This window comes from Telmatherina bonti, assembly GCF_933228915.1.
Source record: "Telmatherina bonti genome assembly, chromosome: 15".
Classification (NCBI taxonomy): domain Eukaryota; kingdom Metazoa; phylum Chordata; class Actinopteri; order Atheriniformes; family Telmatherinidae; genus Telmatherina; species Telmatherina bonti.
Genome location: NC_136613.1, coordinates 27240891 through 27385069, shown reverse-complemented (window position 1 = coordinate 27385069; position 144179 = coordinate 27240891). Strand labels below are relative to the sequence as shown.

Here is a 144179-nt window from a genome sequence, read left to right as displayed (position 1 = left end):
GAATTTATAAGGCTTAATGGTTGAAACAGTGAAGATGAAAGTAATTAAAAGATTGTAAATAAAGGTATAAAATTGAACTTTTGTCTAAATATTTTACAAAAAATGACCAAAAAAAGAACCTTTCAGAACCTTTTTCCTTTTCCTCAAAACCTCCCGTCACATGGAGACACACAGGCAGTGAGTATTCAGTGATTCATCAAAATTACTGGCAGAGCAGTAACTTTATTATAACTGATCTTATCTAGTTTGCCCTGCTTTCCATTTTAAAGCTGTTTGTCCTTTTGCCCTTTTGTCTTGGTCCAACTTATGTCCAGAGGGCTTGTGGTGTTGCTGCTTGTTTGCAGAGATAGAGAAGTCCAGCCAGATGGGTAACAGACACACATACACACACTCATATATACACAGATTGTTTTGGAGATAGTAGGTGCAGATTACTTTTGGATCAGCTTTAAACACTACCAGTAATCCAACATCTCACATGCAAACATTCAACAGACAAGCAGATAAAACAAAAACAAAGAAGAAGAATGTCAGCGATTGTTGATTGTTGAAACAGATTGACATACGTTATACACCAAGTAATTAACACAAGTGGAATCAGTGAAGAAAACATCTGCATGTGTGCAGATAATACACAGTAACAACTAAAAATAAACCTGCTTCCTCTTTAAAAGTATACCAAATAGAAACTTACCTGCATCTTCAGGCAACGTTAACTTTTATGGAGGGCCGTTTTTATGACTATACCACCATCTAGTGGAGATCTGCGCAACTACATCTCCATGTGGGAGAAGGTGAGGTCAAAATGGTTGTTTTATGTTATGAAACTGTTTTCATGAGAAGTTGATTTCATAATAAGGAAGAGCAAAGAACCTCAATAATAGAAAAAAGGGGTAAAAAAAAATCTACTTGAAGATTTCCCAACAGTTTGGGGAATATGCAAACTTCCTTGTAACTATTGCAATCAGACATTTTGCCTATGTGCTGTATTTGGAAAGTTGTAGATGGACTGTGGAAGTGCTTTATTATTTGATGTTGTTCATTCTTTATTAATTTCAACAATGAAACACTGAATGTCTTAGGAACAAATGGTCTTTTAAGATTAATAAAGTGTCTTAATCTGAATCAGAATTTTTGTCAAAAATGCCTTACATATTTATTTATATAAAGGTTTTTTTTTCCCCAGAGTAACACAGTTAAAGATGCAGGTAGGTACAGCATATTCAGAGTACCATAACCACAACCACATTATTATTATTATTATTTTAATCAGTCTGCAGTGGTATGAGTATATACTATAATGTGAATCCAGTGTGTAATACCTAGTTTGGCCACAGAGGGGCAGCACATGTAAACACATGTGATCTTACACAACTTTCTTACAAAACGCTGAAGGCACGGTGTCTGTTGTTTGTATGTAATATGCTTCAGTCTTACATGATCAGAGACTCTCTGTGAAGGTAAGTCGTCCATAGTCTTAATAAAGAACCCCGGTGTATTAGCGCAGAGAATAATAGTTGAGTTTGCATTATCGCCAGTTTAGAAGGTTATAGATTATTTATATTTCTAATCAGCTGACGTTTTGTTTCCTTGTGTGCAACTGTTTTCCTTATATTAGTCCAGCCTTTGTCATGTGTGACAGCTATATTTCTTTACATTTAAAACAAAGTCTTGTGCTGTTTTGATACAGGAAAGGGACATCTTCGGGACAAAACCATGAAATCTATCTTGTGTTTGTCAGCGTCCCTAAGGGCAGCCTGTCAACACGCGTCCGCCTGTTTTCCTCTACACCGTGGCCTTGGTCTGTGCAGTTCAACTGGGAGATGTGCAAACGTAGATTTTGCCAGCAAAACCATGATTGCCCAACAAACATGTGGTACAGATGTGCGTTGTTTCCAAAGCGAAGGAACGCGTATCACAACAGCTGGTGCTGTGTGCGCAGCTCCTCCTCCTTATGAGATACCTGGGAACAGAGGGAATGAACTGACCATATACCGCATGAAGCACAAAGAGGCTGCTAGACCACCACCTCATCTCTCTCCATACACCCCATATGCCAAAGCACCCAAAGCCCTTGTGAATATTCAGTCACTGTTTGAGGAAGATGTCATCGCTGAGTTGTGCTATAAGTTGGCAGACTTTCCCAGCAATGACAGGGCGGAGGGACTGGCCACTTTACTTGGAGCATGTGTTGAGTTTGGCTTGGAAGCCCACAGCCCTCCTGTCCTCATACTGGTGAAAGAGAGTCTGGAGCTACTCTCCAACAGGGACATCGGGGTGGTGCAGCTCTGCCACCTGGGTAAGGTGGCGTGCGCCCTGGAGGGCCCCCAGAGCCGCATGGTGTCAGAGGTCATAAACGCTATCAGTACTGTTTTAGAAGAGGATGTTGTCTCTCCCAGAGAGGCAGCAGAGGTCTACTCCCTGCTGACTGTGTTGCACAACCCAACCAGCCAGCAGCAGACACTGATGCTGTCTGCTTTGCACAGACAAACACTAAGGCTGGTTCACAGGTTGAATTCCAGTCAAGTCAGCAATATTTTGCAGTCCCTGGTCAGGTTACAGCAGAGACAGGTAGGAACAGCCACAACTTTAGGATGAAATTTTACTTCATCTGGCTATTTCAAAGATAATATCTTGGATATATTGCTGTTTCTTTCTGCAGTCAGTTTCCCTGGTGCTGCGGCTCAGCCATCGGGCATCTCGGGTCTTCAAAGCTTTCAGTGATGATGAAATCTCCCAGGTCCTCTCTGCCTTAATGATTCTGGGACAGCATGATGAAGAGCTTCTAGTTGCAATGGAAAAACACCTGCCTGGTATCCACATTTGCTTATTTCTCTTTTAACATGACCTAGTTTTTGTTTTAAGTTGCCTTAGTTACAAATGTATGTAATTAGTCGAATTAAATTCCATTTTTCAAAATTTGTCTAATTTCTTTGTGTTGTGGCTATAAAAAAATGGAAAATCGACTCACTAAATTTGGATTTATGCATCAGGGAGGATGGGAAACTGTGATCCCGAGCTGATCAGTACTGTCATGGAGTACTGTCTGCAAATGAGGTGCCGCTCTGAGCCAATCTTTGAGGCTGTGGCTGAGAACTTTGTGTGCAATGCTGAGAGGCACACCAATCTTCAGATAACCAAACAGGTAGTCACCATGGGAAGACTCAACTACTTGCCTCAGGTGAGAGGGTTAAATATCTCATAATATTGCCATTTAATTTGACTTTACACATTAAATGGAAAACAGCGCGTCATCCTTGCCTGGAAATGGGTATCACAATGTATTTTGAATGGAAGTCCAAACACATTTCTACTTTTTCTGTTCTGACTTGGTGCCACCAACACATTTGCTGGTTGGGACTGGTTCACAATGTGTTTTACCAGTTTAAGCAACAGGCTTTAAGTGGGAATTGAGGAAAACTGTTGCTGTAGTTTAGAAAATAAAACGTGTTTCCATTCAACCTTGATGTGACATTTATCTTCACAATGTCTACAAAAGCTGATGCAGCTGGATTGCAGGGAGGCCAGTTGTAAAAAAAACAAAACAGGAGCTTTCTGTTCAGTTAATATTTACAAGGGTTTCTTGCCATATGTAAAAACATGCAACCATAACATCACCAATACTCGGGTATCTCTGTGATAGAACATGCCACAGTGAACTATGTTTATAGACCGTGGTTTTCAGTGGTAATGACTGTCTCCAGAGAAACATAGATGTTTTAAAATGGCTTTGCCTGGAGATCACAAGCATTAGTCTTGGTTTGTTTTTTATTCCTTGTTTCTTGCATACAGATATATCTCCAGATTCAGTTAATTTATCAATGGTCATGTACAGCAGATGATGAAATCTCTGTTCTTTGCAGTTTTACTAACAGTCCACTAAAAAGTTCTGATGCCCTTGTGAAGGAAGTTCAATCCTTTTATTTTTATTATTTATTGTTTTGTACTTGATCAGTTCACAACTTAGAGTCGATCAGAGACCCAACTGGGAAAACCAAGTTAAACGATTGTTTCTCTTCAGTTTGATTTTTCTCATTAAAACTCATGATTAACTTGTTTTTTTTTTTTCCCACATTTTCATTTATATTTCTGAAAAACTGGAGTTTCTCTGGATTTTGATTTTAATTGCCAATCATCTGACCTGGGTTGTAAAATCAATATGTTATTGTTATTGTTAGTGTTTCTTTTCCTGTAAGCACAATTGTAACAATCTTACCACAGCCATGGGCTAATTTAGCACCGGGGCTAAAATGCTAAAAAGCATCATTTTATGTCATTTTTTTTCTGTTTTAAGAATGGGCACATGCTAATCGGCTTCATTCTCTCCTCTCTGTTGCTCCTTAGTGTTCAAGCCAAATGTTTAAAAAGCTGGAAAGCATACTGTCAGCGAGGTTTTCCCAGTTCCAGCCTCGCTTGCTCATAGATTTGCTGCACGCCTGCATCCACCTGGAACGCTTTCCACTCAACTACCTCAGCAAAGTGTTCTGCCCGTACTTCCTGCAGAAGCTGCGAGGTATGTGCAGTGGTTGGCTTGTTGATGAGACAAGGGGAGAAGTGACACCTTATTTCCTGTATGAGGAAAATTCAGTAACAGTTTGTTTCACGGTGAACGTCTCACTCCAGATGTATGTATGCAGTAATAAGAGCTGCTCATGAATAACTTATTTAATACCACAAAAGGTATATAATCAGTAAATGCAGTTTTTGGTTGTTTTGTTTTGTATCTAAGTACTATGCAAACAAATATATGTATGCAATAGCCGTATGTCTGATATGAGACATCTTTGTCTGTCCTACAGAGCAAGGGGAGCCGCCAGACAAAAACACACTGGGACAGCTGTCACAGCTCCATCTCTCTACCTCACTAGAGTGCACATACTACTGGGTGAGCTTCAGACAAATACAGTTTTTGAAATTCATCGAGACGTCACAGTTGTGTAAATGGTAATATGTTTTGATTCAGGGTCCCAGACTGCCCTTCTTCCTCCATGTGAAGAAGTTTTCCTCTGTGGACCAGGTCTTTGAGACTCCTATGGAGAGTTTGTTGTACAAACAGATCAAAGGTCCACTTCAACAGCTGCTGGGTGGGAAATTTTTCTACACTAGGATCTTTGCTCCCGTTGGATACAGTATCGGTAAGCTCCAGCTTCATGACACATGCATAAATACTACAAAAATATACTTATTAAAGAATTCTGAAACAGAAAATCAGTATGTGCAGTGTGTACAAGTGGAAGTCAGTGCTGTCAAATGGTTGTAAGTCAGTGTCTGAAAACACAAACCAAGCTGCAGGAGAGAGGGAGATGCAGGAAGCCTAAAGCTTTTATGCCGCAGGTGCACTAAAGCCAGGTGTTCTGATGAATAGGAGCCACCCATACCACACGTACCTACTTATAAACATAAATAAAATAGTTATTAAAGCAAGGCTGTCACACTGCAGTAACAATGAATTAAGATACAATACATCACTATCATTGTTTTCTGACTGTGGCAGTGTCAGCTGTGGGCCATACTGTTATGTTTTGGTCTTTTCTCTTCTGTATCTAAAAGTAATCACATGAATGAAAGTTAACAATGACCTCACATTCATACAATTTTGTGATTAAAATATCTCATAAAAACATCACTGCTGCTACAGAATATTTTTGGAACTGTACTTCTTTTAGTGAAAAGTAGGGACAAAAGAATCATTCTTTGTGTGTGAATATTATAATAGTAAGAATTTAAAAAATATTAAATATAGACAGTCTTGTCAGAAAATTTTACATTTTCATTTACCTAAATTGTATTAAAAAATGATCCATCTACACTTTGTCTGTGCATTTAAGCACTAAATTCTATTTTCGGTTGTGATATTAACATAAATAAATATTAAGTCTATAGAAATTTAATAAGACGATAATATTCCATCCTCCCCCCATTGAATTGCATGATGTAAAAAATAGTTAATAAAAATATAAATAAAAAAATATATATAACAAACAGAATTTTGAAATGTTATCATGGCCTTAATACTACTATTGTTCATAGACACAAACTATGATGCTGTCATAAAAATGGACATAATGAGTTTAAGATCTAATGGATTATTAGCATATCAAAACAACGTTGCTCTGCAGCAACCCAGATATCTGCCAAAGGAGACATTTATGTGGTTTTTTTTTTTTATTACAAGCTGACACAATTAACTGAGGAGTTAAATAAAATGTCTGGGGCGTGCTTTGGTCAAAATAATGCAGACTGTATGCTACAGCAGCTCATTTCTTCACTCAAATTTACATTTTGTTCAAACATAACAGTTGTGTGAAAGTATGACTGCTTGAATGTTGAACAAAATTCAATTATTGAAAAACTGTATAAAAGCTTGAAAGGTGAAATTTGAATGATTTGAAAATATCTGAAACTGACTGAATTGTACCTGAATAATCCTGGAAAAGTATTAAAATTAGAAACATTGAGAATCCATTTGAAATATTTGGGGTATAGTTGAATGTTTTGAAAGTTGAATGACATTAAAAAAGTTGAAGTATGATAGAACTGGAATAGCTGACAAAATGACAAATGTTGAAGAATTTCTCATTCATTCTCTCATTTCATTTTCAATCAGGCAGAAATTTCCCAAAAAGTTGACTTATTCTATAATAATATAAACAATAGTAAAATTAAAATCAAAGAGGTGAAACAACATGTGGTCGATTGCATGCATGCAATCATCATCTGGCTACTTCATTGCTCACATCTCAGAAATCAGATCACCCTACAGACTTCCATTCTGCTCCTTTCTTCCTGAGGGTACCTCTTCTTTTAGATCTGTTCTTCTCAATACCCATTAAGTGCACTATTATATTAGAGAGCCCAATACAGACAGCATCACTGGATGAACTGAAAAGAATTAGGTGATATAGATACTGGGGATAGTGATGCAACATGTTTTTTGGATTTATCTTATTATGACAAACTTTCTTGTCACTAATGCACCCGTTTGGATGTCATTTACAACCAAACAGGTAAAAGTTGTGTCTTAAAATATAAACTCCAACTTCAGCCGTTAGTGGAAGCACAAACCTGTGAGGTAGCGATTCTAGTTTAACATTTCGCAGTGAATTTTATTTTCAGACATATATTTTATAGGAACATTTAACATCATTTTACTTCAAAAGCAGCTCATCAAAGCTTTACTGTCCTTGTTACTCCTGCTGTACTAATAGACATTTAATATTTTACCTTCCTGTTTCTATTGCAGATGTGGAAATATGCCTAGATGAGAATGGATTAATCTTGCCTCTGCCTCAGTGGGAACACACTTACAAAAGGTGAGAGCCATTGTGTTGGATGAAGCTGATTCCCTTCGACATGCGGACTATAGTTGTTAGTGTTAAGTATGAGGTTCATACAGTTCCAAAAGGCTGCGCTTAAAAACAGACAACTCGCTTGAAAATGGAGCACATGCATGGTAAACACGCAAGTACATGTTTTAATCGAGTAAACTAGTACCTGCGAGTGAAAACACCCTCATGAGAGCCGATCGGTCCAGTGTGGACACATATGTGGCTAAAATGAATTATCAGACATGCAGAAACAAACTTGGACCAAACAGGATATTTTTACTATATGAAAATGAAAAGGCAACAACTAATAATAAAGATAAAACAAATGCAGAGCATTCAATTTATAGATGCACACATATACACTCATCCATCCATTTTCCTAATGCTTGCCACGATTAAGGGTCACATGGAAGCTGGAGCCTATCCCAGCGATCGTTGGGTGAGAGGCAGGGTACAACCTGGACAGGTCCTCAGTCCATCACAGGACCAAAACAGAGACAAACAACCATTTACACTCACATTCACTGCTAGGGACAATTTAGAGAAACCAATTCTCCAATATGATGCTCTTAACACATCGAGTCCACATCAGCGCCGTTGGTATAAATTAGACGGTCTAGTATCTTAAGCCAGGATTAAAATATTTTGACAAGAGGATGTTACTGAGTTTCTGTGCACAGATTGTTGTGGACCGGTTTAAGTCAAAAGCTGTTGTTTAGTCCCAGTCTGTCCCTGTCTCCATACCGGGCTCTGGAAGAGAAAAAGAGCAAGATGGACAGAGGCTGTGGTGAACTTGGACCAGGAATGGATAGGTTGGAGAAAAAATAGTCACAATTTCTGGAAAGAAGTTACTAAAAACAAGATAGAAAACAGTTGATAATGCTCCCATCTGTGTTCAGACTGGCACACATCAGCCGCAGTCTCTACTTCCGGAGTCTAAAAACCTCAGCAGCTGGGGTGAGCAAGCAGTGACAAAGCTGAGAGTGTGCTGGCCTCTGCCATGAGGACATTAGGTCACATATGTGTCTACGGAGAACTAGTCGGCTCTCAGGAGGGCGATTCTCTTCTTGCAAATGCTGTTATTCCCTCACAGTGCAGAAATGTCTCCTTGCAATATGTGTTTTCACTCCCAGGTACTAGTTTACTCACTCGTAACATGTAGACACGTCCGTTGTCTGTTTTCAAGCACACCTCTTTTGGAACTAAATGAACCCCATAGTTAAGGTTTATGATTTAAGCCATATGGGCAAACATGACAAATACCAGATACTTCACTGTTTAAACAGTAGCAACAGACTGTGAGTAAGTTTTAACAGTTTTTTGGGTTTTTTTTTTTTTGTTTTTTTTTTTTTAATTTGCCATGTCTTCTATAGGATTGCACTATTTTTGGATGGTCAGAACCGTTTCTGCAGCAACACACAGCACCTATTGGGGAAGGAAGTCACAAAGAGGAGACATCTCTGTAGGATGGGATATGAGGTGGTGCAGGTGGGCTTTACTAAATCTGACTGAAGACCTCAGTTCTGTCGTCATATCTTTATCTTAATCTGCTGAGTCATCTAAGTTATTTAAAAATTAGGATGCTGTTACATATTCTTGCCTGTTTGTAGATATGATTTTCCACTGGCATTAAAGCCACAAAGGGCATGTTTTTAACATTCTCATTTTGCACATAAGCCATGTTAGGATTTTTTGTGAACTCAGGATTTTTGTCATTCTCAGATTTTGACATTCATAGGAATAATTTAAAATAAAAGCTGATGAATATCAGAAACTCAAAGATTTTGAAGAAATATTTCTTCTTAGATTAAGTTCATTATATCTACTCCTATTTTCATTAGATTTCTTACTCTAATCAGACAAAGCTTTTTTAGAAAGGAGCTTTACTTTTACCTATCACATGTTTATACTGGGGCTGCACGGTGGCGCAGTGGTTAGCACTGTGGCCTCACAGCAAGAAGGTCGCTGGTTCGATCCTTGGCTGGTTTGGTCAGTGGCCTTTCTGTGTGGAGTTTGCATGTTCTCCCCATGTATGTGTGGGTTCTCTCCAGGTACTCTGGCTTCCTCCCACCATCCAAAGACATGTATGTTAGGTTAATTGGTCACTGAGCATGAGTGAGTGTGAGCATGAGTGTGGTTGTTCGTCTCTCTGTGTGTGGCCCTGCAATGGACTGGCGAGCTGTCCAGGGTGTACCCTGCCTGTCGCCCAAAGCCAGCTGGGATAGGCTCCAGCTTCCCCACGACCCTGAATTGGAATAAGCGGTTCGGAAAATGAATGAATGTTTATACTGTCACTTCGGTCTTCTTCAGGAACGTCAAACATCTCTCCTTTTTCTTTTTCAGATCCCTTACTTTGAATTTGAGACACTGAGAACCCAGGAGGAACAGGTCCAATATCTCCATAACAAGATCTCTCCCATCATCTCCAAGTTCAGATATAACCAGGCTAGATAGGAAAAAGTTCAGCTGGTATTTAGTCTTTCAATATGTGGAATTACCAGAAGAAAATAAAGTAGTATTAGTCTGCCATCTAAGTGTCCAGCAACCAAAGGAGCCTTTCTGCAGTGTTGTGCTTTGTTCTGGCTTTATTGTATGAAACAAATTTGCCTTATGTTCATCAGAAAATGATCTATTATCAACTGTCAGCTTTGTGCGTAAGGGGGGCATCACAGCTAGCTACTTAAGGAAACAGTGATATAAATAGATTTTTTTAATGTTTTTTTTTTTTTAATTGTTTAGATAAATGTCATAATTAATATTAATAATAATTAAAGCCGCAAGCGGCATCCATCGGGTCCTCGCCTCATGCCGAACCCTCCACCCGAACTCGCCACAAAGCTTCCGGGTGGATGTGAAGTAAAAGGCACGAATCCAAAACTAGTTTGTTCAAAAACAATGCACATACAGTGCTAAATGGGCGTAAACGCCAAGATGGTGGACACCCCGTTGCCATGGTAACAGGTGGTCAATGCACTTTTTTACTCGCCTTGGGTTGTTACACATGTGTGCCGAATTTTGTAGCCATAGGTGAAAGTAGACGATCGGGCCCCTAGGGGCTCCCCCCACAATACATTCTATAATGTGTTAAGGACCTACCAAATATTAATATTTACAATTTTGGTGCACATCGCATGAATTTGTGCGAAGATATAAGCAAACCGTGTTTAATGGCGAGAAGGTTTTTTTCCAAGATGGCGGACACTCCGTTGCCATGGTAACAGGTTGTTAATTGAGTTTTTTGCTTGTCTAGGGTTGACACACGTGTGCCGAATTTCGTAGCCCTAGGTCAAAGTAGATGATCGGGCCCCTAGGGGCCCTCTCAAAATGTGCCCCCCCCCCCCACAATACATATTACAATGCGTTAAGGACCTACCAAATATGAATTATTGGAATTTTGGTTCCAATCGGATGTATTTCTGCGAAGATATGAGTGAACCGTGTTTCATGGCGAGAACGCTTTTTTCCATGGGTTGCCACTGTAACACGCTTTCTCCTATCAAAAAGATTTGAATAACTTTTGGTCCCCATCTTGTCACGAAGCTCCAATGGCGAATGTGGAGCCAATAGCATGAATCCCCTCAGACTAGTTCGTTCAAATGCGATGCGCCCAAATTGACAAAAACGGGCAAAAAAATGGCCACAAACGCCAAGATGGCAGACAGCCCGTTGCCATGAGAACAGGCGTTTCAATGACTTTTTTACTTGTCTTGATGTGAGACGTGTACCGAATTTCGTTGTCCTACGTCAAACTAAAAAAATTTTTCACCATTCTAGAGGCCATTTTTGGCGTTTCTAGGGGGCGCCGTCGAGGCATTTTTGCATTGGCGTGCACGCAGACCCCAGAATATTGCTATTTTCACCGGGACTGAGGCGTGTGCCAAGTTTCGCAACTTTTCACGGGGTCTAAGGGGGTCAAAATTGAGTGAGTTGTGCTGAGAAGAATAATAATAAACATAAACATTACAATAACAATAGGGCCTTGCCATACTTCGTATGGCTCGGACCCTAAAAATATACAACTTCAACCATTGCAAGTAATGCAAAACCTTGCTTTAGACACACTGCAGTAACCTGTTATATAATTACAGTACTGCTTTGAAATCTGTCATTCAAAGGAAATATGTTCTCAAATCACACCAACTTGTGTATTTCACTTATATGATCCTTTTTGTTTAGTTATGACACTTTACCATGAGATGACAGATTTGAATTTCCAAACGATGACCTCTAAGGTTTTAGTTCACTAGCTCTGAGTGGCTTTGCCATGTGGTTACACTGTTAAGTTTACAACTTACTCTTATATCGTGCCAGAAATGCTTGGTGTGAAACTTGTGTTTTACTTAGTTCAACGTGAAATGGCCTGGTTGTTGGTGACCTCATGACGTGAAGCAGGGCTTCACTCTGAAGCCTGATGATGCCAGCAGGAGATGAAGCAGGTCTGCGCTCTGAAGCCTGACGATCCCAACAGGAGATGAAGCAGGTCTGCACTCTGAAGCCTGATGATCCCAACAGGAGATGAAGCAGGTCTGCGCTCTGAAGCCTGATGATCCCAACAGGAGATGAAGCAGGTCTGCACTCTGAAGCCTGATGATCCCAACAGGAGATGAAGCAGGTCTGCGCTCTGAAGCCTGATGATCCCAACAAGAGATAAAGCAGGTCTGCGCTCTGAAGCCTGATGATCCCAACAAGAGATGAAGCAGGTCTGCACTCTGAAGCCTGATGATCCCAACAAGAGATGAAGCAGGTCTGCGCTCTGAAGCCTGATGATCCCAACAGGAGATGAAGCAGGTCTGCACTCTGAAGCCTGATGATCCCAACAAGAGATGAAGCAGGTCTGCGCTCTGAAGCCTGATGATCCCAACAGGAGATGAAGCAGGTCTGCGCTCTGAAGCCTGATGATCCCAACAAGAGATAAAGCAGGTCTGCGCTCTGAAGCCTGATGATCCCAACAAGAGATGAAGCAGGTCTGCGCTCTGAAGCCTGATGATCCCAACAAGAGATGAAGCAGGTCTGCACTCTGAAGCCTGATGATCCCAACAAGAGATGAAGCAGGTCTGCACTCTGAAGCCTGATGATCCCAACAGGAGATGAAGCAGGTCTGCACTCTGAAGCCTGATGATCCCAGCAGGAGATGAAGCAGGTCTGCACTCTGAAGCCTGATGATCCCAACAGGATGAAGCAGGTCTGCACTCTGAAGCCTGATGATCCCAACAAGAGATGAAGCAGGTCTGCACTCTGAAGCCTGATGATCCCAACAGGAGATGAAGCAGGTCTGCGCACTGAAGCCTGACGATCCCAACAGGAGATGAAGCAGGTCTGCACTCTGAAGCCTGATGATCCCAACAGGAGATGAAGCAGGTCTGCGCACTGAAGCCTGATGATCCCAACAGGAGATGAAGCAGGTCTGCGCTCTGAAGCCTGATGATCCCAACAGGAGATGAAGCAGGTCTGCACTCTGAAGCCTGATGATCCCAACAGGAGATGAAGCAGGTCTGCGCTCTGAAGCCTGATGATCCCAACAGGAGATGACGTGGTTTGGTGGAATTGGGCCACGTTTTCACTATAACTACTCTGGTCATAAAGAATCCACGCTTCTTACTGATGCATACTTTTCTTTATTCCATAACCACGAAACACCGTGAAAACTGAAAGACAAAATTGTCTTTTCAAAATCAAGGCTCAAATATTCTTTTCCAATCACAAATATTAGAATATATTTACGTTTTAAATATCCAATTTAAACCTAGTTTACAATATATCCATAAACAAAAGAAATACCTCATCAAACATACCGTGTTCGCCTTTCAGACCAGCAGTAGAATTATTAAGCGCATAAAACTCCTCCCGATGTCTCTTTTACTTTACTCTTGTTGGCGCTTAGTGAACAGCTTCCGGGGCGCCGTCACATGACCTGAAAACACAAACCTATTCTCACAGAAACAGCAGCACAGCAATCAAATAATGGCCAAAATCATCAGAGCATTTCCAAAATAATACAATCAGACACTCCGAAACTGTGTTTAAAAAAAGGAATTCAATTTATATAAAAACGCACAAAGAAAAAACAGCGCGAATGCCGGCTTCCGGCGTTACCATGGCAACACATCAACATTGTGCCGAATATGCTGCCAGCTACAGGAAGTACTTTTAATTTATATACAAAAGGTCCTTAAGATCGAAGCAAGAGAATGGAATCTGACGTCATCGTCAGAGATTGGTTTCCCTTTGATTCTTTGATCCTTTAATCCTTTGATGTCAAAGGCAATCGAATATGATGTCAGACCCGCCACTCTTTAATAGCCAGCTACTTGTTCACACACCTTCATTTCTAAAGGATCGCTTCAGAAAAGACAAGTAGTTTTCAGTATCTAGCAAATTTACAGGATTTTTTTTTTTTTTAATCCGTCACAGTTTACAATGGGAATCTGTTCCAGTAGGGATATTCATCCCGCGATACAATTAAATTGTTATGTGCATGATCCGTTGGGAGGATATTGTCTTCGTGAGTTTATTGGAAAAGGGTCTACTGGAGAAGTGGCCGAATGCATCGACGTGTACAACAATTACAGGACAGTGGCAATTAAATTTTTGAAAAGAAAATTTGACGAACTAGGAAGAAGAGAAGCTGGGATCTTGCACCAAATCCAAAAATTAGATCCTGACAAAAACAATTTGATCAAATTCCACAGGTGCTTTCAGTACATGGGCGTAAATTGTCTGGTTTTTGAGAAGCTGGACATTAGCTTATCTGACTTGATACAACGGAAGAGGAAGTCACTGCATGTTTCTGAAATCAGAACAATTGCAAAGCAGCTACTGGAGGCCATCAACGCACTCAATAGTATTGGTTTGTCACACAATGATATTAACCCAGACAATGTAATGTTGGTAAACCGGAAATTGCAGCCTTTCAAAGTGAAGCTAATTGATTTTGGACTAACTGCTAAGTCACGTGATTTGTGTAATCATCCTTCCTTTCAAAAACGTTGTTACAGAGCCCCTGAGAATTTTTTGGGCCTTCCAGTCAATGAAGCAGTTGACATGTGGTCTTTGGGATGCACACTGATGTTCTTGTATCTTGGTGAAAACCTGTTTGCAGGCAAACATAATTATGACATCATGAAAGTCATTTCAAAGATTATAGGTATTCCTAATTACATACTGGATAAAGGACTCAAAACCGAAACCTTTTTTAACTCGGTGGAGACGGATGACGGTTCAGAATGGAAGTGGAATACAATGGATGAATATGAAAGATCTGAAGGAGGTTGTTTTACTTCCGTCAAGTATATTTACGACAACATCTCTTCTCTGGAAGATCTGCCAACACTGCATAAGGTGCCTGACAAGCCCACAGAACCTGAAGACACAGATGGATTCATCAGTCTTCTCAAAAAGATGTTGCAGGTGGATCCAGACAAACGGATCACCCCTGCTGAAGCACTCAATCACCCTTTCATACTTCAAACTCCCTTATCTGAGGAAAATAATCAGCCTTCTGCAGTTCCAACTCGGAGCGTTATGTCAGACGATGGAAGATATCGAATGGAGCTGATGGATGTACAAAATCAAAGACAGGTCGAGTTGATAGAAGCATTTAATAATTGGAAAACTCAGGAACTCTTTTCTGTTACCAGTAATCAGCCTTCTGAGACCTTAAGTCAGATAAATGTGGCAGACATTCAGCCCAGTGAGACAGAAGAAGAGACCATTGTTACATCCTCTACTAAAGAAACAACTAAATCAGTCAATAGTTTAACCAGCTACACAGGCGATGTGACCAATGCTAACAGAGTTACTGCTGTAACTTCTGCAGAAGTCTCTCCCAGCGACAAACAAGTCAAAGGTGAAGATGATAACAACAAAGACTATGAAATATATCTAATGGAACTGATGGATTTACAAAATCAAATGCAGGTCGAGTTGATGGAAGCATTAAATCATTGGAAAAATCAGGAACTCTTTTCTGTTACCAGTAATCAGCCTTCTGAGACCTTAAGTCAGATAAATGTGGCAGACATTCAGCCCAGTGAGACAGAAGAGACCATTGTTACATCCTGTGCTAAAGAAACAACTAAATCAGTCAATAGTTTAACCAGCTTCACAGGCGCTGTGACCAATGCTAACAGAGTTACTGCTGTAACTTCTGCAGAAGTCTCTCCCAGCGACAAACAAGTCAAAGATGAATTTTATAACAAAGGCGATGGAAGATATATAATGGAGCTGATGGATGTACAAAATCAAATACAGGTCGAGTTGATGGAAGGATTTAATTATTGGAAAAATCAGGAACTCTTTTCTGTTACCAGTAATCAGCCTTCTGAGACCTTAAGTCAGATAAATGTGGCAGACATTCAGCCCAGTGAGACAGAAGAGACCATTGTTACATCCTGTACTGAAGAAACAACTAAATCAGTCAACAGTTTAACCAGCTTCACAGGCGATGTGACCAATGCTAACAGAGTTACTGCTGTAACTTCTGCAGAAGTCTCTCCCAGCGACAAACAAGTCAAAGATGAATATTATAGCAAAGGCGATGGAAGATATATAATGGAGCTGATGGATGTACAAAATCAAAGACAGGTCGAGTTGATGGAAGCATTTAATCATTGGAAAAATCAGGAACTCTTTTCTGTTACCAGTAATCAGCCTTCTGAGACCTTAAGTCAGATAAATGTGGCAGACATTCAGCCCAGTGAGACAGAAGAGACCATTGTTACATCCTATGCTGACGAAACTGCTGCTGACAATGCAAACAAACCAGCAGCAACACCCGTCCAAAACATCACAAACATAACATCCTCTGATATGTTTAACAGTAACTGTAAATAAGAGCAATGAAGATCTGCTGAGGTGAACACCTGCAACACGTTTTTACAAAGGATTGGTAAATTCTTCTCCCAGTTATGCATGTTTTGCACAGGAGCAGAATAAATGGATGCATTTCCACCACCTTAATTCGTACACATAAAAAAAAAACAACTACAAGCACAGACCACAACGCCATAGGGTTCCACACCTGAGCAAAACACCAAAAGGCCAAACAAATAAAAGCAAGCAAAACTAACAAAAAACCCCACAAAACACAAAAACAACAAAAACCAACCAACCAACCAAAAACAAAACGAAAAAAAAACCCCAACAATAAACAAACTCTAAACAAAAACCCCAACAAAAAACAACCAAAAACGCAAAACAACCAAAAACACAAAAACAAAATCCAACAAAAAACAATGAACTGAAAAAAAAAAAACCCAACAATAAACAACAAACAAATTAAGTAACAACAAAAAACAACCAAAAACAAAACCCAACAGAAAACAACCAACCGAAAAAAAAACAACAAAAACCAAAAAAAACCAACAATAAAAAACCAAAAACAAAACCCAACAATAAACAAACAAACACAAAACAAAAAACAAACAACAAAAAAACACAACAATAAACAACCAAAAACAAACAACAAAAAAACACCATAAACAACAAAAAACGCAAAAACCCCAACAACGAACAACCAAAAACACGAAACAAAAAACACAATAAACAACAAAAAACAAAAAAAAACATAATAAACAACAAAAAACACGAAACAAAAAACATAATAACCAACAAAAAACACTAAACAAAAAGACCCAACAATAAACAAACACAAAACAAAAAACATCCAACAACGCAAAACAAAGAAAAACCCAACAAACAAACAAAAATCAATCAACAACCGAAAACACAAAACAAAAAAACCCAACAAAAAACAATCAAACACAAATCAAAACAACTAAACAAAAAAAAACAAAAAAAAACAAAAAAACAAGCAACAACATAAAAAACACGAATAAACACAAAAAACGTAACTAAAAAAAACAACAAATAATGCAAAAACAAACCCAACAAAAAAAAAAAAACTGAAAAAAAAAACACAAAAAAACAACCCAAAACACAAAAAACAAAACCTAACAATAAACCAAAAACACACAAAAAAAAAAGCCAAAATAAACAACCAAAAACAAAACAAAATAAAGCCGCAAGCGGCATCCATCGGGTCCTCGCCTCATGCCGAACCCTCCACCCGAACTCGCCACAAAGCTTCCGGGTGGATGTGAAGTAAAAGGCACGAATCCAAAACTAGTTTGTTCAAAAACAATGCGCATACAGTGCTAAATTGGCGTAAACGCCAAGATGGCGGACACCCCGTTGCCATGGTAACAGGTGGTCAATGCACTTTTTTACTCGCCTTGGGTTGTTACACATGTGTACTGAATTTCGTAGCCCTAGGTCTAAGTAGACGATCGGGCCCCTAGGGGCCCCCCTAAAAAAGTGCCCCTCCCAATATACATTCTATTATGTGTTAAGGACCTGCCAAATATGAATATTTACAGTTTTGGTGCACATCGCATGAATTTGTGCGAAGATATAAGCAAACCGTGTATAATGGCGAGAAGGTTTTTTTCCAAGATGGCGGACACCGTGTTGCCATGGTAACGGCTGCACAATGAAGTTTTTTGCTTGTCTTGGGTTGATACACATGTGTGCCGAATTTCGTAGCCCTATCTCAAAGTAGACGATCGGGCCCCTAGGGCCCCCCCCCCCCCAAAATGTGCCCCCCCCCACAATACATATTACAATGCGTTAAGAACCCTCAAAATATGACTTATTTGAATTTTGGTTCCGATCGGATGTATTTCTGCGAAAATATGAGTGAACCGTGTTTCATGGCGAGAACGCTTTTTTCCATGGGTTGCCACGGTAACACGCTTTCTCCTATCAAAAAGATTTGAATAACTTTTGGTCCCCATCTTGTCATGAAGCTCCATGGCGAATGTGGAGCCAATAGCATGAATCCCCTCAGACTAGTTCGTTCAAATGCGGTGCGCCCAAGTTGACAAAAACGGGCAAAAAAATGGCCGCAAACGCCAAGATGGCGGACAACCCGTTGCCATGAGAACAGGCGTTTCAATGACTTTTTTACTTGTCTTGATGTGACAGACATGTGTACCGAATTTCGTCGTCCTACGTCAAACTAAAAATTTTTTTCCCCATTCTAGAGGCCATTTTTGGCGTTTCTAGGGGGCGCTGTCGAGGCATTTTTGCATTGGCGTGCATACAAACGCCAAATTATCGAAATTTTCACCGGACGTGAGGTGTGTGCAAAGTTTCGCAACTTTTCACGGGGTCTAAGGGGGTCAAAATTGAGTGAGTTGTGCTTAAAATAATAATAATAAACATTACAATAACAATAGGGCCTTGCCATACTTCGTATGGCTCGGACCCTAATAAACATTACAATAACAATAGGGCCCTGCCATACTTCGTATGGCTCGGACCCTAATAAACATTACAATAACAATAGGGCCTTGCCATACTTCGTATGGCTCGGACCCTAATAATAGCCTTTTTGTATTCTGCTGTTAGTTCATTATATTTTTATGGCTATGTATGTGATCAATAGGAGTATAAAATTAAACATATTTAAATAAATCTATTTAAATGAGAGGCTGTGAAATGTTTTAATAGATGAATAAATCTGTCATAAATTATCTCAGGTTGGTGGTTGATTCTTCAGAACAAAAATAAAAAAGGAAGATAATGTTTCACAAGGATCCTATGTGAAAATATATATAATTTGTAGTTATCCTCATAACATAGTGGCCTAAATCATATTTTGGCTAAATTGTGACATCTTTGTAACTGCACTCTCCTAATCATGCTGATTGATTGACAACAAAACCCTAAAATATGATTTTAAAACCATATACATGAAGTCTACAGCCACTGAATAAACACTACAATAGCGCCCTCTAGTGTGTAATATTTAAAGATATCTTTTTATCTTTCTATTATCTTTTTCTATACAGATATTTATAGATAGACATTTCTATATAGATAGCTTTCTCCAAAGATGTACAGGTACATCTCAGAAAATTAGAATAATATGAAAAAGTTCAATATTTTTTTGTCAATCCTTTCAGAATGTGAAACCCATATATTGAATAGATTCATTACACATAAAGTGAAACATTTTAACCATTAATTCTGTAAAATTTTGATAATTGTAGCTTATAGATAATGACAACCCAAAATGCAGTGTCTCAGAAAATTAGAATATTGTGAAAAACTTTAATCTTGGAAAGTCATGGTATCACACCCTAATGAACTAATAACTCAAAACACCTGCAAAGGTGTCTGGAGTCTTTAAATGGTCTCTCAGTCTGGGTCAGATGGCTACACTATCATGGGGAAGACTGCTGACTTGACAGATGTCCAGAAGACAATCATTGGCCCGCCACAAGGAGGGAAAGCCATAAAAGGTCATTTCTAAATAAGCTGCTTGTTCACAGATTGTTGTATCCAAGTATATTAATGGAAAGTTGAGTAAAAGGAAAAGATGCACAAGCAAAAGGCAGAACCGCAGCCTTCAGAGGATTGTCAAGCAACATCCATTTAAGAATTTGGGGAGTTTCAGGAGGAGTGGACTGAAACTGGACTCAGCGCATCAAGAGCCACTACACACAGACGGATGCTAGACATGGGCTACAAATGTCACATTCCTCGTGTCAAGCCACTCCTGACCAAGAGACAACAACAGAAGCATCTCACTTGGGCTAAGGACAAAAAGGACTGGACTGTTCCTCAGATGAAGGCAAATTTTGCTTTTCATTTGGAAATCCAGGTCCCAGAGTCTGGAGGAAGAGTAGAGAGGCACAGAATCCATGTTGCTGGAAGTCCAGTGAAGTTTCCACAGTCAGTGATGATTTGAGGAGCCATGCCATCTGCTGGTGTTAGTCCACTGTGTTTTCTGAAGTGCACAGTCAACACAGACATCTACCAGGACATTTTAGAGCACTTCATGCTTCCTTCTGCTGACAAGTTTTATGTAGATGCTGATTTTTTTTTTTCCAGCAGGACTTGGCACCTGCCTACACTGCCAAAGATACCAAAAGCTGGTTCAATGACCATGGTGTTACTGTGATTGGCCAACAAACACATCTGATCTGAACCCCACAGAGAATCTGTGGGGGATTGTCAGGAGGAAGATGAGACACCAGACCCAACAATGTAGATGACCTGAAGGCTGCTATCAAAGCAACCTGGGCTTCCATTACACCTGAGCAGCGCCACACGCTGACCGCTTCCATTGCCACGCCGCATTGATGCAGTAATTGATGCAAAAAGAGGCCCAACCAAGTATTATGTGCATGGAAATTAACATACTTTCCAGAAGCCTGACATTTATGTTTAAAATATTATTTTTTTCATTTATCCTATGTAATATTCTAATTTTCTGAGACACTGCATTTTGGGTTTTTGTTATCTATAAGCCACAATCATCAACATTTCAAGAAATAAATGTTTGAAATGTTTCACTCTTTGTGTAATGAATCTATATAATATCTGGGTTTCACATTCTGAAATGAGAGAAAAAATATTTAACTTTTTCATAATATTCTAATTTTCTGAGACGTACCTGTGAACTATTAATCAAGAAAGTCAAAACCACCGAAAATGGGTTTTTTTTTTCACATTAATACATTAAAAACATTGGCTGAAGAAACAGTTTAATGATTCTCGAAGGACAGTGTCAAACCCCCAATGAAATGTCCTTATTCACAATTTTATAAAGAGCAGAGGAAACCTGGAATATGAGACTTGAATGTCTACTGGTCCTCATCAGTCATGGCCCTGGACATCGTTCTGCTTCTAATGGAGCACAAAACATAATAACCCCTTGTATAACAGACTATGGATGTAACAACTAGTCTCTGTCAGTGTGTGTAAAAAATAGTGCTTGTATTCACCTTACAGAAAATGGGGGCAGGGTAATGGTGTGTGGGTGGGCTGTGAGGACAAGCTCCCCTCTGACAGCTTCCATCATCAGGTTCTGGACAGTGTTCATCAAAATAACCTGACTAACATCAGCAGGCACATGTTTGGACTTTAGTATGGTCTGCATGTGAGGTCTGTTTTCTGAACATCCTGAAACTCCCTTTCTGTCTACTATCTCATGTAACAAAAAGTTAGGCTGAGGTGTAGAAGCAGAACAAGACAAGGAATGTGTGGGGGAACAAGGTGGGGTTGAAACGTAGCGGATGTTGGAGGAAATGTGTGTAGGCTTGTATTTAGCAGGCTGGTAGGATAAAGCCAGAGACTTGATGAAGGCTGAATCATCAAAAATGTCCCTGTGACGCCAGAGAAGAGAAAGATACATGATTATATACACAGATTCATTTTGGAGCTCTTATCTGTAAATCATTGCCTCACTAACCCATAATATCTTAAAACTATGCATATAGGTGCTTCCAGTAGATAACTGCAGATGATACCTCAACAGAAGTGTTATTATCTTCTGGATAATGCCTCTCTCTGGGCTGTGGATTGATATGGATGACCCAGGAGAGAGAGATGTGGTTGTAGAAGTTCCTACAGATTGCTGAGTCCTAGTCAGTGGAAGGTTCCTGGGGGAAAAGGGAAAAGGGAGAGAAAGAGATAAAAAATTTAAGCTGAAATTAGAGATCATACTGTATTGCTAAAATTTTAGTTTCTCTTTATTCCTCCTTGTTAAATCCAGAATAGAATTATTCTACACACATATAAAGACAAAGCTCCATTTAATATTAACACTCTGATGGTTTCATATTTACCAGCAGAGCTCTTCACTCTCAAATTGCAGGTTTAGTTTAAAAGTTGATTGGGAAGCAGCACCTTCAGTTATCTGGCCCCTGTGTGTGAAGCCAGCTCCCAGTCTGGGTTTGGGAAGCAAAGAGCCACTTTCTCTATAAAATTAATCTTAAATCTTTCCTTTGTGGTAAAGCATGTAGTCAGGGCCAACTTGGGATGACTCTTAGTTATCCTTAGTTGTAATGTTATATGCAACTACAGCAGTTTATAGACAAGGGGTGGGGAACTGAAAGTTTTTGATGTCTCCCTGTTCCAACACACCAGATTCAAACGAATGAATCGATGTGCAGATCTTGATAACCAGTTTGATCCATTTGATTTGATTCAGGTGTGCTGGACCAGGGATGCATGGAAAACCTGCAGGATTCTGGCCGTCAGGGTCCAGGGTTTACTACACCTGCTATAAACTAATGCTTGGGGACATTCCATGATGCACTGAGCACTTTCTTCTGTTTCTCTCTTTTTACCCTTTTTCTCTATATCTAAATATGATATTGTTGTTTATATTAGTTTTTCTCTTCTTTCTCAGCAGGTATCCCTGGCACAGAGAGTCATGGTGCTGCTGACCACTACACCTTGTTCTCTCAGCTGGCTGAGACAGACAGTCCCCCTTCCTGAGTTGGGTACTGCTTAAGATTTTTCTATCTTTGTAGTTTCTGTCCGTTGGTTTCTTTACCTTGGCAATTATTTCATGAATTGGCTTGGATTATGGCAGTTGGATAAAAATTAGACTACAATGAATTGTGCTGCTTCTGTAAAATGCCTTGAGGTGATAAGATTGGTGCGACACAAGCCAAGCTGAATGAAATTGAATTAAATGAAAACCAATGTTACGGAATATATGATAGCACACAGAGTCAAATCTTTCTTTCTGAAGCAGGAATGAAAACTTCTTAAACTTCAAATATGAAAAGATTTATTGTAGAAAGAAAGTTTATTTGTAAAGTTGGACATCTGCTTAGGTTATATGAACTATGTGAAAGATGTTACCTCATGAGCTTCTTGTATTGATCTGGACAGTGAGTGAGGTATTCCAGAAGTCCATAGGAGTGTGCTGTAACGCTCAGGTGCAGCAGAGCAGGTTGGGGGGGTTCAGGTCGTCTCCATTCTTTTGCTTTTTCCTGCTGTAGTCGCCGTTCAGCTCTTGTTTGTCTGGTAAATAAACGGCCAACTGTTTCAGAACTTCTGCTGGCACATATAGGAGGAAGAGTCTGGAAGGGAAATGGAAAAGATGCCCACATTGTTGTTGTTGTGCACTTAAAGGCTCATATTTTATCACCACACTTTAAAAAATTTATAGCAATTGAAGAAAACCTTGTATTTTCTGAGTGGTGGCCCTTTCCTTGATGGAGCTGCTACAGGTTGCTGGATCTAGAATTAAATGGGCAGGAAGTGAAAAATAGACTGTTGCACAAACTGATTTTTTTTTAAACAATGTGTCTCAGAGTTAAAACCTTATCAATAAACACTTTTTGTCTCTCCAGAGGTTTTTTGTCTGTGATTGTGAATTCATCTTGCTGTCTTTGTTTTTCTTCTTCCCAGTGATGTAAAGCTTTGTGATACTGATGAAGTGCAGCCTCTGGTGTAACCTGGAGAAGGCAGCAGCAAGACACATTATGCAGTGGAATAGTTGGTAAACCAGTGGTCCTATTTATTAAAATATCAGACCATCTGTTAACTAATGTATCCTAAAATCTACATGGTAGTACCTGGCAGACCAGATCAAGCTGATAAATGGTGGGGTAATCAGAAGGAGTGAAGGTGAGGACACAAAGGTCACATTCCCCAGGACCAAGACGGCCTCGCTCTGGATGAATATGCACCAACTGGGAAGACATGCACACAAACAAGCTGGTTCAAAGGGGATGATTAGGCTTTTAGCTCCATATCTGAACAGATTCATCTAGCAAACCTGACCTGCTGGTAGCCATGCTGCGACAGCTCCCATAGATACTGAACAGTGTCTGTGTGGGATACATTGGTGAGGAAGAGTACTCTTGAAGATTGTAAACAAACAGGGATATTTCCTAGCAAGATGCTGTCCTTAGACAGGAATAACACCTGTAAACACAAACAAAATACAAACTTTCAAAGCTGTTGATATTTTGATTCAAAAAGGCAATACATTTAAAAAAATAATCCAATTATATTTATGTCAAGTTATTATAAGCAACGTATTAATAACTGAACGATATACTAAATGGAAATACACTGCTTTGTTTGATTATTTTCATAGGAACTCTCACCTGTCCTGGAAAAGGCACCCTCTGGACAGAGTGTACAGTAGTCTTACTATCACCTTCAGAGATGTTTGAGTCGAGTGTCGGAGAATCAAGTCCACATCCCTCAAACCTCACCAGTGTTGGTTCATTATCTTGGATGTTAATGGGAACATCCATCTGGTGATACAATCCAAAGGGGAAAAAAAGGCCACAAATATTTGTGGACATTTATGAGGAATTAATCATAATAAAAGAGACAATGAGAGAAGGAAAACCTTTGAAAGAGACATGGTCCCAAAAGCCAATGTTTTGAAAGTAAAATAGGTTCAGTGCATACATGGTACATCTTTGCCTCCAGTGGAGAGAAGATCCATTCCAGCTGAGCAGTCGTCCCAGGAAGGACTTCTCCTTTTGGATTGAGGCACTGCAACACTGGATGGTTAAAGTTATCATCCTGAATCTGTGACAAAGCAGCTGTATCCACCTCGTAATGGACTGGCACTGCCCCACCATTGTGCAATTCATAAATCTGCACAGTTAATAAATATACACAGATCAGAGATTTCCTCTGGAACATCTCAACACATTCACCAACAAAGACAACAGACATATATATATATATATATATATATATATATATATTTATATATATATATATATATATATATATATATATATATATATATATATATATATATATATATATATATATATATATATACACACACTATTCACAAAAAGTTAGGGATATTCAGCTTTTGGGTGAAATTTCACAACAAGCCTAAAATGCATTCAAACCTGTACAGGTGAACTTAATGTGATCTTCTCTAAGTTTTTAAATGCACATGTCAAACTGTTAAATGTTTCAATAAATTTTGCACAAGTTGCTGTTCTCTAACAAGGAGCTTAACGGCAAAAATCACGGCAGGTGTGTGATCCTTGAATTGACCGATAAATGTCCTGGTTCAATTAGAGCTTGTGTTTAAACAGTTGTCCTCATCATGCTGTTCACATTTTGACATCATGAGACCAAGACGACACCTAACAATGGAACAACAGTCCCTTGCCATTGCGATGCTTCAAACAGGACGTTCTCAGACAGAAGTGGCCACTGAGCTTGGAGTGTCACAGAGTGTCATCAGCAGGTTGCAACAGAGATATCGAGAGATTGGAAGAGTCACAGAAAGGCCCTCAAGTGGACGTCCTTTGGCCACATCCCGTGCTGATGACCGCTACATTGTGAACACTGCCCTGAGAAACCGGATGATGAATGCCACTCAACTCCAGGCATGTTTAAGAGAGGTGAGAGGCACCCAAGTGTCACGTCAGACCATTCAAAACCGTTTCCATCAGCGTGGTCTGCGTGCTAGACAACCTGCACGGGTACCTGACCGCACCACCAGGCACAGGCATCATCGTCTTGCATGGGCCAGGGAGCATTTACGCTGGACGAGGAACCAGTGGGCCTCAGTGCTGTTCTCTGATGAAAGTCGATTCACACTGAGCAGAAATGATGGCCGGCAACGATGTTGGAGATGTCAGGGAGAGCGCTATGCATCAGCCACTGTTGTCACCAGGCGAGCTTTTGGTGGTGGCGGTGTTACAGTGTGGGCAGAACTTGGTAGAACTGCCCTACACTTTGTGAATGGTACAGTGACAAGCCCATACTACCTGAATAACATCATTAATCCAGTGATTGTGCCCCTACATGAACAGCACAGGCCTAATTTCATCTTCATGGACGACAATGCTCCTGCTCATCGAGGCCGCATCATCAGGGAACGGCTGTTGGAGACTGGTGTACCTCAAATGGAATGGCCTGCACTCTCTCCAGACCTGAATCCCATTGAAAACCTGTGGGATCAGCTGAGCCGTCGTGTAGAGGCTCGAGACCCTGCACCCCAGAACCTCAATGACCTGAGGGCTGCCCTTCAAGAAGAGTGGGATGCCATGCCTCAGCAGGCAATAAGTTGCCTTGTGAACAGCATGAGACGTCGTTGTCAAGCTGTAATTGATGCTCAAGGGCACATGACCAGATATTGAGACGTTCAAATTTTTTGTTGTGGTGTAACTACCATTGTTGTTACCTTTTGTGTTGAATGAATTTTTTGAGATGAGGAAATCAGTAGTGCATCCTTCTACTTAAATGTCTTACTTTTATGATATTATATCACTGCAGCATGAACATATTGCATTTTCCATAAATTTCACCTGAAAGCCAAATATCCCTAACTTTTTGTGAGTAGTATATATGCAGCCTGGGTCTATTTCACCTCTGGGTGTATTTCATGTCTTGGTAGCTGGAATTGTAGCTCATGGATATGACTTATAGCTAAATGTTAGAAAAATTAAACACAGACCTGTCTCGGGGGACTGCAGTCCCCAATAGCAACAGAGGTGAAGACATGTTGAGTGGAGACAAAGTGAAGATATGCTTTTTCTTTCTCCACTGTCATCCCCTGAAAGTTTAGCTGCACAAAGAAAAAAAAAAAACACAAGTTAATTAAAGCATCATAATATATCAAATAATTAAAGAAATAAAACTGAATGAGATGACAGCAAAAATATTTTTTTCACTTCTAGTAGGATTATCAGACTTATTTGAACTACTGTCGACAGACTTGAATAATTACAAGCACATTATAAAACTCACCAAGATCTCTCTGCCATGAGACAGTTTGAACACAACGGGAAGTCGATCTGTTCCGACAAGGTCATGACTAAGAGGGAAAAGCATTTCAGTGTTTTTGTTTTATATAATCAGTTATTCTGATCCATATAAGAATTTCTTTTTACAAAAGACATGTAACTTGCATTCCAAATATATTAAATGATTTATTATACTAAAAGCTTGTGTGTGTTAAAGTTAAGCCTGAGGCTGTACTGTGTGTAGTGTGAGGATTCCTGACCTGTAGCTGAAAGTTACTGCCCTCTTCTGGCCAGAGAGCAAAGTTCCTGAACGAGGAGACACACTGAATAGTTGATTGTCTTGAACCTGTTAATTAGATGGAAGAAAACTTTAAAAATTTATTTTATGAATGTTTGATCACTGATTTGATAAAAAATGTTTATAAAATTTCCTATGACATGTAAAATGCTTTAATGTTTTTTATTTCTCTTTAATAACAGAATGTGTACCTTCATCTGGTACAATTCAGTGCTGCTGAACTCTCCAGTCACTGACCAGTACTCCAGCTCCATCTGCTGGTCTTCAGGAAATAAGAATGTCCTGATATTGGAGATCAATTGGAGAAGCAGAGCGTTAATTCAGTTTTTAACAATTTTATACAAAAACAGAAGGTTGTGCTCTATCTGATCTCTGTTGCATTGTATAATTTCACTTTGATGTATATCTTGCAATCGGTTGTTTAAATACCAGTCTACAGGGATAGAACCAGGGTTGTGAAGCATCAACAGAAAATGTGTGGGGTCTGAATTCAAAGGAGCTGAACTGAAGTTGAAATCCAACATGACTGTGGTGAAAATGGAAGGACAACTGCGTGAGCTAGAAACAGGAAGAGAAAAAAAATAATGTCATGATGACACTCCCCACTGAAACAGTTCTTAAAAAGAAAATAAACAAGAGCAGTCATTCCATTTTAATTTATAATAAAATTTAAAGAGCTCATTCCGACCCAGATTATGGCCTCAAACTAACCTGTGCTTAGTAGGGGTTCTAAAAGTCAGCTCTGTAGGCAAAGGGCTGCACAGCAAGTGCTTATTGAGGCTGTCCAATGAGAAGAGTTTCCACAAATGTGCCTTGCTAACCCTGCCCACACTCCCACTACTGTATCCATCAATCACCTGTAAAGTGGGAAACACAGCCTTAGCTCGCACTTCACACAGTGCCTGAAGAGGGTGTGACACAAACCCTGCAAGCAGACAGACACAAAGACAAACTTAAATAAGAAAGTATTAATAACTAAAGGTAAGAACAAATCAGGATGTATAGTATGATTGTATATATTCAGCTTACCACTGGTATTTAGAGTCTGGTAGCTGAATGTCCAGACATATTGGCCCTGTCTATGAGGCCTGAAAGTGGATCGGAGCAGCATTGTGGAACGTGAGGCAATGGTTCCCCTTTCAAAGTCCAGCTGCAGGGCTTAAATTGCAACACATGACAATATTAATCTTCCAGTGTATGACATAACTGATTCAACTATCTGATGCACAAGCAAATTTTGAAAACAGATAAACATTATGCATATAAAGTAAAACAATAATAAGGAAACAGAAGCAATTACCACTCTCCTCTGTTTCAGAGTCATAAGAAGAGCAATTATCTGTAAGCATCTGCTGTACAGAGAGATGGAAAGAGACAGGACAGGGGTTGTTGTTCAGAAGAGGAACCTCAATTGAGCGACAGCTTCCTATTAAAATATCCCCAACATCTAAGACTGCTTGCTCTGCCTGAAAAGGAAACAAATGAGCAACGGCTGCTTTATTCAGTTCATTCAAAGTATATTAATGTCTGGAATTGTTGTCTAAACTAACATGTTATAACCAGATATACGTAATTACAGTATAAAAGCTCCCCACAGCCACAATGATTGTCCCACCTCTAAGAAGCCCTTTAAACCCATTCCTGAAACTTCAAGGGTGAGGTGTGACTTGTTAGATTCATCACTCTGGAGTTGCCAGAAGGTGAGTGTAGCTTTGATCATATAGGTTTTCTCTGCCAGAGGACTGAAGGACCATATCTGGACCTATAATAAAAGAAAAATCAACTAATGAGTACATTTTTAATAAGTCATTAATAGCATTAGTTGCCCAGTTGTGGTAATCTCTTAGTGTCTCACTGAGCTGTCATTGGATAGCAGTTCTCCGGCATCTGATTTGACAGAGATAACCTCCTGGTCTGACTCTGGGATGCTCCACTGAAACCTGCCATGGAGAAAGTTAGCTACATATAAGATTTATAATAGTGACATAGACCCAGACCAAAAACAACACACAGAAAAATGTCAAGAAATAACTACTATTCTGGCAACAGGACCAGAATAGTAATTGAAAGATAGCAACTCAGTTTAGCAACCGTAAAGGCAGGCGGCTTAAGTTCCTGATGTGATGGGTACGCTGGGTTTGTGAGCCCACAGTAGTTGGATGAAAATATAGACTGTTGCCACTTTCAAGAGACACATGAGGCTTTTCCAGCACACTGACAACAGTCAGTTCCTTAAGGAAAGAGAGATATTTGCATATTAAAATTATTATTAATAAGAAAAACAACAACAATAATGATAATAATAATAACTGTGTGTCACATGTCCTTATATAAAGTGATACCTTTGTATATTTTGCTGCATTAAGCTGCAGGGAAATGTTGTACCCTTGCTTAGGATTGTCTTCTGTGGGAATTGCTCTGACAGTGAGGACTTGGTGATTTCCTGGCTGAACAATACCACAGCTTGGCAGTATAGGCATGGATTGTGTAGTCTGGAAATTTGAGCCATAGTCGTGGCAGAAAGTGAGGGGAAGGTCTCCGTTATTTTTCAACAGCACAGTCCGATAGAAAGTGCCACCCAGTGCTGGAAACACCTGTCAAAAAAGGATTATGCTCTTAACTAAGAATCTCTTTAAACGTGCAGGACTGTATTGATCGACTTTAACTTTGATCATCTGTAGTTGATTAATATAAATCATGTAATTTATATAATTTAACATGTTTTAGTCAATTAGTCTAAAATGCTTTCATTGTAAATACTAAGATGTGGATCTTAGTAATGATGCAATAACCTTCCTGAAGTTTAAATCTGTTATAACCAAATCATTTGTCTTCTTCTGTTTAGCAGAAAGCACCATGCTGTACATTTGTGGACGAGTTCTATGTGTTTTACTTATAAAATAGTGATTATTTCTACATAACAGTATAATATTTTACAATGTTAAAATGATCCCGTATTCAATCAGATTAACAGAAGAAAGACAAAAGAAAAAGGCTGATAACTGAAAATGCATTTGTTAACAAAAAGTTTAGCTTTTGTCATTTTATCCTTCCCATTATGTCACAAGCCCTCAGATCTATCTACTGTGATTGTAAATAAAAATGTATATAAACATTGGCTGTGGTAGTGTCTCACCACTTGATGGGGCTTCAGGGAGCAGTTTGGGATGAAGTGTTCCTTGCCTAGCTGAAAGGAGTGCCCGATGATTCTAACAGTCACACACCATGGCGGACACAACAATTGCTGTCTTTTATCGGGACTGTCCTGCAGCATTGAGTGCAAAAGTAACATTAAAACAGAACTTCGTAAAACAACTAAGAAAGACGAAGCTCTGTATTTTAAACTCCAAACCACTGACATCACTGATTATCTACTTCAGTGATTCAAACAGCAATACCTTATAGTATGCAAAGCACTCAAGTTGTGCTCCATGCAGGGTGTTGAGCTGCTTGGGAGCATACGTCACTTGGAATGAGGTGGATTTTAGAGGGGCCAAGTCACATGACGAGGGCGAGACGGAGAATGGAGACTCTTGGGTGACAGTCCATATAAGGCTAATACAGAATCAGTGTAATGTGAGTTTATTGGTCAAATTTCATTTAGGAAAAAAAGCAAGAAGACTTACTATCAATGTGAAAAATCAGATCTACCTGAGTTTTCCTCTGGTGTGGTTTGTGATGGAAACAGACTGAGAGGAAGCAGATGAAGCAAATGAAGAAGATGTTGTTTTGTGATTAAACAGCAGCTTGCTGGGCATGATAGATACATGCGGAGATGAAGATGAAGAACAGGGAGGATCCACACATCCTGAGCAGATTTGGTAGAATTCTTCCATGGGTGTTGTTGATATGGCAGCACTAGTGTGTGGTTTTGACAGCTAGAAAAAGATACAAAGAAAGAGACTTTATTTTTTCCATAATTAAAACAAGCAGTTTACACATGCGATTGAGTATTTTCTTAGAAGATATTTAAATGGGAAACATTTTTTTCCCTCAGTACTTCTTCTACAATGAAGTGCTCCCTCTGCTGGTTTACATTTGTATCACGTCCTTGCTGCAAGGCACTAGCGGAATCTGATGAGAGGTGTCTGTGTAACCAGTGAAGCTTATACAGAACCAGGTGCTCAGGTTTCAGAATGGCTGGCTGCTGGAGCTCTGAGTGACAGGTACCAATCAAATCCAGAAATACTGGCTCCTGAAAGGGAGACATGGTAAACTGGCAGGCATTTTTAGTGATATCTGTCTGCCTCTTGTCCATTAATTTGCATTTCTCACCCCGTGCAGTATGAGACATGCGACTCTCCTGTGGTGACCCATAGGGTGAGTGGGTCTGTAAAAAGCCCTTAGTGTGGTGCTACTTTGTGGAGGTAAAGTGCCATTTGGTGGTAGTATACTAAACACACTGTTCACACAGTCAATATCCCATTGGTAAATAGCCTCAACATTGGAAGAATTAATCAGCTCCACTTTCTTTACTGCTGATCTTCTTTCATCAACACATCCAAAGTCCATCACAGAGGAGGACAAAGACACTTCAGAACCTATACGCAAAAAACAAACATACACTTGTAATTTCTTTTCACATAGTTCTTTTTCAAACAATAGAAATTTTAGGTGTGTGCTTACCAGTACATTTTCCAGTTAGTTTGAGCTGAATTTCATTGATTGCCCCTTTATATTTCAGGAGCAAGTATTCAACAGAGATAGCATCCACCACTGCAGGAAAAAATGTGACTGAGACCTGTAGTGATTCACCAGGCATCACCTCACCCCTGGTGACATCGCAGCTGAATTCTGATTCAAACACAGGTGCAGCAGCAGGAAGATGTGACAGAGAAAAAGATGCATTTACCTGAGGGGAAAGAATTGAAAAAAGAGGGGTGATGGAAGCCATCTGAGAGTGTATTTGTAAAAGTGTGTGTACTACTCACTGGAGAAGGGTTGAAGATTTCAAAGTATTTACGTAAACTCTGGCCAACTGCCACAGACCCAAAGTGTAGCACCTCATGGTCTTCATCTTTACTACTGGGATTTCTGAGCTGGAGATATGGATATTTAGCTGAAAAGACATCAAGCAATAAAGATTTATATCCCATTGTCCCTCATATACTTTCATGCTGTTTTTTTTTTTTAAATTAAACATCTATTCCAGTGCAATGTGGATCAATCCATAACAATATATCGCTTATGTTCAGTGTTGCTTTATTTTAAGAATTAATTACTATTAAATGGTGTATTTTGAATTTACGGCAGATTGATAAACCCAACTTAGGTACCGAATGATCTGAACCCCAATTAATTGTTGGGGTACAGATCATACACTTTATAACAGTAAAAAAAAAATGCATGTTTGCCGAAGATGTCGGTATTCTAACAACTGTTAACCAGCTGATTGATGCTTAGTTTCAACTGTACCTAGTCCCTGTAAAAGCACAGCACACAAACTATCAGAGTTGTTGCCTTCTTCTCCAAATCTGCAGTATGCCTGCTGCTGGTATACCAACGCCTCTTGTGGTCGAAAGACAACTGTAATGAGACACTCCTGGCCTGGATTCAACAGGCCTCGCTCTGGACACAGCTGGAACTGTGCAGGACAATCCCATTGAAAGACTGCCTTGAGTTTACTGGAAGATCAGAGGCAAATATAGATAAAATTATTCAATGAAAAATAAATAAAATATTTTAACTTTCTTGTCGTTGAACACAAAAAACATGTACAATGTGCAGACAGATGAGATTTCTGGAGCCACACTCAGAGATACCTGACATTTTTTAGCCGGAAATTAGTTTGTGAGGAATCCTGAACAGCACAAAGAGGGAGCATCACAGATTCAGGCACTTCCAAAGTAGGGCAGGGAATTATGGCACGGAGGTATATTTGAAAGCTGTCTTTTCCAGCTTGAATTTCAATGTTGTCATCATACTCACACTGTGCAATACAGATAGGAAAGGACACAAAGTATTATGCAGGCAGATAACATGAAAGCAGACAAATGGAATACGTTATACCAATGGCCATCTTCCATTTTTTGCATTCCAGAAATGCTATGGGCTTAAAATTTAGGCTATTTTACCCTTCCATAGGGTCTAAAGATGACCGGAATGAAGAGAGACGTCCCTGGGCTGAGATTAACTATCGGAGGAATCGATGCTGAGAAAAACTTAGACACCGGTGGTCTATAAGAGAAAAGGAAAGTCGATGTTATCCTGCAGATCAAATGTGTAGCTTGTGACGTTGAGTATGTCTCTGTGATTTTTTTAGGACCTTATGTGCAGTTTCTGCATCTTGTTATAAACATTCTTTAAAACCAAAGTCTTGGTGAACTCTCTTCCCACGTGCCAGTCCTCCCATACCAGCTCTGGTGTAGTTTCCAGACCCAAGAAGCAGTTTCTTTGGCTAGAAGCTTGTGTTTGGTAGCCCCCACCTCTTTGTCGAGACTGAATGCCTGGATCCTGAACATTAGTTGCAAAACATACTTTCTTGAAGTGACTTTAAAAGAAAAATGAGACTTAAAACAATCATCCCTTGATGACATTATGTGAAAGAGTTTAGAAAAGGCAGTTTGTGTTTATCAGACACCTAAAATCTTAGTATGAGAGACCTGAACAGCTAAGTATTACAGCACATTTTATCTTTTAAAAAATTGCCATTGACAGTAACAACAGTTTCATATTGGACATGACTCCTGTATGTTTTCATCATACATAAGTTAACAGGCTTTACTGCTGAGAGTACCATTTAAAAAGTTTTGGTTATGACACTAAATATCAAATAAAAAAATTATTACAGGGGGAACAATAAGTTGTTATTGGACTTTACTTTTATCCTCTGTCTTGCGGTGGAGCGTTTCCACGGGACGATGGAGACCAAAGGGTCAGGATCCCGGACTTCAGCTATCATGGCTGGGGGAAATGAATGCATGCATTTAAGATATACACAATGTAAAGTATAGGCTATAAAGTTGTTTAAATTTATACACTTGGCCTCTCTTTCGGATGGCTCATAAGTAGTCATTCATAATGATGCCTGATGCTAAACTGAAACTAAGGAGAGCAGAAACAGCGACTAAATATGACGGGATTGTTGTTTTAAAACTAAGTGGTGTAACAGGTAAAAGCAACCTTACCTTTTGTGAAAAACAAACCAACACGGAACACTTCATTTACCGAAATGTATTTAATTAGAGTGATTTTAAAAAAAAGAAAGAAAGAAAGAAACGCCGCAGAAAATAGAAAGTAGTTTGTTATGTACTGCGTCTCTATGACAACACATTGCTTCGTCATAGAAATCCGGCAACCGGTGAGGGACATTTGTGGTTGGTTAAAATTGTATGTATGCGACTTTACTTAATAAATTAAAACCCATTTTAATTATAACTTACACAGTGTCATTCACACTTGGGTCCATGCACAGACATGAATTCAGTTTTATTTTTAAAACTTTTTGTCTACAGAAACTCCTAGTGTCACAATTAAGAGAAATATATTATAATATATTATGTTAAATTACATTGAAAACATTAAAAATTGTTATAAATCAAAACAAAACACAACAAAAATACATTATGAAATAATAAAAAGAAAAAAAAGACCAGAAAAAAGTTTTAATTGTGTTTTTTGTTTTCTTCCACCCTATAACATTAGTGTAAAGTCTTGGAATATGAGCACAAAAAAATCCTCAAGTGTAACAGCCCAGACAGTATAGTTTAAGACTGACTGGCTCATCTTTTAAAGAAAGTGACAATAAATTTATTTAGTTTAAGTGCATTTAAATCCATTTGCTACACCCGTGTCATCCTTCACTGCAGGGATGTTAAACTCTGGTCCTTGAGATTTAGCTGTTTCTCTGCTCCAAAACCAGATCAAAATCAAATAGCTCCAACAGATTGTTTTCAAGTTCTGCACAAAGATTCATAAATTTCAGTCAGTTCTGTTGAAGCAGGAAACATCTCCAACTACCCAGTGGCCCCAGGGACCAGACTTTAGAGAGTATTAGGATATCTATCCAGGCAGTGCTACACCTTACCCGTGTTCATCACCAGTCAGTCACAGGTTAAATACAAAACCATCCCACACACCTACAGCCAACTGAAAATCACAATCAACCTAACACACATTTCTGGACTGTAGAAAAAATAAACAAACATACAAACAGGCATAGGGAGAACATGCAAAATCCACACAGCAAGGGTCGATAGAATCAGAAAGCTTCAATCCAATTCATTCTTGTTGTGAAGAAACAAAACACACCACTGTATAACATTGCTAATTTACAGCAAAAGATATTTGGAATAGGGACATTGACCCCTTTTCACAGTGTTACCACTGTCATAATTATAAATCACACAGAAAAATTATATATAAACCAAGGCTTGATCTGCATGTATTGTTACAACACGAAATGGCCAGAGAGATAAAAATGGAATTATTCTGGTTTTATAGTATACTAATCTTGCAGGGTAGAAGTCAATATCTACTATATTGGGAGGTCCAGATAGAGATATGGTTTCAGAAATTCTATCAGATTTATGCACCATATTACACCGTGAACTGTAATTTTAAATGTAATAAACATAGTCACCACAATACATGTACGCTAAAGTTTACAACTATGGAAAACCCTGTTTATTCTTTTCTAATCTATCTCCTCTTCTGAGTAAGAACTGTAGTTCCCCATTCCTCCACCTGGATGCATTGAGAAGCCAAGTGGACCCAAAGAGCCTTCTGTCAGTGACCCCATCTCCTCCTTTTCATAATCTTCCTCTCCTATCTCTTCTTCATCCTCAGGGCTTGAACTGAGAGAACCACTGTGAGGCTTGATACAGTGTATATCAACCCTGGGTCTTTCTGTGTTAGTCAGGGAGGTTGGGCTTGATTGTTCCTTGGCTTTGCGACTTCTTTTCCACTTCATTCGTCTGTTCTGGAACCAGATCTTGACCTAGAAATTAAAGAAAGTATTGCAGTGTGGTAGATGAGTGAGCAAGCCAAGAGAAATACTGGTAAGCTACTGAAAAAATAAATCAAAGAAAATCTATTTTCTTCATTTGCTTCAATACCCTAACTGCTGCTGTGAGTTGATTTGACTAGTAACCCATTTCTAATTCAAGTTCTGATATGGCAGGTACATAGATAACAAATACACATAAATACACAATACTGTATATTCCCTTAGTTGTCTTAAATTCTAACCTGAGTCTCTGTCAGCATGAGCGAGGTGGCCACCTCAAAGCGTTTAGGTCTGGACAGGTACTTGTTGAGCTTGAATTGGTTTTCCAGTTCCAACAGCTGCTGACTGGTGAAAGCTGTCCTGGGTCTGCGACACTTTCCCAAAAGAGCTGCCTGACCTGATCCTGACAGGGGGCAAAACAGACATAATTGAATTATTTATATGTCTATTAATCTATTTGCACAGTAATAAATATTACCATTGTTGGAGCCTATGTGAGAGAACAAAGGCCTGCACTCACAAATACTGATAGAGAACCAAAATAAAAATCGGAATGATAATGATAATAAAAAGAAATACAGTCTGAGATGATAAAATCCTGAAGTACCCAGATGATTGTACGGATGTGACATGCCTACCAGCCTGTACATCATTTCTCTCTCTCCCTTAACATTTATTGGCATGACAGGATTGCTTTAGAGAAGGGTGATACGCCCTAATAAAAAAAGGTCCATTACCTTGATGAAAAAAACTATAAATATTAACAGTTGATTGAGTGGCAGATTTTTTTTTATATCTTCATTGTAAAAATTGTATCTTATGTGTATGACTTGATATAACTGTCCAAAAGAGCCAGCATATCAAAATTAAGACTAACGGCAACACTGGATGTCTTTAAAATAATAATATAAGACAAAAATTATATTTGATTCTTTAGAAAACAAATAATGATATTATTATTATTATTATTATTATTATTATTATTATTATTATTATCATTATTATTATTATTATTATTATTTGAATTAAAAAAAACTTCTTGGCCAGCTTTTCTACTACATTTGCTTATAAAATCCAAACATTTACGAAACAACAAACAAGCAGGAGCCACTTTCAGTTCATGCAAAGGAAAATATCTCAAATAAAAATCACTCACCACCATATTCATCAAGTCTGGGCATTACCACCCCAGCTCGGATCCATGGCTCCACGGGGAGCGCTGCAGCCATACCGCCTCCTTTCATCTGCTCCGGGTATGGCTGAACCAGCTGCGTGAAGCCGGGATACATAAAGGCGGGATACTGGGCCCCGAGGGCCGCCAGAGGATACATCGATCCTGGATGCATTCCGATAAGACCCACTTGATGTAAAGCACTGAATCCTGACTGAGAAAGGTTGAAGAGATGGGATTTGGACAGGACTCCTGGAGGGACAGGAGAGGAGTTTGGAGGGTTTGGATGAGGGGAGGACGACTCTGACCCGCGATTTGACAGTGGACTCTCATCGGGGCTTGTGCTGTGAAACAATCCCGTGGACGCACCGTCTATGTCCGTCCTCTGCTCCACGTCGTGCGCCAGGAGCGCATCAATGCAAAACTTTTTGGATTTCTCCATCGTGGTAGTCATTCTGATCCCAAAATGTTCCCAGTAAAATCCAGACTTTCACTCAAACTTTAAAAAAAAAAACTTTTCTAAGACTTAAAGTGTAAACTGTACTCTACTATATTACACAAACCCTTTAACTTGATGCAAACTCCTTTTTCATTCCTCCTTGTGAAAGATATACACCTTTCCTGACCCACTACACTTTAACCTTGTGCGTAAAAACCACTTCGGCCACTACGCCACAGTAGCGTGTGTAGAAATTACTTACACCCAACAGTGCCATAAAATCTGCTTTGCTGTGATTGGTCAGATCCCCGCAGCACAGGGAAGAGGACTCACAAACTCTTAAATGGACTCCTCTGAATACAAATTTCATTCCTCATAGCATCAAAAGTCACAGTCTTCATGCATGTCAGAAATGGCTGCTTCTGAAGGACATTCAAGCTGTTCAGCATTAACACAAACATAAGTCCATTTACTTTTATGTCTTTCTGTAACTTTCTTCCATTCCCTGTTGTGTTATCTGTTTGTGTTTGTTATCTACCGCTCCTCGTTTGATCTCTGCCTCAGGTGAAGTTAATGTGTGGTTTTCTCACACTATCTCACATCCACCTATTATATTGCACACAAGCACTCTTGAAAACTATATTGCTGTAATTGCTGCAATCTGTAGGGCAAAATTAATCTTTTTACAGCAAATTCTTCATTAAACTTTATTACCTACTAAGGTTGACATAAACACAGCCGCTCTTATCAGCGCTTGCTGCTATGATTACCAGTCATCACCACACCACAGAGCACATAAATGGGCTGTAAATTCAAGGAAGACAAACTCATTTTCTCTCCTTGCAGACTGCAGTGCAGGTGACAAAACCTTGAAGTGGATACGGTTTTTTTTCTCACTTAAAGACCAGATACATGTAACACTGCAGAAAAGCATGGTCGCATGAATCTACAAACAGCTTTACACACCTGTTCTGGAAAAAAAAAACATACCTTAATCAGAGCTTCAGACATGGGTAATTAAATTTAACTTAAAGGGTCCACATGGTTTGGTCTTCCGTCACTGCCACCATCAGTGATTTCCTGCAGGATTTAACAGGACTGATAAGAAGTGGTCATATACCTGGGAAAATAAACCTCCTTATGTCAAAGACAAATACACCAACACCTGTTGAACTGTCCTATATCACCTTGAAACAAAGCAGCTCATGAGCTTAAAGTTGCATTTTATGTACCGGCATGTAGTTATACTGTGTGGCTCAACATGAATGATATGAAGCTAAGTCTTTATTTGTTTTTATTTTTTACTGTGATGACCAATTAGATTCATCACCACATGTACTAGTAAAGTGTCAGTAGACTTTTGTGGCAGACATCCAGCTTACTGAATACTGAATAATATTAAACTATGTCTTTGATCATTGGTAAATCATTTTTATCCTTATAAAAACTTGCAAGATAGACCCATAGTTACATGAGGAGATATTCATCCACTAAAAAAAAAAAGAAAAACACCCAAAATGAAAAATAATCAAATACCATATATATATAAACACCTATACTTTTAATATGTTGTATGTTTTTGTTTGGTTTGGCCTCTTTATATCAGTTTTAATCAGAGAGAATGTGAAATATGTATTATCCAGTTGCCTACTGACATATTTAAAAGCAAAATGCCGCTATACATGCAGGTAAGTAGTCCTCTTTCAGCAAGAAGAAATGATTTAAATACAAATTCTGATGCATTTATCAAAACCTAAATAGTTCATATGATAGTGATTGTGTAATTCTTTCCCCTCATCTTTGATAGCCAAAGTGATGCATGATACATGGAACACTCTGAGGGTGTAAAATAATGAATACCCTGTAATCTGTTCCAAATTAGATAAGAGGTGCACGATATGTGTTTCAGTTTAATAAGGTTTGCACACTAAATCTTGATATCAACGCACAAATATTACATCCTTTGAGGTTCTGCGGATTTAAAGACCCAGCACCTGAACTTTAACAGCATTGGGAGATATCTGTGGTAATAAAAAGAAATAGTGATTTATGGCAATTAAACTGCAGTGTTAATAACCCTTAACAAAAGCGTCTTTGTGTCCTGATAACCTGTGCACGTAGAGTTTATTTGTTCACCAATAGATACTGTAGCTGTTATAACTTGATACTTTGTACAGTGATATATCATAGCTATGAGAAAGAAAAGTTATCAGTTTCAGATCAGCTTTTTTATATTTATGAAAATGGAAATATTTGTATATTAATGGCATTTTCTCACCCAAAATAAGATCAGGGATGTGGGCTGCAAAATTTGTTTTGAGAACACTCAGTTTTTCCATTTAATCTTTTGATTTTCACTATAAAATACAGAAATGTAACATAAACCTTTTTTTAAATTTTATTTTAACACATTTCAATGCTGAAATTACCTTTGGTTTTATTCTAAACATTTCTTTTATTTATTTGTTCTTGGATTTTTACTAATTCAGGTGCATGCTTGTCTATTTAATCTTAGTGTTAGAAGGAACCAAAATATTTAAATAAAATGCAAATTCAGACTGTGTCTGGAGTTTTAAGTAGTGTTGATTTAACATAATGTCTACATTAAAATTACAATTTCCCCTTGTTATTTAGTTTTGCTTCCAGCACTTGTTTGTTTTGCATTAAGCGTTTGCATTTCACTAATTCAGTTCTGTACATAGTGGCTTGAGACCAACAAATCAGACCAGAGTCAAAAATGGACAAGAGAAGTCGAAGAGCAGAAGAGTCATTTGGCCTTTTGCTCCTCTTTGCCCTCATTTGTAAAGGAGCCATTCATGTTGCTTCTTTTCATACACAAATGGAAGCAGAGTTAACCCGGTGGGCGAGTCTGTCAAAGCTCTGCAGCTAAGATGCAAAACAACCACACCACAGAGGGTCAAACCAGACTGGATATTATTGGCTAAGTAATGTGAAAATGAATTAGATTGCTTGCATTGACAATATATATTAAAGATGAAGAGCTCAACAAGTGGTTCTTTTGTTGTACTTTTATTGAGAAACCATCTCCAGTTTTCCTTAAAAAACAACTGAAAACCATGTCCAGAAACTGTGTTTAGGGTAAAAGAAATACACAGTTTATTTACATTAACCAACTGATATGTAGGATCATGTGAAAGCATCAGCTTAAGTTATGAAACATGCTGCAGATTACAATACGAGTTCAATTACCCTCCCTTGCAGAAACTGGTGTGATTTAGAAGGGTTTGCTAATCAAGTGAAGATGTATCCCAGGAGACATTAGGTCAAGTGGAAAATCTCCTAAAATTTCCAACATATTCTGCATAATAAAGCCTGTTGTTCTCCTGATGTCTGTATCCTATTGTGGTGTCTTGTCTAATATCTGCTTTTCGTTTCCTTTGTATCTATTGTCATACCCCAGTTTTGCTCTGATTGGCCTAATGGACCACAGGGGAATAGAAGACTTCCTGGTTTAAGCAGCGATGGTTGTTCAAGGGTTGCAAGGTTCAGCCATGTTCAAAATGAGTTGATTGATGATACCCATCACAACTGAGACCAGGAGATAATGAGGAGGACAAGAGGGAGGAGAAGAGGTCGGGGGAAGAGAGCTGAGATTGGATGATTATTACTTAGCACAGTAAACGCTGAGATGACAGCACGGTAAGATGAGCCTTCGGGGGCTGGTGTGGCGGGGGAGAGGAGAGAAGGAACACTAATTAGTCCTAAACAGGAGTCTGTGAATGAGAGGAGGAGACAGACACACGTAGGGCTGGTTAACACACAAAGACGTGGGCAGTGACAAGGCAGCAGAGCAGTGGCTGGAGAGGGTAGTTAAACATCTGTTGCTCTGTGGGACTCCCAGACTGCTCCCAAAACACTCTTTAACCAAATATTCTTTGACGTGCTAATCTGAAATGTATGTCCATGACAAAATCAAACTTTCCCATTTACTTAAGCCTGAAAGAATAAGGTCAGTATTTGGTCAAATATTTTTCTTTCCACTTGGTCAGTTCACTGATACACCCTTCCCATCGACAAAATATAAGTTCACAAAACAGACTAAATCAATCGCGTGTGTGTGCAGAGAGAAAACAATGTGTCTTGCAGATTCTTTTTATTTAGTGTTGGATGGGGTGTCACAAAATAGTAATAAACGCATACAAACCTAATGGACAGAGTGCTGCGGCACCAAAATGGTATTACTTCGATGTTAAGAACATATTTTATAAGAGTTCATGTAATTCGTAACTGGTAACTACGATATATAAGCTATTTGTGAGAGTTTGAATTCAGGCAATTTGATGGAAGAATGAATGAACTTTTAAATGCTGTTTCTTGAATCTGTTTAATGTCTTTTCTGAAAACCTTTTTCAGTTCTAGGAAATTGGTGGAGAGTTTATGAGTAACAGTAGACTACCTGGTTCACTGAGAAGCTACACCAATATATAAGCCAAATGCACAACAATAGTGTTAGCATGTTCCTATAAATTCTAAATATTTGAACTACAATATGATCAAATATGTGAACTGCAGGGTTTCGTGGATTTTTCAAGATTTCCTTTTCTTTCTTTCCTTTCTTCTTTTTTTCTTTTGGATTGATTCTGGCAACTGGTTCCATGATGACATAGCCAGTAGACTTTACATGGAAACCTGCCGCTCTTGACGCTCTAAACGCGTTTGGTCTGAACACACCGTAAGAACACTCAGAACTGGTTGTCTGATCTTTAGAAATGTTTGCTCTTTTTGAGGATATCATGGAGTTGAGCAAAGGCCAAACGTATTGGTGTCCTTACAAAAAACAGAATAAAAACAGATTAGATTAATCGAAACTCCAAGTGATAAAAAAAAAAAAAAATCATTCAGAGGACTTCAGAGTAAAATTGAACAATTCCCAACAAGTTACACTGAAGTATTAGTACCTTGCATAACATTTGGGTTGTGACATTTGCAAGATCACAGTTCTGAGAAAACACATCGGCCTCCAAGCTCAGTGCAGTTAAAAACACCATCATGTTCTAACAATGAACAGGTTTTAGTTGTGACTACAATGCTGTCAGTATTCACTTATTAGTTGTACGTGGTTCCACTTGGTTCATCTGATTATTTGAGTTTTAAAAAAATAATGTTTAATATATCCCACTGCTAAGTACTGCCTGAAAGCATTTGTCCTTTACTGTTTCTGCAGAGAACTTCACTAAACAAACCAAGACACAATGGTTCTGCACTGTAAAAAAGAAAAAGTTGGGTGAACTTAAAATTTTTAAGGCAACAAACTTCGATAAAATTTTAAGTTGCACAGCTAAACTAAATCTTTTAAGTTTTGCTTTTGAGTTTGCTCAACTCTAAATTAGAAATTTTTACAAGTCAATTGTAAGTTCCACTAAGTTATAATTTTATATTGTCATAACTTTTCATCTTTACTTCTGGTAACTCTTCCACAAGTTGTACAAATTTAAAAGTCTACATGGTTATAACTCTTAATCCTTACCTGCTCTAACTCTTTCATAAGTTGAAATAATGTATCATTTTACACTGTAATAACTCAAATTCTGTCACAAAATCCACTTGAATTCGATTAAGTTAGTATAGCAGAATAATTTAAGAGTAATTTAAAATTGCAAACTGCTAATGTAACTCAACTTCATCATCTTCATCTTCATCTTCATGCCGTTTATCCAGGGTCGGATCACGGGGGCAGCAGCCTAAGCAGGGAAGCCCAGACTTCCCTCTCCCCAGCCACATTTGCCAATTCCCGTCGGTACCCATCAGCTGCCTCCAGAGTCCCACAGGCCAAGAAGGCCCGATAGGACTCCTTCTTCAGCTTGACGGCATCCCTTACTGTTGGTGTCCACCAACGAGCCCTGGGATTGCCGCCACGACAGGCACCAACGACCTTACAGCCACAGCTCCGGCTGGCCGCCTCAACAATAGAGGCACGGAACACAGCCCATTCGGACTCAATGTCCCCCACCTCACTCGGGACATGTTCGAAGCTCTGCTGAAGGTGGGAATTGAAGCTCGCTCTAACAGGGGACCCAGTCAGACGTTCCCAGCAGACCCTCACAACACGTTTGGGCCTGCCAGATCTGACCGGCTTCCTCCCCCACCATCTGAGCCAACTCACCACCAGGTGGTGATCAGTTGACAGCTCCGCCCCCCTCTTCACCCGAGTGTCCAAGGCATGTGGCCGCAGGTCCGACGATACGACTACAAAATCGATCATCGTACTGCGGCCCAGGGAATCCTGATGCCAGGTGTACATATAGACACTCTTATGTTGGAACATGGTGTTCGTTATAGACACCAACATAAGAGTTCTAACATAAGAGTGTAACTCAACTTCATAATTTAATTTCAATGACTTCTAATCAAATGCATAAATATTTACGGATGCAATATACATCCTCAAAACCTTAGTTTTATTTAAACTAGCAGTCAGTATAAAACAGGGCGGTCAATTAAATGTATTTCAATGTTTTTAAACAGAAGGACAATATATCCAAGCCTGGGAGCCCACAGTGGGTCATAGTACAAATATTTAAACCTTTTTTTAATCAAAAGCAATGTTGTAAATTCAGGGCAGGCCTATATTTTGACCAACACAATATTTTAAATAGGTAGATTGGCCTTTCCTGGTCTGATGTGTTCCAGGTGTGTTGCAGCATAGAAACTCCTAACATTTGCAGGATTGTGACACTCGAGGACCGGAGTTGCCTACCCCTCCATTACACTATCATAATTTGATCAACTCTGGCATGAAGTGTTTTATTGAACAGGGCATGATGTAAATGTTACTACAAAAAAGTGTTACACAAACTACTCCATGTTGTCCTGATACTTAGTACATGAAATATCAGCTAATGTGTTAGCATTAATACCCTAATGGCTACTCCTTTAGCTGCAGCTAGTAGGCGAGCATGAATTAACTGAATACCAACCAGTAGAAGCTAACATGTCTTGTCCTGTTTGAACAGTATCAGCCCAGATAAGCTGCTAACTCATACAGCGGTTCTGCTGAGTGAAAAGCTGTTTGTGTTTAAATGTTGAAAATGTGTAGGTTGCCTCCTCCATAAATCTACAACATACTACACTAGTCAACACTTCCCATACCATTTAAACTTAATTTAAATAAAAACTTACCTGCGTGGAGTCCAGCTCGAGGCAGCACAGCCAAGTGAGACTTCAAGTGAAAATTGCAAACTCAAAAAGTTGGTTTCCCGCATTTTACAACAAAGAAATTAAAGTTAGCAGAACTGTTGTCCCTTGTATTGAACTCCAACTTAAAGTTATCATTTTTGACAACTCGCCTAATTGTTTTGGGGCAAACAACTTGCTTGTTTTGTTGTGATTACTAACCTTATTGCTTTAAATGCCATTAATACATATTTTAAAGTTTTACCTACTTAAATGACTGTTTCGGGCCAACCAATACACTTTGAATTTTTTGCAGTGTGGTGAAACATGAAGATCAAACACCTCATCGAGGCATTTGATATTTATTTTTCCTTTAATTTGTCACCTACAGGCTGTTGCAGAAATATCAGGAATGACAGGAAACCATCGTTCCATTTTTAGAAGATCTTGATCTTTATTCAACTGAGTTTTAGAAAGAGTTAGAAAAAACAGAAGTCTCCTTTAAACCTGAGAGCTTAAGAGTGGTTTTCTCAAGAGAAACGGTGCAAACTGCCTCTTAAAATATACAATCAGGAGCTACAAACAAAACCCTCGGCTTTTAGTGATTGCATCGAAAGGGTGTACAACGAAATCCGGTTAAGGACACCATCATTTTTTTGTTTCTACTGTTACCATTAGTGTCATTATGTGGAATAGTGTGTTACACTGATAAGCAAAGCAGAATATCTGTGGATTCTGATTCTTTTGCGTCCTTGTCAAGTTAGTTCAGAGAAAAATGAAATGTTTCTTGTTTTGTGGGTGGAAAAAGTCCCATCTGTCATGCAATATACATTCATGTCCTTTTAGCAAAGTTTGGAGCAAACGTGATACCTACAGAAAATGAATGAAGTGAAACATGCAATTGTGATAAACCTTGAAGAAATCTCTTTTTTTTACCCCTGCTTTTGTTACACTCTTCTGTTGTTATATGCATGCTTTTCTATGAATAATTCTCCATATTTCCAGCATAGGGGTGAGCTAAATTAGCCTTGTGCTTCACAGACACGCCCACCAATCCATGTTTATGGGATTTAATCAGATCAGTTTTCTGCATGCGTATGTGTGTGTGTGTGTGTGGGGGGGGGGGTTGGGGGGATGGGGGGTAAAATATGGAGAGGTTCAGGGTGGGGTGATGAAGAAAAATACATAATTCTTCATTATCACCTTTCCTGACACCATCACATCAGCTCTTCCTCATGTGTTTTCTTGCTCCTTCTGGTCACTTCTGCGCTCACATCCAACATGCCTTTATTGTTCTGAGGAAGATTAAATAAAAAGGCAGGAGGGAGAGGATTGTAAGTCTGGGAATGAGTTGCATGTTTATAAAATTATTGCATAGCAAGCTGCAGGGGGCGTTACTGCTGTTTGTGTTTATGATTAAAATGATCTACATGGTGATAGATGGTGTTTGAGCAATTTGGTTAAAAGAGGAGAAGGAGAATTCCCAATGTTTCTCTTATGGGAGTCTCAGCCATTGCATTTACTGATATTTTGAATACTTTGCTTGCTTTTTGACAGATGTGGGGGCTTTGTGCTTTTGTACATCACGCAGCAGTAATTATGTGTCTGTCATGCCACTAAGTTCTTGTTTGAAGGAGGAGTGTGTGTTAAAGCAGCTATCCAGAGGTTAACGGGAGAATCAGCATTGCTTTATATTGTCATTTCAACACAGACAGTTGTAGAGGAGGGGCTGTCACTGTTTGATGTATGTTATGCCACACTGAGGATGGAATTTCATTTCCCTAATTCCTCCTTTACCCCATGCACCACTCTCCCTCTTGTTATTGCTTCATCCAGCCTTCTGCTCGACCTTTGTCCTGCTTCTGTCTTTGACCCCACTGCAGATATTGTTCATCCAATGGCACTGAACCAACTGATTAGTTACAATAATTTGCAATAAAATTAGGTGCTGATTTGGCATGATCTGTGGCCATTAGAACTGATAACCCGTATGTCTTACAAAAAAAAAAATACAAAAAAAAAAAACTCTTGGAGCAACCTACGTGCTCTTTTTATGTAATATATTCATGTGAAAAACAATGTGCACATAAACAGCAATGGGATCCTTAAGGTTAAGTAAGGTTTTATCATTAAGTAAATGTAACCTCAGAGGGACAACAGCTCTTGAAGTGTGGCATATTTAACAAAAACAAAAAAGAAATACAAAAGATATATGAATTACACCCAGAAGCCAACAGCTTGTAGAAAAAAAGCTGAAACTTGAAATGATCATTTTTCTGGATGAGGTTGTAATTCTTTCAGAATATTATATGGATGTTTAGACCTTGTTTTCTTTACAATGTTGCTTCAGTTCATAGAGGTTTGTGTCTTTATTAATGAGGGCCCTCTAAAGGTCCTGCAACATTTTCAGTCAGGTTGAAGCCCAATTTTGACTTCATTTTGTCTTCATTGTCAGCCATGTTGTTAAAGGACTGTTGGCTACAAGGTAACGAGATCTCATGGCTACAAAACAACAAACAACAAACAGCGGCAAAACGTCCATGTCATCATCCCTCCACCACTGTACTTGAAGGTTGTTTACCTCTGCCAAGGAGGTTATGTTTTACCCAGCATTTATCTGTTTGTTTGTCTGTTTGTTCAAGATAACTCCAAAAGTTATGGACTGATTTTTGTGAAATTTTCAGGAGTTGTTGGAAATGTGAAAAGGAAGAACTGATTTAGTTTTGATGATCTGGATAACTGTTTGGATCCTGTAACTTTTTAAAGGTCTTGGCGGAGGTTTGCACTCTCCAAGTGCTTTTCCAGTGTGAGATGTTTTACTTTTATACTTGCTTCTGAACAAGCCAATGCTTTCTCATTCTTCCTCTACAGCAGGGATCCTCAATCCTGGTCCCTGAGGGCCGGAGTCCTGCAGACTGTCCAAGTGCTGCAACACATCTGATTCAAATCAGTTAGTTTTTAGCAGACAGAGCTTGTCTAAGTCTGAGTCAGATGTTTCAGCAAGGACACTTGGAAAACCTGCAAGATTTTAGCCCTCGAGGACCAGGATTAAAGATTCGTGCTCCACAGTCAAGCTTTAACATTTACCCTGCTTACTGAAGCCTGTGGGCAAGGCAAGGCAAATTTATTTATATAGCACAATTCAACCACAGGGGGATTCAAAGTGCTTTAGGCCTGTAGGGTCAGATCTTGGGTTTTTTTTTTTGCATTTTTAAGAGGATTGCGTTGTGTGTTCTGGGTGTTAATTTGCTGTGGCATCCACTCCAAAGAATTCCAAATGCCCTGGATGTTTTCCACATGTGGATGAACACTGGACTCCAGTGGTCTTATAACCCTTACCAGGTGGATGGGCAACTGCTTCTCTGACATCAGAGCTGACAATAATATTTCCTTAAAATTCATTCATTCATGGCTGTTTAGAGCTGCTGCTCACTGCCTTCCTTTCTACAGAAACAATTAAAATGTGATGTTTTTTAAACACTAATTCTAAATTTTGGATTTTTTTTTTTTGGAAAAATTAACAACAATAATGTTATATTTCTTATCTTCATGTAAATTTTTACTCAATTCTTAGACCTGGTGCTAAGCTTTTTTATGTCTAAATCCTGATTAAATAATGGTGGAGAGGACTTAACAACAGCAGAAGAAATGACACAGGAAGCTTGTGGTGAAAGGTAAAACCAACAGTTAGAGTTATGACTCCCACAGTTTTACATCACACTTTTAGGAGGTGGCCAAAAAGTTTCATTGCAGGTACATGCCGGTCAGTTCCCATGCATGTCCTCTTGCCTAATGTCTGTAAATGAGCACCTAATGATGTGTGTGCAGCTATTTGCTTATCCACATCTGTTCTACAGCTGTTCCTGTTCACACAATGCCTTCATGCATACGCCTAATAGACACACTCTTGGCTCAGTGAGTCAAGCCGAGATAGTGATGATTTATAACTTTGTTGCTCAAACTTTGCTGTGCCAGTGTCCCTACAGCAGAAAACAAACTTTCTTAGGACGATTGAAATGTTTTGTTAGTACAGGATTCTGTTAAAACATCTAACCGATACTTTCAGTGTATTTGGATCAGTCAGTAAGATTTCTTTTATTACCCTAAATGGGTCAGTATTCATTCCTTCATGTCCCCCCCAAAATGAGCTGTAAAAACTTTGTAATCCCTTTGCTGAGTTCCTCTTAAAGGGCAAAAACTTGTGCAACCTTTTACCTTAAGCGTAAAATGACTGCACATATATAGACATTTCCATCAGTGTGAGCTGCTTAGATTTTAAATCCTGGGCTTATTAGTGTTAGCACTGCAGCATGACAAGAAGACAAAAAAAAAAAAAAAAAAAAGTGAAACATTTATTTATTTTTCATACCTGGAGCTGCACAAAGTGTTTTACTTCTATTAAAAATAACAAAGAATACAAATGGACATATGATCGTTCACACGCACATACAGACACACCCTTAGTCTCATGTTGCATAGCACAACTCTAGATGCATATCTTCTGTCTCTTTAACCAAAAGTAAACAAATAAATCAACATCTGGCTTGGCACACTGCGAGGAAACGATATCCTGGGCAACCTTTCCCACCATGTGCCCGCCACCGATGACCGCAGAGGGCATCACCACTGGAATGGCCATGACTCATGATAGGCCCTGATCCACACCATAGCCAAAAGGCTGCAATGCAAGGGCCACCCAGTCAAAAGCCATCCCAAGCAGCTGGCTGGGTTGAAATACAGTCAGCTGAATTAAAGTATGAAATGTTATCCCAGTTCAACCAAATGAAGAGCAGACAGACACCAAACCAGAAATGCATTAGTGAAACACTGCATGTTAAATTACAAAGTTGGTTGGAAAAAATTTCCCTGGTTTCCCTACAATCCGATGACCGACACTTATCAAGACTTCCAAAACAAACAGAAATGTAAGGTTGAAAAAATTTTAAATATCAGCTTATTTGAGGTCCTCGGAGTCATAAAATAGATGACATTTAGGTGTGTTGTAAGGCAGCTGAGCTGATAGTCAAACAAAACTGGACAAAGTAAACATTATCTTTCATGGCTAATACTGTACTGTTAGCCGCAACAAAAGACAACTCCAGATGTTTTTAATAGTTAACAATTACAATTAAGATTTGAATTTTAATGCTTAAAATACATGATTAGTTGTTTTCAAACAAGTAGAGTTACAAACTAAACTTTTAACCAAGTTCAAATTACAGTCGATGTAAAAAATCAGTTTATGTATCCGACGTGTTTCAGTGCTATTGTTGATAAATAAAACCAAAATAACATGAAGTTTTCACTTTAAAAATGTAAACAGTATATGAAAAAAAAATGAATTTATATAAAAAAAACTTAATTGATCCTAATTTCCACAATGATATATAGAGTAAAGTAATAAACATATTATAACTTGAATATATAGTATAAATATTGCCTATTTAACATTAATTAAAATTTTCATAGTATCATATAAGTGCATCTGATAAATTTGACACCTTGTAAACTTTGTCACTATGCAGCAAATTTACAAATTGTCCTTAACTTTTTGTAATATAAAAATTTCACTTTTAAAGTTCAAATGAAAAAATGATTTCCTCTTTTTTTTTAATGAAAATTGGGGCAGACACTTATTTTAGAAAGAATTACAACCCGATTTGAGAGTCATAAATTGTTTTTTAGTGTTATGATTTCTTATTGTTGGTTAAAAAAAAAACAAAAAAAAAACAAACTGTTTCCTTTTTCATTGAAGTAGAAGATTACTTCTATACTCAGCTGTATTTAACTCTCCAGATGGCACAGCAGAGGCCACGATCCGTAACACCCCACATCCCTCCATTCTTGTCTATTGGTGTGATAATGGCTACAAATTGATGAAGCCATTGAGAGTGCTTGTGACACAAAAGCGAGCGAGGACACAAACGTGCAACCACCCAGTGACACTCATTAATCAGATCTCGTTCAGCCCCTGTCCCTCCCTCCAGACTGCCTGACACACTGCTGGAGGAAGAAATGTTATCTGTTGAGTCTGTTTCAGTCTGAAAGGGTACCTGGTTTTCTGCTTTTTGGTTCTTCTTCACCATGCATCATGTGTCCACTCCTCATGCCAACATCATTACCCATCTTGTATAACGCTGATGGTATAAAAAGCCAGACAAGGAAGCAATTAGATTATCTATACCAAATAGCTATTTTGAAAGACATGGTGTCAGAGTTTTGGTTTTTGCAAATTATGTGGCACAAACAAACAAAATCAGCAATTTGCTTCTCTCTCACTTAAATTATTGCATAGATTGATGCCAAAGTAAATCAGCCAACTAGTGGCTGCTATACATCCTAAACTTCTGCCCTTAGTAATGAAATCAATGATACTGGAACAGGTCAATATAGTTAGAAAGGTTAACTAACTTTGATGACACATGGTTAAAAAAAAATGCAGGTTGTACAAAACCCCCCCTAAATTTTCATTATAGCAAGATGTCTCTTTAATAACATGTTAATTATAATTTTATACTTTATTTTAGAAAATCCTAAACTTGATTTCAGTGCCGTGCTTCTAGTTCCACCTTAGTGCTGCAAATGGCTTGAGAACACTGTTAGGGAAAAACCCAATGTTACATAGCTCTAGACTTGTATGTTAAACAGATAATATGCTAATTAAATTCAAACAGTAAAGGTACGATATGTCAATATTTCATGGTCCAATATCACAGTCAGAGAGTCACTTACACATCTTAAACAATCTGTAACATCACATTAATGGCAGTAAAAAGAAAGGTTGGCAGAAGGAGAAAGAGAGGAGTGGTTCTGCATGTTGAATTTCAAAACTCATTAGTTTATGCTGAACTTTGATCTTATTGACTCTCAGCAGCAGTAAATTAAAAACCTGGAAAACCCATGATAAATGTCCTGTGGTATGAAAATGGAAATTTCTTTTAATTGCTGTAAATATTTGTAGCAATGTGTCATATGGATGAAGGTGACACCGTCGAGCCACTTGTCCAATCAAGTAAACATGTCGACATCAACATCTGTAATAAAAGAGTAAGATCCCGATCTATTGCTAAATTTATCTGTCTGCTATTCACCAATATTTTGAGAAATTTATTTAATCCACCTCACACTTGCTAAGTGGGTTGGTGAAGGTTATGCTGGAGCATAGACTGCTTCTCTAGCAGTATAGGAGGCTAGTTTTGGCTCACCTGTTTCATTTAGGACAGGGATGTCAAACTTCAGTCCTCGAGGGGCAGATTCTGGCGAGTTTTTGTTGTTTTCCTGCACCAGCACACCTGATTCAAATCAAATCGATCCTTGTCAACCTACTCATTCATGTCGGTCAGGTGTGTTGGAGGATTGAACAAAAACCTTCAGGATACTGGTCCTCGAGGACTAGAGTTTGACACGTGATTTAGGACCTTTAGGACCTCAGAGATGTCAGACATGCTTTTTAAAGTCAATATGCTTAGAAGCTGTGCTTCTAGAGATCAACGTCATAATATTTTTCTACAGTAAAGGATTAAATCAAGAAGATCCTGTTTTGTATTAATAACACTGGCTTTTTAACATAACTGCAGACAGTATGGACAGTTGTTGCTTGAGGAAAGGGGCACCTGAAACCAGTGGTGGATTTAGAAAATTTGGGGCAGTAGGCAAAGGCAGGCATGGGGCCTTATGATAAATATTGCACTTTTTACATATTTCAAATGCTTCCTGCTCAGTGGAAACCAAGTGTCCCCAAAATAATGATTTAATGATAATATTTTTGATAGACTGAAAGAGCCTTCCTTTCAGGGGTGACTTTGTAAGCCAAAACTCTCTCATCTTGAAACAGATCGCATGTCACAGGAAAAACTAGTGATGCAAATACATGACAAACGCTTGCCCAACAGGAAATTAATTCATTTTGAATTAACTCAACAATAAATATCTACAGCATTAAATGATAATACCCATTAAAACAATATTAATACAAAGCTATAAGATTAATAGGAAACATTTTATTATAGAATGTAGTCGTGTTATTAATATGGTCCAACTGATATGGATTTTTTGAGGTTGATGCCAATTAGGATATTTGGCAGAAAACTAATTGACCACAAAATCACACAAAAATAATCAATGAAAATCAAATGTATCAATTTGGATTTGGAGTTAAACTCAAAACGAAAGTGGATAAAAAACACTACAGACTGATCCAACTTTCATGTAATGTCCTTTAAACAAGTCAAAATGATACTCAGTAGTGTGTGTGGCCTCCATGTGCCTGTATGACCTCCCTACAACACCTGGACATGCTCCGGATGAGGCGGCAGATGTTCTCCTGAGGGATCTCCTCCCAGACCTGGACTAAAGCATCCGACAACTCCTGGACAGTCTGTGGTGCAACTTGGCGTTGGTGGATGGAGCGAGACATGATGTTCCAGAGGTCTGGGGAACAGGCGGGCCAGTCCATAACATCAATGCCTTCGTGTTGCAGGAACTGCTGACACACTCCAGCCACATGAGGTCTAGCATTGTCTTGCATTAGGAGGAACCCACATAATATAATAAGGGACACATAATATAATAAGCATTCTGCCAGCATTTTAGCAAATGCATTTTAATCAAAAATATAATTTATGCTAGTAATACGTAATAAATATCCATAGGTGTATGACAAGTTTTATTGGGCCCTAAAGAACAGGGGGCCCTTATGCAACCACCTAGTTTTGTCAAATGATAAGTCTGCCCCTTCCTGAAACGTCCCCTTTGTATGAAAAGGATTTCCCCAACTAGCAATGTAACAGTTAGTATGTGCAATCTTGAATACAAAATATACATACACACAACATCAGAACAATTTTCTCTAAATGACTAAATAAATAAAACTTTTAAGCTGCACATCACCTACCTCTGACTTTTTATGCATACATTTAGGTAAAAAGAACAGGTAATAATGATCACTGCAAAAAACCAGAAACAAACAAAAACATGCTACATTACATACCTCAGGTGTACTGTGTATAAGAATTACTGACATCTAGTGCTGAGGATAGGTTTAGAAATGACTTCAAATGGAAAGTAAAGTTATGACAGCCACCATCCAGTTGCATCAGGGGCATCACTGACTGCACTGCTGGTAACTACTTATGCCTTTTTTTCTGTGTGCCTTTTAAGATGTTCCTTGTCCCAAACGGTGCTGTTGCACTCATCAAACAAAGCCATTACTGCTTTTTTCCCCATTTTGTTCTGTTTTTTTGTCCATTTAGACACACAGTAGTAAAAACGGAGGCACAAATATGCCAGCTGCCATGTTGCCATGGCAAATAGATAAAAATGCCTCATTTGATAAACAAATAAAAGTTATTTTAGTAAAACAAACAGATATCAATAGAAACAGAGTGCCCTTGTTTTGTTTAGGTTTTTCCTGTCATATCTATTTTTTAAAAACAAAAAACAAAAAAACAGAGGTCCAGTACAAAACAATGCACAGTTCAAGATAATGTTTACTTTGTCCAGTTTTGTTTGACTATCAGCTCAGCTGCCTTACAACACACCTAAATGTCATCTATTTTATGACTCCGAGGACCTCAAATAAGCTGATATTTAAAATTTAAATATCAAATAAGAACCTTTTGAAAAAAAAAAAAAAAAAAAAAAAAAAAAAAGAATCAATAAAATGAACCAAAATTGAGCCTCTATGCTCGGTTTGCTCCCAGTCTATTCATTTTCTGCTTCCAGCAGCTACTGGCTTCTATTCATCTTCTTCTCCCAACTCCAGAGTAGACTAAACACTACAGGGGTCCCTCTGAAGAAGAAAGAGTCATTACAGTGAACTGCTGTCTGCCCCAGGAGTATCTCAGTTGAATACCTGCAGGAGAATGTCTTTTGTTGTTTATATCTGCAAATATGCATTATTTGAATGAGACTAATGGTTTCCAGCCTTTTAAACCTCTGATTTAAAGTCTAGGAGTGTTTAACAGCTTCATAACAGCTGCATAAAGTCAGATTTTATCAATGTAATCCATGTTTAGTCTTACAATGAATCTTAGAGAGAAAATCAAAATTGAGATATTACGTCTAATATTATCATTGCCTGGTATGCCTGCATATTAAACTCTGGAAACACCATATAGTGTCCAAGCTCCCTGCTCCTCTAGTACCTATAACAATCTACTTATTTCATATTTGTTTTAGGCGTGCTGAAGAGAAAGATGTACAAGGCTGTTTACATAATGCTGAGGTGACAGCAACATTTATTTTAGGTTTATTCATTTTTAAATATTTTTCAAATATATGATTTTGACTACTACTGCAGTATCTTTGCACCATTAGAAACTGTAATAATTGAACCAGAAGAACATTACATTAACCATGATTTATCTGTTTGTCAGCCTTCTGAATGAATCCAACAGCATTTCCCTTTAATATCTAATCTCATATAAAGTAATTACGGTTCAGAACCGGAAAAGTTGGTGATCTGTGGGAATAATTAATCTTCAATTGTTGGGTTGGTCTGACCTCTAGTGTTTGTTCTGTACTGCTGCACAACTAGGTTCATGTGGCCCAAAGTTTTAGCTTTTTTATATCAAACTGATGAAAACTGATAAAGAGTAATTGAGCTGGAAGATCTGTGCAGAGATTTAACAGAGACATAGCTTCATAATTACCAATGATAACTGACATTAGGAGTTATTCAAGCCCCCACCTTGTGGTCCATCAGTCACGCTTTCAGGACATCAACCCTACAACAGTGCAGAAAGGAGTACAAGGCATTATCAGTGGTATCAACAGTCCTCTCCCAGGCCTCTATTTATCTTGACCAGCAGCATCAGGTAAGCTCTATCTTAGCATCAAGGCACAGACCATTTCTCAGGCAGCTTTTATCCCCAGGTTATGAAAGGCAAAGGGTAAGCTGGCAGTTTGAGAAACAGAGAAAAACACAGACAAAAGCACACCTTTGAATCTTGGAAACATGGTTAAAAAAAAAAAAAAAAAAAAAAAAAAAAAATATATATATATATATATATATATATATATATATATATATATATATATATATATATATATATAAATAAAAGAAAAAAATTGCCTTTATCTGTAAAACATTTTAGGGTGCATTTGTTCTTCAAAAGTGATACAGAATGTGTTGCGCAACATTTTCTTAAGACTCATGGAGGATGAGCAGTGGTCTCATTTTCATATTTAGACTGACCAAACTAAAACTCCTCAGCACTGTACTAGTTTGTTCTTTCAGATCATTTTCAGTGTTTTGCTTTGAATGTTTCTCTTTTTTGTAAAAACAATTTTTAACAGAACATAATTTAAACCCTTAAGATAAAATTAAAATGTATATTTAAAGTAAGCATGAGAAAAATCTTTTGTGAAGACGCTGTCCATTATCTTTGAAAGCATTATCAGAGTAAATATGTGTTACTACCCTTATCCAAAGCCATATCATATCCAGTTTCATCCATTATAAACATAAGATTGTAATTACTATCTTCCAATGCATGACAATTTATGGATCAGTGCAACAAGAACATTTTGTCTTTAGGTTAAACTCCATGCAGTGATTCCAGCTGCATTACCACCTACCTTCCATAAGATGTCGCCAGAGACCTCCCAGTGCCTCAAGTGGCACTTACCACTGTACGTGTAATTTTCCCAAATTCTAAGTGATGGTGCACGTTACCTTTCAGCTAGATGTTATTTGATTCTTTCGCATTAGATATTCTAAAAGCTTTGAGAAAGAAAGATTTAATGTTTGGTAAAATATCATACAACATGGTGCAAAGGTCAGATGTCATGCCTTATAGTGAATGTTCCAGAAAAACGTAAAATCTCTTATCAGGCTTTGTTAATGCAGATTATTGCACGGGAACTATAGGCTCTCTACAAGATGGGGGCTGTACATTGTCCAAATCCTTTCAGTCCCACTGAGCGTTGGACAATATCCACAGGGAAGCTGGGACTCCGCCTTTCTTTCCCAGCCTGCAGAGTGGTGGGAACTGGGTACCGGGCAGCCCAAAATGGTATGCTATTTTTTACCACTCTGTGCTCAATCAGAGGGCTGCTCCCCAGAGACCTGTTGCCGGCAGCTCTCCCAAAGCCGCGGAATTTAACCCTAGGACAGCTCTCTCCAGATGTGATGGAAAACATCTGGCCAGCTGCTTGACTACAAGGGTTTGTTGTCCAGCCTCAAAACAATCCCCCCCAAAGACTTCAAACCAAACCCACTGCTAATGCTGATAAACCGCAATCATCAACCATTAAATTATCCTGGGATTTAATAGTGCTGGATACCGATGGCTTTTACTGCAAACTGCACAAAAAGAATCTTCAGTGCAAAATCAGCCAATGAAACAACAACGAGGTGAATTATGTAGGTGCGGATGACAAGACGACAACCAAGTATGCTGTAAATGAAGAGAACATAAAAGAAAATTCACTACATTTTCAGGATAACATTTATTGAGTTTTATTTAATTTAAAAAGAAAAAAAAATACCTGTAAATGTTACATTGAATTTTACTAAAACGTTTCCATGATCCGTCACTTAGCACAGGTTAACATTAGGCACACGAGAATGCACACATCATTTTGCAGCTCTAGTCACTGTTCAAATACACAAGGAAGGAAAAACAGGAGAGGAAGATGTTACCCAAACAAAAGTGCACTGAAACAGAGCAGCTAGAGAAGAAGCGTAACTGCCATTGAGCTTGCTCATTTTCCATGCATGGAACAACCGTTTCCCCATGTTGTGTATTACATTAACAAAAAACAAAAACAAAAAACAACTTACACACCAAGATATCCCAAGATTGAACTGTGACTCGATCATGTTTGGTAGCAATTTTCCTCTCCGTCACCAGAAGTACAAAAACCTCAACTATCATACATATTCTATCAAGCGTGCATGAAAATGTAGGACTTTCACCTCTTTGATTCTCAAATTTGGCTTTTGTGTAAACATAAAATTAGTTCGTTTTTTTTTTTTGTTTTTTTTTTTTACAAGTCAAAGTAGAAAAGCCGAAACTGGTCAATTTCTTCAGATACGTTAGAATCTACAGTCATGTGCGCTTAATATTTGGTCTTTCCCCTTGAAAAAGTACACATTAGAAATGAGTGGATCAAGCAATACAAGATTTTAAGCTGCAGTGGCAAATATATGTATACATGTAAAGCCATTTTCACAAACACAGCTATAGACAAGCCTTTGTCCATGTCACGGCTACAGCTTACAGAGCCTATATACAGCTTATGGCACAAGAGGAGAAACTGCTCTGAGTTCTCACTCCTGAAGTTCTTGCTTTGCTTGAAATTGTAATTGAGACAATATTGCACACAAAATATCACTTTTAAAGGTTTTTGCTTTGCTGCAAAGAGAGCTTTGAATATATGTGGGTTCCCGTGTTTTCTTTGCCTTAATCAGCATCTTCTCTTCAATTCATACGTGACAATCTGTGGTATGATATTAATCTACAATTACTCTGTAGATGGCATCACGAATTATAACAAAGAAATAGGATCAATTACATGTGCAATCAAAAGCAGAAATAATTGTCATTAAGTTGATGCACTCCCTATTCAGAGGACTTATCATTTGGCATAACGTTTTTGAACAGTGCGAATCACCTGTGCGGGGTTTCAATGGCACATAAGAATGGGTGAAGATTTCAAAGTTATCTAAAAAATAAAGAAAAGAAAAAAAAAAAAAAAAAAAAAAATCAGATTTGACTTATGATATCCCAACGGTCCACTGTGGTTTTATGAGAGAAAGAAAATACAACATACAATCACTTTTCTTTACAGGTCATTGTTTTGTTACACAGAGGTGAAAGCGAGTGCCGTCTTCAAGTTCACCAGAGAAAGAAGAAACAAAAACGGACTGGTTCAAAGCTCAAATCTTGTGGCACAGTTCATCTCAACATTTAAGCCTTCTCGCTAAAGCCAGAGCTGCTTAAAAAGCAGATGAGTCTAGACCAGCTGAAGCTGGAGCTTGTCAAAATGATTCCAACATTTTCTCAGAACAATAAAAGCAGAACAAGCATTAGCAACATCACCAATGGTATACAAAAAAAAAAGAAGCAAAAGGTCTGTTGTGCACCAACATTAGCTTTTCACACCAAATTTCTGAGACATGCAACCCATGTTGGGGCTTTCTCTGCCAAAAGAAAAAGAAGATGACATGTGGTTTCAGCTTAAGTGGTGCGTCTGATAAAAAAAAAAAAAGAGGCTGGAGGACATCAACACAACAGGCCAAATAACTGCACATTTTTTGGGCTCACATTGGGCACCGGTGTGATTTTTCTAAAGCAGAGTTTTGGAGTTTGGCATCAGGTCACCCTCCATCAGACTGCACAGTGGTGAACAAGAGCAGGAGCAGAGAGAAAGGGACTGGGTTTAGGGTGACGTTGGAACTGAAACCTCCAGCAGGCGGTTATTCTTGCGCTTGCAGGACACCCCATTGCCATTTTTGGGGCCCCCTTGGATAAACTTCACGCAGACTTTGTCCTGCTTAAATTGCACCAGAAACCTGCAGCAGTGGGGACAAAAGTCACATCAGAAAACAGCATTCAGGAAAAGATGGATGTATGGTTTGGACCTGAATAATTTGCTCTTACTCATCTGAGATGTCGATGTTGAGCTGCTCCCTGTCTGCGGTTGTGGAGCCCATACGGTGCAGCTTGGTGATGATTTCAATCAGGTGCTCGCTGCTGAGTAGGAAGTCACCTTTGACAGCTGAACTTGACCCCTAAAAATAAAAAATAAAAGTTAAACCCATGTATACATAGTTAATTCAGCAAATCAGCAGCAGCCCTGAAAGAATTTAAGGAAATAAATGAGATTTGTAGCACCCAAGTTTCCCTTCCAAACCAGCTTAGAACAACTTGCTTCTCACCTCTTTGAGTTTAAGAGCAAAGAAGCCATCATTTTGTGTGCTGACTGACACACTGGCGAGGTCCAGGAGAGGGAGACTGGCCTTCACCTGGCCCGTTTTCTGGTCAGCCAGGACAACGTTCTTCTTTGTTAGCAGGAAGATTCGGGCTGAACACTGCAAGTTAGAGTAAAAGAGTCAATCTGTGGTGATAAATAACAAGAACTTGTCTTAATTATCTTTAAAAGGATGCACATTTGATCTTGAGTTGGATAGCGTCTATCAATAGTGTGTTATCTGCAGGAGCAAAATCATTGCAAGTTGTTCTGATGTCAACAAGGAATCAGATTTCTGAAATATACAGTATTATTTGTAGAAATATAGAAAAAAAAGCAGGAAAAAGTGACAGCACAGCATCTCGGTGTAACGACGGCTGATGTCTTCATGCATCCTGACCTTTCCGTTAGCCCTGTTAATCTTGTTGACCACATCAGACAGCAGAATCTTCTCCTCCACGGCACTGCTGAGCTTCTGATATTTGGGGTTTTTGCTAATCTCCAGGTAGTCTCCTTTGAAAGGCTGGCTCACGCTGAGACACAAAAAAAAAAGAAAAAAAGAAAGAAAAAAAAGTCAAAGGCATCCAGAGACAGTTGCATCACATGGAACGTGAGACGATTGAAGCTTTACATCTCATATGGAATTAGAGATTCACTCATTAGCTCCACAGAACATCCATAAATGTCACTTTCATATGCTGTACCTACAGGGTGAAAGGGGTAGCACTGAATTTCAGATACCTGCTGGGGTAGAGAGCCTTTTTATCCTTGAAGAGCTCACTCGCCTCCAGCTTCTCTTCATACACCGCCTTCTTCTCCTCAGTGAACTGGTTCCTGTATTTCTTGCACTAAGCACATTAAAGAATAAAAATGAGGGACTGCATTCTGAAATATTGTTTGTTTTAACATGCAGCCATACAGTCACGTAAAGCAAGTCCTGATCTGATCTACAAGTGAGCTCGTTTACAAAATGCAAAGCCAAAATTCAGACACAGTGAATAATTTAACACACTTTTACTGAATTCAAAAGCATAAAGAGGCTAACAGGTGCAGTTAAACGTATGGATGCAGAACTCTGAGCAGTTCATTGATAAGAGTGAGAGTAAGTAAATGAGTAAGAGAGACTTCAGAAATCATCTTTATGTAGCTTGTAATGGTGTAATCCTAGCTTGGCCTCAGTTCAAAGCCACACTTTGCACACATCAGACATGATGGCATTACATTCACCAGTTGCAAACTGTACGATGATACCTGCTGAATCACAGGAAGCTGTGACTTGAAAGCAACACAGATTCTGAGCATCAAATTCATGTGAAGCTCTAAAGAACACACAACAAAACTATTGTGGTTTGAACAAACCCCAGGACTTCTGGAATAATGTCCTCCTGACAGATGAAACCAAAACAAAATATTTGGCTGCATAAACAGCACAAATCAACCGAATACCAGCAAAAACATGTAATAACTGAAGCCCACAGGTGGAAGGCTGATGATGTGGGCTTGTTCTGCAGGTACAGGACCTGGACACCTTGTAGTCATTGAGTCGAATGCCTTTGTTCACATTACTGTATATTTAAATATGAGACCATCTGTCTGACAAAGCTTGGCAAAATAGTTAAGCCACATATTAATGGCCCCAGGCACAGCAGCACATCTACAGAATGAAAACTGTTGCAATGATCCAAAGACCAGAGCTGAACCTGATTAAAATGACATGTCTAAAAAGAGCTGTGCATAAACTAATACCCCCAAATATCTATGAAATGAGGCATTGGCAAAAAGAAAAGAGGGCATCCAAAGGCAACATGAATGACTAATCACACCACACAGTAAATAAGTAATGATGTTACTGCTGTTAGAGGTGGATGAACCAACTTAAGTGATGGGGTGTACTTAGTTTTACACTGTTCCAGATTTTGCTCACCAAAATATATTATGTGTTACTCTATAAAAACATTGAAAATGCCAACATTGCAGTTTTAAAGGTCCAGTGGATTTTGTTTCTCAGGTTTTTATTGAGATCTGTCATGAAATGATCTTTATAATCACCCCTTTACATAGATGTATTAGTAACTGACATCCTTAGTTACCAAGTAGTTGCCAAGGGCAAAACACTGGCTACATTGTGCTATGCTTCTGTCTGCAGATGAAAATATTCAGTAACTTCTGAAAAGCAAAAATGAGAAAATAATTCAAAGTGGCTGAATGTGACAGACGAACCCTCCAGAGATGGAAGATTCTCCGGAGCTCGGCGTGGACTCCTTCCAGGAAGTAGTAAGGCCTGGCAGGCCAGCTCTTGTCTATGGGGGACATGGAGGGCATGCTGCTCTTTAGACCAAGGAAATATTTCTGCATCTGGATACACAAACACAAAAATTCAGTTTAATCTCTTTAAGTTATAAGGAACCTTAACTCTTACACACAGAACTTAAAAAAAAAAAAGAAACCAGTCCTACTTACTATTCTCTGGATGGTGAAGTCATAGATCTTCTTGCCAGCGTTTGCCCTGAAGAATTTTCGGTACTCTCTGCGGACCTGTTAGAGCACAAGCATAAAAATAAATAAGCTATCAATCACTTCTACATCCCTCCTAGCTTGATATGTAGTGGGAAAGAAAGGGAGCACATTGAAAAGAAAGGGGGGGGGGGGGGGGTGACAGCAGCATGAACAGCACACTCATAACAGACACTTGGTTAGTAACAAACAGGGAAAACTGGAAAAGAAAAAAAAACTCCAATCTGCTGGAATTAATCTGAATTATTACAGCTTCAAATTAATGACTGAAAAAGTGATGATGGTTGCGACAAGCAGCCCACATGATCCCATTCGTGGTCCAACACAGAGTTGTAAACAGGAGCGTCGTGTGACACGGTCAGTTATCATGATGAAAAGGATTAACTTTGAAACAAACAGCAGCACAGGGAGCTTTACTCCTGAAACCACATGGAGCAGAGCCACCAAAAACTAGGACACACACCTGAAGACAGAGAAACAACAAGCAGAGTCAATACTGTTGGATACATAAACAGTGCAGGTTTGTGGGTTAGTTAAGAGAGAAGCGGAGGATGCAGACAGGAAGATGAGAAGGACAGATGAGAGAGGCTGCACAATGATCCTTTAAATCTTCACCAGAGCTTTAAAGCTGAGATAAATCAATTGTTGCTCAACTGATCATCCCAGCTCCAATAGAAACTATGACGTTACACGAGGATTTGAGTTCCTAATGAACCATTTCCTCAGAGATTTTGATGAAAACACCTGATAAAACTCAATCTCATTTTTTTTAATTGCAATTAAAATAAAATACAAAGCATTTTCATATCTATTATATAATTTCATGTTTTTGTATACAAGTGATGATGAAAATCTGTAAATCAAAAGGAATTAAAATACATTGCCGCCATTATGAAAGGGTTCTTTCATAATGTCCTTTATGCACCCCCCCCTCTAGTAAACTAAAGACCAGGGGGTCATTTAGCCTCATGGGTTAATGGTTTTCTTAAGGCTACACAGGTGTTTATAACCAATACCTTTGCATTTACATGTGAAAACGGTGCGTCTCTCTCTCTCTCCCTCTCTCTCTCTCCCTCCCTCTCCCTCTCTCCCTCTCCATTTAAAGCGACACCAATCATTTTTCAGACCACATTTCTTCTTCACAAATAAATCGATAAATCCATTTTTTTGTCTCATTTTAGAAGCATCAGCAACTTATTTTCTTTGCTTGATGTCAATAATTTGACCCTTAAGAACCAAAATATCTTAACATGGCGACAAGTCTTCTAAAATGGTTTCAGAAAATAAGCTACTCATGGCATTGGTTAGGGTTAAATAACTTTTTGCCAGCTGAAATATAAATCACCCATGCAGTAATTATTTAATTCTCTCTCTCTTTTTTTTTTTTTTTAGTACAATCCAGATGGTAACTTTTTCTTTTGGGGTCAGTGCATAATAATGTGCTAATGGTACACAGTAGGAGCAGTTCTCCATAACGTCAAACTGGAGTATTTTCCTAGTTTTTTGTATTACGAACAATCAAATGTGAAAAAACACAAAACAAAAGCAAAACTAAAAAAGCTGAAAAAGTGAAGTCGCACAACAGCAATATACCTGTCCCAAATTTCTGTTGGACACAGCAATAATCTATAACAGTGAATGCTTTTGGGGACGACAGTTATTTAGTTGCGACAGCTCTAACCTGAAAACACCAACATGGTTCTTATACCGACATTCATGCACAATTCCTTGCAACTCCTACAAATTGTTTTTTTGCAAGGCGTCTTTAATGCATGGTACCTAAAATTAAACTGATCAAACTGTGATCCAAAATAAGAAAAAAAATTCTATTGAATGAGACTGATGATGGCATCCTCATCTGAGAGAACTATGTTCTATGTCCAACATGGGTGATCTTTGCGATTCCAACATGAAAGTCTACATTATCCTGGGCAGAGGCTGGCTTCCTGAAGTACACAGCAAAACTGATTAATGATGAAGAGGTCAGAGGTGTGGAGAAGGTGGCACACATGGTGATGATGGCTGTGCCGTGGGGCTGGTAGGTACCTTGAGTCCCTGCCAGTAGGCCCAAATCACAGCGACAGCATGCCTACGCCTGGCCTCTTCCTTCAGTCTCCTGAGCTCCCTGCGAGCCTGTTCAGGGGGTGGGCGGGAGGAAACAGAAGTGGGAACAAATGAAGCAGGAGCAGGTGAGAAAAAGAAGAAAATGCCGCTCTGCTTGAAGTCAGCCATTTCAAATGCACACACACACACACACACACACACAAAAAAACACCACCCAAACACACTGCACACAAGCCCTGTGTGACCAATGACTGCACCAGCACTGCTCTACTGCTCCAGAACACTGTTGGTCAGATGAATTTTCATCAGGGACACAACTGTAACAAAGGCAGTTTGTGCTTTTTAGTGAAACTGAGTGTAACAAGCAAAAGTCCCAACTGATGCTGCAAAAGGAAAACTCACAAGGATCCAAACAGCTCAGTCTAAAAAGAGGCTGGCTGCATTGCAATGTGAAGATTAAACATGCAGTAGCTCCACAAGCATAGGAAACCATGCAGAGAGCAGGCAGCATGCAGAGGTCAGAGACAGACGTTGGAGGAAGAAGCGGAAAACAAACTCAAAATATGAAACGTCTGTCCCAAATGAATTCTACGTGGAGTCGCTTATAGCTGAAAAGACAGGCTTCTGTGAATATTTTGGTCCCATTGGGAAGACCTCTTATCACTTCAGCAGCCAGTATATGATAAGATGAATGGTTAAGTGCCTTACATCACAAAACAAATGTTTGGAACAACTTGAGCAGACTTGACGTCAAGCTACTTTTCTGGAATGGGGAGGTGGAAGGGTAGGGGAGGGGGGGTTGATGGAGGCGGCAAGTCAGAGAGTCACTCCAAGTCAAAAGACTTCCCAAATACCTTGGTGCCCTGCCAGCCGGCCCAAATGACCGACACGGCATGTTTATTCCTCGCCTCCTCCTTCAGCTGACGCAGCTCTCTCCGTGCCTAATGAAAAGTGGTGGAGGTTGTAGATGAGTGTTTATTCGGCGACAGTTAAAACTTCATTGTCCGAGGAGAGTCGGCGTGACGAGGCATCACGAGGAACCACAGACTGACGTCATGAAATGATGGTGAGTCATGAAGAATTTGGCAATGAGCGGTGGACACATTATTTTGCAACCCTGCTAATGATTTTATGGTAATAAATAAAGAAAATGCATAATGAGCAAAAAGTCTAAATCAGACATCACCACTGTCGTAAAACCAAGAGCAAAGTTCACATTGTAACTGAACAAACATTTCTTCTGAGTCTGCTGCGTTGAGACTTTAAAAATCACTATATTTAAACATTAATACTATCTAGTTCAAGCTCATCTTGGCAGCCAAAGTGGAATAATGTAAGCCAGAAGACAACGTCACAATTTTGTTTAAGAGAAATGTGAGTAGAGACTGTATAGGACAGTTTCCTTAACATTTACGTCATATTCCTTCAAACTATATGAATTAAAAAAAAATTCGAGGCTGCTGAGATTTTGGGGTAGAATAATCTTAGATGCCAGCAACACCTTTCAAAAATAGTTGGGAAATGTACATTGTTAGTCTTCTTTTTTCCATTTTACATGGAAAATAAGCAGATAAAGGACAGAAGGACAACCTAATGTGATTACCAATCAAAGTCTCTGGAATCCCAAACACAAAGTAGCAAACTGTCTTTTGGTGTGACAACTAAAAATGCATATATCAATGCACATTGTACTGGAAACTTGCTTCTGCAAAAGATATCACCGATGCTCATAAATTTACGTGTTTTAAAACAACGGTTTTGCCATCTAGACTACATCTTTTGCAGGGAAAGCCTTGCTTATATCATCAAAACAATACATATCCAGACAAACAGCTCTATGTTACAGGAATTAGGCTGCTAAACTGGCTTGCTTAAAGTCCAGACTTGTAACCCACTAAAAATATTGATAATATATTGATACTGATTTTTGAGCAAGAATGTAAAAACATTTTTTGCAACTGCAGCAGGTGGTCATCACAGGTCCCATCTGCTTAGAGTGACTTGAAATATAACAGTGATGAAACACAGTGAGAAACAGGCACATTTCCCAACTTTTTGGTAACATGCTGCTGGTAATCCAATCAAAACAAGCATTTTATTGTTTCCATCAGTTTCAACAGGACCTATACAGCACAAAAAAGCAGCTGTGTATCTGGAAACATGGTTGCACTGTTCATGATGATACAGAAGAGAACAGTTTAAACACCACATCAGATGGAAGCTAAAAGATTACAAAGAAGGTCTCAGCCACAGATCTTAGTGAAGCGCAACAACCTGCAACACTACTGCATATTAGTTGGGAAACTTCATGACAATCCTACATTTACAGATGGGAAGGGAGGCTCATACATGTAGCCTGAACAAGGCTCATCCAGCAGCGATGCTGTGGCACAATGCAGTTTTATGATGAGAACGGGATGGGATTTGGTTAGCAACAATGACAAGGCTGCTGGGACAGCAACATACTACGGCTGGGTGGAAATACCTTGGTTCCCTGCCAGTATGCCCAAATAATTGTCACAGCATGTTTATTCCGCACTTCTTGTTTTAGACGTCTCAGCTCCATCCGAGCCTGGAAGGACGCGGTGGGCGTTTGGCGAGACAGGTTGGAGATGTGTGAAGAGGAAAATTGAGAAGGGAAAGTTGAAAAGGAGTAAGGAGAAAAGATGATAAGTGGCAGTTCTGTCATCTCCAAAAGAAGCAGGATTACAGAGAAGAAAAACAAAACAAACAAAAAAAAAAAACAAAAAAAAAACAGCAGCAGTAACATTAAAGATAGCTTTAAGAATAAGACCTCTGCGTAACAGTGGTACCATCAGGCAGAATTGGTGCACACAAGTCAAAAAGGAGTGTTAACAGTGTTTCAAGTGCCAAAGAACAGTCTTTTCAACATTAATAGAAAAGCAAGGCTGATGCTCCCAATAAAATCCTTTTGCACTTTAATTTTCATTATACCTGTGTGCCGTGCCAGTACGCTGCGATGGTGGTCACTGCCTCCTTGCATCTCTTCTGATATTTCAACTCTCTCAAAAGTTTGCGTGCCTGGGAAAAAATAAAAAAAAAATCAGCAACAACATTTTCATTTGGCTTTAGTCATGATTTGATTGGAAGGGACCATTTATTCCAGAGCAAATGTATACAGTTGCATACCTGCCAGCCTCTGGTGAAGGACTGCACCACAGTGGTGGCTCTCTTGATTTTCTGGTACTTTTGTTGTTGCTATGAAATGAAGAGTCAGAAATCTTAAGAACACACCCTAAAGACATCAGTCTCTGTGTGTTATAAGCTTGTGTTTGAGTCGAATTAACAGAAGTTGTCTCACCGCATATCGGCGGTACCATGCTGCCACTACAATCTGGCTCTTTTTAAGCAGCAGGAACTGGATGCGGCACTTCCAGCCTCGATAGATTTTCTGGATGAGTGTGGCAAGGTCTTGAAGGCACTGCTTCCTTCTCTCCTCCAGGAAAAACAGCTACAAAGACAGGACAAAGTAAAACGATGTGCAGAAGTAATGTCTGTTGGAATAAATATGCTGTTTTTCTCTGGAAGACAAAATAAAGCGCCAGCGTATAATGACATCCCTACCTATCATTTGTCTAATACTTCAAACTATTCATCAACATGTCTAATGGAACAATGTCTTATTCTGTGTTTTTAGAGACAAATATCCTCCAACACTAACTATTATGTATGTATGCAATGAACAACCCCAAACCATATCTGGAAACCAGCCTTGGAGTCTGTGCTATTTGACTTCATGTATGCCATTTTGCAGCTGCAGATATGTGAAGGAGATAAGTTGATCAGATGGAAAGAGCAATTACAGGAAAAAAAAAAATTCTCCTTGTGTGAGATCATGTTATTCCAAGCTCTGTTTGGTCTTTTGCTGGCGGGGGGAGAAAGGCCGTTCAAATGCAGCAGTTGAGCATGCAAGCACAAAGTAACTCATTTCCCATGTTATGCAGGATTGCTAAGTGAAACCATGTGTTTATAGAGCGGTGGTTGCATGCTAATTGCTGAGGTGGTGGGCTCCAAGTGCAGCCCACCCTGCTTTACAAACATCTTACTGTGAGAAAACCAGGCAGCTGAGCACACTGGATTCAACCTTTACAATTTGAAAACATAGCTTGATCCAATGGAATACCTGGCAGATGTCAAAACTTGTTGGGAAAACAACGGGATTAAGGGATAATAGCCTGTTGTTGTCCATTTAGAAATGTTCTGTACCGTTCTTGGGTTCCTGATGAAGATCTTTGAGCGCCCATAAGAAAACTCTTCCGTTGGAACCTGGAGGTCAGCCATCAACACCTCCACTCCTTCCCTATGAGAATTATAAAAATCACTCTTGGCATTACAGATGACTGTAGAAATAACAGTACAGAAGGAGTAAAGGGACATGGACAACAGAGTTTGAGGATGAAAAGTTTGCTAGAGAGCAAATCAATACAGCATGAGAAACATGTGAGGAGAGACAAAGCGCTCAGATGGTGGAAAAACAAGATACCAGCGTGAGGCATGGCAGATAGGAATCAGTGGTTTCACCAGCACAGAGGATGAAACAGGCAAGTCTGGCTGATATGGAATGGAGGAGACAGATAAACGTCTCAACATGTTGTGGAACGGGGAGGCGATGGTTCATTTCTGCTGAACAATAAATGAGTAGCATGAGACATGTCAGCTGCTAGTTTCTGCAAGGATATTGAGAGGATTTTCATCTGGTCTGCAGCTATTCTGTTAGGATTTCCTAAGTAATGCATGTATGAGCACTCATTTATATTTACCTTGAACTACCATACAAGGTATGAATAAATGGCATTTATATTGGTTACACTGTTGAGCTGCAGATTTTTCTCATCTGGGATTTGTCTTTGGAAAGTCATCTGAAACATTTATAATAATACCTTGCATCACATTCACACCTGGGTGCTGACTACAGCACCTGCAATCTATTAAGCACTGGAGTGGTCTGAAGTTCAGTATCTTAGCTACAGACACCTGGGACCGTTTCCAGCTCTACACCCAGTCTCTCACCAAAATCTTAAATTGGTCTCTTTTGGAAACCTTCCAGTAACAAGACTGTGTGATTTTTCCCCCAAACACAAACAGCTGCCCCTTCCACCCTAATGTCACTGCTCCAGAGTAAGGAACAATTACCTGGCAGGCCCTCTCCAGTGTGGCCAGGTCCTCTTGCAGAGCATTTTGTAGCGCTCCAGGCATGGCTCGTAAGCTTGGCGGAAGGCATAGCCCGCTCGCCTCACACGAACGTTCTCCATCAGACCCAAATAGCGCACCTGATGGCAGACCAGAGATTCGGTGAAGACATGGGACGCCTTCTTGTCATTGGGCTTGATACACCTACGGAGAAAGAAAAGCAAAAGCAGAAAGCAGAAAATGAGGTTATGGGTCAAAAACAAAACAAAAAGAAACCATTGGGAGGTTGGGACAGTTAACCACTTGATCAATTTTAAATGCGAAAGACCAAAATTTTACCGGATGTAGTTTGGGTTCTTCGTCTGCAGGTTACTCATCAGTGTGCCAACAGATGCTTTGAACTGGAATCCAGCAGTAGGTGGTCTCTTCAGGTTGACTTTGGCGGGATTTCCTTCAGGGAAGAGCTGTTTGATGAGGCTGTGGTTGGCTTTGTACATGGCTTGAGATAGATCCCGATACAACAGGTCATTGTTCTTATCAACAAAGCCTTCGACACGGTAGAGCACCTTGAAGCAAAGTGGAGAAACAGAAGACACAGTTAAGTTTTCAGTAATTACACAAAGACACATAATTACACAAACTTTGAGGGCACGTCTGGGCTTCTGTGTGGGATACCTTGCCAGCGTAGTGCTGAATTCGGAAGCAGTTGTGTGGCAGGCTGTGGTCGTTGAGGAACTTTGAGTTCTTGCTTAGTCGACTCTCAAAGTGCTGGTGCTCAGCACACACTGTGTTCAGCTTGTCCAAGAAGGTCTCATCAGTGACTGTCCCTGGTCTCAGGCACTCCTCATCCAACATGGCCATGATGCCATTTTGGTTCTGACACAAGAAAATTAAAAAAAAAAGAAAGAAAAAAAAAAAAAAAAAAGGCCAAGGTAATATATTATTTGCATGGTACAGTGTAGTGTACTTTCCTTTACAATGCTAGACTAATCCTGATAATTCATGCTGACTGGGCTTCTATGAGCTTTTAAGGTCAGAAAGCTGACTTACATTCTCAATGAGGTCGCAGATGATAGCATTGTTGAAGTATTCAATATTGGTCCACTCGATACCCTGAAACAAAGCACATGGGGAGGTGTTTAATTTCCACAAGCTTTCCCGTTTTTTAAAAACAGTAACACCAGAACTCTTATTGAACTGAGAACAATGAAGTAAGCAAGTTGAAATGTATTTATTCAGCACCTATCAAGATAAAAATCTAAGTGATTTACAAAAAGTATACAAGACAAAAAACAACAAAAAGAAGGATATTTAACTCTTTTTTTTTTTTTTTTTTTCTCCTTAGTCCCAACGTTCCTACTAAGGGATTGACATGTGGAAATAAATGAACCAAGATATCAACATCTTTAGCAGGACATTTTGTCATCATTAAACTATTTTTTGTATAACCATCCAGATTCTCAATGAGCACAAGTGAACAATACTTAAAACCTGAATGTTAAGACAGTCACCTCATCCCTTTACATCCTGAAGTATGTCTGCAAGTACGGCAGGCTTTATAGCTGGCATCTACAGACAAACCTGCATCGTTTCTCAGCCACAACCAAGGTGCCTCAGTGTACGTGGTTTACATTTTGGGAAAATTGTCTTTAGTTTAAGCATCAAAAGGATGTTTTACCTGAGATGATCCAGGTTTCTTGATGTCACAATGATGAATATAAGACAGCAGAGGAGGAATCCGTGTATTTTGCACCAAATATTTTGCAGTTGGGATGTCTCACTCTGAATGGAGTGACACTGCATGGCTTGCAGCAAAACTTGTCAGTTTTTACTCATAATTTAAAATTAGCACCATGTCAGGTTTGTGGTATCAATAATCAATGCTTGGTTGTTGTTTCAGTGGTACTGGATTAAAAAAAAAAAAAAAAGTTTGCACTTATCATAGCAAAGATGCAAATAAACAAACCACAAAGCCAAATGGCTTTCAGCAAAGTTCTGTGGTAAACAGATGAAGGGAAACATTGTTGGGCCCATAGTCTCTTACTGCTAAAAATTAAATAAAAAAATAAAAAAAAGCACACAAAAAACAAACATATGGACAGCTGAGAATAGTTGCAATTAAGAGTCTTCAATATATTCCACTCTCTAATCTAAAAGTTTCTCTCTGTGTGCTGCTGTACTGAGACTCATACTGTGGCAGGAGAACGAATGATTGAGGATACTTTACTGCATTTATCAAATACCAGATGAATTTGACAAGGTGTAACTGTCTTTGCTGCTTATGCATCATGTGTAAAGACTCACTACCCATTTAAAGGTCAAAGCCCATGAAGAAAAGTACACTTTCCATCCTACCCTTTCTAATAAGGCCAGTGAAAAACATTTTCCATCGTCAGCTTCGCAGCAGATGAGTTGAGGAATTTGCATCACGTAAACAATGTGACAAATATTTTTAGGGGGAAGATGCAAAGCTTAAAATCTGATGGGTGACTGGCCACATTCCTGACTCCTAGTCCCCTTTACCCCCCTTCTTCCTACAGGACTGTGGTATTTTCCCATGCAGTATACTGGAAAGAAGCCAGGGGTGGAATATCATTGGTAGTAGTGTTAGTGGGGAAAGGGGGGGTGTGGGGGTCACCACTGCTGCACTCATACACATAACTTTGAAAACAAACATAGCTTAAAGGCCCACAACGGGGAGTGTTTACTCTCAATGGAGAGAGGGATCATTTCCGTCCCACAGAGTCTGTAGAGAGGAGGGTTTTTTTCTTTTTAGTGGCGATTTGAAAGAAGGGATAGAAAATATAAATGAGCTTGAAATGCAGTCGCCTCAAGGACAAGAATGTGGGATTCTGTGAAACAACAGGAGTTTCAATGGTGGGATGACAGGACAGAGATGAGCATGCTGCAGGGGGCCTGCCATGACTGGGTGTCAACACATCAACCCGACTTGCTGAATGACATAGATGTATAGTTACAGGTGAAAGAGCAATACCAAGACGAAACACTGAAGTAGTACCAGCTAAAGGCCCAAAAGTTCACAGCAGGTTTGATCCAATGGAAACCAAGAGTTGGCGACAAATAGGAATTAGATAAACATACCTCTCTAACATACTCCTCCTGCTCCTCACGCAAAGTCAGCTCGATGAAGATCTGCTGCAGCTTTTCATTGCAGTAGTTGATGATGAACTGTTCGAAGCTGTTGTCCTGCAGGGTCAGCAACAAGGGGTGGTATTAGTCTATGCCATTTTTAAAACAGGATAATGGTAGAGGGTGGTGGAAACCAGATTACTCTGGATGAGGGTTCTGCAGCATTTGTGGTCTGTGATAATATTTGTTCGTAATTTTCCCAATTCTTCATACCGTTTTAACTTATATGTAAGAAGTAGAAATAAACAGACATTTTTTTGTTACAATACAAGGTTTATAGAACTGATTAAATCTAAAACTCAAATCTGGTATTAAGTTGGTTCATCATATTTCACTTCTTTCGAATAAATCTGAAAGCACCCAAACCATTGATAGTTGAATTCTCTACATTTTAAAGAGTCTCTTTATTGGATACAATAAGTCTGAAATGATAAGTCTGTTCAGACTTATTGATAAGTCTGAACAAGTTAGATGCTGCAGCAGCAACCATGACAAAAGCAAACATTTCTTCTATGGGAGAAGTCATATCTGAACTCAGGGATTGTAAACCCTTATCAGATGAACTTCCCATAAGCTTTCTAGATGTCTTTAATCACTAATGAGATATTTAAATCTTTACAACCTTTCACCGCTTTTATCTTCACATAAAAACAACAAAAGATAACTTTAGTCAGTTACAACCATTGACATCAGTAAATGGTGAGTCATGATTTTTAGCAGAAGGCCTTATTGCAGGTTAGGTTAGTGTATTATTTATTTTTTAAAGACAAAGGAGTTGTTAGAGCTTTGTGGTTAGTTTAGGATAAGAGCTCAGGGTGAAGGACACAGTTTCTTAGTGACTAGGACATGGGACAAAAGGCAACAGGGCGATTAAGTTTTGATTTCAAGGCTATTTCCTTCTCCTTAGAAACCAAAAGGTCATTCTCTCTGTCCCTAAACACACAAACACAGAAATTAAAATATGTCTGTCTCCAAGTGGCAGCAGATACCAGGCTGAAATATGTCAGAGAAACCCCCAAAATATGATAGCTACAGCTTTGATGTTTTATGACAAGCAGTTAATAGTAGCTTGGGGAGGTAACCATCTTAAAAGAGTGTTTGAACTTAACAACCTCATTTCACAGAGGTGATGGTTTACTTTACTGCAGGATACGGGAAAGTCCTCGCAATGAACACTGTGTGGTAATAATTAAAATAAAAACAGGGAAAAGATCTACAGTAGCCAAGCAATGTTTCAGAAGGCACGGCATTCTTAAGCGTCTACAGGCTCGTTTTTCCTGCTTTGGTGAATCATTGAAACAATTCTGTAAACGTTTAGCAAATCTAAGCTGCAATATTATATTAAAATAAACAATATCCTGAAGTGTTTTTGCCGTTTTGCATCAAAACCCAAGCCTTTTATTTTGTCTGCCACTGATTTAATATTATAAAAAAGCTTAAACGTTTTGGGTAAATCATTAAACGTATCTTAAACTTGAAAAAAGAAAAAGAAAAACATGGGAAAATTTCCTGTGGTGACATTTCATGACAACATGAAATGGAGATTTGATATTAGCATCACCTCATTAGATACCCTGTTGGTTTGTTTACATGCAGCATGTGACATGTAAATTTGCATCATTTAGCTAATATTTTCTTACCATGAAAAATCTATTTTCTATATCTCTATAAAACTGTTTAAAACTGTTAATATCACAATAAGCTGTTCTGGGACAATCTTCAAATTATTAATGCGATATGTTTAAGTCTGTTTAGAGAAATGGTAAACAGCTAACCAGACGGTCAAAAACCTAAGTCTTTGAATCACTAGAAGCTTAGTAATGTTTATAAAATCCACTCAAAAATATAATTTCAAGATGACATTACAACGATCCTAGAGTTCAATGACCCAAGGCCAAGCACTTCACTAGTTTTGGCTTCAGTACATTCTAGCTTAATGTGCTGATTAAGCTAACTAGCTATTAGCAGTAGTTTAAGCCAAGTTTAGTCTTTACATCAAACTGTCAAAATAGAAGAGGAATGCAAACATTCCCCAAAATATGAAATTACTGCTTTTACAACCAGAAACCAAAACACTGAGATAGGATATAAAAGCAAAACACTGAACCAGTTTACTTAGCACACCTGGTTAAAAAGATGCAGCAATCCTTTTAAACCAGTATTAAAAAAAACACACCTATTCCAATGAATAGGTTAGAAATTAGTTATCTCTTAACACAGTACTGTGCACAGTATTGCAATACTGTGTGATTACTTCCATCAAAATAATCACAGTTGAACTATCAAATGTCCAAGAACTAAAGAACAAACTGTATTCTACATGCAAGCTCACAAAGCACAACTACATCAGTTTTAGGCAGGTTTGTTTGATAAACTGGCAGCCGAGTGCACAACAAGATTTAAATGATGCAAAGGCTTCTTTAGCATCTTTTCAGCCGTGCGGCTATGCTGCACACCAGGGTCATTTAATGAGGAGCTGAATTAAGTCGGAAGGATCACAACATGCTCACTGGCACAGCAAACAGGCGGGTGGAGGTGTTACTTACTCCTTCCTGGTGAACCAGACAACACAACCACAGTGAGAGGAGAGGAAGGACTGGAGAGTGAGTGGGATGAACAAGCAAGGGATATGAAAAAGACATGAACATATGGGGGTGGGGTGGGGGGGCTGGAGGCATCAAGCCACATCGAGGCAAAGAACATGTTATATGGTTAAACAGTGCACGCACACTTAGCCTGACGTGTTTACATGCACTTAATTGTCAAGCATGTTCTCAGTGTGCGATACATCTCTGGGCATCAACAACATATAGAATGCGTTCAGGATTTGTCCCCTGTATGTTAAGCTGTGTGTTTACTTTGTGCCCATTTGTCTGCTGTGAAATTTGCCACAAAAATCATTTGGCCCTTTGGGGTGCAATGACGCTGAACTAATCTGATCTCAGTGTGTGTTTTTACCAACCCCAAGTTTTAGTGGATAAGCTCTGCACAGGTACTGGAGGCATGCAAGCAAACAGCCTAGGGCAAAACTCTCCCTCTCTGTTTGGGTGGTCTAATTTCATCTGTGTCTGCAAAGAGACAGTTTGATCTGCCATTTCTCTTACCTCAAATATCTCAAAACCATAAATGTCCAGGACACCCATGACCTTGTGGCGAGTTTTAGCTTGGGCCTGCAGGAAGACAATGCGGTCGGTATGATTATTGCAGTATGATGGCGCAGTCCAATAAATCAGCAAAATTAGGTTAATCTATTTAATTGAAACATCTTGTGGACTTCACTTACTTTTATGCTTTCATTTATCCTGGTAACCAACCAGCTGAACAGGCGACTGTAGAGATTTTTGGCGAGGGCATCTCGGGCATAGTAGGCCTGCAAAAGTACGCATTGTGTGTGATGTGACAAAGCAAGGGACAGTCAATAAATCATGCAGCATAAATGTTTCCTAAATAAGTTATTATTAGAGGTTATCAGGTTATTATTGGTGGTCTGCTTCTGAAAAGCCTTTGTCTGCAGCATCTACTTCATACGTCCAGTCAGCCTGAACTTCCTAACCCTCGGATATGACCTACTTTTGAATTTCCAGGAGGGACGTTGCTCATTTATAATGTAGAGATTTTCATGTAGCAATGACACAGATCAGAGTCAGCAGCCACTGGAGTCGGTCAAAAGGGGAACAAAAAAAACAAACAAAAAAAAAAAAAAAACAGGGGAGAGGGTTCTTTAACTTTTTATGAGTGTCTTGCAATGAGTTGCAGCTTTTTCTCTGACCTGGGCCACATTCAGGGTGGTGGAGACTTTTTCCATTTTAGCCTCAACTGTTCGATAGCTAAAGGCCCTCTCCAGCACCGACTGTTCGATCCCCAGCAGCTCGCACATCTCCTTCAAATCTGCAATGAAAAGAGAAGATGTTTAAATCAGAAAGCAAGCGTCAACACTGAAGCAATAATCAGTCAGAAAAAGGTCAAGCGTGGACATCTGGTGGCACATCGTGCTGTTGTCATGGAGGGGCAATATGCAAACCAAACATTTGCCCAAACACAACAACTGCGGGAGTGATATCACAGCTCTTTCTGAACAAATCATAAAACACACAAATATTTGGTGAGCAGGCGCACAAAAAGGACAGTGAATCAGCCGACAGGGGGCAGGGGCTCTGATAAGGCAAGTGGTTGTTCAGAAGGGTAATAAAGTGTCTAAAATATATACAAATTACATAAGAAGCACAATCAGCTTATATGATCCAGTTAATCATTGTTTAAAAGGCAGCTCAGTTCATCACAGCCTCATCATGATGGAGAATAACGCAAAAAGTAATCATCTAACCCACCATTTTTGTCTTTGATGCGGCTTTCATCTGTGCCATTACAGCGCGATTCTGGCTTGAACTCGATGTTGCCCAGCTTCAACACGGCCGCTACCAGCTCCAGTACTGACTGCAACTCGTCCTCCATGAAGCCCACAATCTGCATGGCATTCTGTGTGTGTGTGTGTGTGTGTGTGTGTGTGTGTGTGTGTGTGTGTGGTGGAGTATGGAAACAAAGAAGGTAAAATCATAAATTAAACGTTGAATCTTAATATAGAAAAGTGGAATAAAAGCATGAAGAAAACACAAAGCAATAAATGCAAAGTCATTTGGGAGTGTGTGACTGCAAACACACAACTACATGATGACTGAATCAACATGTCAACACCCAGTCAGTATGGAGTCATGAATAGACAGAGACATACATTCACACAGTCAAACCTGAATTTGCTTACACTTGAAGCAGAACTATCAAAATAAAAAATCTCATTCCCAGTCCAAATAACTTCCTTTTTCTTCCTTATATGGCTCTCATAAAGGAACTGTAAACACATGAATTTAGGATTATAGTCATAATTCAGGATATTTTGTTACATTTTAAATTCTAAAGGGAATGACGGACATGTGGTCTTATTGAACTTGCTGTGGGCTGAACTGTTTAGAGCGACTGTCCCTTTGTGTTTCCGGTGGCAAGATGCAGCTGTGTGGAGAATGCTGCGAGCTGATGAGAAGCAGGATGTTGAAAAACCGGGAAAACTGACAGAAGACTTGTACTGTAGCAGAGCGGAGCATGCTGAAGCAGGAGCTCCAACAATGCACAGGAGCAGACCGACAACATCCTAACATGTGCCCTTCAGTGAAGGATGAGAAGCAGCAAAAAGCACACAGGATATATTACATGTGTGAGAACAAACATGAGTAAATAGGAGGAAGCAGCTGCCTCTTTTTCTCTCGTGTTTTTCCCCCAGGCGGCCACTGCTGATCCCGCGCTGAAAAGGTAAATGCACAAGCACGTGGGATTTTCTGTTTAATCAGTAAAACCCTTGCTGCTGACATTCAGCTCATTCTTGAGTGGAACTTGAACAGGTGGGTGGGAGACAGGTGTGAAGTGGTTTCACAACCAGGAATAGTTGTTTCATCAAAGAGATAAGAAAAAAAAAAAAAAAACTATTTTACATGTGACCTTTGAACATGACTCATTAACCCACCATGATGTGACAAATGGAAAGTCAAAATGAACTCTTCTAAAACGGACCAGTTGTATGTGGACGAGGACTACTCACTCTGACTGTCCGGAAGTTGGTTGCATCATCCAGCCCGCTGACAACGGCCGAGTCCAGGCTCAGGTAGTTGTACTTGCTGAAGTCGCGGTCCAACTTCAGCTTCTCTGTGACACAAAAGTGGCTGCTGTTTAATCAGCATTTTGTTACACAACTTCCACACAGGGTGGTTCAGATTTAACAATAAAGCCATTTCTACCATCTGCATGGACAAATGGCAATTACTGCTGTGAACTTTGTTCTTGATTCTCAAATTGCAACACCCCTCCCTACGAAGTAACAAAAGAAATCTATTCGGCTTGTGAGTGCATGTGTCAGATTTCATTAGCATTAAGTAAAGCTGAACCCAACCCCGTTGATGTGTGCACTCCAGGGGTCGATGACCATTATATTGTTGGTCTCTGTTCAGGACATAAAACAATGCCTTCTGTCCACAGAAAACTAAATAGAGGGAACAGGTTTCATTGCCAGGCTTTGTTCTCTGTAGTGTTTGTCAGGCAGGAAGACTGATTCAATATATAAGCCATGTGTTCTTACAGCTGCACCTCAGCTGGAAGATGCTTTCACACACTAATTTAAAAAGATGGAATAAAAAATCCAGGTGAAACTAAACCTAAACTCATGTTCGACCACAACATACACAGAACATTACAAGGCAGAGAAAACAGCAATGGTGAGTCTGGCTTCTCACCAGATCCTGTGTTAAAGTTGATTCATTACTTCCTGCGAGCAGAGTTTTTAAAAATCTGATGCTTGAATTTATTCCAAACTAGTAGTGTTAAATATATCACAACCACAGTTTGCCACTGAGGCCGATTACGGTCCATTTCAGTCATTTTTAAAACTGATATTTCTATCAGAGGCTGTTTTTATCTTTCAAATTGCCTCTGTCCACGGCGTTACAAAACTGTGTGGACGTTTCCATTCAACCCCCCTTCCTGGCACTTCTACAGCTTACTGAGTGTGTCATCTGAGGCTCCAGACAAGAGCTGATAAAAGATGTGGAAGTTCCTCTCTCCTCTTGGCTGCTTCACCACACGTGACTTCTCCAGCAGATCTAGATTTAAAAAAAAAAACAAAAAAAAAACAACAACATGAAAGTCTTCACAGCAGATATTTCGGCAGAGATTCTCAAGGGTTTCTCTGACTACTAAACATGTGCCTGACCCCACCTGGTGTATTAAGCCTCTATTTATTCAGGGCTTCAAGGGCTTCCCTGTCCAATGATCTATTTATATGGCCAAAGTTGCTTATTTTTCATGCGTACAAAATCCACAGGAAGTGTTCAGGGAAGGAACCGCTCGTGGATCGCAGTCAGCCCTTTCTCCCGGGCAACCGACCAAGTGCAACAGTACCTGATTAAAAAGAGGCCTCATCTGCTCACCGCCATTAGGAGGAGTATGATTTAATTAAAGACCAACTGCAGAGCTCAAAGACATCCCAGGCTGCTTGGGAGCCTCTTCACTGCTCGTCTAACCAAATAGGAGAAATCATCCTATTTTAGGAAACATTAACAGTTTATATCAAACCACATGGAGCGCTTTGGAGAAATGTGCACCATTGGAACCACCAGAAAACTTCCAGCCTCTTTGCTTTCTCAATATTTAGACTGGACTCTGACTCACCGGTTGGTAGGAGAAGACAGGACACAAGTAGCAGTTTGCAGCGCATCTGTGGAAACGCTGCAAACTGGGGGTTGTCAGGGCAGGATCAGACTAAATGTGATTCTGTGACACCCACTGGTCGTGAAGCACAGAAGTGGCACTTCCGAGCTAGCACATCAATAATACAACATCCATGACTGACAGAGGCTGGCAGCAGCAATGTGGAGCTGTGATTAAAGATGCAGAGAGAAAGATAAAATACCGCAGAAAGCCACTTCTTGTATTTCACTCCATTTTTCTTCATCTTAACGTACCACAGACAGCTTCTGACACCATTTTGGCAAGAAATGCAGAAACAGAAGCAAATTGTAAGAATCTTTTCTTCTTATTTTAGAGTCACTCAAGTGAGTTACATCAGCAGAGTCCAGCCAAAAAAATGTTGTCATCTTGCTTTGGCATCAACTTGCCACAAGAACATTTACCACAACCTTCCAGACACAATATCAGGTTATATTTAAAGAAAAAAAAGTCCAACCTAAGATGTTCACTGTATTTATCAAAGCTACCGTATATCCTGATCAAAAGAAGTGCACATGGAGAATAATGAGCTGCAAGGACAGAAAAATTCATCCATGTCTGCACTGCAACAGCATCCACATCCATCTGTCGAGCTAGCTTTGACTAAATCAGCCACATGTCTGTAGCTCCTCTTTACAGGCAGTCCCTTGTGTTGGACTGCCTCAGACAGAGGTTCATTTGTGTCTCGGCCATCAGCTTCCGCCTTTGTTCACAATGTTTTGTCTGTGCTGGCTTTCCTGCCAAAGGTCAGAGAAAAAGGGGCCAGATCAAACCAAAACAGAGAAAAAGAAAAAAAAAGAAAAAAAAAAGTTGAGTGGAGAAAGTGGGTAATGGGGATTGCGCCTTTTGTTGAGTCTGCTTTAAATCATGCAAAAAAGTTTTCATAAAATGTGTAAAAGGCAACAGCTCTGGTCAGATTGCAGAGCTTTCTGAGGCCCGCCTTCATCAGGCATCCCTCTATGAAAGTATTGCAGGAATCTACTCAAAGAAAAGAGCAAAGTTTTGACCAGTTTCAGTAGCTTTTGCAAAGAGCAATTCCTCGGTAGAAGATATAATTTATAACATTAGGACTGAACTTTTTTTTTTTTTTTTTTAATATTTGTTCCCGCAAAATTAAAAAAAATATCAATCTTAAGACAGGAGAGAAATAGGACAAGTACGGGTGTATTAATGAGGACTGAATTTCACTAAATGGAAGCGCTACAGCTAACTAGCAGCTATGGAAAGTGGGAAGCGGCCCGCATTACACAACAGATTGGCATCACATTTTGAGGTTTCACACTGGTTTAGGCATAGAAGTCCAAGTAACTCCGGATCTTGTTTTAAGGTGACGTCAAGTTGGCGTGAGATGGATGGATGAATGGGTGCTTCATCACGAGTTGTTCTAGCATCAGATTGTAAAGACAGAGCTGAGATTCAAAGGTAAGTTTTCTGTCAATCTTCCTCACAGCCTCCATAATTTAGGTAAACATTAAAAGAATAAGATTGTGGACAAAAGTGGCTGACATTAGTTTTTGAGGTCAGCATGACCTGGACTGAGGAACGAGAATGGGAGTGGAGCCATTGCTCCACCATATTAAAAGGAGTCAACTGAAGGTATTTTAGGTATCTAATTAAGACGCTTCTTTGTCACATTATCTTGCATATTTTTCCAGGCATGTCCAACTGGGAGGAGACCATGGTGCATGCCCATAACACACTGGATTATACACCTGTGGGACGCTTTCCAATTAAACTTAATGGAAAGCAATTAACTTATTTCTCCTTTTTTCCACAGGTCTTCCTAAATAAGTGCAGTTGTACATGTTGATCTGTCCTTCCTGTCGTCTCCACCCCAACCAGTCAAGGCAGATGGCTGCCCTCCTTGAGCCGGGTTCTGCCGGAGGTTTTCTTCTTGTTAAAGGGGAGTTTTTTCCTTCCCACTGTCGCCTCATGCAGCTCAGGATGGGGGATTGGATCGAAGTCATGACTCGATGCAATCAGTTGGTTTCTATTATAGGATATGTATGAATTGGCTTGAAATTATGTGTATGTTGATTCGTGTATGTAAAGTGCCCTGTGACAACACAGTTGTGAAGTGGCGCTATACAAGTAAAGTTGAATTGAACTGAATTAAAGATATTGGGAAAGTGTTAAGGTATGTCCCTTCTGGCTTGGGAATGCCTGAGAATCCCCAAGGAGGAACCAGAAAGAGGGGTATCAGAATTTTCCTCCTGAATCCATCACTTCTGTGCCCAAACCTCTGATAAGAAAATGGTTGGATGAAGTCGTACCTTTATAGAAATATTCAACAATATTGTGCATTGCATGTTTTCCAGATATTACGCAGCTCTAGCAGAATATGAAATGAAACACAAAGAACTTTCACTCACATTTACAGAATATCTTATTTTAAAGCTACTCACAGTTGCTGATGACTCCACCCAGCGGATCTCCTTTGAAGTCAAACTCTATGTCCATGTACTTTCCCTGAGGGTCAGAGAACAAAAAGCTGGATACGAATTTATATCCCTTTATATCATATAACCTTTTATAATCATGTTTCTCTCTGAAAAAAATAAGAGGAAAAAGGCTTTAAACAAACTCAGCTCATGAGTTCAGTAAAGTTTACAGTGAGGATTTCAGCACTAAAAGTTTATTTCTGAAAGACTAAAAAGGTTTTCAGACTTCTTTTCTCAAAGTCTTGAGTGAAATCCCACCCCCCCTTCTCGCCTCAGATTTATCATTAAACAGACTGGTCTCCCAGATGAGGCAAGCACTACTGGTGAGTGAGCTCAATCCAAACTCAATAAGCCCTCTGCACTCTGCAAAATTAAGTGATGGCTCCATTCATAGCTTTATGATAAAATGATGGCGCTCTGATGAAGTAATATCTGGTGAGGAGGCATAAGGTTTCTGCCTGGACGCTGATGCCAAGGTCAACTATATATAACCAGATCAAGGGTATAATCCATTATAATGCTCTGTTACAACTGCATGTCCAAGCATTGGCATGTGTTTATCCATCAGCGTAGGTAGATGATTGAAAATAATGTATCAAGTAAAACTGGGGCATGTAAGGTTCAGAGGAGGACAGGCGGGCAGCTTCGAGACTGTCCTCTGAAAGCTGGTTTCCATTGTAATTCAGGCAAAGGGATTAAAAAAAAGTATCCAAAACAGACAACTTTAGCCTTGTGGCATCTAGCTTTAAGGAATCACAATTTCCGAATGTGTAACAAGCAAAATGAAAAGGTGTCTGAATTCATTTTGCTGATACATAATAATTCAAAGTAGCACACAAGTAGTAGTGTGATCTGATTTGCTGCTGTGCATGAGGCCTCCATTAAAATACACACACAGTCTGAATCCCTTCTGCTCATAATGTTGCAGCCTGAAAATAACTAGACAGACATGAATCCAGACAAAATCCAGATCAGGTTCTGAATCATCCTTCCACATTTGCGGCAAATGTAGAAAATCTACGCATGTATAGTGAAAGTTTGAAAGTTCTGCAATCTATTCTTAAAAATGATATTTTTGCATACATTTTATTCTCAGGTCATAATTGCGAAGCTAAAGAACAGATTAATTTGTAAAAAGAAAAAGTTTGCATTTGTGAAACATGCAAGCTTTTAATATATCAAGTGCATAAGCAGTGCAGTGACTGACAGTGTGTGGGCTTGTATAATGTGCAATTTCAGTGTCATCTTAAAATGTCTTCCAATTACATGGTAGCAGAAAGGTACAAGAACAGATGATAAAAGGCCTTCATAAATACTGCTTTGTGCTCTATGTAACCATTCAGACAGGCTCCTCTTCTAAAAGGGTATGTAGTGCATCTACCCATAACACTAAACATCAAAACCAGTTCACATGTGTACAAACACCTACAGATCTCTGCAGGCAGGAACACTGATTGCACTCCAACTCCTGCACAAGCTGCAAAATCAAACTAAGGCTTCCCCAAGAAGTACAATTTATAAATAATCCGACTTGTGCATGAGTGGCTATGAAAACAAATGTGTGCAAATATAATGGAGGAGATTATTTGAAATTATTTAAAATAATTTTGCAAGCCATGGAACTATACTTTGATTTGGTAAACAATGTGTGTAACAGACCCTAAACGGCTGCTCAAAAGATACTGAATACTTACAAATCTTGAAGAGTTGTCATTCCGGACCGTTTTGGCATTTCCAAATGCTAAAAAATGAGGTAAAAAAAAAAAAAAAAAGAAAAAGGAGAAATTATTAGGAAATAATAATGATAACAAAAAGAAAACAGCTTTTAATTATCAAGCTAATAAAAACTAAAGTTAAAATATTAAAGCTTGTTATTAAATATGAAACGACAGTGATGATCCTTGACACTGTGCTGCCCACCAGCCAGCTGTCAATCATAACGGCCTGAATGTCAAAGCCATTTGTACTGATGAAGCTCCATAATTCTGGATGGATTAAGCAAAGCACCATGGCTTTTCAGGCTTAGGAAGGGCTGAACTTTGATGTCACGCCACGTTGAAGCATGTTCAAGTTAAAGTGCTTCAATATGTGCCCCCTGCTCATGAATAAACAAAAACAAAAACCCTATGCATCGTCTTGTCAAAGCACATTGTAATAAATGTACCAGCGAGTCTTTTAGAGGAAGAATTCCTGCTGAATCTTTTTCCAACTGCTTGAAACCCCCATTTCAACATTATAATGCTATTAATAAGACACACATCACAGTGCCATTAGCATAACTGCTTAATTGCTGATAAAAGCGGACTAATTTGTGTAAAAGTATACAGAATGTAAATGTGCGGGCTGCTCGTCTGGTAAGAGCGGCAGCCGGAGGGTGATTGAGGCAGAGAAGAGCAGCTGAGATACTGAAGATAAAGAGCTAAAGAGAAATTAGAGCAAGAAGTGAGAAGAAATGGAGGGTGACCAAGATGGAAACCAATAAAAGATTAAAAAAAAAAAAAAAAAAAAAAAAAAGCAGGGTGTCACAGAGAGCAAAGCATGACAGATTCATTCTGTTCAGTAGGATAAATGTCCTCTCCTCATCAATTTATTTTTTAATTTTTTTTTATGCTGTGGCAATTAGATCGGCGGGGGCTAAACTCTTGCAGATGTGCAGGGCTTTCCGCTGCGATTCAACCTTACAGCTTCATCATTCATGGGCATTTCCTGTCCACTGCCCCCAATTAAGAGACAGCTGTTTCTGTGCCAGCACCGAGCTGCAGGAACGAGTGTGTGTATTAGGACATAAGTGTGTGTTGTACAGTGTTCTTCCCACAGTGACAGTGAAATGAGTTGTGTGGGTTGGTGTTTGGAGACAAAGCAAAAAATATGAAAAATCACCATAAATCTGAACAGTTAACAATAGTAGATAGGCTCATGGGCTAATTCAAAGATTCAGAGCATTGCAGAAGTCTTGAGCCAGACTTTGTTTTTTATTTTATAAACCTGCATCTATCAGAGAAAGTGGGAAATATTGTATCTATTTAACAAAGTGTGCAAACTTGAGCAGAAAGTAGCCTTAAAAAAAAAAAAAAACTACTATTATGACAAGGTTGAATGTTTGTTGCGATTGCCTTCATGCTTTACAAAAAGCTTTAAGATATCTTTAAAACATTGTTCTCCAGGGTTCAAGAAGGACTCTCCAAATCTCTTCTGGTTTTCTACTCCATTGTTCAAGGTCAAGATAATCAAGCTCTGCTGCAACTACCACCGCTACGCCACCACTAACTTTCAGTCCAGTTCTTGTCTCTTCTGGTAAACTTCAGCCTTTCCTCCTCGCTGCCGTTCTTTAAGACCGACTTCCTAATAGCTACCTTCCATAGAGACCATTTCTGTTGAGGCTGATCTGAAGGATCAGCAGCATCTCAGGTCCTCTGTCAGGTCTTTGTTTTTTTTTTTCCTTTTTCCACATAAATTTTTAGACACTTTTCACACGATGTCTATGTTTCTTTTTTCCTGCTGCTTTTTTTTTTTTTTTTTTTAATACACACTACTTGTTTAGTTTCCACATTTCCTTCAAGCACATACTGTTCCGCCATGCTGAGATATGCCACATTTTCTAGCAAGTAACTGACAATCACTTTAATGGTGTAAAAATACTACTTCGTGTCTGTCAAACAGAGTTATCCATTTTCTGCAGATGCAACTAATAAAATAAAACAGAATAAAATCAAAACAAAAAAGGAACAAATGCCATTTCTCTGACATGCCGATCGCAAAGTGGCTTATTATACAATTTAAACCTGGTTTCCTGCCAGGTTGTTATATGTAGACAACAGTGGTTCATCTTTTGACCTTAAGTGTCTTAAATGTATGAATTATTCATGGATCAGTGGCTTTAAGTGGCTAAAACAAGAACAGACATTCTCCTGAAGATATCCAGATACAAGGACTGGACTGATTGAGTCATTAGGAAGGAAAAAAAAAAAAAAAAGAGAGAGAGAGAGAGAAAAGCATTTAGAAAGCCTGGGGGACTATTGCTAAAGATCACTTGAAAGAGATTGCAAGAAAGTTTGGCCACTTTCAAGCAGAGTGCAGAAAAATAAATGTTGGCTCAAGACTTTTGCAGTGCCGCATGTTGACGTTTTCCCAACTTTAACAAGTTTTTCTCTGGAACACTTAAATTGGAGCAGCAGTGTCCCCCTACTAACACATTTTCCTTCTAAATGTGGACTTCAGACAATCCGGCTCCCGAACTGGGACCCGACTGGACCATTTTCACTCACCCTCCAGCACGGGATTGGACTGCAACAGCTGTTCCTTGACCTTGTTCACCTCCTGGCCCTTCCCACACACTGCTGCCACATATGACATCACCAGCTTACTGGCCTCTGAAACACACAGAGATGTAAGTAGTATCGGGTTAAAGCGGTGAAAGACAGGACAGAAGAACAAGAAGGACACACCCTAAATTTCCTCATAAAAACTCCCCATTATATCATCCCTCTTGACACCCATCAGGGAAAAGGAGGCCTCGTTTTAGAAGCCCACTGTTGTAAAGTGAGATGTTGACCATCGTTTCATCATCATATCATCATTCAATCTACTGATTTCACTGGGAAGCAAAGAAAAGCCCTGGAAAAACCATCTGCTGTTCACGTCAGAGCCGACATCGATTGAAAACTCAGTTTGTGTTCTGTAAGTGAAGTGCTCGCCCCAAAATTAACTTTGCGCCTGCAGCAGAGGCTCAAAGGCAAGCCGTCCTGGTTGGACCAAGTGACATGCCTCGTGGGAGGACTGCTGGCATCAGGATCGTCTCGCGTGACCGGTGAGACGACAGTGACCCAGAACTGATGAGTGCGATGTGCCAGGGGAGGATGGAAGGGAGATCTGCTGTAGTTTTAGGTACAGGCTGCTGATGAGTTTGGCTTCCAAAAACGCTCTTTTTTTTGCCAGAAGAAAGCAGTGGGGGGAAAAAAGGAAAAGAAATGCAACAGAGTATCAACAAGCAGTATTTAATCCACTTTTTTTTTTTTTTTTTTTTTTTTTTTTAATATCCCAGGGCCGCATGATAAACTTTTTCAATCAGATCTTGTGGCAGTAAAGCCATGTTATATCTTCTGAACACTATGAGGCATCTAAAATAATATACCCTTGGTCACAGCTGCTTGCTTTTATAGAAGCCACAGTGAAACAGAACAGGAGAAAACTCCAATACAGACATGAATGTCAATGACCCATATCTGTGGGGTTGGTTTTGATGGCCTTATTCTGCTCAGAAAGCTCCAGGGTGGATGAGATTACTGAAATCCAAATTCATCTTTCTGACTTGATCGCAGCAACAGCTTCTTGAGTTGAGTTTTTAATAAACAGAGATTTGGAATCAAAAGGAAGGCCTGTGCATCCCAAAAAACAAAACCAAACAAAAAAAAAAACATGGTCTGTAGAACTGAACTGTGACCTCTGTTGCTTTGTTTGGCTGTTTTCTGTTGCATCACTGTGCTTCAGAAATTCTAATTATTTAGGGTTGCTGCAGAGAATCTTACAATGAGAGCAACAGCTTTTGTGAAAACAAATGTGTGGCTTTGTGGCTCTTGCTGTTTGCTGACAAAGTGCTGCAGGGGAAGTCATGTTGAGAAATCTGAGCTTCACAAAAGTTCAAACAGCTTGACAACACAAAGGCATCATTGGTATGTAATATATATGCCTCCTTGTTACTATTTATGTGATTTTATTATTAACTTATTTATTTCAGTCATATGGACATTCATTACCAAATTAATCATATAAAAATTTTTTAAAAAAAACCAAACAAACATGGTTTTCTTTGAACCTGCATGGTGAATTTCAATTGGAACAAACTGAACAAACTTGTAATCTTTCCCATAATTGACAAGCATATGCAAGTCTGGTGTGAGAGATTAGATTTAGCTGACTGTGAAGTTAAAATTCCCCACTGATACTGCAGGCACTACTACGATAACTGCTTCAAGACAAAATAATACCTTTTAAAAGAACAGTCAAAGTACTGCAGCACCTGGCAAAGAAAAAGGCTTTTTTAAGATCTGTTACAAAATTATTATGGAATCGTCTTAATTTGCATTTCTAAAAAATAGGCAGCAGATATCTTTTCAGCCATTCAACGCGTATCTGCTTCTTCTTTGTTCCGTTTGGTGGTTGTACATCACTTACACCGCTCAACACTGCCCCCATAATTTCTGGTGGTGCTACTACATTTGATGCATTACTGTTTGCATCCATAAACTGTCCGAAAATGGACCAAATTACACTAAAACAGGATACAGAAGAGGCTCCATATCTGCCTTAGAGATGAATGTTTGAATGAGTCTTAACTGGTCTGTTTGTGGACTCAGCTTCAGTGAAATAAAAAGAGTTTTTCAAGAAGAATTCAACACAGTCGTCAGTCTTCTTAATCTAAAAGTTTGAGCAAGTACTACAAAAGTGGGAATTTTGTACAAAGTTTCTTACAGCCAAAGAAAGTTGTGCTTTGACGTGTAAGAACTGATAATTTGATAACTGAACTAAAAAAAAAAGAAAAAAATCAGGACATGAATTAATATATCAGTCTAAAAAGGGCCATGACAAGCTTCCATCAAACACAATTGATCTGTCATCTGCCACAATGAAAAAACTGAATGGATCAAAGTCCTGAACGTTGTCAAAAGCAAATGGAAAAGAAAAATACTGTTGGGTCATGAATGCATCATTAATGATTGAGTGATTCCATAAACAATGTTTGTACTTCATGTAAAAACAGCTAAATTATAGAAATTAAATATTTTTTACTGCTGTTTTGCCAAAGGCTGTCAAGCAGGAGAGCTCAATGTGAAAGCCACTAGGGAAAATTCTTTTTATTCTAAAGTATGACTGTGTTTGCACAGGAGGAGATCTTATGAGTGCATTGCAACTGCATTCCCACAGTCTGCAAGCTGCCAGCTCCATATTACTCTTACCTGTGAAGCAGCACTTCACTGAGACCAGGAAATACCATTCATTTTAGGAATCTCTGAGATATAAGTGCTCCATAAACATGGACACACTCACAAAAAAAGCAAGCAGAAATAAAGAAGCAAGAAGATATAAAAGCCGCTTCTGCCCGCAGAGACTCCCATTTCTGGTCCAATGCCAGCATATGAGCTTTAAGTTTCCCAACTGGCAAGAATTGGTGGCGTTTGCTTGATCTTAATGTAGGAAGTGTAAATAAAGCATGACACCATCTGTGCAGTATGCTGCTGCTCTACTTTGATATGTCTACCTCTATCATTTCACAAGCACACTCATTACAGGTCAGAGTTATGTTTCATGTGCAAACTTGATTAAAAAACAGACGTCAGACTTCTACGGTTGACCTGATCTAAATCTGCAGCAGGCACCAAACCCTTATCACAGAAAGCTGTTTTGAAGTTTGTTCCAAGTGCAGTCAAAACTAAGAACTACAAACAAGCACAGCAAAAGGGAACACGTTTTACCTATCTTTTTTTTTTTTTTTTTTTTTTTTTTTTTTACGTTTTACCTATCAAGGATCTACAGATATTAACTGTGAGATTTAAGAGTAAAAGATGTCGTGTTTAGGATTGAGGGTTTCAGTATTGGTGCTCAGAACAGATGTGTCACTGATATACTTATCCCTAGCAGATCCCAGGTATGAACACACCCAACATTGTAAAGCTGTGCTCAGACTGCAGTCGAACCAGATTTATCTTTCAAATCTGAACAAAATTTGAGTGTCTACACAAACAAGGTTTGACATATGACTTAATAACTGCTTTGTCTTTACAGAGACCTCCCACAAAGTGCCGGCAAGAAAATTTATATCAACTTGTTCTCCACAGTCTTCTAATAGGAAAATCCACTCTACTCAGTACTGCTGTCACCATTTTGTCACACAGGGTACTTTGCAATCCAATATGGGCATCCAGACCGAGTTGCAATGACAGGAATTTGATATGAATTGTATCTCACAACCTGAAAATAGGTTTGAATAAGATTAACAAAAAAAGGACAAAAAAATAGTGTTTTGGATGGCTAACCATTTAAAAAAAAAAAAAAGAAAAAAAAAGAAATAAAAACCACCACACATGTGGTACCCTTACCAGTTTTCCCAGCTCCACTTTCCCCAGTGATCAGGATGCACTGGTCCTTGTCTTGGTCCCTTAGTGAGCGGTAGGCCTCATCTGCCAAAGCGTAGCTGCAAAATAAAAATATAAAAATGACAAAAACATACAGTCAGACTTAATGCTCAATTACCCCCTGACATAAAACACTTCCCAGTATATTTTAAGATAAAGAAGGCGGATTAGATTAAAACAAGTGCAGATGAATGGCACACTTTTGCACCAGGCCACATGGTGTCGTCTCTAATGAAAAGCATGCGACTTCATTGGAAATTAGGTTGCATCAGTGTGACGTCCACCAGACTAGAGTGACTTCCAGTTTAATTTAGCAACGTGGCTGGTTGATATTTAGGATCTGGCTTGTTTGTTGATCATTTCCTACTGCCTCTTTGAAAGATAGCTGCTTATCAAACAAGGTCAATTTGGGGATAGGCAGTGCAAGTTAGCGAAGGCCTTGACAGCTGTAGCTTATAACTCAGAGTTAAAACACACACATTTCTATATATTAAAAAAAAACCCCAAACATTTAATGCATACTTTATACTTCTTAAAATCAAATCCTGGCATAGTTTTGAATACTGCAGTTTGTCAATGACATTGTAATATAACTTTAGATGAAGGAAATAAGAGGAGAGCTTCTTGTAAAGCCAAGCTTATTGTTATACATTCCAGGGCACTTATACAATGGGGAAAGTGGGACTCATTATTGCACTTTTACTCCCATTGAATACCAAAACAATATTTCATTTGTTCTGTTTATGCACACAAGCCCTTATGATGATTTACGGGCAGGGTGTGGATGGTGTATGGGCTACCTCACAATGACAAGTTTTTATTTTGTGTGGCACGGTCTGTAATTTTGATCATACGTCCATAAAGATGGAGCACAATTAGAAATAAAAAGCTATCACAGCTTCCATTTGGGACACAGCCCATCATGTATGGAGCAACAAGAACAGTGTTTTCTCTTGATCTTGACTTAAGACTGTAGATTTAATGGTTTGCGCCTTTATCCTTTGCAGACTCCCATTCAAAAAGAGTTAACTTCTATCATAATATGTGTTTGACAAGTTATTGTCTTATGAGCAAGAGTAAATCTAGCTGACAAGTATGGTGCTGCTTTTAAAAATAATCCTCAATTAGATTAAGAATCATATATGATGCACATTTGTCCTTTTTAGTTTTCAAGTGTCATTCCCCCACCAAACCTTCCTGTCCAAATGTGGTCACTATTGAGGTCAAGGCTGAATACCAAACTCAATTTATTTGTAACAAAATGATCCTGCAAGAATTTGTCTTTTTTTTTTTTTTTTTTTTTTTTACAGTAATGGCTTCAATCAAATAAAACCTGTCCACCTAGCCCTCATGCTGGTGAGCTATGCCAAAGCAGAGATTGTCTTTATAAGCTCATCTGTACTGGTGAACCATTAACTTAGGAAGGATGGCAAAGTAGGCTTAAGGATTAAACTAAATGGTCAGAAAATGTGGAAAAAATGTATAGTGAAAGGATATAGCCATCCAGCTGAGGAAAGAACACAAATCCCAAACAGCTCTAAGGTGGAGGTCCACAAGCGCTTAAAACCAAATCCAGGTCATGTCTAAACTATCAAAAGGTTTAATCACACTGATATTTAAATATAATTAACAAGCCAAGAGCAGCATCTTAGATTCCACATTGAGAACAGGGTAAATATAGCTTGAGGTAATTTGGGTGGAATGCTTCAAAATGGTCTCTCCCAAGTGTCTAATTTGGTCTTAGAGCTTGCCTAGAGGGAGGGCGCACTTGAAGCCTCCTAGGTTTCTGTAATATTATTAATTAAGTATTTATATGCACACAGTACTAAGCATGGAAGCAGGAATGCTTGACATTCATAGATGCTGGCAGGGATTTTTGATTAAACTCTACCAGTCGTTGCCAGGTGCAATTTGGGATACAGTATTTGACTTGTGTTGGTGGAATTTATATTTACTGCTGAAAGGCAAAGCTGTTGTCAGAATCTCTACATGAAAATGCAGCATGGCACCAACCAGCAGGCTCTAAAATTGCTTGGATGAGGCTCATAGTGATTTCTAAGAGAACTGCTCAGTCTGCATTAGCCTGTTTGGTGAAGGCTTATGTAGCATCATTGTTTAATCCCATGATGATCAACTCCAAAGTTCATAAATGCATCAAGACGTGGAAAAAGAAACTCATGTCAAATACTAATTCAGGGAACGCCCACAATTTAGGGCATTTAGAATGGGCCAAGGCCAGAACTTGGAGCATATAATCACATACTGAACTGACACTGACCCCTCGATTTGTAATGTAGCTGATTGCTACTAGGGAGCCATGAAGGAAGGGGGTCGGGATGGAAGGCCAAATGAATGCAATCCAGACCACAAAGTTAAAGCTCAGACTGGCTAATGGAGTTTAGGGTTCTGCACCATCACACATCATTCTGGATCATGGTCTGTTCAGCCGCCACCAAGTCTGCTCCTTCATCAGTCCCAGGAACTGGTGGGCCTGCAACAAATCCCTGATGTAAAGGAGTGTCACCAGTGCAGCACATCTCCCTCTGTTGCTGGTGCAGCCAGTGCACTTCTAAAAACAAGCAAACTTTTCTTTTGTCTGTGCATCTACCGTAATTTACATGAACTTGATCAAATTGATTCAAATTTTCCACAACCTCAGATGTACATCTTAGATTTAAACAAGCTAACCTAAGTTCCAAAACCTAAAACTATTATCTTATTAAACTCAGTCCCAGGTGTTATCTTACTTGTAGGTCAAGCCAATTTGTTTGATTGTACCACGTCATTCTGCATGAGACAATGCATCAGGAAAAGTTTTGTGTGAAATACAAAACATTTCACGGTTAAACATTGTTAAACATTTTAGAATAATAATTACCTTTGTTTGCAGTTAAACTTTCACACTAGACTGTGTCCTTTGGATTCATTATCGTTTGTATCATCCTGAAGAGTAAAGAGCCCCCATAGAAAATGCAGCAGGTTTTACAGAATTGCAGCAAAACAGCTACATCTTCTAAAAAGGGAAATTATTTCACAGTGTGAGGAATCAATTACAGTTTGTCATTTTTTTTTTGTTCCAAATCAATTCTTGCTTTTAAATCACACAAGTGTACATTGATGAAAACATTCAATATAAAATAAATTTACAGGGAACTGATAAAACAGTTCTCTCCCAGATACAGACAAATATATTTTTGGTAGGACTAGTTGAAGCACAATGTGTTACTTTCTGTCCATTAGAGCATAAGCCTTTCATTCAATCCCACACCATCTCTGATCATAGTTAAACCACTGCCATGTCCTGTATACAAACCTCCAGTTTTGTATGGATCAAACTCACCACAGGACATTACGTCACTGCTGAAAAGGGCAGCAGAGCACAGCAGATGTCTGCTTTGTGAAAACACCCCTATTGCCTGAACTGATCCTGACAATGGAGTAAGCCATCATGCAATTATGTCACCCCCAGAGGAGGTGGTGTGTGTGCGAGTGTGTGTGGTGGTGGGGGTACCACATGAGGGTCATGGGTGTCAAATACGAGTAGGAGGTCCTTTTGTAATAGCACACACACTAAGCAGGGCTTATGAATATGAATAGCTACCACTAATCACAATATGAATAGAGGTCAGTGGAAACAAGCCACACCCAGAAATACACAAGACAGAAAATGTCCCATTTTAAATCTTGAAATGAAACGGACAACAGCTAAACTGTCACTCGCTTGTCAAAGGGAAAATCATTTTATTCTACTGTGGAAACTGAAATTGGAAAACATAAATTCAAGAATTGCAAACCCATTCTTGCGAAAACACCATCATTATGATCCTGGAAGAAGTCAACATCTGACAATAAAAAGGATATCCAAAAGTGATGGCATGCCAAGCCCTACATCAAAGATGGAGGAAGCAGAAAATGAGGTACCAGTCCCCAAAGCTTCACTGGCCAGTTTGCGTAGTTGGGTGTGTAGTTAGGCTGGGTTAAGGCCTTGGACTGGAAGTGATGGCTGGTACCTCCTCCCCTTCACATCTGCCTACAGGCTGTAATTTGGTCTTGCACGTGGCAGCGGTGAGCACAAAGCCACACTGGCATGAGGTAAGCAGTAGAAAATAGTCTCGTCAGTTCTTTTCCTCCCCATCCCCTGGTAAATGGGGCACACAAGATGATTGCCCTGCAGTTTGTGACCTGAATTTTAAGAGGGTGGAGTACCTTGAGGGCAGATTCAGCACACTTTAAAGTGATGATTTGTAGATGCTAATAAAGCTGTAATGTATGGGCTGGATTGAAGCCCGCCCAACCACTTCAAGACGACAGGCAGAACAATGATCTTTCTCAGAGGCACATCCTCCTAATGACATGAAGCACTTTTTGCTTGGTCACTCTTTTTTCTTGCCCTAGTGCATTAATAGAAGGAAAAAAATAAAGTTTTTGATGCTTAATACAAGAAATGGTTCTGTTAAGGGTTGCTGAGGGGGGTGGGGGCAGTGGCCTCTAATCTCAGTGTGACCCGTTTCCTACAGAGTCCTCAGGAAATCCGCCTGACTTTGAAGGAGCAGCCAAGGAAACAACTTTTTCCTGTTGACCAGGTGGAAGAGGGGGTGGCCAATGGGAGGAACACACACAAACACAGTGGCACCAGACAGCTTAAAGACCAACATGCTAGTGTAGTAGTGGACACACACACACAAACACCCACGCATACAAAAGATGTCGGTTCTGACAGATGTTGACCATCTGTGCTCTCGTTTGGCTAAATCTGCAGCGGAGTAGCTGCTAAGGAGAAGATCAGCACACAGGGCAAGAAGTTAACAAATATGCCTCGACATTATAAAACTGTTTAAAAAGGAGCATATCCTGTGTGCAGAGTGCAAGGTGCAGAAAAAAACACCTCCAACTCTAAATTACAAGTTTGGTGTGAAGTACAGCAGCCACAGATTTCTAATTCATTCAAACACATGTTTAAGGTTGTCTGAGACCTAAACTAAATTGCTCACTGATACTCCTCCAGTCATACATCTGGCTATGAGGGGGTCCAGAGCTTAAACTCACTTCAGTACACAGCAATTTAATGTTCCACAGGAGGAGGGAAAACACCGACCCACGAGGTTTGTGTGATCCTTAGGAAAGCAGGAAAAAAAGCATGCTGTGTAAGGTAGAAAAACATCCTCAAAGCAGCACTGCAGACTCCTCTGAGCCCGTTTAGGCATGTTTATGCCGATTGGTATGCCATACATTTGTTAAAATACATGTATGCATAAAACAGAAAATTCCAATTAAACTCAGCTTTACCAGAGCAAAAGATATTAGAAAACTTTCATCAGTCTAAGACCTCATAAACTTTAAATAGCAACAACCTAAAACATTTTCTGCAGCCAAGAGAAATCTAATTACAACATTTAGGAAGAAAAAAAAAAAAAAAAAAAAAAAAAAAAAAAAAAACATTACACAGCTTTAGATAGAATAGTGGATTTTCTTTTTTTTATTTAAAAAAAAAAAAAAAAAAAAAATCAGGTTCAGACTAAGACTTTCTCTCTTCATTCTGCTCTTAGCTCCAGCATTCCACTATGGCAGCATCTCTGATGCCTCTGTGAACCTGAAGTGAACCAAAGTGCAAAAATCACATCAATGCTAAGAGACATAATAGATGGTAAACAAATAAACCTAAAGATAGACCTGCATGACCTGAATTCCTGCTACCTGAACACTTTGCATAAAAAAGGAGTCAAAACCTTTCCTCATTTTAGCAGATGATCGTAGATCACTCTTACGCCATTTAATACAGTCAAATAAATAAAAAGAACATGGTAAATGATTTTCTGAAATAAATCTGCGGTAAAATATTCATTCCTACAATTAAAAATTATTTTAGAGAAACCTGTCATTAATGCTGACGCTCATTACAAGTGATCAGAATGAAAGAATCATTTGGTCTTTTATGGAAACCAGACGACTAAGTCAAGTAGTCAATTTCAGTAGGATGATTGCTGTCAACAGAAGGAGGGTTTTTCATGATCATCCACGCTGAAGCGTTCCAGTCAGCATCAGAGCAGTGAAAACGTGGACTGCTGTTGATCCAATAGACCAACACTGCCACCCTAAAGCTATAGCCATGGCTAAAAATAGACGTGCTATCTTGCTGTCCTATATGGGGATTGCCACACACCACGTGCACACAAAGGATACAAAGAAATTAGCTTTCCTGCACACTTTCAAATAAGATCAATTGACCTCATAGTCTAAGGATGTCCATGTGACCATCTGAACCAACAGAGAGGATCATTGTTGATCCGACCAGCAGCATGCCGTCAGATAAAGGCCACATCAACATCTTGGGACACAGTGGTGAAGTATTAAACTCCCCCCTTCCATTTTCCCTTCATTTTTTGGCTTCAAACTTGTTTAACCACATGTACGGCATTTGTGATATTTTCATTCAGCAACCTTGTCAGTAAACAAAGGTTTAGTGGGTCTCGATCACTTCATTTCAATGCTGGTTTGACCTTTAGGGTAATTAGCGAGAACCTTTTAAGAGGTTTTGCAGAAACCTGCTCATCCATCCACCCAAAGCAAACTTAGTGTTCAATCCTCACCAATGGCCTCTGAATTGTTTGCCAGCTCGGTTGATTTTTCTTGGGCCTAATCACTGGCTGATACCATATGAAAACACTGGACAGAGTAAAAACTAGGGCCCTACCGATATATTGGCCGATATGGGGGTCCAGGGTGATATCGGCTATCGGTAAAAAATTGACGATTTTTTATTGATTTATTTTTGTCATATATTTGTTTCTGCATCTCCATTAATGAGACTGCCCAGTTAAAAATGTAATTGGACAAATAATATGTGAAGCATAGCGGTCTAAGTGCATAAAAGCATCATAACTGGTGTGTTTTTAGTGACAAAGTTATCATGTTTCTCTCACTTTAAATAAGTGTAGTCTTTATCAAATGGTTCTTTGCCATCATAAAAAAAAAAAAAAAAAAAATGTAGCAACATGCTCTGTTAATACAGCCATTCACACGCTGGGTTCTACTCTGTTACTGCAATAGTAGTGCAGTACATCACATGATGCTAACATTTTCAGGCCCAAGCATGATTAATATTATATATAATAAGAAAGATATTGGTGTTTTGTGATGGATAGACAGAGAGGACAGACTATGCCTAAATTAAATAGCGACTATCATCATCTGTAAAAACAGCCATAATCTGACGGCTATTTTTTCCAACAGTGTCTTTAAAAATGACTACTTTACATGTTATAGAGCCGCCCCCAAAACACCTGTAGTCATGAAGCAGGAAAGTCATAAGAGTGAGGAAAACTTGATGTTTTGCAGCAAGGAATGCAGTGCTTAGTGTTTAGCCTCGTGAACGTGTGTGAAAGTTGGTGGGTGCGTACCAATTACACAACTTCTGAATACTTATTGTTATTATTAGTGGTGCAACGGATCATCATTGATCCGCGATCCGTTCGAATCAGCATCTACGGTTCGGCACACACGTGATCCGCAGATTGATATGAAAAAAAAAAAAAAAAAAAAAGAAAGCTGCGCGCATAATCGTTCCACACAAGTGCAGCGTGACCATGGCGAGCGAAGGAACTTGAACGCCCCAGTTCATTCAAATCCTCTGTGTGGGAACACTTTGGTTTCCCTGTCAAATACGATGAATAAGGAAAGAGGTCAGCTGATAAAACAGTAATGGTGTGTAGGCACTGTGGAATAAGAAAACCTTTTTTTTTTTTTTTTTTGTTGTTTGTTTTAAAATCAGTGAATAATTCAGATAGTTCATGGTGTCTAACAGGTAGACATGAGTTTAAGAATGAGCTTAGAATGTAGTGTTTTAGCTTTGAGTAATATTTATGAATTTTTTTCTGGTGGATGGATTTATCGGCCATTATATCGTCTATCGGCCTGCTCTAAAGTCTTTATATCGGTATCCAAAAATCCATATCGGTCAGGCCCTAAAAAACTGCAATAAGGCATAACAATAGCACTTTCTGCTATGGAATAATTTATCTACAGTACGAGCTCAGCACCGTTTTCTACACAATCTGGTGTCATATACAAGAATCGTGTACTGGTAAGTGTAGATATCAGATATTTTTGTCATTTGATTTTCAAAGTATTTTAAAACATCAAAAAAGGCAGCAACTCAATTAAACACTCTTAATATGGACAGTACTTATTGAATTATCTTTTTTTTCCTCTCCCCATTGAAAACTGCTCCAACAATCCTGTTCAGATAAACTTTTAGCCCATAACATTTAATATAAACCAAAAGATTATTCTTGCTGAGTTGTCAGTGTTGTTAGCCAATACATCTGTCAGAGGGCAGGGTTCACCTACGAGTCCTGCCGTCATTTTCAGATAATAGAAAACATGCAGATAATTTAGATAAGATCTCCATCATTAGCCCAAAGACAGAAAAAAATAGGCAGTGCAGCAGATGGCAATGGTCTGTGTGGCCATTAAATACATTACTATTACTTCCTTTTGGTTTCTTTTGTGGGTGGCATATCAGCTTGAATGCTCAATACTGTCCCTGTGATTTCTGGTGGTACTGTGCCGTTTACTTCATCAGGACCCGCATCTGTAACAGCCTTGAAAATGGACTAAATTCCATACATAAATGATTCAGAGGATGGCCGCAATGTATCCATTTTTAGCACAAGGAATAAATAGCCCTTTAATGAGACTTAAGAGGCTTCAGTCTAAATTTTTCCCAAGTTGTTAAATATTTAAAATTACCAGGAACAAGTTAAAAACTAATGTTGGTTTGCATCACTTGATTATTCTCACCAAAATAGAATTATTTTTCCCTTACTAACAAACTTTCATGGTTCTACAACAGTATAAACCAGCGTCTTTCCTTTCTCTTTGCCCTCTTTTCAGCATGCCTCACACATGTTATGCAAGCTGTGTAAACAGATAAAAAGCTCAGTGCCAATTGTTCTGACTTTGAATAGGCAGAGTGTACAATGGAGTTTAACATTCACAGACTAAAGAAATTAAATGAATAAAATAGATTGCTATATTGTTTAATCACATCTCGCTGCCAACTGGGTATCTTTGAAAACATTTGAGGGATTCATAACTCCCCTATTTATTTAGCATCTTAGAAATGGTGACTAGCAAATGCACATCCACTGGCAATATTTAATAAAGATTAAATTAAAAGATTAAGTAATCGATAAATGTATTTAAGTTAGGGCTACCTTCATGCACAAATGTAGCGTGTGATAAGAAATGGTGGCACTGTCCAATTTGCATTTTACTCTTAGGCAAAGCGGTGGGTGTAAAAAGAACGCTTTGCCATCATCTCTCCCTTTAGAGCTCACCATTACACCTACACACATACTGCAGAGGACTCAATCTGCCTACCTGAGTCAAAATGCCACTTTAACAAGTGCCCACTTACAAAAATCTATGTAAAAAAGGTTTTGAGCAGCTTCTCTTGGACTCTTCAAAAACTGCCCTGCAACACCATAACAGGGTTCATGCGGCATAAGCTTAGATGAAGAAACAAAAAAAAAAAAAAAAAAAAACCCAAAAACAGACAAAAGAAAAACAAAAACAATTTGTGTTGACGAGTTATTTCCATGAACAGACAACTTCTGGGGATATTTTCATACAAATGACTCATTTATAAATTATGTTAATCCTTAAATTTGCTTTATAAAAGGAAATGACCACTTACAGCACCATGGCTACAGTCTAACATACACGTATATTTGAAGGTCATGTTAGCTGCATTTATCTAATCTACACCAATCTACTGGCAAAGCTGGCACAAAGTCCTTTATGTTATTGAAGATTTACAATGCTTATTTAATCTTGTTCCATCAGCATTACAACCGACAGTACTGGAAAAGCAAACAAGTGTAATGAAAGGATGCAGTAAATGACTCCAAAGTCCACCCTTCCCAAGCTTCACCAAGCAAGTCACCATTTTCCTCAAAGCATCAGTCAATGAATAGTTTGCTTTCAGGGTTTCACAGATGCAAATGCTGATGAGAGCCAAAGAGGTGGAGAAAAAAAAGAAAGAAAAAAAAAAAACCTGAAAGGAGACCATCTAATGCAATGCTCATCAAGTAAACACCAATAATATTAGTTTAGTCCCTCACAAAGTGATCCCCACTGCTTCCAACACAGGGCAGAGGTGTCATTGGGTACGGTTACATGATGTTTTTTAATTCGGAATTAAATGATTCAGAATTATTCTCTTACAAGTTTACATGATTATTCCGAATGAACGTTTACATGAAACACGTCCTCACTTAATTCCTCTTTAGAGCGGCGGGTTAGGAAGGGTTCTTATTGGACAGAGGGTGCACATGACGTATGGCATAAACCGGAAATAAACAAAGTTCGCTCCCTGCTTCTCGTCTTTTCCGTCGTAACTTGTAAAAACTACATAATAATAAGTACCAGTTTTGACGCTATTTTTATTATAATTTTGAAATACCCACTTAACACGAGCATACTACTTCACTTTTTGCAGCACTGAGAAGAAGAAGAAAGACAGACCATCAAACACGGGGATACAGCGTACTCATCGGGACAGGACAGGGTAACGAGCATGCATAGAACAACCGGAATTAACTGAGAGCAGAATTAAGGTTTACATGACAGAGGAATTAAATAGACCGCAATTAAAATGTGAATAAACCAGCCACTTACTTCGGAATTACTAACTTTGATTTGGAATTAAAAAGGAATTAAAACTCCCATGTAAAAGCACAGATTGTGGAAACTCCAGTGGATGGCTGCGGAAGGATTTTATCTAATGAGGATTTCACATTGTTAGCCAAGGACGTGTTAATGTTTACACTGCCTTCACATTGTTTTTATTATGACTAAGCTAATGAAGGATTTTGAGTCACTCTTGTGTTCAAGAACTGACAAACGTATCTACTGTTGCACAGCTTGTACTTGTGCAACATCAGGGTCGAAGTTGTTGAAATCTTTTTAAGTAAAGATGATCTTACAAGGTTTCCCCTCTTTTCTCATACCAGTGTCAGATGGTCTGTCAGAACCATGTGCATGACAGCTGGAAGCCTTGACGAGCACCTTGCACAGGGCCTCTTCGCTCCATTAGCTACTCCTGAAGCCTCTCTGTAGCAAATGCTATAGCGGCACTAAGTACCAAGTGCTGAGAGCATCAGGGGTCTCAATACCTCATTAAACATTGGGAAAACACAATCCTACCCTGGAGACATAGGCCTAACTGTCCACACACGGAAACACACCACCTCTGAAATCTGTGTCCAGCTTGAGTGGCAAGCAACATACAAAAGAGGACTCCAGGCCATCTGTGACTCTTCTGCACACAGAGAAAGGCCACTGATTAGTTTGTCTCTCATGCAGCACCTGTGTGTAGAAAAGAGTAAAACACCTGCCAGTTAATTACACTGGTGGATCATCTGGTCAAAGAGTGTTTTACTAAATTGTTCAGCAAAAGGAATAATGGATTGGCTAGTGGAGATGTGTGGCAGCGTATTTTTTTTGGAAGAACAAATAGACTCTTTAATGACATTACATTCAAGCATTATTATGAACTGAAAAAGGTGCAAAACATCTGTCACAACCTCCAGGAGTCAGTCTGTCCTTCCATTTATGGAAAAGTAACTTGACACCAGCCTGGAAATTGCTGACAGACTTTGTCTGAACTGATCAATACTGCCAGGCTAAAAGCCAATACTCCTCTCAAACAGCTTTAATTAAGATGGAACTTTACAGGCAATTAGCCCACTAACAACTTTACAGATAAGAAACAAGCCACAATTCTCACTCCAGCTGATGCACACACACACACACACACACACACACACACACACACAAAATTGTCTGGGGAGCACAAAAGCAGGTGTGAAATACAAAAGCACCTGAGCTCAACAACTGTAACTTGCTCTCATTAGGAAAGACACTCAAACATCTCTTCACATGAGCCAGGTGTGTACAAGCTGCCGCAACAATGACAGCAAGTGATGATAAGTCGCCTTTCCCTGTCAGCTTACAGTAACTAAACTTAATTATCTTGGAATTAATCCAGACATTTCAGTGATTGGAGATGCATAAAGTTGTTAAAAAGTTTTTCACTCTACACTTTTGCAAACATGCAAAGACAAGAACTGTTATGAGAATGTGGTCCAGACCACTGCTGAACACGGTCCAACCTCTTGGATGTGGAATCAAAGCATCGGTAAATTGCTGCATTCACACCTGTGCTTGCTCAGTAGATGACTGGATCGTCCAAGATAACGGCTGCCAGTGTGGAAGATTTCACCGTATCAAGGTTGTGAGGATGGCTAAATTAGATTTTTGTCAACTAACAAGTCTGAGGTCAAACTCACCAAAAAAAAACACTTTTGAAACGCATGAGGGTAATGTTTCATTGCCAATTGTTTGCATAAGAATTCTTCAAATGCTTAATTAAAACTGTATAGACGGCACATGAGTCAGATTATGTCAGACACATTCATCTTCAATTAGACTACAAGTGACAAAAAAAAAAAAAATCCCAAAAGTGGACTTGAAATATTCTGTTCTGGAAAAGAACACTACAAAAACAAAAACACACTGATGATTCAGTGTTGGTGCTGCTGACCAGCACTGCAGTGATATTTCCACTATGTGCCAGAAAGAGGGATGGGGTTAAAGGGTTAAGCTGTTATCAGTTGCTTGTTATTTGTTTTCTCCTTGCTGGCTCTGCAGTAACAGTAACTTGAGGAATTTTGGAGGCATGCTGTATCACGAAGCATTTTTAAAAATATGCAAACAGAAGCACTGCAAGTCTTCCAAATGCATAATTTTTCTCTGACAAACAGCCAAAATAAAGCTGTAGGAATTATCTGACTTCAGTTTTATCCTCTCTTCAAATAATTCTGACCCTAAACATTTTTTTTTATTTTTTATTTTTTTTACAACCGTTTTAGAGGTCAAAAAGTAACAAAAAAGTAATTTTGTTCAAAAAGTTGGTCACATAAACAGCTGTTCTGATACTTTAGTCGTCTTCCCTTGTGATTGTTAGAAATTTCTTGACATTAAAGTTTATGCTTAGTGAATGCTGTTGCTACAAGTCTTAAATGCAGAATGTACAGATTTCCATCAAGTCATTCAATGGGTTTTATACCCACACAGCACTTTTTAGAGGGCAACTTCAAAGTATTGACTTTAAATGCTGCAACCTGTTTGGAGCTACTGATTTTATACCACAGCAAGTGTCTAATGATGATCAAAGACAGGAACGGGAAGTTGCCCAACAACCCCTGTAGTTACCTCAATTATAAGCCAAATCTGATCCATTTCATCTCTGACCAGGCTGGTTATGCACTCAGTCAGCTGAAGCTCAGCCATGGAGAAAAAAAAAAAAAGAAAAAAAAAAAAAGAAGGAGAAGACTAAAAACAAAGACTAACTTGACACTGAATGCCCAGAGAAAATAAAAGCTGCAGAGCTCTGGCTCAAAATGGAAAACAAATCAAATACTGGATTTAATACAAGAACAGGTTTTCTGTTTTTGTTTTCTCCTTTTTAATTTTCACAACTCTACTAAGATTGCTCATACTGGAAACAGTGTCTGTGAAACACTAGCTGCTCTGCTTTGAATATAGTCAAGTTAAATTAATCTATTATGCAAATAAGTTTTAAAACCATTGCTATTTAGTTGTCTCAAAGCTTGTAGATGTAAAAATAAAAAGTTACGTATTGAATTTTAAAAACTGTATGCCAAATAAAATCTGCACAATAAAGAGAACTTTAGTACAAGTAACTTAGTTTACCGTCTAAATTGCTAAAGTTGACATTTGAGATAAATGTATAAAAGTAGTTTTCCTATTAAAATGAATGGCAACTTGTAAATCAAATCGAGTTGATAACTGGTTAGATGACTTAACCATGCTGAAAATTAAACAGTCAATGCAAAGCTGCTGAGCTTAGTCCAGATGGTCCGACTGCAGGATTAAGATAAATTTATGCAGCATGTTAAAACAATCCACCTTCGAGTGGGTTTCGGGTCTGCTACAAGAGCATTTTCTTTATAAAAATGGGGCTAAAGCTACTTTACTTTGAGACTAATGGTAAGGTGATGTTAATGGAAATGTGGTGTTTTTAATGTTGACATTTAGGTCACCTGATTCTTCTGAGAGTTTGGAGGATTTTGTGCTGATGGATGTTTGTGGTTTTTATCTGGAGTGCTTTATTTCCTTATTTTAAAGTGCTTTGAGTGCACGGAACAGAAGCAGCATTTGAGGCAGAAGTGGAATAAAAGTCAGTAAAATACCTTCACCTCAGTTAGATTTTGGCTATGATCCAAAGGAAACTTGTTAACTTCAACTCTTTACCTGCTTTTAAAGTTTCAGCCACAGAATTAAAATCATTCTCATTTAAATCCCGCCAACCTAACTCCTGTTATTACCCAAAACATGACAGCATAAACACATTTCATGGTTCACTACTCAAAATTATGAACTCTGAACAAGCCCAAGCTCAAAAATTTTTATTTTATTTTATTTTAAACAGTTTTCTCACTGTACAGGCCAGTGTGTATTTCAGGTCATGTAAACATGGCATGAAAATTATTTTGCAATGGCTGATAAATTGTTAGATATTTAGCCTTTAGCCTTTAGTTAACAACTAAATATACCATCTGGACATGTAAATAGGAGCACATACCATTTGTGAAAATTAGTGTTAGGTGCCAAAAAAAAAAAAAAAAAAAAATTCTAGACTTATGTTTAAAAAAAAAAAATCAAAAGATAAACTGATGCCAATTTCCAGGTTAGCAGGAGAGCACATGTGTCCATAAAATGGTGGAACACACACTAATCAATGTGAAACACAAGCAGAGAAGAGTTTTTAATCTACTCAGTGTAAAGAGACAGAACAAAAACAAAAAGATTAAAAAAGGCTAGAACATCCTGAAAATGTGTCAAAGTGTAGATGGCTGGAAAGCCAAGCAGCTTGCTTTGGTCTGCAGGGAGCATGTCTGGTCTGGGACAAGGCTAGCTGGCGCTTCCAGTCTGTCTCTGAGGGGATCTGCTGCGGCCTAGAGTCACTGCAGGCTAATTGACAAGTGCTGGGCTTTGTTTTGACTTGGCACACTCGCAACAATGCTTAGTTAATAGTGCCAATGGACAGATGGCATGCCGCGGTACTGAATGGCCAGCAGAAGCGCTTCAGTGACTTTGCACAAGAGGTGCCCCACTGATTTTGGTCCCCCCTAAACACGCTTGAGCGATAGCCACTGAGTTAAAGTGATACTCCTGACAGAGGTTTGAACTGCCCCAAGGATACATGTTGCAATCACATCCAAACTAACAAAGCTTCAAAGAACACTCTTTAGCGGGGCAATGCTAAAATTCACATGAAAGAAGGCCAAACTACAGACCACACCATCAAACTTAATTATCCAACTCCTGAGTGGGGTATCAAAATGTGTGTGGCTTAGGCACTTTTTAAAAAGGAACAGAGAGGTGATGAACTCACATGTGGGGACTAAGTTCATAGAAGTTCCTGTTGCGATACTCCTCCACCTTGTCTGGCGTGTAGATGGGCAGGGACCTGTAAGGGTTCATGGAGATCACCACACTGCCAATGTATGTCTGGGGGGAAGAAAAACAGGAAAAAAAAAAAAAGAACAAATAAATAGGGTCAGTCCAAATGCACATTGTCCCCCCCCCCCCACCCCCCCGCTCAAAAAACACATTTTTGTTCCCCCTGTCCATTTGAACAACAAGTTGAGATGGCAGAAATTCTGCTATCAGCTTTTCCCTGCCAGTTATTCTTAGTGTACTGTTCAAGCATGCAAAGCCTTAAGTCAAACTGAAAAAACAGACTGAAATCTTTGGGCTGGGCAGTTAACACAGATGGCAAAGAGGTCATTGTGTTGAAGGAAGGTTTTAGCAAGTAGATGTGCAGTTGTGCAACCATTCATGGTGCCAAAGCAAAGGGGAATCACTTGAATGTCAACAACAGTCAAAAACACACCCATAACCTAGCGTATCATAAAGTCTCAAAGTATTTCAATAAAGCAAATTGCAGTTTGAATTTCTTTATATATATATATATTTTGTGCAAACACACTTTAAAATTTTTTGCTGATTTAATATTGTTTGTGTTTTGGTGTATGACTGACAAATTACCAACGAAAGGAACAAAGAAGAAGTCGTAACGCATTTATTGGTTGCACAAACCACCTACTACACTGCCTCTTAATGCATCTTTTTAATAGTACATATCATAATCCTCCACTGTCACCATGATTGCTATCGTCTCAAAAATAGTACTGGAACTTCAAACTCAACTCTGAACAGTCATGTGGTGGAAATATTGCTAAACTGGTTTGGTTCCCCTAACTAAAAAAGGGAGTTTTTTCCTTCCCACTGTCGCCAGTGTGCTTGCTCAGGATGGGAGATTGAGTTGGACTCAACTCAATCTGTTGGTTTCCTTATATAGGCTATGATGAATTGGCCTTCATTATGTTTTCCCCTCTGTCTGTAAAGCGTCTTGAGATGGCATTGCTGTGATTTGACGTTATAGAAATAAAGTTGAATTGAATTGAATTAACTAGAGAAGCCAAGAGGTAGATAAACGAAAAACAAAAACAAAAAAAAAAGCCCAAGAACTCCAACTCTACACTGTAGCCAATGAAACCAGTACAAAAAGGGAAAAACAAGCTAAGCTAACATGGAAGCTAGTTTGCCAACACTGGTCTGTGGACAACAGTAACTATACACTAAAAACTGAATATCAGTGGTGAATATTTCTCCATTTCACAGTTGGCAGTATAATTACATCACTGTGACCATCAGCAAACTTCAACTGTGGTAATCAGAAAAAGTAAAATACATTCTGTCAGTCCATTAGTTACGAGTTAGCTTGTTGATAAAATAAATTGCACTGATTTAACAACTGTTTTTAAGCTTTAATGTGATTTTTTTCCTCCCACTTCAATGTCCACGGCAAGGACAAGTGTCACCAACTTCAGTAATGCAAGTTCTAATATACTATTAGTAACTAAACTTTACAGGGCTTTGAACACATTAGCTGTTAGCCTACCGATGTCAGCCATCAGTAGCTGGGGCCATTGAGCTTGCCAACTTACGACCTGCATTTTAAACATTAAATTTTAAACGTGTAAATCATACATTAGTATTACAGCATTATCCCATTATGGTGGTCATCTGGTTTGAAATCTAACAACTCTGACAAATGAAGCACTCTTTTCTCTGTTTTACATTTTTACATAACAGAACACCTTTATGTAACACCCAAACAGGTTCTGATCAACAAATCACACTTGTCAGATACATGTGAAACCAGCAATCTTCATCATCCTCCCACATGCAACACATGGTGTTCAGAAAGCACTTTTAAACATGAACCTGAAACATTCTCCATGCTCCTCGTGGTAATAGCCGTTACATAAGCCACTCTGACTAGAGTGGGGCATGGCCTTCCCCGTGGCAACACCACAACCTCCCACGGCCTCTTGTTCAACAGCACACCAGTGGCAGCGAGAGCCCATTTGGAAAGCGGAGGATGCATACAAAGAGTGTGTGGAGTGTAAACAAAGTATCACATGTTAATAAAGAGCTCTCTTTACAGCCAAAACGGAAAGGAGAAAATTAATCAAAATTTAATTCTCCAGCTTTTGTGGAGCAAAAAGATAACCCCAACAGGTAGAGAATCACGAGGACTACTTGCATCCTCTGACTGATCACAGAATTGGTCTTAAGCTTCATATAAAAAATTAAAAAATAAATAAATCAAGCTTTGTTCTAACTTTGCAAAACAAGCTTCTGACCAGAAAGTACAAAAAAGGTCCCAGGTGTAGTTTTTAAGTGTAAAATTACCAATGAAAAGAGTGTCATGTACATCAAAAACAAAGAATGGACACCACCACCCACAATAAATGTTTTTTTTTCCTGCACTTACACCCCTTCTGTCATGCTTTAACTCCTACACTCTCACACAGGGGTACACCACTCCCCCACAACAGCAGCCTTTCAAAGCATGGCAACAGTGGGCTATAAAACTGTTGAGGTGTTCATCTGGCTTTCTAGGACCACTACACAACACCATAACACTCCAGATGTGTTTCTTTTTTTTTGTCTCTACCCTGACTGGTCAGAGTGCGAGAACCTATTCCATTGGGCTGGTGGTCATCATGTTATGGTTGATCTGCATAGAAAACATCCAATCTGCTTCTCAAATGCTAACATGGGCCTTGATTGAGGAAAGTTAAAATTAATCAGTTGTGGATGGTTTCAAATATCTTGATCTGATTCAACAAAAATCTGTTACGATTAAAAGTCAAGGACATTCGTTTATAATGCTTCAGAAAATTATTCAAGAGGATGTTGCACCTAACTGTATAGCTTACTATGCAAAGTTGGTAGTTAGAAGAGCCACATTAGAAGCGTTGAGAAAAACTGATTTTCTTAGAAACTCCTCTTGGCAGCCAGACAAGAAGCTGACCAACATTTAACAGGACGAATTTCAGTCCCTTTGATTTTCTGCAGTTATTGTATACAAGATGTGCTGCCCCTCTGAAAGACAAAGCCATGTTTTCTTCGGCTGCGAGCTGTCATATGATAGTTTAGTGCGGGGGATGGGGCCATTTGTAAGGAATGATGCCACATGAGGGGAAAATACATTCACAAGCGCTGTACACCACAGATTTATTGGATAAATACAGGTTCCAGTGCTTTTCCTGGTCATCGCTCTCGAGCTGCAGCCCATGCTACCAAAAAGCTTCCATTATGGACTTAAAGCCATGCAGTGTACCTTTCCATAAACATTTCATTTTTCACTTTCACTTCATCTACAGTTTGGGCTGAGTCAAAAAGGAAAGTTTGCACAAATGCAATTAAAGCATCTTTTGCAAAAGTGCATATGTTAATTTGAATAAGGTTAAATTTCCACAATTTACATTAGCTCTAGAGAGGACAGAAAAGAAAGCTAAATCACAAACATTGAGCGCATGTGAAATGTGCAAACGTCATTTCCATTCCTCAGCAGAATGAAAGCCGTTTCTCAGCAGAATTTCTAGCGTGTCACTAAAGCAACATGGTGACATCAGCCCTGTCATTCGAAGGCAGCCAGAGCAGAACTGTAATCATCTCGAATGACGTCTAGAGTGGCAAGCCTGCAGAGCAGGGAAGAAGAAAAGACTGCCTCAACACAAAGCCCAAAGGCAATTGCCCGTTTCAGAGAGGATGGTTCAACAATCCTCTATTTCTAGAGATAAGCAGCCAGGCAAACTCCTTTTGCTTTCCCTCTGCTAGAGCTCTGGATTCAAGCCCTTAAATGAACCAATCCACAGATTTATTGATTAGTTGGTCAATTTCTCAGTCTCTGAACTGCTTCTACAGCCCTTTCTGGAATTTCTTGGTCTTCTAGCTTCTGCCTTTGAGACACAGCAAAGAAGAAAGTTACAACACTTCATTTTATACATTTCTTAAAGCATACTTACGTAGATTTCATTGTGGTCAAAGCGGTTCTTCAGGTTCTCAAGAAATGACTCTTCAGAGAGGGGTTCTAGGAGGACCATATCACCAACCCCAATCATGTTGTCTAGAAGTGACGTCTTCACCTCCATTTTGGCTGCAGGTGTGTCCCCCCCTGCGCAGAAATATGGAAAATCCGAGAGAAGTACCACGTTAAGCTATGGATTACCATGAGTGACAATGGCACAGTGTTTATTTGTTAGCACTGGTTTCATTTGTATACATGATGTTCATTGCGGTAGTTGTTTGCAAAAAACAGTGTAAACAAAAAGACAAAAAAGGGGAAGGAGGAAAATGCAGACATTTGTTTTAAAAGCAAAACATTCCCACAGTGCATTTTGGTAAGAAATACTGGTTGGAAACTATTTCTACCATCAACTTTACATCCATTTTGACCATTTATTTGTCTGAAAATGGTCTAAATCTCAAAAAAGGTTTAAACAGCAGGGGTTTTTCCTCAAGTGGAGAAGCAGGGCCTCTCAGCTGGTTATTCAACCTCGCTCCCCTGTGGCGTGCGAGAATGTCCTAGGAAGTTACATAACTAAGGATCTTTGCCCCCAAGAACATCTTATAAATCAAAGAAATGACCCCCAAACCAGTAAAATGCTCTACAAAATCAACTCCTCCCCATCCATCCATCCTGCCTGCTTGTTGCAACAACTTCATATTTGGGGCCGTGAAAGGATCTGAGCCAGAGCACACCATGACAAAGGCAGTGCTGGAGTTGGCAGTTTTCGGTCCAGTGTTGCTCGCCCATCTCCCTTTAGAAGCCTAATCCCTCCTCTATAGGGCTGGGGATAAGAGAGGGGGGCCTAGAGTATGTTCAGGACTTTGCTGCACCAAAAACCTCATGTCTGCTGCTGTCGCAGGCTGTTTACACAATATCAATAGATGAGCTAATGCAGTCATCTCCTGACCACCACTCTCACAATATAAATTTCATTTACAGCCCCAAAGGATTTCTGGTTTGCTACAAATAAAGTTTCCATCCCTTCCATTCCTCTTGCAACTGGGCAAGAGTCAGGGTACACCGTGGATGTGCCCAGTGAAACTAAAATAAAGTGAATATTTAATAATAAACTGATGGATAAGACATCAGTAACTAAGGCAGCAATGGAAGCAGTACCTAAAAACAGACCTAAATCCATTCCCTCACAAATCTGTAATAGTCTGATGAGTTCATGTCTGGGGATTCAACAATTTGTTCCAAGGTCAACCCCCCATTTTTTAAAAATCAAATTCACTTTGCTGTCAAAGGCTCTGTAAAGTCAGCAGCAGCTTAGAACAGCATGACTTTCTGGAAAAAAAAAAGAAGAAAAAATAATCCTTGTGCAGACTTCTACTTCACTTTTTCCCCTTTGCTTCTGTTCCCCTGCAGGGCATGGTGTTATTGGCCCATAAAGAAGTTGCCCAGTTTTAGTAGCAGGCAGCAGTCAATTTCCAAACCCACTCACTCATACTCAGCATGAAGACAAACATGTGCAGAGACTGGCAGAGAAAATGAGGAAGACTGGTGCAAAGGATGCATGCTCATTAGGAAACTTTTTTTTTTTTTTTTTTTTAAATGCCCTTAATGATGTCAACAGCTTGGTGTTGACTCAGGACGATCCAAGTAGGGGGTGGACAAGGAAAACATGTGCTCACTTCTCTGCTTGCTGAGGTCAGTTACTTTGTTCCCAGCAGCCATGCTACAAAGTGTCATGCTGGTGGCATGGTGCCAGTTCCTTTTCCGGTGACCATGTCTAGCAGCTGCTTGGTTGTTGGCACCATTTCCTTTTAATATACTGCTCTGGAGAGATGAGAAGGTGGTCAGCTGCTCTTTGATGGTTTTTCTGTACATTTATTTGTTCTTATGCATTTCGAACTCCACAACAATGCTGCTTGGCTGCAACGTTCCAGCAACACGTGCCAATAAAACTTAATGCTTAGTTGGTTATCCACCGCATCCGATAATGTTTGTACCAGCTTTCAGCCAATCGATTTCAGGCAAATCAATTTCAATACAGCTAAACATTCATCTGCTGCAAATCTTGCCCCCCAGTCTCATTGAAATAAGTTGAGTTTAGTCTAACCTCTGGTACAAACAGCCGTTTAATGGCCCCCCCTGTAGTGTAAACAGATGCTGAAACCACTTGCTGACCTGGGGAGAACACAATGTGGAAATGTCCAACGCCACTGCGATCAAAAACATACTACATCTGTCTGCATCCTGGTCACCCTCATCCCCAGTGCTGATAACCCATTTCCCCAGATTTAGAAGTGGCTTCCAGGCAGCCATAGACACAATCCCATTAATAAAAGTTGCTCCCTGCTGCTAAATGTTGCACTGCAGCCAAGGAGAGGGAATGAGAGAAAACCTAACAGCCTTGATTAAACCAAGGGGATTATCCTCACTGCTGAGTTAGAGAAAGAGGAGGAATGTAACAGATGAGCTCTACTGGTCAGTGTCAATAATACCAAGTTTAGGAGTTTGCTTCATTTGAACGAGAACAAGTCCCTGATCTCATCTTATATTCAAAATATAAGTAAAACAATACAGTTGAATCTAAATCCCCAAAAAAATACTTGTAAATTACTCAGAGGAACCAGATTAAAAGTGTCCCGCTGCATCAGTCTCCTAATGTTTTTTCCGTTGAGCATCTTTAAAGGGCCAAGCATGGTTAAGCTGCAATTAATCTCAAATACAAAGCTCACACAAGGAGTGATGCAGCAGGATCAAATGGCCATAGTCTGGGGGCATTCATGTCAGCCTTATCTGAATGAGATCTCAATACCCTGCCTGGCTCTGTGCCTGTGTGCAGCAGATGGGTGCGATTTACCCCTCATTTACTTCTGGCACTTTAAATGCTGACCTCATGTACTCGATAACATATTCTCTATATGTCATGTCACAGAATCTGGTGTTGCACCAGCAGAGCAAATCATTGTAGCTTCCAAATATAGGAAGGCATTGTTAATTTAGGCCTCCGTTGCATTTCTCATTTAAGAGAATAAATTACAAAACTATCTCCTTCTTTTGTTTAGTCAATCTTTACATAGTACCTTAATTATTCATTTTCTGGTACTTCTAACAATATATAGCCCTGATTTAAAAAAAAAAAAAAAAAAACATTTTCTGCAATTCTTACAGAAGTAATTGGTGCATGTAATAGTAACAAACATTATTAAAGAGAATCTATAATGTTTTTTGTTCATGTTTTGTTTTTTCAAAAGACTTCAGACTACTGTATACTATTCATTCAAGTAGTGCTTGTTGGTACTTCATTACTCCCCTACAGCATCATGCTACATGCTTGATGAGGGTCGTCTCATGCTTGACATGTGCAGGAGACACCACAGTATTCGATTTAGAAAATCAGATTTTGATCCATAATTCCTGCAGATTAGAGTGCTGTATTTAGCAAAGTTGCTCAACATCAACTAAAGCACGAGTGAGATTTTAATAACGATGGCTGGACAGGACCTGGGATTTCAATGCATGTCACAGTAATATTAAGAGACATGCTTTGCTTCCTGACTCTGACACTGACCTAGATTTCCCAGCCAGATCAAACTAAGGGGGGGAAGCATGAATAAAAACACCATTAAATGTACATATATTATTAAAAAGAGCAAGACTGTGGTCATGTGTACTAACACCCCAGCCCATCCTTTAGCAAGGGGAAAATTCAAAGCAAAAGGTCAACAGTCGTGCAAGCACTCACATGCATGCAAAACACATAAGCAGCAACCCCCCTACACACACACACACACACACACACACACACACACACACACACACACACACACACACACACACACACACACACACACACACACACACACACACACACACACACACACACACACACACACACACACACAAGCAGAGCTAATGGATCAGCTGTGTTGTGACAGAACAAACATGTTTAATAAAACATAAAGTTGCTCAGGGTGGCTACCAGTTTTGAAATGGTCAGTGCTTTCTTTGCAATCTACAAATCAACCCTGCACTCTGGGACAAAAAGCAGTTGCACGAGATGCGCCAAAAACACAAAAGGGGGAGATAATTGCTGTTACGCTGCTTGAGAGCGGTTGTTTGAGAATATGGTGGCGTTGGTGTGCAAACATGTGATAATAAAAATCTATTATGCAGCGCAATACTTTGAAAATGTCCCACAGATCAGCGTGGCCTTGTCGCGAGGCAAAGGAGTCACAACATCGCAGCTGCTGCCAGAGATGGAGATTAAAGGCCTGTCTAACGGAGCAGCAGCAGAGCATGGGTCTGTGCCAAAGTGCAGAGCAGGGCAGCGCTCACAGGACAGGGGTTTAGAGGAGCAGAGAGATGAGGCTGGCAAGCAAACTGACAGCCACTCCACTACTCTAAGAGTGTGTTGTGTGTGTTTAACAGCTGCTGAAGTAAAGAAAAAGTGTTAAATTATAGCATTTGATAAATATTGTGTTTACATACCACAAGAACGTCCATGTGTTGGTTAAACATGAACCAATGCACACAGTTCTTTATTTACAAAGCAGCTCAAAGTGCAGAGAGACGGGAGCATTTGGTAAACACGAGCCCAGAACTGGCAATCAATACAAAATGAAATGTAAAGAAGTCACAGAGAGAAACGGTTCAGCATGATCGCAGATTATCTCAGAATATATCCTTACAGATAAGGTGGCTAATGTGTAGGTAGTTTATAAACAGTACAAATTGCTGTCATATTTTTAGCTTTGAAAATTTTACGAATCTTTCACACTGATCAATCCAAAATATTCAAATATGTAGGCAGACGAGTTTAGGATATGTTCGGGAGTAATCCTTTATTGCTGACTGTATCAAATAAGAGTTTCTGAGAACTTCTGCATCACTTTATGGTAAAAACTTTGCTAAAAAACAAAAAAAAAAACAAAAAAAAAACCACACGAATGTACACCATCAGATTCTTGTCTTTTGCCCCCTAGTGGACACTTTTTGCACAGCAATTTTGAAACGTTACATGGTAATAAATAGTAAATGTACAAAAATATCTATACATTTTTTTTACCATTTATTTTACAAATCTGTTAAAGGGGTTAAAAATACTTTAGAATTTTGAATTTTCTCCCCATTATCCTTTTAGTTTGGTTTTAAGTGCTTAAGAGTAAAAGTTGCATTAAAAAAAATCCAGCTTTTGATGCTTTATTCTTTTAGAAAGCAATGCTGAATTCCTAGTTTCATATTAATGCAGCGCGTGCCTGAAATTAATTTGATTATGACACTTAAACGCCACCTTAAAGCACGTGAATTTAATATAATCAAATTGTGTTGAAACACTGTGGAGGCGGATCATTCATGGTGACAAGCAACCATTAATCAGATATGGTCAAAATTAATAATCCCACAGTACACATCTAGAGGAGCAGCTTTGATCTTAGTCTTCATTAAAAAAAAAATAAAAAAAATAAAGTCCCCAAAAGATTTTTTTTTGGTTTCTTTCATCATGATTATGAAACAGTAATGAAGAAAAACATATTGTCTGGATGCTAATGTTTTCCTCCCAGTCTTAAAATGTTAAAGTGTGCCAAGAAATTCCTTATGCAAACTTTTTTCCTCTTGCATGGTTTAACACTCAACAGCCAGGAGCCATTTCAACACAGTTTACTGAACAGGTGAAAGCACAATCAATGGCTGCAGAAAGTGCCAGTTAATTTTTGCACAAGACAGAACATGAGGAGCATCTGCTTAAAAAACAGACCAGCATGGCCTGAACACCTGTAGGCCGAGCTTAACTTGTGCATAGATCTCAGCTTTGAGATGGTCATGATGGCAGCTGTTAAGCAGTTTAACAGTGATTTTTTGCTTTTCTTTTAAAATGACCATCTGATTAAATGCATGTGCATAAGAAAAGAGGACTGGGTGTGATGTTTCACAGCCTTCGTCTGGCTGGGATCTTTGAGTGAATGAATAAAGCAGCTGTAGCAAACTTACAGCAGGGGGAAACATCTAACTCTACAGTACAGTACTATTACCGCACCTCTGCTGGGCGCCAAAGGAAGTCAAGTTTAGGGATTTCATTTGGACTGGGGGAAAATTTCCACAAGTTAAACTGCACAGTGAAAAAGTTCTTTGTTGAGACAGTCGACTTGGAAACTATTCACGTGTTTTAGTGAAAGCTGAGAGATCGTAATATGAATGAACTGCTGAGCTGGGATCGCTGAGAGGACTACTGGCTTTGAAGAGGCTGCCGAGGGCTTTGCCATCTCCAGTCGGTGGGGCTGCGTGTGTGTGTGTGTGTGTGTCTCCCCCCCCAAATGTGTATCTGTGTTGGCGCAGGCCTAACAAGAAACACGCTTTACTACACAGACAGACAAATGCAAACACTATTCATCACCATGGCACCGGTGGATACAGATTGGTCCTCAATGCACCCCGCATAAGACCACAGCATGTCACCCCCACTATGTTCCAGTGGGGGTGGTGGGGTCTGGCACACTAGAAAATACTGTGGTGACTTATGCATGCTGCCTGACAAGCTCCCACTGAGCAGAGCTACTGGCAAACAGTCCTGCCCGCTGCCATCTTCCAAGTGAGCTAAAAAGGTTGTTACTTTTTTCCCCATTTACCCCAGAAGTCTCTCTTTTTCTCTCTCTCTTTCTTTCTCTGTCCAGCCACAAAAAAGCCCACCACCTTCCACAGTCATCTTACATCACAGTTTGTTTGATCAGTGGTGGTAATAAAGTTCCCATCTGGTTTCCCAGCTGAGAAGCTTGCCAAAAGAGGCGGGACATATTTGTGGAAAGCCACATAAAGGGGGGAAAAAAAAAAAGAAAAAGAGAGAGACAAACTTATTGTCTAAAGGTCTTATCTAATTCTCTTATGACTTCAAGTTCAACAGTAGAGTTAAGAGTTGAATAAACCCCAAGCACAGAAACAAATTGTCTTTGTGGGTTATGAAGATGACAACAAACATTGGAGTGCTTCCTCATTTCCCCTTACAGCTATAGTTTTTCTTCCATCATCTCTCTTTTAGGAGTTTGACACAAAATCCCTCAGGAGAATCCAGCAGAAAGTAAGCAGGTCAACTTGTCAAGTGGGATGTTTGGAAGGTGTGGAAGAGGTGAATGGTTTTATTCATGCAGTCCATGCTGAGCTATGATTTATTCCGGTCAGCAGCTTCAGAATCTCTTAAAACCAAAAAGGTGGATTTGAGGGTAAACCCACCTTTGGTTGGTTCATTTATCATTTAAACTAGGACTGAGCTTTGTCTGTGAACAATAACTTCAACTAAAATCTATCCATAAATCACAGCGCACAGGATGTAATCTTTAATGAAAAGTTAAAAGACAAATAAAAACAAAAACTTTGGTTAATTTCCTCCAAGCCACCCCCTCCCAGAGACTGCATAAATCATTGCTATCACGCAGTTCTGCACAGATAGAAAGTTAACTTAGAAGTATGGGAAAGGAAAAAACTCTGACAGGGAGAACCGAGCTGCTGGTTTGCAGGCGGATCAAGATGGTTCTCGCTCGCAGATGTTGGCAATTAGCGAGCACGATGTTCATGGACCTTACTGGGTGAGCGCTTGGACCAGCAGAGAGAAACCAACGCACAACCAGTTCAATATTCCTCCAATAACAGATACAGTTCCTTCACAAAAAGGAAGGTAGCGAAGAATAAGAAGAAAACAATCCCAACCCCCCTCCTCTACGAAGTGAGAAGAAATGAATGAGATGGGAAAGCTGAGGAGGAGCAGACAATGAAAAAGTTAACTTTTTAAAATAGTTGCCGCGAATGCAAAAGTTTAACAAATGAGCCCCCCCTCAAATAAAGAAGAAAAACTCGCAGTTTTTAAAAATCGCGTAGCCGAGCAACAACAGATAACATACAACTTGCCTCGTTATCTCTGCAAGAGTTGCTCCTTCTTGTCCTAAATCCACTCTGCGGATAAAAGTATGATCCCGAGGAGATCCTCCAACTGTGGAGTGTCTCCTGAAGCCCTTCCCGGCTGTCCTCGGTTTAACTCTGCTCTGTTGTGCTGGATGCGACTGAACGAGGCTCCCATCCAGATCTCAGCACTTTGAATGGAGCTCCGGATGGATTTGAGAGCTCAGGGTCCGCCGGGCGTAGGGAGTGGCTGGAGCAGCGTCTCTGGGCTCGTCCACGCTCCCTTAATCACCTCCAGTGGTGGGAGGGGGGCTGGGGGGTGATGCCTTCGAATATTATCGGAATTTATGAAACTATTCTTTTTCAAATATAATAAAAGAAAAGAATCCAGTCAGACTTGTGAGAATCCAAAGTTTTCAAACTCGAAAAGAACATCTGATCAAATTGAGAAAAAGACAAGATAACAGATTTTATCTGAGAAAGCGGTAAAATCATCTAGTTATGGATGTGGGATGTAGGTGTGGAATGTCGTGGCCCTAGGCTCAGATTTGGAAAAAGGCCAGGAAAAAAGATTGCCTATTGTGGAAATAGACTGAAAGAGCTTTCAGTCTTTTAACTTTGGCTTAGGGTTAGGGTGAATGCATCTCTCCATGGTTGTTTTAATTTAAAAAATATTTTTAAGTTAGTTTATTATGTGGTTTTGTATCTTTGTTTTATTTTCTTTGCAGTTGTTTTTGAGAACTTTGTCACTGTTTGAAGTAAGTTTCTCACTGTAGCTGTTTAAATATATCTTTCTGGACCTAGAATAAATCTATAGTGAAGCTTTTTAAACGTTTGCTTAAATCTATCTTTTTTTAAAATTAGTTTATCTGTGTAATTATTTTATTTGTCTGTATCGTCATTAAGATTAAATGTGGCTAAAATTCTGAGTCTTATCAATAGGCCCTTTTTGCATAAAGAACATAAACAAAGTATGTGTATCAATTCTAAATTATATAGCCTATATTTATATATAGCATAAAACAAAGTTACGTTTTAAATTGAATCACCATTATTAAATCTCTGTAAAGTATAGTATGCTCTGACTGTATCCTTCAAACGAGAAGAAAAAAGCAAGTTGAACTTTAGCAAACAGCAACTGGCATGATAGTCAGATTTACGAGGTAAATTCTAACGCAACATGAAATTTTCCTTCATCCTTTATGGACTCATGCATCATCCACCACGCTGCACAACACCCCCATCCTGCGTCTAAATTTTAGATAGCAACAATTTACCGATGACAGTTTAATGACACTCGGTTAGTTTGATGTGTTAATTCAGGATTCGAGTTCACTTTTTGTTGGTCCTGCTCTGTTATATAATTTGCCCATATAAAAACTAAAGTAATTCAGAGTTCGTTTACAAGAATCGCAGTTTATTTTCTTCGTGTTACTCAACTGAAATGTATTAATGTTGCATTAATTTCACACAGACTCCGTTTCATTAAACGGTCGCTTGATACTTTTTTAACCGCTTTCTTTCAACTGTCGTCCGCGCAGACGTTGTGTTAGAGCGCATGCGCGGCTGTGTCTGCCATTTCCTCTTCCTTCCGTCGGATTGTATTGGAGCGCAATTGTACTTTTTCCACGGGCTGTTTTTGATCCAAAAGAGGATTTCGGTGAGTTTCTCGTGGCTTTAGTTGCGTCTAAACGATCATTAGTCACTTATAGAAGCTTAAGTTGGCACCGTGTCGGGAAGATGAAGATGGCTGAAATGGGATATAGTTGTAGTTAGCTAGCACTTAGCCGTGTGGAGTGAGGTCTGACATAGACATTATTTATGTCTATGAGCTCAGATATCAGAATCCTGACAGGTTTGACGAGTCAACTCATTGTTATCTAATCTTGTCACGTCCCATTGGACAAGTATTTCAGTGTATTTGCTGCTTAGATTGAGTGTAGTTTAGATGGATTCACTGCACGACTTGCTCTAGACGTAACAAACGTCGGTGGTTACGCGTAATTATAATATAATATAATATAATATAATAGAACAATAAAGATGGTGTCAGGAATTACAGCCAGCAGATGAGGCTTACATAAACATTTCTTAAAGTTATAAGCCACAAAAGAGCCAAATTAATAGTGGATAAAGCATGTTATCAGATGTGTCACTCGGAGTCACGCTGGTTCATCGATATTGTCATTTTATCTGATCTGACAAATCTCCTTTCGTCTTCCAGACTATTTTTATGAGTAATCAAAGGCAACAGAAGCCCACGCTAACAGGCCAGCGTTTCAAGACTCGAAAAAGAGGTGAGAAACTTTAAAAATACTGACTGATAGTACTCTAGCTTCTCTTACTGCTGATCAGGAACATAAACAAAGTCATGTCCCAGCAGCCATCTGTCAGTACAAAGTAATGATTTAACTCTGTCTGACTGCTAGATCACATACAGTTGTGCTCATATGTATTCATACCCTTTCATGAAAAAAAAAAAGCCTGAATTTACAACAGACACTCAAATAACTGGAGACTTAAAAAAGGAACAATAACTAAAAATGGGCAAAAATATAATTTAGCATTATAAGACACTGTTTTTCATTTAATTGAGTTGAAGAAAGAAAAAGAAAACAAACCATCAAATTGGTCCTGGACAAATTAGAGCACTTTTCTGTTGAACAGTGGGACAAAATACCTGTCAACAGGTGCAGAAGTCTGACTGAGAGGAACAGAAAACACCTGACTGTAGCGGAAACATTAAAGGATTGTTCAACAAAACATTAGTTTATTAGTGATGTAATGTGTAATAGATTATCTTATTTGTTTGCTTTTTAAACAAATATTTCTATTGAACCAGAATTAGAAAATAATGTGATGATTTTCATAAAAAAATGTAGTCAATTTCAGCTTATTTTACAGGCAGCTGTTTTTTCCTTCTTTAATAAAAGGATATGAATAAATATGAGCACAGCTGTATTTAAAAACTGTTATTGCCAGGGTTAAACTCTTGTAAATGCTTTTCCCTTCCTCAGATGAAAAGGAGAGGTTTGACCCTTCCCAGTTTCAGGAGAGTATTGTGCAAGGTCTGAACCAAACCGGCCCTGATTTGGAAGCTGTCGCGAAGTTCCTTGATGCCTCTGGTGCCAAGCTTGACTACCGGCGATATGCTGAGACACTGTTTGATATCCTGGTGGCTGGTGGAATGCTGGGTGAGTTGCCTTAGAACAATAAAAATGAAGAAAAACAACCTTCATTGTTTATTGTACTGCAGTGAATGTGTTTTAATTGCAGAGCAATTTTTCTTCATAGGCTAACTGATCCCATTCTTGGAGGCCAGCCAGTGCCAGTGTGTAAAATGCAAATGCAAACAATGTGAAGTGATTTTATGATTAATTTAATGCTTTATTTGGTTAAAATATTACAATGCAAATGTATCAAACAATAAAACTGACTTATTTGGGGACTAGAAAGATGCACAATATTGGAAAAAACTAACCTTACGATTTGTTTTCTAATCTTGTGAAATATATTGATATAAAAAACAAAAAAACAAAACCCCCCCCCCAGTAATTTTCAACAGATGAGTTGAATAGTACTAAGTTATGCTACAGTCCTGACATCATGTTAACCATGAACCTGCACTTATCGCACCTCTTTTTGTGCACGTTACACTATATTTGAGAATTATTCTTATAGTTATCTTTTATTCCTTGTTTTATTGAGCTAGGTCTTGACTTAATGTTTCGTTCGGTCATGTTTCATGTACGATTGCCCTCGTTGAAACAGTTTTAAACAAAAATTGGAAAGATCCCAAACAATGTCTGCAGGTCGAAGATGGACAGATAGACAAATGAGTTCATTTACCTCCCACATTGCAGGACCTGCGATGTGACTATTACACACAAGTACACTGTGATGACGAAGCTCAAACAATAAATTGTACGGATCTATATCAGCGCTGCAATTCTAAGGATATTAATAGAACAGCTTCACCCACCATGTCACGTCCCTCAACAGAGCGGAGCTTATAAGAACTAACTGAATCACTTGTTGGGGCTCTAAAAGTGAAACCTCCTTCTTCATTTGCAGCATCTTTCGTTATGTTTTTTGTTTTCAGTGGGTGAAGGATCTGGATGTCAGACAGGCCTATTACAACATGGATTCTTTACTTTGAAGCAGTGCTTTTGCAATATTAGCACAGTGTGCTTTGTTATCGCCTTGCAGAAACAAGCATTGGTGCTTCATTGATTTGTAAAGTACTCCTACCATCACAGTACTGGCTTTTAAACTGAGTGCTTACACTGACCCCATCTATCTAGTTAACAATTTAGTCATTGTTTACAAAAACATTTCCCCTTTTCACTTCATGAAAGTTTTCCACCACATAGCAAATCCATCCATCCATTTTCCATCATGGCAACAATTTGACATCTCCAGTAGAATGATTGATAAAAAACAACACAAACAAACCATCCACACTTGAATCCCATTCAGGATCTCTGGAGGGAAATTAACATCTGTAGAGATGGAAACTGATCGAAGGCTTTCAGTTCAACAAAAGTGGAGAATTCCACAAAAGCCCCTGTGAAGGTATATAAAAAGCCAGCTAGCAATGGAATGGTTTTCCTCTGATGAAAATGGTTGTCATCTGCACCTCTTACACAAAATTTTCACAATCTTTTCTCACTTGTTTGTCTTTTTTTAGGCAAAGAAACTTAGTGGTCAAATAAAAAGGGACTATAATGAAAATTTGAAAGGGAAAAGAATACATTTAGTCTCAACTGTGTAAATGAAAACCGCATTGAAAAGGACAAAATGTTGATTTCATTGCATTCATAAAATATAACAGCAAATGGTTGTTTGACAACCTAATTACGGTAGCACCCTAACAAAGTTCAAATATGCACTACTATGAGTGTGATGTGTACTTTCTTTGCAGCATTTTCTGCAGACATTCCTTTTTATATTTGGCCGCATAGGATGTCATTTTATATTTTACAGACCTGTGTCATTCATTCATTCATTCATTCATTATCCTAACCACTTAATCCAATTAAGGGTCACGGGGAAGCTTGAGCCTATCCAAACAGTCTTTGGTCGAAATGTAGGGTACACCCTGGACAGTTCACCAGTCCATCGCAGCAGACCTGTGTCATCTTTTTATTTTTGCCAAAGCAATTTAGTCTCTAATTTGCTTTGTTAGAATTGCACTACTCTGGTTTAGATGTGTGTCTGCAGTTACAATATGTAAAAAATATATTTAAACTAGGTCTGTGACGACATGCTTTTGTCCCGATTCGATTAGATTCCAATTTTTTTGGGTGCCGGTTGAATTTAAATAGCGTTTCTCACAGTTCTTCCATATTGCTGATTTTTGTAGATTAAAAACGAAAAGAAATGTACAAAACTTTTTTTTGCTTTTCATTTTTCTTAATTTCAGTTAAAAAAAACAACTCAGTCATTTTGCTGCTATAATACCCAGGACGACAAGTAAAAAAATAATGCAATAAAAACAATAAAAATGCCCAAAAATTTTATAATGTATTATATTTATTTATTTATTTATTTGAAAAAGAAAAAAAAAGTTTTTTTTGAACAAAAAAAAAAAAAAAAAAAAAATCAAAATTTTTATAATGGATTATTTTTGTTTATTTGAAAAAAAAAATTTGATTTTTCTTTTTCTCACAAAAAAATCTATTTTAAAATTGTGAAGCAAAAAATCCCGATATTTGGTTTTTCGATTCGATTTTCCCACGCCTAATTTAAACTTTTTTTAAGGAAACCTTTCTATACTCCAATTATTTATGTAATTGAAGGAATTAAAAAATATGCATTTCTTTATAGCCCCAGGGGGAACTCTCTCTGAAGACGTGATCTGCACAGAAGTCTGTCTCTTCAAGGCACAAGAGGACATGGAGACCATGCAGGCATATGCTCTGGTGAATATAGCTTTATTCTTGCTCTATTTCTACTGCTATCACAGGAAAGATCAATACTAAATACCTAAATTGTTGTTATAGATAATGAGACACACTTTTTGTCTGTAGGTTTTCAACAAGCTCATCAGGCGCTACAAATACTTGGAGAAAGGGTTTGAAGAGGAGATCAAAAAGGTGTGTTTTATGTGGACATCTATACATGCCTTAGCCGTATTCATGACTTTTTTATTTTATTTATTTTTTTTTTTTTATTTCATTTGGAAAGCTGTCCTGCGTCACAAGCTTTTACATTACACCCTCTTTCATTTAAATATGGAATACAGCTTTAAAATATTAAAAACTCAATAAACAAAACTACTAAACGTTTTTAATACTCAGGAATTGAAATACTTCCTTTGCTGATTAAGTAGTGTAATAAAGTACAAGGGGGGGGGGGGGGGGGGATTGTACTTGTTTTTCCTACATTTGGGCATCCAGATGCTCCTCTGGCAAAGGATGATACTGTTGACTGGAATCTAAGCTGTCTTATTTTCCAGTCAAATGGGACTCCTAGAGCAAGTGTCAAAAAGAAATGTTGCACTGGACAGCCCTCTAACTTAGAGCACCAAGGAGGTGTAAAATCTTGGCTTTCAGCTGAGCTGACAGGCCCCTGAGTTACATTGGTCTTTCATACTGTAGTACGCTTTGAATGGTCAAGCAGAAAAACAGTATTTCTTTACTTGGTCCAAATAACCTGGACTCTACAACAAGTTTATTGCTGTTCTGTGAGCGCAGGACCGTGCATTTTCCACACATACACTCAAGTATTCCCAGAGTGATGTTTGCTTTTGACTGAATTATGCATCTTAGACAGCAGTATATGTGACTATTCTGTCAGATACAGATGTAATGTCTATGAATTATACTCGGGCATATAGTTTAAATTTAGGGGTGTATCAATGTTTTAAAGGCAAATGTAAAAACTAATTACATTCTATAAGACAAGGTTCATATGAAATGGGAAAAGTAAAGTAGTAGTAGGTCTATTCGACTGACAGAACTTTGTTTATCTGTTTACTGTTTGGCAGCTTCTGCTGTTTCTCAAGGGCTTCACAGAGTCTGAGCGCAACAAGCTGGCCATGCTAACAGGAATTCTGCTGGCCAACGGCACGCTCTCCGCATCCATTCTCAGCAGCCTCTTCAATGAGAATCTGGTCAAGGAAGGTATCCAGTTTAATTCTTCTTCTGTGTTTTACAGTTGTGTGCAGCAGTGTAAACAAATCAGTCTTAAAAAAATCTAAAAATATTTATTGGTTTATAAAAGCAAATACAATTTGTAATGCTATTAAAAGCTACACACCTGAGACAAAACCACTGAATCACAAAGCAACACAATTTAGGGCTGCTCGATTAAGACAAAAATTATAATCACGATTATTTTGACTGACATTGAGATCTCGATTATTTAACACAATTATCCAGTATTTTTGAACAACGCTGCGCGTCATGATGTTCTCGACTCCGTGTCGTGCATTATAACTGTCTAATGCACGGTTCCGAGTTGTTTAATCTGCTTTTACCGCTTACATAGGAACTATTTTACGTTGGCCTCGATGTACGTTTTATGCCAAACAACCGCTGTTAGGCTACAGCGCGTTTCTCTCATTCACCTGTTAAAAGACAGCTGATCTGAACCAGCTGATTAACGCGTTGCTATGGTAACGCCCCTAACGGAGGGATATTACAGTGTTTAACTCTTCGAATTATGTACACGAAAATAATGCAGCCAGTTCTTCATGGCAATGGTATAAACTGTGTTGTAGTTAACTTCCACAACCTACTGCAGTTATTCTACACTGACCTGCTGCTGGAGGCGACTGAGACTGGCCGCCTGGGAGTGCTTTAGGACAGGAGAGGCTCCCGCTGCTCCTTCCTTACAGTAACTGCAGAACAATATGTGCCTTTTAAGTCAGTCGCCAAAACACCAGAAACGCATCTAATAGCTCCAGTAAAAGTTGATAGATTTGTCGTTAGTCGCTTTTAACAAAAAAAAGTCGCCAGATTTAACGAGAAACTCGCCAAGTTAGCAACACTAGCTGAATTAAACCAAACCTGCTGTGGGAGGAGTTTCCAGCACAGCGCTGCAATGCCATGACGCTCGATTGGCAACTGAAGACAGCAGGAGAGTAAAACTGCAAAGAGAAAAATAATCGCACCCTTTTATTTTTATGATTGTTAAAAACCCAGATCGTAATTGACATTAAAATCTGATTGTTCGCCCAGCCCTGACACAACATCACAGAAAAAAAAGATGTATACATGAAAGCAAGCACTAACAGTAACAATATGGCAGCAGCTGACAGAAACATCACACTGTAAAATCACCTCCATTCTGATCCTCTGTATGTATGTTGGGGTGTTAACACAACTACCGTAGTCATGCCCATTTTCAGTCGCTGGGAAAGAATCATTAAGATATAAAATGCTGTTTAAATCTCAGGCTTTATGCATCATTTAATGGTGATAAATTTTTCTGTTGTTCAAATGGTCTTATAACTGGAAGCTTCAATTTGAGTTGATGGCTGACAATACTGTTAGTGTTCAAGGAGACTAATGATGCTTATTTTGCTCTTATAAGTTGCCTAAAGCCTATAATCCATTTTTATGAAAGAAGCGCATTATCTCCTGTGTTTCCAATAGCAAGGGTGTAATCGATAACAAAAACAAAATATTTTAGGGAAACTGCTGGATTTATTTGTGAATTTAAAAAAAAAGAAAAAAAATAATCATTTCAAAGATGACTAAGGCCCATGGCTGACACGGCCATATTTAGATGTTGGTGTTTTTTCATTTTTATCTTTTTTTTTTTTTATTTTTTTTTTTTTTTTATTCCTTTGTTTGTTTTTTCTTAGAACTGATCCCAGACAAAGTCTGCCTTAGGTTCATTATGTGTTTTTAAACTTCATCTAAGTTTGAAATGAATCTTGATGGCGTTTGTATGTAGTCAGCATTTCCACTTATTTGAATAAGTGGACTTAGCTTATGAACCGATCATAAGAATATGTTAGAAGGTTTTGATAGGCTCCATCAGCTGTTTGTTTTTCACTGGTTTCACAGGAAATTTACTGGCCACAAACAATGACAGCTAATGGATATTCCCATTTAATCCAACATCACCTGGAACATACGTACTTATGTTGCCCTGAAACAGACATGAAAGACAGGAGTGTGCTGATGTTTCTTTCCCATTGTTGTTTAGATATAGATGCTTCTCGACTATACCAGACTCTGCGTGGTTCTTGGCGTTGTTCCAGTTTAGAGCTGCACAGTTGTGTTTACCATAGTCTTACTGAAGCCTAACTTTATCCTGGCAGGTCTGTTGGCAGCAGCTGACTCACATTATAATGCATTTGCTCAGGTGTTTCGGCATGTTTTGCTGTAAAACTCTTCAAATCCTGGCTTTCTGAGAAGGACATAAACTCTGTTACTGCCAGTCTTCGGAAAGTTGGCATGGACAACAGACTTATGGTGAGGATCACATCTTTATTACATCTTTGTTTACATGTTCAGATGAGGCTTTGTTTGTCTGTACAGTGAGTCTAAACAGTTTGTGCGCTGATTTATTAAACTCTTGGGCTGTGATGGTTTTTGTCCTGACTCGATTCCGATTTTTTTGGGTGCCGATTTGATTTAAATTGTGATTTTCATGATTCCCAGATATTGCTGATTTTTGTAGACTAAAAACAAACAAACAAAAAAAAATACAAAACTTTTTTTACTTATTTTTCTTGATTTAAATTAGGAAAAAACAACACAGTAGTCATCATTCTGCTGCTTTAATGCCCAAGAAGACAAGTAAAACGATCAATAAAAATAACAAAATTTTTTATTAAGAATTATTTTTATTTATTTGAAAAAAAAAGAAAAAAATTTTTTTTTTAAAAATCGATTTTGAAATTGTGAAGCAAAAGATCCCAATATTCGATTTCCCCACCCTTATAAAACTCCAGCAGTTAAAGTTGGAAACTTTTGTGGCGAACAATGAGCAAAAACCCAGTTGATTACCAGTGAAGGCTCATCTGGTATAATGTGGCCCAGCTCAGTGTTTGAATCTGTTCTCTTTCAGGAACTGTTTCCTGCCAACAAACGCAGTTGTGAGCACTTCTCCAAGTACTTCAATGATGCTGGGCTCAAAGAGCTGTCAGACTTTGCCAAAAACCAGCAGTCTATGGGAGCCCGCAAGGAACTGCAGAAAGAGATTCAGGACCAGATGTCCCGTGGGGATGCCCTCAAGGATGTAAGTCCATCGGCTTTCCTGCTTCTTTTACACTTAAATACCTTCTTTGTGACGCACACCGAGGGCAGCAGTAAAAAAATGCCTTTCTACTTAACCTTTGCCTGCTTTTGTCTTGAGGAGTGGCAAAGAAGCGGATGCAGTGAATCGGTGAAAACTTCCTGAAATCCACTCAACCTCAACAATACTATCTGCTCCTGCATGCCTCTTTCTCCTGCCAGAGTTGTCATGCCTCACATTTCTGCAGCATTTGATAGAAAGGGGAACTTCAGCATGCATGCGTGGCTGTGGTTTGTCTACATTGTCGGCATTGTACGTTCCAGATTATCGCCTACATTCGAGAAGAAATCAAGAAGAACAACATCTCGGAGCAGATGATGATCGGATTAATTTGGTCCAGCGTAATGAGTACTGTGGAGTGGAACAAGAAGGAGGAGCTGGTCACCGAACAAGCCATCAAACACTTAAAGGTGATGCCTCTGTTTGGTCCCTTTTTCCATCCAGCAGCTGTTACAGCACAGGGAAGAGAGAACCAATGAAAAGTATTTATGTCTCTTAAATTGGGAAGTATTTAATAATTCTAGTTGCTGTTGAAATGAGGAGAGTTTTAGTCACTCTCAGCCTTTTCTTCTGCAAAGAGAAAATATAAGACATTTGAGGAGGGCCTAAATCTCCTTCACACCTGTTGTGTGAAACTAGCTTCAAAAGTCAAATAACTTTAATTGCTACTTTTTATATCCTCAGCAATACAGTCCACTGTTGAAGGCTTTTACATCCCAGGGCCTCTCAGAGCTCACACTCCTGCTGAAGATCCAGGAATATTGCTATGACAACATCCACTTCATGAAGGCCTTTCAGAAAATCGTTGTTCTGCTCTACAAAGGTGAGTTAATTATGCCCATAAGGCTTCTGTTCCTGTCTCCTCGTTTGTGGGAAAACAAACTTTATTTTATTGCGGCAAGCCGTTGTAGCTATGTATGAATGATGCCAGATGGCCGGAGATTAGAGCCAAAAAGTTTGTCTTGATTGATGTCGTCAACCTGCCTGGGTGCGTTTGTTTTTTTTTTCAAGCACTTGGGGACACATCTGTGCTGTTGGCGTCACGTCGAACAGATTTTCTTACTCAGATCTCAGAATTTTTCATTATTGTGTTTCTGTTGGCTTTTTTTTTTTTTGTCTTGTTTGGTTTTTAGCGGATGTCTTGAGTGAGGAAGCAATTCTGAAGTGGTACAACGAAGCCCATGTAGCCAAAGGAAAGAGCATCTTCATTGAGCAGATGAAAACGTTTGTGGAATGGCTCAAGAACGCAGAAGAAGGTATTTACCTCACTCGTTCTCTTGAAGCTGTAATGTCATTGGTAGAGAAGTTCACTGTGCATCGATGACTAACAGGAGCAGTGACACTTTTTCTTTTTTCCCCCCAGAGTCAGAGTCTGAGGAAGAGGATGCAGACTGAGGATCTTCAGCTACAACAACCATCTAGATGCACATTTTCAAATGAACACAGCACCATATGCTGTCCTAGGATGTATTGCAGAAGTTTGTCCACAGTTTTTTCTTTGTATATTCTCTACCTCTGCGTATCTTGTTCAGCTATCATGGAAGGGCTTAAAAATTCTTTGGAATTGCTCTGGGTTGAAATCAGCATCCGTTTTTTTCTCTTTCTACTCTTTCAGGAGCCATTCTCAGCGTCCTCTAAGCTCCTTCGTGTAACTAAGATAAACCTTTTTTGTGACAAAGATTCCCTTTAAATTTTGTTTGATGTCACATTTCATAGCTACTGTATTTAGTCTTTGCAAGAGGTTCATTTACATAACCATGAGATGCTGGCAATTTGAAAGACAAACCATTTTAGTGACATCATTTTACATCTCTGCCAGCATCAAATTTACTGCCAATTTTCTCTCCATCGTCGGTGATGAAGCTGGAGCATTTAAAACAGAACTGGCTACGGTGGTAATATCGCTCCATAAAAGGATTTTGTTTTTCCATAAATGTCATGTAACAGAACTGTGCTAGCTTTGTAAGGTTTTTAATTCTTTGTCACACATTTTAAAATAAATGGAAAGTAATGATTTCATTGCATTTATTTATTTATGTGTCTAATAAGTGTCATAGTGTCAGCACAACCAGCGGCCTGAATTATGAGTAATTATAAACAGGCAATCACATAGGCAGGTACACGTGTAGAAATTATAGTTGTGCATCTGTTACAGATCAAGCTGTGTTCCCTCCTATTTTTTTTCTTTCCCCCATTTGTTGATTTCTTCTTGCTTCACCCAATCATTCAATCAAGAAAGGCAGCCAGGCATGCGTAACCTGAGCCGCAAACAACCCTTTCAGTCACTTCACTCCTATCCCCCACTTTAAATGGTAATTATGGAGCAGTCAAGCATGCAAAAATGAGAGTGAGACGGTTATTCGAGATGTTATAAAAACGCAGGTTGATGCAGGCACATTATGAAAAGGTCATTTTATGAAATCTAAAAATATTTGGATCCCATTTTACCTAAAAACGTGTTAGTTTATGCCATTGATTTTTGTGAGCCTTTAGCCTCTGCTATATCAGATTAGTGCTGCTCCCCACCCTTCCACCTCCTTTTTATTTTCATTTTACAGAAAGCTATTGACAGACCAGACATTAAAGGATACTGGCCTAAATGAATGTAAGGAGCAAGCAGCACTGAGGTCATCAGCGCCTGATAATCAGTTTCACTCAGTACCAACAGATGGCAGTAAACCCTTAAGAGATGCTTCCTCATATTAAAGCCTGCAGGAGATTTCTTGCTGAGCTCAAATAGACAAAACCAGTCTGAAGAAACCTGATTAGAAAGTTTCTTACACGTGTTTTTGTTGTTTTTTTTTCCTTTCTCAGGAGGATTTGTGTGCCTTTTGGTTTTATTTAGTAACTCTAAAGATCATGAAGCATTGTGGGAGAACGACATGCTGGTGGAAATATGGTGGCTTTTGAGATTTGTAGAGTACAATTGTGCACATGAAGCACTGAGTAGCAACAATACTCCCTCCCCGAAAGTGAACCCCACACTGTGCTAAGTATGGGCAATAGCAATTTGATAGTGCTATTACCAGCACATTGTCTCTACACCACTCACAGAGGACTCCTCCCTGCATGTTGGAGGAGTGCTGTGGTATAATGAGGTGTGCACATAGTGCCCTGACACATCAGCTTGTTGTGCTTATCTGTCATTTTCAGCAATTACACATACTGCTGGAGATACAGCAGGTATTCCAGAGCTTTACCTTTTTTTTTTCTCCCTCTCCTCCCATTTTCTGCACCCAACAGATGTAGCTCACTGCATGTGAAGGTGCAAAAAAAAAAAAAAAAAAAGCAAAACTATTCTGTGGCAGCAAGACCTTAGGTGTATGCATTCCCTAATTAACTTTGTACTATTGTCATACTTCTCTCAAGCATTCACTGAAAATCTCTTTCACAAAATCTTTTTTTTTTTTTAAAATGGTCATAGTCATTATTTTCAGATGGCCTGGAAATTTGTCAAAGAAACCTAGAAGAACAGAGCAGCGGCTTGATGTATTTTTGGAAATTTCTGTCAATTTCTGCTTGAAGTGAGCCGAGCGGCACAGTGTGCCAGGCCATGCCAGGGGAGTTGTGGAGAGCAATTATTCAGGATTTCACACTGCGGCTTTGGTCAGTAAACATGACTCAGACTGCAATGCAGACCTCATCTGAATAATGCTGTCAGAAAACACAGAGAGAAAGGGGGGGGGGGTAACAATGAAAAAAGACTTGAGATAATTACTCAGTTTTTATTTTAAAAAAACAAAACAAAACATAAAATAAATTAAAAAAAAACATCTTACCCAATTGCATGATGTGCTGTGCACAAAATATGCAGTTTTTATTATGAGCAAGTTTTCAGCAACAGCGGTTTATTTAGCATTTTAAGCAGCATTGTGTGTCAAGCGCCATTATTTTCCCTTTTCTGCTGTTTTTTTTGTGTTTATAAAAGGCCACGCTGATGCCAGGCTTATTGCCCAGGTGAAAATTGAACGTGTTGACTTGCTAAATACTGTCAATTTGTCCCCACATCATTCTTTGCTGAACATCGGAGAGCAGTTTAGCCTTTCAGCCCAGTTGCAGTCATGGACAACTGAGCACCTATGTGACAGCAAACAGCTGTTAAGCTCTTCACGCTAAAAGGACTGAAGACTTTTTTGGGTTGTTTGCTGACAAGCGCTTTTGTTCGTCAGCTGCTTTTATTGATGCTGTTGGTCTCTGTCTCTGGGGGTAATGCTACAGTCTTCCCTAGTTTTTTCCTCTGGAGGCAGACTGCACATAGCTGTCTTTGTAATACAGCCTGGCACTGTTATTCATCATGTATAATGCTCCTTAGCAAACAGGCAGCTTTGCTGAAGAAGAAAACCAGGTTTGAACCTTTTAGACCTCAGCTGCCTAAGAGAATTTCTTAGTCCATGGGTTATAATCAAAGTGTGATTATACAGGTTTATCGGTGCGATTTGTCAGCTGAGGCAGATTTGTGTTTAATTTTGATAGAATTAGACTAAGTAATTGAATTATAACCAAAAAGGTGTTTTATGATTTATTCAAAAGAGTTCCTCCCTCAGTCTAAGTATTTGTGTGCAGTTTAAACAAATTCCCTCAAGGAGCCCCTAATATAAGGTGTTTACAAGATTGTGAACAAAAGGTAAGGAAGAGCATTCAGAAAATCTAGAAGTCCATCTTATGTCCAAATAAGATAACGTATATACATTTGATAACTATTTACATACTTTTATTTACACATATTTTACACACACACACACACACACACACACACACACACACATATATATATATATATATATATATATATATATATATATATATATATATATATATATATATATATATATATATATATATATATATATATATATATATATGACTTAAGGCAGAATGGAGGGTAGAACCTTCAGTTATCAATCCCCTCTACTGTTCAATTTGCTCCCAGTTTGGATTTGGGAAACACCCTCTCTATAAAAGTAGGCCTTTTGTTTTAATAAGCTTATAATTCTACCTTGCTTTGGTGACCCTTAGCCATCTCCTTAGTTATGTTGGTATAGCGTTAGGGAGCTAGGGGACTTCAAGGTTTACTAACGCGTCTGCACTCTTCTGTTTAATCCGCTTTTATAAATATATGATAACATTGTTGTCAATAACTCCGTAGGTTTCTCTGTGGCCTGCAGTTCTGATGATTGTTTACACACCTTTCCTGTCCTCCTCAGCCTCAACCTGTCCAGGCACATGGCCACCCTCCTAAATATTTTTCAGCTATAAGTTTTCTATAAAAAGGAAGTTCTTTTGCTCAAAATGGTTGTTGAACTAAAAACAATTTGATAGTAATAATTTTTTTATGAATCAGTGTCATATGATGTATTATATACTAAACTAATGTTAAATTATACAATTAGTTTGATTTAAATGGATCACAACTGTGTAACAGTATATTGAATTTAATTATAATTGGTTTGGACTGAATCTTTACAAGTGCCTGCGATGATCTCTGTTGTGAAGTGATGATATACAAATAAAACTAAACTGAATGAGAATTGCTCCTTGTGTGTCCTTTTTTTAAAAAATTTCTACACATACATTTCTTGACTGCATGGTTCTGGTATATTGTCTAAAAACCTTTCGCTCTTTGTCTTCATCTTCCTTACTTGTAGGGTCAGCTATAATTATTATGCTATGACATTATGGCACATTGCATTCTGTTTTGTAGTCACCATTTTGGGAGGTAACAAGCCCAGAATAAACAACACATTGTAGAGCGGAGCAATCTATAGAAAATATGAGAAACATTAAAATCATCATGAATCATTAAGGGAAGCCAGGGATAGTTACTTTGAGGAGATGAAACTTAAGAGACCCCTCATGAAAAATGGACCTGTGATCCTGATCACAGGTAAACATGACGTGCTGCTCTCCTATTTTCTGTCTCATGTTAGAATTTACAGAGCCAATTAATACAGATGTATTTTGGACAGTGGTCTGGAAAAAATGTTATTCATATAACTTACTGAAAGAAATAATGATTCATTGACATCAATCAAGTCCTGAGATCAGCATATATCTAAAGTTATGTGAAAAACACAGAAAATGCCTGCAATTTCATTTTGATGTGTAGTCTTTCCATAAAACTTTAAGGTAAAGCAAATGAAGCCTTTCATGCATGGTGGCCCTGTTATGGACACCTATTTACAAGCTTTTTTCTTGCATATTCATGAATGAAGATGGTATTTTTGTAAATAAACCACTACAGTGGATGTAAGTGAATCATGCGATACGTTCCACCTCACTGGACAATGAATAAATATATGATGTGACTGACCGTAATGTAATTACAATGTAATTGCTTTGCGATAAATAGAAAAAGAAAACAATACAGCAATATTTTATAGAAGATTTACATAATATAGTTATGATTATATATTATTTTATAAATATTTTATAGAATACATTGAAGTAGACTATGAATCACGATAAATTCTAAATATCACTATTAAACAAGAAAGTATAATTGTCTGTAGAGGCAAAATACTGCATCTAAAAAAATGTTACATTGTTTTTTTTTTTTAAATGAATTTATGCATGAAAAGGGTTAAACAAATGATGTTTTTTCAATTTGATGAAAAGTTATCTTCCAATGTGTTTTCACAATCTTATAAAAGCACAACTGGACCTTTTGTTAAGTTGTCTCACAAAAATATCAAACCATCATTACAGATCCTTAAAAAAATGACAGGGGTCTTAACAGAATAGTCAGCAAACTATCCCTCTCAAGGAGTAACTCTCAGAAGCATGAAGTAGCTTCAGCATATAATAAGGTAATTGTAGTGATTGTGGTGTAATTGTAGTGCTTGAGGCAAAGATTAAGGTGAAAACAGATCTGGGTTATCTGTTAATAAGCTCAGCTCATTCAGTGAAATAATCACCAAGGTGAACATTACATTTCTGGGAAGAAGTTGTAACTGGGAGGCTGAAACCTGTGAGTTCTTGCACAATGGTGGGTGATTTGGTGGTCACCACAATCTAAAATAAGAGCATCTTCATTCCCTACAAACCCCTCTGCCATTGTATGGGGAAGCATGGAGAGTGTGTAATGGTCTTGCTGTGAGAGTCCAGGGATCTTGCAGCAAGACTTGAGTCAACAACAAGGCTCATCACAAACATTATTACTTTCTCTTGGCTTGTCCTTTTCCCTCTTCAGTGGTCCAGCTCTGATAGCCGTGTACAAAAGACTGGGAGCAGAGAGATGGATGGCCTAGTTTGATAAAGAATCATCGACTCAAGGGTTGCTATTTACTGGGTAAGTGCTTGTCTGGAGCTCGATATACAGAGAATAAGCTTTTAAGGGATCATGTAATGCAGAATTTATTACCATCTCTGCTGTTGTGGCTCTGCTTATTCAAGAAATTCCACTGATTATTCATATATACAATCATCGTCATCATGGTCTATCAGGACACTGCAGGGGGTAGAGTAACTGCACTCAGCAGAGTCAGATGTAAAAGAGAAGGGTTGAGCATTTTGACTGAGTCCTTCTGGGAACGCCAAAGCTACATCACAACACTTTGGTGTGACAAACCGCACTGATAACTTGCAAATGGAATGAAAGTTTGCATCTCCAGAATGTTTTTAACGAGTCTCCCTGGGGTGCAGCATAATGACTGTGACTGTGGAATGCAGAAAGGGTGTGCATGTGTTGGGTCTGCATGCAGCACTCAGCTTGCCTTTGCCCATTTATGCAGGATTGGCCCAAGGGAGCGAGACAGTCTGCGGGAAGACATGAAAAAGCCTCTACAAAACTGTTTGTTTTGTAAGAAATGGCAGAGTTGGGAGGAGGAATCTACTTAATATTAAATGAGGATTTTTTTGTTGTTTTTTTTCCTCTCTATATTCAATACCTATGAGGAAAAACTGAAATATGTCAAACTTGTCAAATCCAGGCAATTATTGTCACAAAAAAAAGTAAAGAGTGTCTGAGTCATGCACGGCTACAGTAATAGATAAAGAACAATGAATAAACATGAGTTTGTGTTTTAAGGTTGTATTTGGTCTTATCCAATTTGGGCATTTGTGACATTTAATCAAAAATGTTTTAGATAGGTAGAAAACAATCTAGCCTTGAGTCAGTAGCTGTACCTGCCTTGTGCTGCAGCTCTTTTACAGCAGATCTTTGGACCACTACAGAAACCTTATTTTATCTCCCATGCTTTTTCCTGCACTTTGTTAGCCAGCTGAAGAGCAGTTTCATCAGGACATTTTCTTTTGGTGTTCCAGATCTTAACATGACTTCCACCGCTCCCCTTTAATGACATTTTGGACAGCAGAAATTACAAGCTGAAAGCAGTGTGATGTATTTTTATAGTCTTTCCTTGCTAAGTGAGAATTCAAGTGCTAATTCTGGAGCTTGCTGGAAGCGAGTCAGCCTTGGTGATTTAAGGACAGGTGTAATGTGCTCTCTTTTCTTAGCTCCTATTAAAACCCTGGTTGCTGCTTTGTGAGATGAAGCCTTTCCACGTGCTTCTGAGGCAGATCACAGTGAAAGTGATTACAGCCTTCAACTCTGTTCAAAATAGGGTGAACATGCTGGAGATTAATACTTTATATTCTTTAAAAAAAAAAAAAAAAATCATGAATAACAATTAACTCAACACTTCCAACTGAGATGATAACTTCAAGGTATGCATTTCAAGAATCATTCTAATGTGCAAAAGGCTTTCATAGAGTCATGACGACTCCACAGTCATTTCTTAAGTTAGTTTTAGTATTATCTCGACCAGTCATAATTGCTTTGATAATACTCTCACATACACATAGACTGCAGATACACAGTGCCATGAAATTGATCTATTTTTCTCTGTCTCATTATAACCTGAAAATAATGTATTTATTATGGGATTTTATATTAAAAAAGATTAAATGAACTGAAATTAAACTAAAGTTCACTCTTGATATTTTTTAAATACAATCTCAGGACACATATCACTGTAATGAACTGGTGATCTGTCTGGGGTTTACCCTGCCTCTGACCTGCTAGTTGCTGTAATAGGCACCAGCTCCTTCCCGACCCTGAGTTGGACTAAGCGGTATAGAAAATGAATGACTGAATAAGAAATGGCATGCAAGCATCTGGGATATTTCCCAAACATGTGGACAAAGGAACTTTTTGGTACAACCCCAACATTTAATTTATCATAGATCCTACTCATAGTCAAGCATGGCAGTGGCAGGATCATGCTGTGGGAATGTTTTTAATTAACATGAGTTGTTAAGGCTGAAAGAATGAGTGATGATGCTTTATGCAGCCAAACTGCTGCAGTATGACTATCCTACTAAAACAACACTTGAATGGTTGAAAGGTCTCTCTGAATGGTTTACTAAGAATCCAGACGTTAATCTAAATGACATTTTGTGGATTGCTGTACATAAGAAGCAGCTGTCCAGCTGCGATGGGCTGGACAGCTCTAGGAAAGGACAACAATGCTAACCTCTAAATGTCACAAACTCCCTGACATACCCTGAGATGTTTAGATGTAACTTGTGAAAAGGACGGCTACAAATGAGTAGACTGAGGCATTCAAGGTTTTTTTTTGGTCTGTTTTTCTTTTTCTGTTTGCTTCATGATCACAAAAATCTTTGCATCTTCGAAGTGTTAGGCAGACTAAGCTGATAAAATAACTGGCAGCCCCAGTCCATGTAATAATGTTTGATCTTTGTTTCATGTCTCATGTTTTTATTTCTCTATTTTTATGTCCTTGTTACTGCCTGCCATGAGTTTCTTGTTGGTCTCTTCAGGATAAATAATCCCTGTTTCATTTGTTCATTGCCAAAATTGTTCTGCTTGATGCACAATGACTGTACCTTATGGATTTTTAGATGTCCTGCTTTGGAGTCTTTTCTATTAATTCTGTTGTTAGTCAGTAAAGTGAGTGTAAGTTCACCTCTGACCACACTCTGCTACCTGGGTCCTCACCATAGACTGTATATAGAAAGATGGACTAGCCTCCGTGACTTCACTCAAAGGTTTCTGAAGAATTGAATTGAAGCTCGGTGGGTGGTTCCTACCATCGCTATCTTGGTTGGGGCATGCGCGTCGTCTTGCCCGGAAAATACAAATATGGGCAAAGAGGTGGAGCTGAGAGGGCAGCTGTGAGCATCATGGTGGATGATTGACATTGAGCGAACTACGAGCTTTCTGAAACTAAAAGCTAACCGAGCTAACCCGGAGATAACAGGAGATAACCAGCTAACGGAGGTAAGTGGGCTAAAGCTAAGTCACGTTGTTAACCAGCTAAAAACCGCGGTTGTTTTACGTTCTTCTTACTTGAAGTGGAAGATTGGTACCTGTCAATCAAAAGGACACGCCCCTAAATTTGCCGAACTTCGAGATTAAATTACTTTAAAACGGGCGAGTTAGAAAAAAAATCACTCACCCCACAGTTGTCATGAAGGTAAACTTGACCTATAAACCGAAAATGGATTTTTGAACCAGCCTGTAAACATGTTTATTTCTGTCATGAAGTTGGCCTTTTTAACATGGGAGTCTATGGGGATTTGCTCTGTTTTGGAGCCCCTTGTGGATGAGGCTCCGTCCATCTTTCATATACGGTCTATGGTCCTCACCAAACCACAAACTGACCTGATTAACAGAATGTTAGCTTGTTCTAGAGGGGGATGGCGACTGGCAGGAATAATTGCCAGTACCTTTATTGGAGGAAGCCTCAAACTGAACCCACTCTTGCTTTTTCACCTATCGAAGATGTGAAGAATCATTCATTATTGCCAACAGCTTGTCCAGCATGTTTTTTCTGGACAGTCAGCTACAAATGTTCCATAAGTATCACCAGAACAGAAATGCCCTTCTCGATCAGTTTGTTCAGTTTCTTAAAGACACTGGTTCTGATGCTGCGGCCCCAGCAGAAGACTACAAAGCCACAACTGACTTATAGAAGAAATGGACTATCCTGGGGCAAATGATGAATCATCTTAGCTTCCTAAATAAGTAGACTCAGCTCTGTCCCATCTGGTAAATGGCTTCTGTGTGTGTGCATTTCCAGTCCAGTGTGATGTCTAGCTGAACTCCAAGGTACTTGTGTTCTTCCACCACCTCTTCTCCCAGGATGCAAACAGTGTTGTTTTTTACTGTTCCTCCTGAAGTCAACAATATTTTTCTTTTGGGTTCAAGATGATGCCATTGTTTCTGCACCATCAGACAAACTGACCATTCTCAGTACTCTGCTTCTTGTCCATCACTGATACACCCCATAACTGCAGTCATCAGAGTATTTCTGTCTCAGACTTGTATTGGAAATCTAAGGTGTACAGTGTAAAGAGAAATGGTGAGAGCACAGTCCCTTGTGGTGCTCCAGTGTTATTGACCACCATCTTAAACACGTAACCTTTAAGTCTCAAACTATGGTCTGTTTGGTAGGTAGTCCGTGTAGTTGTAGAGGAATCTCCCTGGAATTTATGGAGCTTTTCATACAATAGCAGCACTTAAGAAATCACAGAACACAATCCCCAAAGTAATCCACATATTAATGCACAATGAATTGGCGTGGGCTCTGATGGAGTGTAATTCTAGATGACGTGATGAAAGACTGGTAATGAAGTGGCAGACTTAAGAATGAGGAATGTTTGGCAATGTGGCAAAACAGAAGTTACAAAGAAAAGCAGAGGAAAAGCCCAAATCATAATTATGACACGCACGCACAAGAAAGAAGATTTCCCCATTTAACTCAAAAACTTAACATGAAGTCTGTTATCTCGTGCAATCAAAAATAGCTTCTTGATAGAGGAAAGACGATTGGCCCATTCCACTGACAGACTCGCCACCAGCCCCAGTGAAAGTTTGTCCTTTCTTTTACTTATGTTCTGCAAGTTATGAACAGGTTGTCACTTGAAGTGAGTGTGACAACTGCATGTAGCAGCAGCCACATCACCACATGGAACATAATAACAGTGTGTTGCAAAACAATTTGTTGATGGTTCAAAAAAATTGCTGTGATTTTTTTCCAAAATAGAGGGAACATAAATTGCTCTCCTCCATTTCTGACAATCAAAAAAGAGAGTTGAGCAACACTGTGTGAGACAGTAATGATTATACTGAAAATGGAGGGAAATCTTCCTTCTATATAGAAAACACAAGTATTCTTGTATTTGCCAGTCACCATGCCAACAGTATTTTTGACCTCAAGAAACATATAGGCTGGGTTAATTCTCATGGCTTTAGCATAAATACCCCTTGTCCTGTGGATATTGTACTGGATTTCTGTTTGCAACAAACCTATTGTGAATAAATTTACAATAACAGTCATGATGTGTTCACTAAACTCAACATCAACGCTGCCTTGAATAACAAAAAAGGCACAAAGAAGACTATAGAAAGTCCAAATCACACAGCTATGATGATAAAGTGTTGTGAAAAATTGATTGATGAAACAGCTCGCAAACGTGCTGCTTAGAAAGTCTTTTTTCAATTCTGTTTGAATCCATGCATTATCACTTTTCTTCATGTTATATTCGAAGTTCGTGTTATTTCTAAATCACACAAACTCTTCACAATAAGGACATTTAGTCTTTGTCACAGCTGAGAGGTGAGAACATTCATGCATTGTTGCTTCTGCCTTCAAAGCATGAGACAATGATAGGAAAGAGGGAAAAGAAACAGGCGGTGAAAGATTCGTCTGAGACAAACAAGATTGTAAGCTGCAGCTCGGTTACAGGAGTGTGTTCATTATATCTTTTACATGCAGTGTATTTGGCACATTGGGTTTTGTGCAGCACAATGAATCCAGTTTCCCAACTTTGATTTGACAACAGTATATGTGCTATGTGCTGCTGTTGTTGATGTCTTATCAGTACATGTTCTTAAAAGAAACAAAAATTACACATTTGGAAAGCTGATTTCCTACAGTTCATAAGGACTAGCTCGCCTCAGGATTATTCCTTTATTTTCTATGAATGATTCGTACATGATTTCAATCAAATTAATTGGGGTATCCAACAAAAACTTAAAAAACAAACTATATAAACATATAAACATTAGAAACTCACCAGTAACCCACCTTTCTGTGGATGGGGTGCATTGCTGCTCATCACAAGAACTAGGGTCCTCTACCAGAGACTTGGGAGCTTGAGGGTCATACACAGTGTCTTAGCCGTTCCTAGGACTCTGCTGGACTGAAATGTCTGATGTTTCTCTGGCTATCTTTTAAAACCACTTTCCCACTGTAGAGGATTACTGTCCTGAGTGCTCTAGCGACCCAGGGCACTGCAGTTGCCATCTTTTTTTTCTTTCTCCATTTGTTTGGGTCCCCACTAGCTTGCAGCAACTAGCTGCAGCTATTTCATCCTGGAGTCCTTTTGTTAAAATGGACTCTGCTTTGAGGAGGTAGATTGTTTTGGGGGTGCCTTTGCAATGCTTTTAATGGGAATCTTGTTTGGTGAGGTAGATTTGGGCCTCTATTACTCCTTCTCTGCAAGTTGTCTGAGACATTCACTAAGAGCTTCTTCTCTTGGGGTAATCTTCCTGATGTAATCACAAAGCTTGTATGTTTCATTTTGAATAGTGGCTCTGATGCTCACCAGTCCTCTGCCTCCTTCTTTACACTTTGTGGATAGCCTCTGCATACCATTTGGAGAACAATCCTCCATGCATGGTGAGCAACTTTCCTGTTTTAACATCTGTGGTCTGAATATTCTCTTTTGGCCAGTTCATTATACCAGCAAGGTATCTGATCAATCAGAGGGGAGAGCTTTTCTTGCCTGTTTTCATGTATTCTAGCCCTCTTAAGCTTCCTCTTTCTCTTTGTATGTGTGCATATATTGTACATTTATATGCATATGAGGTTAGGGTTACGTACATTTTTTATATTGCAGCATCATCAAGAGCACTGATAAACACTTTAAGTTTGAACAGAATCTGTAGTTTGGGCAGTCCAGTATAGACTTAAGAAACTGTTTACCCTCGAGGTAAGCTATATTTACTGAAATACTCTATTCTTGTTTCCATCAAAATATCACTCTTTCTTTTGTCATGTCTATTTAATCAGCCTCCATCTAAGTATCAGAAGTAAACAGTGTGTGTTTTACTTTCACCTGATTCTTAAAAGAAAATGACACTGTAGATGCAGCTGCATTATATAATCCCTTAACCAAATACAGGCAGCACCCATTTTTTTATGTTACTGAACCAAATAAAAAGTAAAACAGGAAATTCTTTGATGTCTGCTCATCCATCCACAGGATGGCAGATTTAAATTAGAATAATTGTTGTACACCAGGTGAGTGTGATGAGAACCAGAATAAGTGGGACAGTTAACACTTCAGTGAGCAACCAAGGAGTTCTGCTTTATCTCTGCTGCCTGACAGAAGACAGTCGCCTCAATCATGCAGATGGTATTTAAGAAGACAGCCCCCAAAATGCACAAAAACCGTTAATGATATCAGAATGCACACACATATACAAATGTGAAAGCACAAAGACTCTTGTCAGTATAAGTGGATGTTTATTGTGAAACGTTTAAAGGTCAAAGCCGACATTTATCAGTTTTTTGCTCTTTCAAATGAATTAATCCTCCATGCATGGTGAGCAACTTTCCTGTTTTAACATCTGTGGTCTGAATATTCTCTTTTGGCCAGTTCATTATACCAGCAAGGTATCTGATCAATCAGAGGGGAGAGCTTTTCTTGCCTGTTTTCATGTATTCTAGCCCTCTTAAGCTTCCTCTTTCTCTTTGTATGTGCGCATATATTGTACATTTATATGCATATGAGGTTAGGGTTACGTACATTTTTTATATTGCAGCATCATCAAGAGCACTGATAAACACTTTAAGTTTGAACAGAATCTGTATAAAAAGATAAATTAAAAATAAAAAAAACAGGCAAATGTGTCATTGCACTACCTGAGTACGCTAAGTAGCCATTCATAGCCGCAGAAGGGAGAGCTGGATCCCACCTGCTTTCTTTCCCTACTGTCTACATCCAGATGCAGAAAACTGTGTATAGTTACAGGATTACAACTTGTGTGTATGGACAAAGGAAGAAATGTTTTGGTGTATTCTTTGTATCAGATTTATAAAGCTCTGTGAATGTGTAGTTTTCTTTTGTAAAGTTCAGTCACTGTAAAAATTTAAACATATGCAGAAATATGATTTAGACTTAAGACTTTATGGTCCCTGCCCAAGGGGAAATTATTCTCCACAGCCTCAGCTTCTGGACTCCCATCACTAAGTATGCAATAATGCACAGAACACAACAAAACAATACTGCAAAACAAAACACTACACCAACAATAACTCATAAAGCAGAATATAACAAAACCAATCCATGGCATGCTCAGCGGGCCCTGTTGTTTAAGGATGCTTTGACTGCGGGCATCAGACTTTTCCAAAAAATACTCTCACTATTTGCATTTGGCCATTTTTCAGACTGTTATTGTTATGCATTGGTTGAACTCTGACAGATTATAAGTTAGGCCAAACTGGGAGTGGTCAGCTCCAGCAGACAATAACCAGAACTCTGTGATATTTAAGGCAGAGCAAAATTTAAGCACCAACAACAGCATCAACACAAGCAAAGCTTTGCTTTTAATTTAATTTATATTTCAGTTTTGCCATTCCACTTGGGCTGTGCACAACAAAGGTTTGGAATAAACTACTGAGTTGTAACGTTTAATGATGTCCAAAGGGCATATGTGTGGTTTCAGTCTGTTGACAACATTTATGCATCTGAGCCTTGCTCCCTCCCTTGTCTTGAGTTTAGATGTGTTGTTTAATATTGTGTTTTAAATAGTAAATTAATCCTTCTCCCCTTCTGACTCTTTTTAAAGAACGTCAAACTACTTGCTTGTTAAAACTTCTGTGTCAGATTATGCTGAGACACGTGGGAGTCGTTTAAGACGGGAACATAAATTGTGCATAGATTGCATTGTTAGTGGCTCTGAGCTACTCGAAAAAGTACTTAGAACAATTATTTAGCCTCTGAACACACACGCAGTCTTTTATCTGTTTAGCGAGAAGCACTATATGTTCTTTTCCAAACTTTTCTTGTTGATATCAGATTACATTGATATAAAAGCGTA

General features: G+C 39.0%; 5 protein-coding genes across 5 annotated transcripts; 2 read left to right on the top strand and 3 right to left on the bottom strand.

The window, feature by feature from the left end:
- Window positions 1-1376: 1376 nt before the first annotated feature.
- On the top strand, window positions 1377-9846 carry LOC306766665 (FAST kinase domain-containing protein 3, mitochondrial-like). The gene is made up of 10 exons (XM_079254476.1): window positions 1377-1460; window positions 1691-2571; window positions 2663-2813; window positions 2994-3181; window positions 4345-4513; window positions 4800-4885; window positions 4964-5135; window positions 7244-7313; window positions 8702-8816; window positions 9672-9846. The coding sequence occupies exons 2-10, from the start codon at window positions 1717-1719 to the stop codon at window positions 9780-9782; spliced, it is 1917 nt and encodes a 638-aa protein (XP_079110602.1). The 5' UTR covers window positions 1377-1460; window positions 1691-1716; the 3' UTR covers window positions 9783-9846.
- An 11271-nt stretch (window positions 9847-21117) lies between these two features.
- cfap65 (cilia and flagella associated protein 65) lies at window positions 21118-34071 on the bottom strand (the record flags this gene model as incomplete). Its single annotated transcript, XM_079254752.1, has 33 exons — window positions 21118-21502; window positions 21647-21778; window positions 22992-23212; window positions 23316-23366; window positions 23456-23590; window positions 23711-23827; window positions 23919-24062; window positions 24248-24400; window positions 24561-24752; window positions 26584-26694; window positions 26877-26943; window positions 27133-27218; window positions 27362-27452; window positions 27600-27728; window positions 27882-28095; window positions 28200-28328; window positions 28471-28636; window positions 28786-28932; window positions 29026-29110; window positions 29262-29401; window positions 29513-29764; window positions 30307-30435; window positions 30569-30725; window positions 30822-31048; window positions 31171-31365; window positions 31446-31711; window positions 31797-32022; window positions 32102-32229; window positions 32586-32794; window positions 32933-33099; window positions 33245-33347; window positions 33436-33623; window positions 33991-34071. The coding sequence occupies 33 exons, from the start codon at window positions 34069-34071 to the stop codon at window positions 21118-21120; spliced, it is 5223 nt and encodes a 1740-aa protein (XP_079110878.1).
- Window positions 34072-35805: 1734 nt separating this feature from the next.
- LOC306766893 (uncharacterized protein) lies at window positions 35806-37742 on the bottom strand (the record flags this gene model as incomplete). Its single annotated transcript, XM_079254751.1, has 3 exons — window positions 35806-36108; window positions 36360-36520; window positions 37274-37742. 3 exons carry the CDS (start codon window positions 37740-37742, stop codon window positions 35806-35808), a joined length of 933 nt encoding a protein of 310 aa, XP_079110877.1.
- A 19658-nt stretch (window positions 37743-57400) lies between these two features.
- On the bottom strand, window positions 57401-110104 carry myo1b (myosin IB). Its single transcript, XM_079254872.1, has 29 exons — window positions 109971-110104; window positions 105980-106095; window positions 90460-90554; window positions 86632-86736; window positions 84061-84107; window positions 82331-82394; window positions 79202-79300; window positions 78247-78350; window positions 76988-77135; window positions 76429-76547; window positions 75943-76029; window positions 75764-75829; window positions 72612-72716; window positions 70560-70622; window positions 70185-70385; window positions 69849-70075; window positions 69513-69713; window positions 68586-68679; window positions 67681-67830; window positions 67509-67577; window positions 67314-67400; window positions 64341-64427; window positions 62241-62315; window positions 62001-62135; window positions 60522-60628; window positions 60181-60313; window positions 59749-59901; window positions 59471-59601; window positions 57401-59382 (listed from the first exon to the last, which is right to left on the bottom strand). Exons 1-29 carry the CDS (start codon window positions 110094-110096, stop codon window positions 59250-59252), a joined length of 3327 nt encoding a protein of 1108 aa, XP_079110998.1. The 5' UTR covers window positions 110097-110104; the 3' UTR covers window positions 57401-59249.
- A 9345-nt stretch (window positions 110105-119449) lies between these two features.
- LOC306766641 (eIF5-mimic protein 2-A-like) lies at window positions 119450-130118 on the top strand. The gene is made up of 12 exons (XM_079254445.1): window positions 119450-119510; window positions 120075-120147; window positions 120868-121044; window positions 123680-123774; window positions 123883-123948; window positions 124842-124977; window positions 127172-127281; window positions 127880-128050; window positions 128371-128517; window positions 128792-128930; window positions 129241-129363; window positions 129471-130118. Exons 2-12 carry the CDS (start codon window positions 120084-120086, stop codon window positions 129500-129502), a joined length of 1260 nt encoding a protein of 419 aa, XP_079110571.1. The 5' UTR covers window positions 119450-119510; window positions 120075-120083; the 3' UTR covers window positions 129503-130118.
- The last annotated feature ends 14061 nt before the right edge of the window (window positions 130119-144179 follow it).

Coding starts and splice junctions, on each gene's coding strand:
- myo1b (XM_079254872.1), bottom strand. CDS start 110,096: ATGGAGGTGAAGACGTCACTTCTAGACAACATGATTGGGGTTGGTGAT. Junction 62,136..62,240: donor ACTTCACCATCCAGAGAATA/GTAAGTAGGACT, acceptor TTGTGTATCCAG/ATGCAGAAATATTTCCTTGG. Junction 60,314..60,521: donor AAGGCTCTCTACCCCAGCAG/GTATCTGAAATT, acceptor TTTGTGTCTCAG/CGTGAGCCAGCCTTTCAAAG.
- LOC306766665 (XM_079254476.1), top strand. CDS start 1,717: ATGAAATCTATCTTGTGTTTGTCAGCGTCCCTAAGGGCAGCCTGTCAA. Junction 2,814..2,993: donor AATGGAAAAACACCTGCCTG/GTATCCACATTT, acceptor TTTATGCATCAG/GGAGGATGGGAAACTGTGAT. Junction 5,136..7,243: donor TCCCGTTGGATACAGTATCG/GTAAGCTCCAGC, acceptor TTTCTATTGCAG/ATGTGGAAATATGCCTAGAT.
- LOC306766641 (XM_079254445.1), top strand. CDS start 120,084: ATGAGTAATCAAAGGCAACAGAAGCCCACGCTAACAGGCCAGCGTTTC. Junction 123,949..124,841: donor TTGAAGAGGAGATCAAAAAG/GTGTGTTTTATG, acceptor ACTGTTTGGCAG/CTTCTGCTGTTTCTCAAGGG. Junction 128,931..129,240: donor CGTTGTTCTGCTCTACAAAG/GTGAGTTAATTA, acceptor TTTGGTTTTTAG/CGGATGTCTTGAGTGAGGAA.